Raw genomic sequence first — 101814 nt, 5'->3', positions numbered from 1 at the left:
ACTGTCCACTACCCAAAATGACACTTACTTGCAGCTGTGTTTGAACTGTATCCCCCTCTCTCCCCCATACTGTAAATGTGAAGAGTGCTCTGAGGGGTCTGTGGACCCCTTCGCTGCTGGCCCTTGACCCCGCATGCTAACAGGCTAAATCCAGACACACTGAAGTCCAACACCGCTGCGCAGACAGGAGGCTGAACCGCAGATGTGATGTTCGGAACTGCGAGAGTGGATTCTGTGTCATGGTGATTTGCAGCAGGAACATGCTTCAAAGGAAACTCAAGAGCGGGCCCAGACCTTACGACACGAGAGGGTCATCAGGGCAACACTGTCAGAGGAGCGGGTCATGTGGCTGCTGGTCTATACTGCACTTGCACAGGGACATAAATCACACAGAAGGTGGGGATAATGTCCACCAGCTCGTACAGTTAAGGTATAATCATAGACACCTATACAGAGGGTTTAAAGACAACCTTCATCTGTTTCATGGAGCCTACTTTTATTGCAAATATTATACAAAATGTATTGAAAGCTGTAGTACAATGCTGAACTGTCTTCTAGCCTTGTTTCAATTATGTTGCCTACATGTTATTTTGAGTGATTCCATCAGTGTATTTAACTACAAGTGTATGTGCACCTTGCGTACCAACCTCCTTTTGACGTGCTTCCAGACATGGGCCATTTCTACAGGAACTGTTTCAGTGCCTGCACTGAAGGCAGTACTTTCCGTCAGTCCCAGAACTCTTTGGTGACGGGGTTACACAGAAGAGACATATGTAACACATGGTCTGGCATCTAAAGCCAGTTGACTTACTCTTTCTTTCTTCAATGTGGAGCTCTCTTTGCTTTGTGCATCAAAGAACAGAAGCGATGAAACTCTGTGAGCTCCTAAAGCCTGCTCATTACACGCTGTATATCTTGCTCAGTTGTGAGCAATTGAAAGTTTGATTTGGATACATGCTACACAGTTTGTTTAGCTAACAGTAGTGAAAGTGCCACCCCCGTCTTGTTGAATGTGAACATTAGCCGAGATGGTGCGAGGTCTCAGAGACTGTCCCTATGAACTGTTTAGTGGGAAATGCCTTATGTGCTTAGTTTACGCTCTCAAAAATCCACTCCGTTTAAGAACCTACAAGTTAATCAAAATATCAATAGCACTGGACCAAGTTGACAATTGTTGTTTCTGTCATGTGTTCTTTGCCAGCTGCATCGGCATTATGTGCCCAGAACAAAAGGGACAATAAAGTTTCATTCATTCATTCATTTTAGTTGAGCCCTCCCAACACTTCCCCCAAGTCAAATTATGCATTGGGCCCCATGAAAGCCTGGGCGGCCCTGCAATCAGTACTACTTGAGTCAATCTCACTTCAAACGGACTGACCGCCTCTCCTGTCCACAGGCCTGTTGCGTCCTAGCGTGTGAGGCCTGGGCCTGACACATGTTTAGCAGCTGATGTGGCATGTTGTTACTCGAACACGAGCACTCCTGTCTCCAACTCAGCACCTCTCCGCACAGCGGCAGACAAATGAGAGACTGTTCCAAATGATCCCGCAGATGTAGCCTACTCAGGGCCTTTTTGTTGTGAGGCAATATGGCAAACCAAAGAGTAACTAAAGGAGAACCAGTGCCGGAGAAGATGAACTGTGATACTATGTGTGCAATGTTTTTTAATAACCAAAGAGCAACTGCCATCCAAGCAGATGTCATTGGGCTACTGGTTCCAAAAAAAAAAAAAAAGAGCAACTTGAGGCCTGGCCATGAAGGAGTTTGAAACTTGTCCCAACAGATAAACAAGAACCCAATCGCGCCACACTGCATTTCCAGCTGTTTACAATCCCATCTCAAAAGCCAACGGGCAAATATAATTGTAAATACAGATGGCAAGGCGTCATAGCCGACTGGAGGGCTCTTTTTAGACACTTTCTGGTGGACTATGTGTAGAAGCCGAAATAACAGCATGTGAAACTAGCCGTTAGCATGTAGCATGAAGCTAACATTAGTATTATGGTTAGAATTCAATATATATATATATATATAAAGATATAAAATATAAAGAAAGTTAAGACCCTAAAGCAATATTTTGCATTGACAACAGTAAGTTTTTGTGCGTTTGGAAATCATTTTGTGTGAACTCAAAGTGAGGTCAGCTTGTTAGTTCAAGTTTACATGACAATGAACAAAACACATGTTTCCAATATGTTCATGGATTACATATATGTATGTATACTTCAAGGATGTTTACATGTCTTTTTTCTTTCCCTTTCCCTGTCAATCTTAAGTGAATGACTATGGACAGATAGTTTCTATTTCTACATGGTTATACGGAGCTTGTACATGTGGGTATAGTTGGTATAGCAGGGTTGAGCGATATTATATATATTTTTGTATGACCACAACGAAAGAGAGATGTGCCTTGGTATAACTCTTATGTACCACATGGTGTATTTATTTATTTACGACTGTAAATGATAAATCCTTTATTTTTATTTTTTGGTAGACTGTAAATGATGAAATTCTTTGACATTTTGTACGATCATAAACGATTTATATCAATATGTAAGCACAGACTCATGCATCGGTTTCCTGCATGAGTATAGCGGAAAGTTTATGTGATGATTACTTGAATGAGAGATATGGGGTAGGTTTACTATAAGTTCTTTGAAATTCTTCCTACTCCTTTTGAGCACAAAGTCTTGTTTTGTATTTTTTCTTTCTGTAAAATGTTGACATACTTTTTTCTGCTCAAATGAATAAATAAATGAAAATGAAATTGTCTGTTATTCATCCATATCTATGGAAACTTCTCGGCATGTCTTTGTATTTTTATTTGGTAGAAAATACATCCATAATTCAACATGGTCTAAACAGTTGTGGAATAGTTGCCAGAGAAGACGTTTTACTTTGGCCAGTAATAACAACATAACGCCGTCTAAACAACATTTAGACGGCGTTCTGTTGTCTAAATGCTCCTGACCCTCCCCGGCGTCATAAGGTTGGGTCAGATGCAGAGGACACGTTTATGTACATGGGACAGTTAAATGCTTTACCTTACATTACCTTACAGTCAAAAATGGCCTGCGTACAACGGGATTAACAGCAGCAATGTTTTTAATCGCACAGAGAGAGGTCCATTACAGCAGAGGATATTGTTCCGTGGGGAGGAAAGCTAATCGTGTAGATGTATGGACGTGCACCTGTTGCTAACTGAAGAACTGCTCTGTAAATAATAATGCGTCAGGATGTTTAGTGCCGCAGAGGGCTCTCTGTTCTTCTGCCCACACACCTCGCTCTCAGGGATCCTCTTCAGATGTTGCTAACCACTCAGTGTTTTACTCTAGACACAAATGGATGGTGTTTTTGCTTTGACATTTGCAAGATGGTCATTTCATACTCACTACTGCCACCTCAGGTCTTACGCGTAACTGCAGGTTCTATATTAATCTCTGCAACACCTTTTTGAGTGACAGTGCAGGATTTTAGAGGCAGTTGTGGTGAACAGGTCTGAGCTCATTCTACACATTAGGACATTGCTGGAACATGTAGGGGGAGGAAAATACATAATCTTTTTTAATTTTTTAAACTCCAGAGTCCTTTTAAAGGTTAAAGTGCATATTGCTTAAGGGGAGACACTACAGGCAAAACTCATTTTTTTCAGGTTTTGGGCCAAATTGGTCTCTGAACATACAAGCTTTCACCCGGAAACCAAAAATATGCCTAATCTTCACAATAACATGTTTAAATATTGCGCTGATTCAATGTTCCCCCATAGACTTATATGGGACAACGCAATTTCAAGGGCCTTTTTCTCAAAACACATTTTTCTGTCATTGTGGCGACGCTATGTCCACGTCAGTCGGACCTAAAGACTTGAAATTTTCCAGCCCAACTGAACAATACTTGGAAGATTTTTTCAGAGGGATTTTTTATTATTTAATCCCTAAGCCCCATTTATTGAGTTTTGAATGTCAAAAAATAAGGCAAAAATTCAATTTTTTCAAATTTTTCCACTAAAAAAAACACTTTTTTTTAAAACTAAACAAGAAATCCAAAATCCCCTCTGAAAATGTCTTCGCAACTCATTTATCAATAAAATGAAACCATAAATTTGAATGTAGCTCTTTCCATTATTCAGATTTCGTCGCCGAAAAGATGGGAAATTTGGGGCATTTTTAGGCATAAAACACCTTGTTCTTATATGAAAAGATAAAATGACAGAAAACTTGCCATGTATTTTTTTCTCACATTTATAACAGTGATCTACAGCAAAAGTTTGAAATTGAATATACATTTTTTTCCCTATTCGCCTGCAGTGTCTCGCCTTAAACATTTCCATAGCTTTCCCTGGTTTGATATTTGTTTTGTCAAGAAAATAGATTATGAAGCCTCGATAGATCTAGAACCTGGATCAAGATCGGGACTAAAAAGGTCTAAACTGCCCTAATTTAAAGTTTAAACCAGAAATGAAATAAAATAAGATAGCTTTATTTATTTATAACCAAAGCATTGAATGGTTTCTACTTCCTAAATTGCTGATGACCCCGGGTACCACCTGAAGAAGCCTTTTATTCATACATTTTGACTTCACTGCAATAACTGTAAAACTATACAGACTTTATCCACAAAGGAAGTCAATTATGAATAACTTTTCATGTGCACATTCATTCGACCATTCTTTGGGATGATCGGCAAGAAGCAGTGGTATAGACATGTGACCAATCTCAAGGCTTTTTGCCAGGTTTGCTCTGGATGACTGGATTTTTGATCGATATCTATCCATCTTTAGGCTGGCTGGTGAGCATTCATAGCTGGTCCTGCTGCTGGGTTGTCCGCAGGCTTCAGAGTGAGAATGGCCCTGATCTTATGAGTGCTGCGCGTTTGTTTATTTGGGGATCCACGAGAGGCACGTGGTGATATTCCTGAGTGCAGCTGTTGGCGGTGGAGAACACGCTGTACATTATGCAAGACAAGGCACCGGGATGAATGCTTTTATGTGGCAGGATTAAATGTGGCATAGAAAATTTACAGTAACAGCACACCCAGTTCCCTGAGATTAACAGTTAAGCAGCGCTGTGGCAGAGTGGTGTGCACTCTTTCTCACTGCAAGATGGTCTCCGGTTGAAATTCTGGGCCGCAAGGACATCTCAACGACAGTTCCCACCCTCTCTCTTTCTGAGCACTTCATAATCACAATTCGGCCATTTTATCCTCCACTTACGAGTTTAATCCGGGGGGTTATGTGGGCTTAGGCGTGCTGCGAGGGGCAGGTTAACCCGGGGACTCTGACGAGAGCAAAAACTCATTCACCTCCTGACTGTTCACCAGGGTCCAGTTACAGAGGCCTCTATGGACGCAACAATGAAGCGACATAAATACTCAGAGCGGCGGCGGGATTTCTCACCCCGGGTTTCCACACCAGGACTCAGGGAGGGTTTCACCAGGGTAGGCCCAAGCGCCACCATGATCTCTGAGAAAGAACCACCACTTTGAGCACAGAACTGTTCAGAATGGGTCCGGTGATGTTTTATGGACATGACTCGCATTATCACACAATTATGCAGGACCTGGATTTTCAGTCTCACAAAAGATATATTGAAATTTAGGCTTAAATCCACCGGCGGTTTGAATGATTTAGAACGATCGTGTGGCAGTGTTTTGAGTGGGTGGGTTTTCATTTGCCGGAAACAACGAGGACATTTATCAAACATAATTAACATCACGGCTACGACAGACAAAAAAAAGATGCAGCTCCAGAATTACAAACACAAATCACTTTAGAACAATCACCCTTTGAGAATTGACTTTTGCTAGATCCGGTGTGCTTTATGAAGATCATTATCATTAGAAGCTTAGCCAGCAGAAGGCTGTCTTTAGTTTAAAAAATCAAACAAAAAACATTGGTTTTATACAGCTCAAAGACGCTTTTCATTGCATCATTCACACCATTCTTGGTGGTGATAAGCTACTCTTGTAGCCACAGCTGCCCTGGGGTAGACTGACAGAAGCGAGGCAACCAGTCTGCTCCATCGTCCCCTCCGACCACCACCACCACCACTCTCTCACTCACTCACTCACTCACTCACTCACTACATTCACCCAGGCTTCCTGGTCCCAAACTGTCTCCCATCCCAGTACCGACCAGGCCCTTCCCTGCTTAGCTTCTGAGGTCTGAGCAAAGGCCCATGTTTAATGTAAAAGGATTGAAACATTTGAGGACGGTGGAAAAAACAACAACAATTTGTCTATTCGCTGAGTCCAGTCTCAGTGCAGAGAATGTTACAATTATAAAACATACAACACTGGGTAGAACCACTGATGGTATATTTATATTATAAAATATACTGTCAATGGGTTGTACTCTGTACTCTATTACAAATTGAGTGCAAATAACATTAGCTCTACCAGTCACCACTCCGGACAGCATTACACTTACATTTACTCAACTATAATTAATTAAGTATAACTTTTTGAAGAAATTAGAGAATTATTGGTCCAAACTCAAACTTTGTTAACACCTGTATAACATCTCAGTTCTTCTCATTTCTAACACTGACAACAACTACCCAGCTTTTACTTCTACTAGGATGAAATGATACTCTCACTACGGATTACTAGTTAGTTTAAAATAGCATTTGTCAAGTAGAAGTGACAATTGCAACATCCCTGACCAGCTCGTCGCCCGCATTCACAATATGCTGTCCACCTGTCCAATAAAATCTTATAAAAGTATTTGTTACCGAGTATTTACACTATAGCACCTCACAACTAGTTGGCACACGTACGAAAACTTGCACTCAGACTTCAATGGGGCCCCAGTCGGATCAAGTTCACAGGCCAGAAAGAGGAGAGCGGGGGTCAAGGTTAAGGCAAACATAAAGAAGTGTAAACCAGCCAACAGGCTCCAGGGGTGAGACGTATATCACATGCAAAAATAGACACGGCACTAAAACTTTCACAGAGCTGCCACAAGGGGCCACACATCAGAGCGACGGAAAGAGAGGAGACGGATCGATTATCCAACTACAGTATCAGTGATTATTTAATCTAATATGAATAACATGTGTTTACAGCAAATGACATGTGGCCATTAAATAATTGGAGTAAACCATGAATAAATCAGCAAGAGCTTGTACTAAACCAAGTCGACTATACTTCATGCAAGCAGAGCCATGTCAAGTCCAGGCACAAATCTGGGTCCTCCCGAGAAAAAATGAACCAAAAGTAGCACAGATTACATGGAACTTGTCCATAATTTTCTTTTGGACGCTGGAGAAAAACACAGAGATACAGTAAGTCACTGTGGGTCTATATTTAAATGTGTGTTAGCCTCATGACCACGACTCTCTGAGGAAATGGATGCACTTTCACACTTAGCTCTTATAACACCTGCTGTCCACCAAAACACACTGCATGTGGATGACTTTCAGAATAAAAAAAGACCATGTTCAAGTTTCAGCTGCTTTACATTGACAGAACGCTGTAGTATATGACAGCACGTGCCGCTTAATAAATCAGCAAAAACACATAGACACATGCAATCAAAAGCATCTACTTTGGTTGAAATTATGACAAAATAGGATTTACTGGAGCACCTGACCTTGTTTGTTTGTTTGTTTGTGTAGTTTTATTTGAGCAATTAACATTTTCTCTTTCTCCAGAGTTTCACAATCATACAGTTAATGGAAGCTCAAAGGGAGTCGACTGAAGCAAAAGCTTATAAGTGCCGACCCCTTGTTCATGTACATTACATTTGCAATTCATGATGCAACAGTTATACATTACTTTTACATTTACCTTAAATAAACAAAGTACAATCCTTTCTGAGTGTTTTATATCAGTGTCAGTACACAATTATATACCTATATGTATTTGTGAGTTAAGTTTTATCCTACTGTTGTTACAATTGTCAACATAGGATCAACAGACTGCTGCCATCTTGCCACTTCCTTGTTGTCATTACTATCCACTATTTGTTATCGATATTGGATAAATGACATGTCCACATGACCTTCACACTTCATTAAATGAACTCATTTGAACTAAGACTCACAGCTCAGCCACTCATAGTTGTTCTATCTAATGGACGTTCACTGGAGAATAAAACAGACTAACTGCTAAGCTCTTCCAAGAAGATGGTGAAGAGGAAGTGGAAGGAGAAGGTGGCGCTGACCAGTGCAGGACACCACGCTCTGAAACAGGCACTAACCCAGGAGGCTCTGCACAATTTCAGAGGATCAGATGAGCACTGAAGGCAGCCAGCCAGGTTTCCTGCTGGTCAGGTTGACCCAAAGATATGGCGCTGCTCAGTCGCAGCGGCTCAGGACTAACACCTGAACACTACTGTGTTGTATGCTTGTACAATGACAAATAAAGCACTTCCTTCCTTCCTTCCTTCCTTCCTTCCTTTCTCTTTCTCTCTCTCTCTCTCTTTCCTCTTTCCTCTCTTTCTCCCTTTGTTTCTTCCTTCCTTCCTTCCTTTCTCTCTCTTTCCTTCCTTTCTCCCTTTCTCCCTTTCTTTCTTTCTTTCTTTCTTTCATCCTTCCTTTCTTCCTTCAATTCTTCCTTCCTTCCTATTTTTCTTTCTTTCTTTCATCATTCCTTCCTTCCTTCCTTCCTTCCTTCCTTTCTTTCTTTCTTTCATCCTTCCTTTCTTCCTTCAATTCTTCCTTCCTTCCTATTTTTCTTTCTTCCTTCTTTCCTTCCTTCCTTCCTTTCTTTCTTTCATCATTTCTTTCTTTCTTTCTTTCTTTCTTTCTTTCTTTCTTTCATCATTCCTTCCTTCCTTCCTTTCTTTCTTTCTTTCTTTCTTTCTTTCTTGCTTGCTTGCTTCCTTTCTTCCTTTCTTTCTTTCTTTCATCATTCCTTCCTTCCTTCCTTCCTTCCTTCCTTCCTTCCTTCCTTTCTTCCTTCCTTCCTTCCTTCCTTCCTTCCTTCCTTCCTTCCTTCCTTCCTTTCTTGCTTCCTTCCTTCCTTTCTTTCTTTCTTTCTTTCTTTCTTTCTTTCTTCCTTCCTTTCTTTCTTTCTTTCTTTCTTTCTTTCTTTCTTTCTTTCTTTCTTTCTTCCTTCCTTCCTTCCTTCCTTCCTTCCTTCCTTCCTTCCTTCTTTCTTTCTTTCTTTCTTTCTTTCTTTCTTTCTTGCTTCCTTCCTTCCTTCCTTCCTTTCTTTCTTTCTTTCTTTCTTTCTTGCTTGCTTGCTTCCTTTCTTCCTTTCTTTCTTTCTTTCTTTCATCATTCCTTCCTTCCTTCCTTCCTTCCTTTCTTTCTTTCTTTCTTTCTTTCTTTCTTGCTTGCTTCCTTTCTTCCTTTCTTTCTTTCTTTCTTTCATCATTCCTTCCTTCCTTCCTTCCTTCCTTCCTTCCTTTCTTTCTTCCTTCCTTCCTTCCTTTCTTGCTTCCTTCCTTCCTTCCTTTCTTTCTTTCTTTCTTTCTTCCTTCCTTCCTTCCTTCCTTCCTTCCTTCCTTTCTTTCTTTCTTTCTTTCTTTCTTTCTTTCTTTCTTTCTTTCTTTCTTCCTTCCTTCCTTCCTTCCTTCCTTCCTTCCTTCTTTCTTTCTTTCTTTCTTTCTTTCTTTCTTTCTTGCTTCCTTCCTTCCTTCCTTCCTTTCTTTCTTTCTTTCTTTTTCCTTACTTCCTTCCTTACTTCCTTCCTTCCTTCCTTCTTCCTTCCTTCCTTCCTTCCTTTCTTTCTTTCTTTCTTTCTTTCTTTCTTTCTTTCTTTCTTTCTTTCTTTCTTTCTTTCTTTCTTTCTTTCATTCTTTCTTTCTTTCTTTCTTTCTTTCTCTTTTCACCGTCCATACTTTATTATCTGGAGAAGTCGTCGTCATTGCGTACGTCACTGAGTCAGGTGAGGTGAGCCGGTGAGCCCTGCGCTGTGGTGACGCCATGACGCAAGCCGCGCCGCGGAGCCCGTTTAACCAGAATCAAAACACACACCTCCCTACTGTCATAAAAAAAAAAAAGCATGACACACTTCCTCCAGGGAATTGGGCTGCCGCCACGCAAAAGGTGAGTAAAGAAAACTACATTTTGATTATGAAAAGCAAAGGAAGCATGGATTTATTTAGCACCATAACGTCTGCAGTTACCATGAGCTTTACATTCAGTCTGTTGCTGGTGTTGGAGCAAAAATGCCAAACAGTTGTGGCTGTGCTGACATAAAAACAAACATGTTGTCGTTTTCATCTGTGTGAACTAATGTACAAATAGCTTACCTTTGAATGTGTAGTAGTATTGCTAAAATGTGTTGAAAACCTCTGGTGTAAGAGTGTGTTTATGGAGCCAAGTAAAGCCAAGTCCTTTCACTTCCCTGTTCTGAACCAGTTCCTCATGACACTTTTAGCTCCAACTTGTTAACAACAGAAAACAGAATATTTTACATTGTTCAGGTCTCGCTCAGTATCTCAGTATCTCAGTATCTGGTCAGTGATCTGTTTACTCCAATAGTACATGACATTTTTTGGTGGTCCGAGCACTTGATTTTGCCTCTTGAGTAAAAGTACAGATACTGCAGGTCAAGTGTTACAATAAAAGTTGCTTGTTAAAGTACTGAAGTATTCACTGTGGCAATAGCTTAAGTTTTCACATTTAAAAGTAGTAATTATTTCATGCAAGTGCTTTGAGAAATAACTCTGTAGCTTCAAAAACATGAATATCGTCCCCAAGTGAGTCACCTGTGCAGCTACACGACGGGGAGTGTGCATTGTAAGGCTTGAAATAGGACCAAATATGTGGAGTAGGAAGCATAATAATCTTTCAAATATAGTAGAGTAAAAGTACTCAATAAAAACGCAACACAAGTTAAGTGCGGATCAAGCACTGGCTTAAATGACTTGATTTGACGAAATGTATCTTGTTTTGAGCGGTTTTCACTTGTTTGAGGACATTTCAGACCAGTTCTAGGGTAAATCTCGCTTGAAATAAGAAAGTAAAATTGCCAATGAGATAAGAACAATTTTCTTACCCCATTGGCAAAGAAAATTACCTGAAATAAGGACGAAATGTATCGAAACGAGTCAGAAACATCTCAGAACAAGTGAAATAATCTGGGACAAATGCCCAAGAACTTCTTAACCAGTCAAAACAGCTAAAATTTGGATTATTATGCTCAAATTGAGATGTTTATACTGATCTAGTTAAATACTTTTTGCAGTGTTAGATACAGTACTTACTTTATTTTAGATACCCTCTGATGAGCAGTGTGAACCATAATAGAAATGCCAAGTGTATGACAATGATAAAGGACCACTAGATTGCCTGTGTCAAATTTCTGGCTGCATGTTTTAATCGATGATGTTGTTGTTTTTAGTCCAAGCAGTGCTGGTATGCAGGAACTTTTAAACGTGTGTTCCAAATATGGTGTGGACATCAAATATAATGCAAACAAGAGTGTCATAATGATTTGCAGAACAAGAGACGATAAGGTTTTGAACTTTCCGTCATTTGACCTTGTGCAGCAAATACAAATATTTGGGACATTTTATCTCTGATGATTTGGCAGACGATGATGACGTGCTCCGACAGTGCCGCATGATGTATGTGCAGGCTAATATTCTTGTGCGCAGGTTTGGTGCTTGTACAAATGTAGTGAAAAGGACACTGTTTAATGCCTATTGTACCCCACTTTATACAGCACACCTGTGGTCAAACTATAAACGTTCGAGCATACGGAAACTTAACGTGGCATATAACGACTGTCTAAGAATTTTGCTGAAAAGACCTCGATGGGAGAGTGCCAGCCACTTATTTGTTTCTGCTGGCATCCGAACTTTTCATGCTGTTTTGAGAAATTTAATGTACAGATTTATATGTCGGCTCAACAGCTGTGCCAATATGATTATTATGAGCTTGACAAACATCAAAGTCAGTGCCACGCGCTACCAGTCTGAGCTGTGGCGACACTGGTACAGTTGTCTGCTCTAAATGTTGTTGTGTGTTTGTTTTTTCGCTTTAACTGGACCTCGAGTCTGCAATAAAGGTTGATGATGAATCATTAACTAAAAACCTCGCTCTCTGTTATCTATCTGATTGGAGAAGGGGTAGTGGTTGAGGTCACAAACAACTTCTATGTTCACATATGCAATGTTTTTTTGTGATTGGGAATAAACTAACATTACAATTGTTATCGTCAAAATCAGCATTGGATTTTAATTTGTTTGCCTTACATCTGGACTATGCATTAACATGTTAATGTAGATGGAGGAGGCGTATGCTCAGCTGTACCAGGAGTTTGTGCGTCTGAGGACTCTGTGTCTGAGACAGGCCTCTCTGCTGCAACAGCTCACTTCAGCGCTCAAACAACAGCAAGGTACTGTAAACCGTACAAATATAACAGAGCCACAAACCCTTAAGTTCTGGCCTTAAGTTCAAAATTGAAAACGATTGTGATCCTGCATTTTAACCTCTTTTATTTTCCCAGTAGGAACAAACGGAGACCTCGGAGACATCACCTCAGTGCCCGACCAGCTCGCCTCTGAATATCCAATTTATTTGAAGTCAGCTACTCATCCTCCTCCTCCAGTCCTTACCACAGCAACTTTATGTAACGCTCAGGGTCCCTCGGGAAACGCAGGACACTTCTCCAACCTCCTGGCACAAGACATGTCCAGACTGTCCATGGATACGGCTACCTTTCAGGGGAACGATCCCAAAACTGACCTCAGCGTTCCGCAGTGTCTCACTTCTCAAATGACACTGTCCCATGGAGAAAATAATGTGAGCAAACATCAGCGTCTAAGCCTTAATGGAGACAGTGACCGGGTGAGTGCGGAGCTTTGTGGTCGAATCAATGTTTAAAGTCATTTTCAATGGTTCGTGGGCCAACTCATATAGTCATACTTTATTTGTAAAGAGTATGATTAGCGCATCATCTTAGCTAGTCACCTCAGGGAAACAGTGCATGTACAGGAAGCATGTACATATGAACTCAACATGAACTCAACAGTGCTACAGTGGATATAGATCTCTTGCCAGTGACCTCAGCGCATGTTGCATTTGTTCCTGATATGAGTGACTCTGTTATCAAACTGTGAAAGTAAAATTCCTCAGCTGTTGTTCTCACAAACCCTCCTGCACATCCCGATTGTTCACCTGCGTTCATTCGGAGCTAATTTCTGCTCGAGTACATTGAGACGTGGACCGCTAATGCTAACGCTGTGCAGGGGCGGACTGGGGCTGAAAAACAGCCCTGGACTCTGACCAGCCTGGCCCAAATTAGCGTAATTGTGACACTTCCACAAATACATATTTTAACCTTTTACCACCCGCCTTAACAATAACGAGTGCATTTTCCCCAGTTCGGCTTTTTATTATTATTATTTTGACTGGTATCATCAGCAAAAAGAACTGGAAAGGTGGTCGTAGAAACAGAAGCAAAATCATTCATATAAATAATAAATAATAATGGTCCCAAAATGTAACCTTGTGGTGCACCATACTCCACGGAATTCCTTTTAGATTCATGTCTTTTTTATACTGGGCTTTACCCAAATCTAAAAGCTTCTCGACTGGAGATCAACAATGTAACGCCTCATTTGAAAGCTAAGACCTACAAACGTGATGGAAACTTTTCGTCACGTCGCCACATTTTTGTCATATTTTTGTTGTTTTTTGAGCTATTTTTTCTACCATTTTTTGTTGTGTTTTTCTCATGTTTTTGTTGACTTTTCATCCCCTTTTTCTCGCTATTTTGATGCTTTTCTTTTTAGCTTTTAGATTTGGGTAAAGCTTGGTTGAGGCGGGACTGGTGGCCCTAGAGCCAGTGGCCCTTCTGTGCTCTTCCAGAATGGACATATGGCCAGTCCGCCCCTGACGCTGTGCTTATGTAGCCTCTGACTTTACAGTGTAGTTTCCAGTGTAGATATATGGTGCCAGATTAGGTTTACTCTACGACAGGAAAATCATTTGATTACCACAGCTTTAAAGCCACACTGCGTAGAATTTTACCCAATAGATACAATTGAAATGCTTTTTTTTTTTTTTACAAGACATGACTGTTACTTTACCGGGAGTGGCCAACTTTACCATGTGACTAAAGTCAGCAGAATTTGAGATTTAAACCGGTTAGATCCTCATCCAAATCCAGCCTTTGATTACCCCCTGCAAAAATAGCATTTTCATTAGGATCAATGTTTTGTACTAATGGAAACAGTATAGTCCAAAATGTTACAAAGTGTGCCTTTAAATGTATACCGAGTCTCAAACATAATATTCTTGCTTCACTTGGTCAAGGTGTATCTGGAAACCCTCTTGGATTATGGTGAATGTCTTATATATTGCAATGTGAACGATTTGGCCAAAAAAGTCAAATGGTTCAATTGTGCTCCACAGTATTTAAGGACTGCTTGTAGCTCCAGAAAACACATTTCAGCAACTAAATAAAGTAGTAACTGGAGCAGACCCTCCAGTATGGCTATATTTCTATTGAAGAGTCAGGGGTTTTGGCCTAGATTAGATCTGAATTACTTTTACCCTTTGTCTATATACATTAATTTAAGTTGAATAGCAACCCCAAGGTGTTCAAAAGGTATTTTAAATTAATTTCTCGACACCCTCTGCTTCTAATGTTGCTTTGTAGCTATCCTGTGTAAATGACGCCCCTCTTCCTCTCCAGTGCCCTGTACCCAGCTGCCCCCTGCTCGGCTCGGATGCCCTGTCCCAGCACGGCGGAGCCATGATTTCCGATGTGGCACTTCAGTCCCATGTCTGCGAGTTCTGCCAGGCTGTGTTCCCTGGAGACACTACCACAAGAGGGCAGTATTTACAACACATCTACACTCATATCGCATCATGAATGGACTTCTACAGCTTTCTCTCTCACAAAATAAGAGAGAGGGTTATCAGATGGGACAGGATGCAGTATTACTTCATCAAATAAATATTTTCAATAAGAAAATGCATTGTGGTGAATATATTTTAGTGCCGATGTTTAAATTTAATGGCCGACAACGGACAATCATTGTTTCTTAGTGCATTTTATTTTGATAAAGATTCCTGTCAATCCTCATAATTATTTTTGTACACTGTATGTGTTGTGAGAAAGTGTTTGGTGGTGGTCGGAGAGGCCACTTATCTGTCAGTTTACCCCAGGGCAGCTGTGGCCAGGCGTGGCTTTGCACCACAGAGGTGAATGAATGGATTGAATACAGTTGTACAAGAGTTTTCCATCATAGACCAAAGTTCTTAAGCCGGGGTCAGCCCTATGTTCCCCTGTCAATAGAAGTGGGGGAACATCAATGTATTAAGAGTAGGCACCAGTCCACTATCCTTAAGGTTAGTGGCTAGGGCAGGGATAGGGTTAAGCTGAATGATTATGTACGACGCTTCACTCTCATGACTTGTGACTGGTTGATGTACCAACTCACCTACGAAAAAATGCACCTGTGTAACATAGAACCCAGGGAACATAGGTAAACACCCCTTAAGCCCACATCTGTAGCTACTTGATTGCTTTAGGGTTGAGAACAATTCAATTCACTTCAAGAGGCTTTGTCAGCAACTATTGGTCTTTTAGCAGCAAGCTGTATATGTTCTTTTTTTTAACTGTCCTCCACCAAGGTGCTGGTAGGGCTGTCAGGATAATTACTATATCGACTTATCGTTCAATAAATAGAGATAAACAATATATTTTTGGGCATGATATTTGTCATCTGTACATTTATTAGCATTTCCCCCCCAATGTTTTCTTTGTAAAGCTTTGATTTCTAACTGAAGCAAATTTAGTTATATTATATTTCATGCTTATTGCAGCTTGTGTGGTATTTTAAGATATGACGATGCACTTTTAGGTTTTCAAATGGTATACTGTCATTTTTATGCCTGAGAGTTGAGCGTTGACAGTATTCAGTATCGTTAGAGTCAATAATATCGTTTATCGCGATACTTTCCTGCCTCAATACATCAAACTTCAAATTTATTATCGTGACAAGTCGAGGTTAAAGAGCTAGCATAGCGCTACGTGTTTACACTGCACATCCCTATTGCCTTAGCTACGCCTTCATGTAAAAACACCTGACTACTGCTTCTGGCTATGCACTCTTTTCTTTGCTAGCCGTGAACATTTCTCGTTGGATTTCTTTAAAGACTGGTTTTATCCTAGTTTTTAACTGCTTCTTCTAGTTTCAGCTGTAAAAAGCACAAAACAAAAAGGTTGTTATCTTCCACAGAGCTGTAAAGTGTCTTTAAATAGTCTCTTATAAATAGATTACTAAGCCTGCAGTTATTGTTTGGTTTTTGCTTGTTTTTCTTGGTTTGCCCAAAACACCCAACTGGAACCTTTTTCTTTTATCCGTAACTGACAGAATAAAATGCATTATTATGGACACTTTCATTCACCATCTGTTCATTTAATTCCCCCGGATTTGATTTTTGGCTGTAGATTAGCCGCGTGTCTGTTGTGTTTTTGTTTGTCAGACTGGCTTGAAGCCCATCAGCTGTCTGCACCGAGAGCTGTGTTACTGAGGAAATAACAGGCCTAAGAATAGACCCCGCTAACTCTCCAATTAGAGACAGTGACAGATGATCGGCCATGGACGCCTCCTGTCATCTGCTGCCAACCACTTAAGATAAAACCCGGGGACCGTTTATATACAAACACTTGCAGTTGAATCTCATTGTTTTGTCTGTTGGAAAAATGTGCAACATCTCAAAATGTCTATATATTTGTCATTGATTTCTGACTAGGATACACCACACCTAAATGTGAGCTGAAAAGATCTAGACCAGGGGTGTCCAAAGTGCGGCCGGGGGGCCAAATGCGGCCCTCAGACCAATTTTTAGTGGCCCTCTGCCTTTTTGCTGAATCGGGACACATCATCAGAGATAGTCCTTTTTATTTGAAATGTAATAATTCTACACAATTCTAACCTAACAATTAACCTTTTACTGTGAGACAGAGCTGGCATGAAGGTTTTGAGCATAAATAAAGGTGTGGGGCATAATTTAAACCTCTGCTAGTCAAAGGTTTTGCGGCACTAACTACCGATCTATGGCCCTTCACCCTGTGTACGCTTCAGTATGCGGCCCCCCATGAAAAAAGTTTGGACACCCCTGATCTAGAATGTTCATAATTTGCGATGTTTGATGGCTAATGCTAAAGGCTATAGGCAAAATACATTGAGCAGCCGTCTTGCTAACTGTCCACATACGTTAGGATTGAATTATACTTCTCCGCAACATAAGGTTGTAAGAACATCTTTCACAGCAGATATAATTCAAAACATGCTAAATAACGTTCTAATGAAGCCTAGGCGTTAATTCAACCTGGTAGACTTATTTCAGCATCACCTACCTCCAGCCAATGATCGCTTCCGAGAGGGCCACACTTCCACCTCAGTCATCAGCGTAAGAGCCACACTTCCGTAGCAGCTAATCATCGCCCTCGGTCCTGCTTTTAAGCCCCGGCAATCGTGGTTTGTTCACTTCCCAGCTGTGCTGCGACTCGCCTCCGCCCCATCTCTACCTCCTCCGTCCATGGCGTCTACCTGCTGCATCTTCATGGGTCTTCCGTTCCACCACCAGTGTCTATAGGCTCCAGGGAAGACATCCAAAACTCCAAGCTGTTCATACGTACATCGATGTCTACTGCTGGGGTCTGATCGCCAAAATAAATAAACATGTCAATAAATCTTCCTAGTCGCTGCTTATGTCTGTTTGAGTCTATCCGGGTTTAATTGAAGGCTGTGACCAAAACATAACGTTCACTGATGTAGAGGTTTTGTTTATGTTTTAGCTGCACTTCTCCACTGGGGGCCGCCAGCTGTCTTCATCTTGTATCTGAACTCGGAGCACTCTGATCATTACGTGTTCTAACTACCACTTCGAGCGGCGTTCCAAGGCAACGTTCCTACTCGGAAGGCGGGAAATTGACCACTTGTCTGGAACGCAGCACTAGTTAGTCATTTCTGTGCTCCATATCGGAGATGTGCGCAACTTGATGGCCCCAGAATGTTAAAGTGCCTAAAGTGCCTTGTAAAGTGCCTGGACTACAGTTAGGCTACAGTTAGGTAGATATTCCACAAGTCTTGCATGAATAAAAAAGTATAGCTGGAGCCTCTTGAAATTCTAATACAGTACCATAATGAAGAGGTTTTACAATTTCTTGCGTATCCCCGATAATGATACTTCAATTTAGAAAGTTCAGATGATGAAATCAACTGGTGTGTTTGTGTTTAATGACTGTCCTTGATCTTCAAACAGTATTTATGTTTGATTTTCGTGTTCTGACAGTGGGCTCAAGAATTACGAAAAGCTGAACCTTCGCTTGGGCAAATCTAATATCTGAGTAAAATAGAACAATCTTTGACTGTTTTTCATGTTTTTTGAGCAGATGACGCAGGTGAATCATCAGAAACAGGTGCCGCGGTGTTGACGTGATGCTGTTTCTCTCTCGATCTCAGCCAACAGAACGACTCTCTCACTCCGAGCTTTAAAATAACATTTATTGTGATGTAATAAAATAAATAATCTGTGGATCTGCAACATAACAAACCCAAGAGGTCAACGGGGGTCGAGAGAAAAGGCGTGAGATGCACAAGCGGGTTTCTTTACTAAATGAATCTGAAGCTTTAGTTAAAATGACATGGAATAAAACAATGGTTCTCAGCTGGTCTGGCTTTCAAAGGGCCAAATTTTCTACTTGATTATTGCGATAACCACATTTTTTTAGCATCTGCTCTGACTGTTGCCTGCAGCCGATAGTTAATTAAATAGAGGAGAAATGCAACAGTGAATGCCTTGTGGGCTACAGTGGATCTAATGAAGCCTAATATTCTCTATAATAATTCTTTTGCACCAGGAGTAAGCCTCCAGTCGAGAACCACAGAGATAACGTTCAGTCTATGATTGAAGTTGCGCCATTTTACAATAAACATTGTACATTAAACATATTTTTTTCAAAACTACAATCTAATCTTTACCTAAAATTCCAACTTCTAATGTTAGCTGCACAAAGTCTTAGCTTTATGTACACAAAGCTCTATTATAAAGATTTTACAACCTGTACATGAGTGTACATACGAGAAGTGATCACTATGTTTATATGTGAAGACCTTCCCCCACATTTTTCAGCTTACAAAATTCAACATTCGAAGAGCCAAATTCCAAACGGACCCAAAAATCAAGTCAAAGTGCAACCATTCTAGCACACTGCATAAACTACAGCGAGTTGTTTCACAAAGTAATACTGCCACCTGCTGCAGTCAACAAGCCTGACAAGTACAGTACAACAGGACAAGGCAAAGTGGGGCAACATGTCGGGAGCAGTGGTGCAGCGCCCAGAGACCCATCTCTTTTTTTTTGGACTATTGTGCATAGTTTGGGTTGATGGGAGAAATCAGAGCACCGGGAGGAAACTCACACCGACACAAGGAGAACTCTACACAGTAAGGCCGTACTCAGTCTATGTTTGTTCTATTTGCAAATATCAGTAGTTCTCACAGCACTTTTGGACCGGTGTAACTGGAACATACTACACACTATTACAGTATATCTTAAAGGTAGAGTATGTAACATTTTTATATTAACTATGTGTCCCCAGGTATGAGGTCAACATATACAAAACAAATATTCTTTTACTGATAACAATTGTCATGTTGATGTATACACACATACAAAAACTCTACATGGTGTAAAAGGTGTTAGTGTTTATATTTTCATTTTGGTTCTCAAGACGATAATCCAATCAGAGAGCAGAATGAGCCCTGCACGTAGGGTTACTGGATCCTCTGAGTTAAAGTACAGACCTGGAGTAGTACGGTATATCACTTTGTTGATGCAGTTCCAGTAATCACTCTGGTGTTTTCATCTTCTCCTGCTGTAGCGCTCCGATCTGTTCTTCCTGGGTAATATTGTGTCATTCGTAAACCCCAAAATGTTCCCCAACATTTTTAAAGCCCATAATGCATCTATAAATTAGTCCCCAGCTTCCCCCTGTAGAGAGTGTTCCAGGAAAACTCTTATTCAGTCCTGGTGCCTGTGTTTCAGGGTAATTAAAAACATAAAATATCAATGCTGAGTTGCACAAAAGAATGTTTTTGAGTTTGTTGTTAAGAATGATATGTAAATTTTGGAAAAAACAAAACAAAAAAACATAAAGGGACTCTCCTACTTCCACAATCCAGCTCCAATCAAGTCCGTATAAGAGCAAGTGTAGCCTCCAGTACTTAAACCTCAAGGACTGAACTCTGGAGGTTCTTAGTTTTCAAATGAGGAATGGTTGTGTCTTCATCTCGCTAGCTCAAGTTCAGTTGAAGTTCCGCCTTTTAACCACTTGGGGTGCAATGCATCGTACAAACATTACCTTTATGATCCCTTTACCCCAGAAAAAAAGTTCCCTGAAACGTGGGGTCTAATGAAGAAGATGTTTTGTTTGTATTATTTCGCCCGATGGTTGGACTCCTCTTTGGTGACACAGGGGCTGCTGCTTCTGCACACGACCATAGCTCGTCTGTGGTTGTCAGTGTCTGTGGAGAGAAGACAGACCTACAATCAATGACGTTTTCACTTTTTAAAATTTTCTTCTTGACCAGTTCACTAGTGTAAACTATGATAAATACTTACCACACATATTATCCCATCACATTAAGTAATAGTTATAGCATTATTAATAGATTTCGATTCAGAATGCACTAACCACAAATCAAAGAATTAAAGCGACATCATGCAAACTGCAAGCCCGGATTTTGTTGATTAAGGTCTGATCTTGACTTTTGTCAGGCCCAGGTCTGGACTGGACTTGGACTGGTCTCTGGTCTAGATCTGATCTCAGGTTTGGTCTTGGTCTCAATTATGTTTTATAACCTCTGGAAGAGCCAGAGTTTGGCTCACATGAATATATAGTCTGTATTTGAAATTTGAAATAACTTTGTGCGAAAAAAGTGCAAAGAGGCTTTACATACTGTATCTTATGTTTATTAAATAAACTATGCATTTAGTGGCTCTTTCACCCCAAAAAACCTGGAACATTCTTGGAAGATGAACGCTTGGGCTGTTGTGTTGGGATTTAGATGTGTGGCCCAGATGACAGGTAGTCACTGAGTGGACCTGGAGAGCTTGTGTTTCTTCTGAACATCTGTTTCAAGGCTCTTGAAAAGATGTTTCCTTTTTTCGTTTTGGGAGGATGGTTCTGTGAAATCCTGAGGTGGATTTGCAGATGGTTGACTGTGGCCTCGATGAACTGTTCCTCACTACCTAAGAAGAGGGTTGAGGCACAGCCAAACTCCAGCAGCAAGCCTTTAGCGGCTGCTTTGCCAATTGTTTTGAGCTCTTTCGCTCTGAGCTCAATGTTCTCGGCGATCAGGACTCTTCGCTCCACCTCTCCCAGTCGACAAACAAGTTGGACTTGTAGCTCAGCGTCAGGGGACGCTGGGGATTTTTTCAGAAGTTTCTTGACCATGGCTGTGACAACACAGTGGGCTGCTGCTGAGGAGGATTCTGGTGTCACGCTTTTCTCCAGGTAAGAGCAGCTGTGAAGCTGAGCTGACACCTCTGATTAACTCTCTGTTGAAGCAGAAAGGTCCAGTTGAACCAAATCTGATGAGGAACTGTTGTCCTCCGTTTGTTCATTTGGCCGTGGAGCACTGTGGGGCTCTGGGACACTACTGGACATTAGGGAATGCTTGATGATGAACTCATCTGCTGCATAAGGATAGTCCTTAGTCCCAGGACTTGGGATATTCATTGGAAATTAGATTTGTTCAGGTGCAGGAGCAGAAGCCTGTGGCTCCATAAAGTCTTCTGGAGGGATACAGTTCTCTGTAAGACTGACATGGTCCACAGGGATGGTGCCTGGAGCATCTGATTCAGGGAAGTCCTCCCTAAACCTTTCTGGTGGACTTACAGGGTCCGGGTGAGGTGAAAGCTCTTCTAGGTTCGTGGTCTCTGGTTTCAGTAAGTCCATTGTTGGGATGGTGTCTTCAATGGGAATGATCTCTGTAGGATCAGGTATGGTCCGTTGAGTTAAGAACTGTTCTGGTTCATAAGTGGAAACCTCTAGTACAGACCCCTCTGGTGGATTAATGGTGTCTGTACTACTGGTTACAACCTCTGCTGACAGAATCATGGCCTCTTGAGGCATAGGGTCTTCAGCTGGACAAACTGTTCTGTTTCAGATGTGGAGACCTCTGGAAAAGAACCCTCAGCAAGACTTACAGAGTCACATCCAGCTGAATACTGTTCAGGATCAGGGATGGTTCTATCCACTGACACATCTGATAACTTCGATGGGTTAGTCCTTGTCCCTTTCATCAGAGTCTGCTTTACTGGCCTGGGAGAATGGGCTGGTCTGGATGGAGGGGGGAATGTTTGAGGCAGATTGTCCGTTCTCATTTGCTCCCCAAAGCCCATCATTTCCAACATGCGTGCAGCTGTCATGAACTTAGCAGTCTTTTTCTTGTGGGGGGCAGTAGCTTGAAGCGTCATCTCACCTACGCTCACCTCCACTGTGTGCCAACCGACGTTGCCTTTATAATCTGTCTTTATGTCTAATGGAAAGTACTTCAACCAAGGCACTGACAGGATTTTTGTCAAAAAAGAATTATTTTCTTTCCTCAGGGTCCACCAGATCAGTGTGCGGCTTTAACCAATAGGGAGTCACGTTGTCTGGCACTGGGAGCTTCCTAAGTTCTTAAGATAAGATAAGATAAGATAAACCTTTATTAATCTCACAAGGAGAAATTCACTTGTTACAGTCGGCGTTACTTCACAGTCTTATTGTACAGTCTGACAGCAGTGGGGATGAAGGCTTTGCGGTAGCGCTCCGTCCTGCACTGAGGGTGTCTCAGTCTGCCACTGAGAGAGCTGCACAGCTCTTCTACAGTCCCGTGCACAACGTCTTTGGCGGCTTGTAGTTTAGCCTTTTGCTTGGTCGGCCCGGAGCCGGACCCAACAAAATCTCCCACATGCACTTCCATCTGGAAGATTTTCTCATGTGATGTACCGACATGTTTCCCCTCTCTGAATTGTACATGCAGATCATGTACTATTGCCAGATCGTGCAAAACAGTGAGTTCACTTTTGTGAACTTCTTCTGGGATCAATGCCTCCATCGTTGAGGTCACTTCAGTTTGTGGTATCTCCGTCTTCATGTTAGAGATAACTTCCATTTCTCCACCGTAAATTTGGTGAGAAATTAAGTACTGAATAAAAAGTGCCGCTCAGAGTGTGCAGATGTGTGTCTGTCGACTTTCTGGTCAGGAAATACAGTGCTTCACTTACACATAAACTCAGAAGACTAATGACATCATTTAAGATCAAGCATTCTAACGATGAGATCTAGATCTATCGCGAAATGACATCACCACCAGAAGTCCATAGAAACTAATAGTCAGATTATATGCACAAGGAATCGTCATATTTCCCCGTGAAGTACTCAGAACTTTACTAGCCGAATGTTTTTGTGAAGGCCTGACCTCTGCTCATGCCAGTTGAGCCTGGGCAGCATAGTAATCATAGAGCTCTGGGCTGTCGGTGTATACTGCTATACATGAGTGATTTGTTTTTCAGTAAAGTAGAAGTTTTCCAAAATGTTTCTCAACAAAATCAGCCAATAACTTTAGACCTTACTCGAATTATGGACTTTACTACAGTTCAGTTTAGTCAAAGTAATATTTTTGCTGACGAATATTGGATTTAGACTAAATTAAAAGCAGTTAATGAATCTAAAGCTATGACTAAACTATACAGTCTCCAAATATTTTCATTGACCAATAAAAACAAAATCAAAAGAATATTATACATTCAATGCCCAAGTAACAGATCTATCATTAAATCTATAGAGTGTTTGAATATAGACCAATGAGCGGAAAGTTGACTACATTAATTTTGGATTAGGATGAAATTCTACTAATGACTTAAACTAGCCAAACAAAAACTAAAAATATTATTTAACCAAATCTTGACTAACACTAAATGACATTTTGCGTCTATCCTATCAGTAAACCATAAAATTATGAAAAAAGTGAGTACTAATCCTGAAGGGTAACCCTGTCATTGTCAGGCCATTGGCCCAAAGTTTACTAGAAGGTTAAATATGCTGTTTAACTAATACAGTCAGAAATGTCTGTGATGTAACCAGTTGTTTTTAAACTAAAGCTTGAGGGGAATTTTCCAAGAAATTCTCCCACGCTCATGAAGTCATCGTGGTTCGCCCAACACCACCACAAACAGTCATCACTTTACAATAGTCTGAAAAAGTAAGAAAGTATCGGCTTGACCTACACTGTACAGTGCAAAAGTTTTACTCAAGTGTGCGCATACCTGTACCAACATTGTACCATGTAGTTTTTTTTTTACATACAACCCCTTTTGTGCATACATGACTTATTTAGACTTTTCACTCTCATTAAATGTTGAAATTCAACAATAGAATTATGCCGAATATTTAGGGAAAATGTAGTGAAAGGCAGGAGGAGCGAACAGCAGAAGAAAAAAAAAAGACTCTCCACAAAAAAATTGTATAAGTACAATCTTTTGAAAGCTTCCATAAAACATGAAGTCCTTGACTGACATAAAGTCCATCCCTGTCAAGTTGGTCTCATCAGCTTCAGTTTCTCTCTTGTAGCTTCGCAGTGTCAGCAGCTAATGCTAATGCTGCTCTTAGGCAGACACATATAGCAAGAGCTGTCAATCATCATTGAGCTGGTGGATGTTACAACGCCATCCATTACTTTGAAGCGGAGCTTCATAATTAGCCAATCAGAGGCTGCTTTCTAAAAACAGATCTTTAATGGGATTTTCCATTGGGCTTCAGCAGCTCTGAGGGGACTGGGAAGACAACACTGAAACACCTGATATACAACTGACATTCGCACAAAGTTGAAAACACTCTGGTGGATTTATTATGTAGCCTACGCAATTTAATATCTTTGCAAAACAAAATCCATTTTATTTGGCAATTTTTTCAGTAAACATTCAAGTCAAAGAGGAGCTGGTTTGAAGAGAACATGGCCAATGCTAATAACAGGAATGGAATAGACACATTGCATGTCTTTAAGGGCATACGTCAGGTGGTCCAAGGCGGTTCAAATCATGGATCTTTACTTTGGTAAAGACAACTGGGGATCCTTAAAAAATGAAATAAAGAAGAGCTGCTCAACATGAATTTATATGGCGGTCGACAACATTGTGGAAGTTTCAACCTTTTAAGTTACCAGGTGCTTTTGTTTTAGGCTGTGCTGGCAGAAGCCTCTGTGATTTGTCAATTGATTGTTGCATCCTGTGATGTGGGTATGGCATTACCAAACAGTGCAAAAACAATAATTTGCAGACATTGTACTCTCTCTGAAACTGAACAACACAATGATATTTTGTTTAGTTGTTATGTAGCACACCCGACGAAACACAAACCGTGCACACTGCGAGTAGAGTGAATTTACAGATTAACAGTTGCACAGACGTCAATGATCAAACATATGTCCCTCTCTCTTCTCCGCGCTGGACATTTGAGCGGGTATGAAACGACTGTGCCATTTCTCTTCCCACTCCGGTCTTAATCTGTCGCCGTGACTCAGAGCAACGCCCCGAAAATTACCTCCCACGCCTCCGATCGCCCATCCCACCCACTCCCTCTCTTCTTTTAGTCTACTCTCTCCCTCTGTTCTTTCTTTCTCTCAAAATGGGCATTAGAAAAGTTATTCAACATAAAACAAACTGAGTATCATGCACAGGGCTAAAAAACAGACCTTAAACATTCTGTACTTTTTGGGCGCCTCAATATTGATATTTTACATCTTAGTATTTGAAATCATATCCCTGTAGGTAGTAACACTCTATCTAAGATGTAACGGATAAAAGGCACCGTTTTTTTATTCAAATCATCTAAAATGACAATGGAACTGTAAAAAAAATCAAGTTTGTGAATAAAATCTTGCTTATAAACTCATAGAAAGAGGCTGTAACTGTCTGACAAATCATTTTTCTAGGTCATTTTGCTTTCACTTGTGTCGCCTGCTCCGTTGTTGGGCTGATTCTTGTGTCCGTTCGAGGGAAGTTCTGGGTCAAATTGACTGAAAAAAAAAAAAAGATCCGTCTCTTTTCACAACTGAGATCCGGTTCAAACTGTTCACCATAAAGAGCGGTTCGTGCAAAAACCCTTTCACTTGTAGCTTCTGATCTGTCCATGTTTTCTTTTAAAGTTAAGTTAAGCCATAATTAATTGTCAAAGTGGTTAAGTTGTTTAGATTTCTGCTTGGTGATCAACATTTGAATCAACAAAACTCTGTGTTAAATACCGCATTTCTATTATGAGTCAAAGCAAGTGCTCTTAATGTCACAGCAGATATGCACCACTGATATAAAGCACGCTGTCCACACTTCTCTGTCCCTCTGTCTCTCTGATTCTTACTCCACCTTTCTCTTTCTCTGCTGTGCCCACGCTTCATACCCGCCCGCTCTGCGTGACGTCAAAGCCACAGTCACAGGGAGGGGGCGCCTGAGCACTCCACCCACGGAGCACTTCCTCTCCTCCCCCCGCCTGCACCCAACACCAACACCACCTCGATCGCCCACTCACCTACGTCTACCTCCTTCGGCAAACCGTCTCCACTCTCCTCTGTCGCAGCTGCACTTGTCCTACGGTAAGACGGCCGTCCCCCCCTTCTCTAATGTTGTAACTCAAAGGACAAAAGGTCACGTTGCGTAACACTTTGATCCCATGCGGGTGCTGAGGTGGAGGCCAGTGACCGCGGTGACACAATGTGAACATAAGAGCCACATAACGTCTGATCGTCTCATCAATGTGCCCAATGTGTTGAATATTCAAATGCTCCTCCGTTCATCTGCTCAATCTAATCTTTCCAAATGCTTAGAAATGGCAAATGCATTGATTTGTTGCTTTTGCATTAAGTGTAGTATATTGTGTCCTAACTTTCCACAGTAGAATATTTTGTGACCATGTCTGTCCCTCCATATCCCACCGCATCACTTGGCGTTTCCCACTTTCACCACTGTTTGAGGAGGTGGTCACCCGAGATAATGCCAGTGTGAATCCGGTTTAATGCTTTTTAAATATTTAAGGCCTTACTTTTGGCACAGTTGAATGATTGTTTTTAATGATTTTAATGCTTTTCAATGCTCGGTGGAAACCATGAAATTCACTGTTAATAAAAATGCTGAACTTATTCAGTTTCTGTGAATCTCTTCAATACTTTATTGTGTTTTTGGTTTACACAAACATTACTGGAAAAATACGCCAAGTCCCGGGTAAGGATACAAACTAACGTTGTCCATAGATAAAGTATCAATGGCTAAAAATAATCTTTAAAAAAAAAAGTTAGTACAAGTCTAGTTCAGGTCTGGACTCAGACCTGAACTTAAACAGCCACATCAAAGCAATAACATCAGCAGCTTTTTACCATCTGAAAAACATTGCTAAGATCAGAGGAATAGTGTCAAAACCAGACTTAGAGAGACTTATCCATGCATTTGTCTCCAGCAGGTTAGACCAGTCTTTTTCAACCGCTGTGCCGTGAAATATTGTCTGGTGTGCCTTGGGAAATTATCCAATTTCACCTAGTCGTTTTTTTGAAAACAAATGCATTATTATCCACAAATAATGAACCGTTTCCGAGCGTCTGTGTGGTCTAGTGATCGGCAAAGTAACCATATTATACTCTTCCATATCAGGTAGTTGATTTCTTTGAGACAAGAGAATTAGTGATGCATTGAGGCGTTGTGGCTAGTGAGACTATACAGTGTTCCTATTCAAGACACTTTGATGAGAACGACTGAATATAGGCTACAGAGCTAAATTACAACCATATTAGTCCAGTGCTCCGGTCTCTGCACTGGCTTCCTGTCACTCAGAGAATAGAATTTAAAATAGCTCTGCTTGTGCCGTATGAACCACCTCAGGCCCTGAGAGCTTCAGGGAGGGGCCTCCTGGTGGTTCCCAGAGTCAATAATAAACACGGTGAGGCTGCGTTTCAGTTTCATGCAGCTAAAATCTGGAACAGGGAGACAGGCCTCAACTCTGACAATGTTCAAATCCAGGCTGAAAACAGTTCTTTTTGCCCGTGCATATGACTGAAAGTATTTTATCTGCACTCTCGACTTTTACTGTAATTGATTTATTTTATGTTGATTTTTTTTTTTAATTCTATTTGCTTTCTTGTATTTATGTAACTGTGAAGCACTTTGAATTGCCTTGTGCATGAATTGTGCTCTACAAATAAACTTGCCTTGCCTTACAAGTGGTCACTACATGTAGATATATTTAAAGGTTAATTACGCAACTTTTTATGTGAAAATAAAGTTGATATTTGTGCATATTTGAAGTTGTAGTGACCCAGCGGCTGCATGAGTGCTCAATATGGCGCCTTTACTTTCCATCACAGTGATCTCTAAGACGCTCCAGGATCAACAATAATGCATTTAACATTTTGAAATCTCCATCAGTTTATTACTAAGGAATTCTAAACACTTCTGAAGACACAGTCCCAAGCTCTTTAACAAGCGCTAATTATAGTTAGCTAACACTAGCTTGTGACACATCAGCTCCGCTCACACTTGCAATATTTCAGAGGCAATCCCGTCTGAAGAGAATATGCCAGAAGACCAAAGGCCGGACTTTTGCTTAACTCGAGACGATGCAGGAACATGGAGCGTGCTAGTGTTTTGACCTCCAAGACAGTCACATGAAAACGGTCCAATATCTCTATCATTTCTGGGCTTATCCACATGAAACAAAAAACTGGCACAAGTTAAACGCTGCCTTTGCCCATTAAAAGAGACTAGATGTAAGTTGGTCATTTTATTCTCACTACTGCCACCTCAGGTCTTACGTGTAACTGCAGCTTCTATATTAAGCTCGTGCATGACGGCACTTCGGACCGAATTGACAACTTTTTGAGTGACAGTGCAGGATTTTAGAGGCAGATGTGAACAGGTCTGAGCTCATTCTACACATTAGGACATGGCTGGAACATGTAGGAGGAAGGAAATATTTAATTTTAACATTTTTAAACTCCATTAGTCCCTTTAAATAAGATGAAATATTAAAAAGTGATTATTTAGCAAACAACCATAAGGGGAAACATCTTTGCAATGATCAAACTATTGCATGCAGCCAGTAGTCTTTGTTGTCTTATTATAGGCTATGTATAAAATTCACAAACCACACATGAAACCTGGACTACAATTCTGATTGCAATAATTGCCAACAAGAAAAAAACATTGTGTTGTGTTGATTTATAAAAGTGCATCCAGTGATAAAGTTTGGTAGTGTAAGGTGCTTTTGTATTGCGAGACTATTCTGGGACTGTGGCACAGTCTCTCTTCTCTGCAGTTTATGCACTTCTCTCCCTGTAACTCGTGTGAGGTTGTGAGATGTGTAATTTTCAGTCTGCGCGGTTCAAACGGAGGCGGCGCGATCCTGACTCACTCCAGTTCAAGCTGTCGGCCTATCAAATATTCATCGTTGCAGTAAAGGTTACGGGGGGAAGCACTGTCAATGAGATTTTCAATATGAAAACCTATGACTGGCTCAGTCATAGGTTTTCATATTGTTAGGTGTCTAACTCAATGAGCCTTTAACCACACTACTGTTCTCTAATAGGCTACATCTGCTGGATGTTGTGTTAAAAGTGCCTCCATTACAAATCTTTTCAATCAAATGAAGCGATACCTGTTTTAGTCATGAATTAGGGCTTAGTTAGTGCTCAAGACAGAGCGAGTCCAAACAAGACTTAAAAATAGTTCTCAAGAGAGAGCGAATCTAAACAAGACTTAAAAATGCATATAACTGAAAGTATTTTATCTACACTCTTGCCTCTTACTGTAATTGATTAATTCTATGTTGATGTTTTTATTGATTGTATTTGTTTTCATATAATTATGCAACTGTGAAGCACTTTGAATTGCCTTGTGTATGAATTGTGCTCTACAAATAAACTTGCCTTGCCTAGTTAATTAGAGCACTTTACCTGTTTTCCAGACATTAGCTGAAAATGCACATTATTCCTGACAATTGCGCCCCCTGTGTGTTCTTGAGAGCTGTTCAGTCACTTTATTGTGAGATTAATAAAGTCCTATCTTATCTTATTTTAGCTAGAATATCTATGGCCACAGTATCAAAAAGTACTTTAAACGTCCTTTGTTTGTTCATCCATGTATAACTACATTTGTACAATGCTTGATGTTTCCTGTAGTATGACTTAAAACTGGCCTCTCCAATCTCATCTGAAGCTAAGCAGGCATCCCGACTGGCAGCTGCGCTTCCACGAGGGCAGCTGTGGCTACATACAAAGCCTACCACTGAGTTTCCCAGAGTGCTCGTTCTCTGCACTTCCTTGATTTGGTCCTGGGCGTGTATTATGAGCGGTGCTTATGAGAAAAGGTAAATACTAGCTAGTTTATTCCTCTAAATAATAATTGAGTTAGTCCTGATCAAAGCTTTCCCTTGAGCATGTGGATCTCGATGGTCCAACGCTGTGCTGTGTATTTGCCCTGCTGACAAATGTAGGAAGTGCCATGTTCCCCACCACAGTGTTTTATCGACGTTTCTATCAACGTGCAGCTATAAGGGGAAACTTAGAGCTAATAAAAGCACTATACCATTTTAAGTATGTGACTAGAAGATACCCCAGGACATTTTACCATGTAATTATAACACCAGGGTGTAAACCTATTATTGCTGCTGCTGCTGCTGCTGGGAAAAGGGAAATGAGATTAAAAACAATAATTGCAACAGGCAAACAAGCCAAGGATCAGAACACATTAGTGAAGGGGTCTTGACTGGAAACTTCATGGTTTATTACTCTATGTAACAGTGGGAGGAAAATGTATGTGAACGCTTTCTCACATTCCCAAACAATTACATGTGATCATATTTTTTTAGTTTACACGTAAACGTTCACCGGACAGGGAGGAATAAGTAGCTGAACCCCATAAATCTCGCTGAACTGCAGCAGTTTGGTAAAGAGGAATGGTTCAAGATTCATTCTGATCATTGTGAGCGTCAAATCTGCAGCTGCAGGAAATCAGTTGTTGCTAAAGAAGGATCAGCCAGCTATTTAATACAAGGGACAACGTGCTAGCATCAATAGAACGATGAATTCACAAGTTTATCAAGATGTTTTGCAGAAAAACCTGAGACATTCATAACAGTGTGGAATAAGTAAGTGAACCCCTATAAAAAGCTGGCGGACCCTTCTTTTGCAGCAATAAATGCCTTTCTCTAGTTGCAGATTAGACGCTCACAACAATCAGGATGAATCTTGGACCATTCCCCTTTACAAAACTGCGGCAGTTCAGCGAGATTCACTTTCTTTTTCCTCCCTGTCCTGTGAATGTTTGCGTGTTATGGCCATTAAAAATATGATAAAACGCAATTGTTTTGGTGGTATTAGTTTAAGCAGACACTGTTTATCCATTCTTATTATTGAAATGTGAGAAAGTCCAAAGCGTTCACAAGCATTTCCTCCCACTGTAGCTCTTGAATCGGCTTGTGTTTTGAGAGCAGAAGAGAGAAAACACTATGCAGAATGCAATATTACTGAAACATGTGTGAAAAAAAAATACCACTCCAGGGCCGTTGATGAGGATTCATTATAATATGACTAGAAGCTCAAGTGGCGTAACACAAGGTAATACAAGGTAAACTTTTCCATAACCCTTTATTATGAATTCCACAGTGTAAATATGTCATTGTCAGATTGATCACCTGTTGTGTGGTTCCCCTCGGGCGCCAGGCTGATCTTGGCGGCGCGGTCGTGGGACACCATCCTGGCCAACCGCAGCCCCTCGTCCATCAGAGTCTGCTGCATCATGTGACGGCTCCAGCTCGTGTGGTTGGACGAGTCGTTGTGTGGGCGGGGGGACGGCGACTTGTTGCACTGCGATCCTACGTCTGAATATGGTTTTAAACACAAAGTCTTGGTTATTGCTATGAAATTATTATCAAACATCCAAATGATCCTATGCTGGCCGCGTTATTAGGCACATGTTAAAGGAATAGGCCACCGTTTTTACATACTGAGATATGTTCTTACCTTAGCTTTGATGAGTTCTGCACATTGTTTAATTTTGTGTCATTATACTTTGTAGTGTAACACTTCACGTAACCATATTTAAATAGGGAAAACGTGGAAGAGCTTGGTAGCTTCTATCTTGACCTGTTTTGGAGCTATAGAGGAGAGGGGGAGAGGCTAAATGCTAACGCCGTCTGCGCTGTGTTTACGTGATTGAAGGCACGGGTGAAGATCAGACAGGTCCTAAAGAACTCGTCAAAGCTAAGGTAAGAACATATCTCAGTATGTAAAAACGGTGGCTTATTCCTTTAATACTGAGGTTAAGGTTGACCTCTTGTGTGTGTTTTTAATCCCCGCTGTTCAGCAAGATGCTCCATTACTCCATAGATAATTGCATTTTATTCATTAGGGATGTACCTCATAAAGCGGCCAGTGTCAGTATTTGAACTTTACCGTGTGAGACACTGTCCAAACTCTCTGCAGATAAACTGTCTTCATCGTTCCGTTGGTTCAGACTGTCCGGACCGTCCCCGCCCAGAAGAGACAAATTTTCCGGCACCAAAACCTTAAACACCACACAAATCTGGAGTTGATCATCAGTTTCAATGCCATAGAGTGTGTCAATGATATTCATGACAGTATCTATCTACGTACATCGTGTCTTGGTCTCTTCAAAGGCAGTATGTTGTTCTCAGATTGTCGTTCTGGAGTTGCTCTGCAAAATATTTCAAAATATCAATACCTTGTCAGTCACATACAATCTTCATTCAAATGGATAGATTCTGAATGCTCTACCAAGTATTACACAAGTGCAATTCGGCTACTTTATAAGTAAAAACTGGAAAATATATTTTAATCATTTCAAGTAAGTTTCATTTACTTTGATATATTGACAGCTGCAAATTCAGCCGGGAGGCGGAGGGAGAAAAGTCAGCGTTTTCTGGCTAGAAATACGGATTTTATTTTGAGTTTATCCCATAAAGCAAAGACTTTGTTGAGTTATTTATAATGCATTGGTCACTACTTTATCCATCAGTTCGTAAACACTGACATAGTTTTACTAACTCGTCTAATGATTTATGACACTGCGCACCATCACTGTGTCTGGTTAAGTCAGGATTGGATGAAGGAATTTACATTAACGGCACTGAGATGAATATTTTGGGCAAAGGCATTAAAAGTATGGATTTGTAATAATAATCAAAGCTGTTACTAACAAAACTGCTACACACAGGCCTTGAGTCATAAGCATTTGTTTGTTTTCAGTAACTGAGTTCAGGTGCAGCACACACATGCACCCGAGGCATCAAATAGCACAAAAACACGTTTTAAAAAGTATTTTAATTGTGTTTTAGCCATTTAATGGACCAAGTTTATACACTGTACATTTATGCACCAGGACAGAATTCAAACATTCTGCCAGTGGAGAACAGCAACCGCGTTACTGACATCAACTGTATGATGTCTTGAAGTATTACAGGGATACAGGGTGTCAAAATATATTGTCCAAACTCGACTAAACATGTTCATGGTCTAAATGATGAAGAAAGTAAATGTTACAGAAATAATCAAGGATGTATAAACAATTGCTTTACAGTGTGCAGTCGTTAAAAAGTGTTTTTATACATTTTATAATAAGATGTTGCAAAATTAAGAATACGAAATGCAGCTTTATTACACAAAGTGACAATCAGTAGAAGTCCGCTGGGGTCATTTGGTCGTCGGTCACTCTGTTTAAAAGCACCCTCGCGCCATGAGGGCCGATCTTACCTGGTGTGTTTGAGAGTGGAGGTGTAGGCACATTTTCTGGCCACCTGTCGCGCCAAGGAGAACAACTCGACTCGCCTGAGCAGCAGAGCGTTGTCCCTTATGCAGAACTGGGCGGCTGCTTCGTTTATGATCAGCTGTCAAAGGAAAGATTCAGTTGCATTAGCATTTGTTATTAGCATTAGCTTAGCGGCTAAGCTAGGCTTTTGTGCATAAATTACTTGTGGTGTGCGATGTGTTTAGCTGAGCCTCGTGTGATTATTACTGGGACATATCAAATGTTGGGATTCATATTAGCATCTGGCATGTACACAACAATGAAAATCAGGGTGGGGGGCGGGGTTTTGCGCCCATGGGTGGGAAAAAAGAGTGTCCGTGTAACAAAAAAGCAGACTAGTTTTTGTTAGCACTGCTGTAACAATGACTCTTACTGAAAAGTAAAACTCATTGCTGTGAAAAAAACTGTGATTTCATATGCTCCCTCTTTCATTGTTGTACACAAAACAAAACAAAAATCAGGTATAGAGCCTTTAATTTAAGCGCTCTTAGATATTGTAGTAGCTTGGCGGTAAAACGTCCATCACCTCATGATGCGTGAGCTGCTTGCCCTCTCTCCTTTTGGAATCAAATCGTCCATAGATCAGACTGTACTTCCTAATCTCCTCCTCCTTGTTCACGTCGTCGGCCTCCATTTTGAAAATATGTCCCACGGTCTTTGCCATTTTCTTGTTCATCCTGAGCAGAGTCTTCACCTCTGTGGGGTCTGATCGAGGCAGCGTCCTTAGCAGTCTGTCTACTGCGTCCACCACCGCTTTGGCTGTGTCCAGGTCGAGCTGCCCCCCTGACCAGACCATCAAAGCGGAGGAGCCGGGGGAGGCCGAGGGTCCGGCTGGGGGGCAGGCGGAGATCAGAGGGGGGCTGGGTGCATCCTCGTCCGGGCCGGAGGGGCAGTTGTTGTCCTGGTCAGGGCAGAGCCAGTGGGGTTCCATGGGGGAGAGCTTGTCTCGGTAGTGGGTGTCCGGTGGCTGGGGTGAGGGCTGGGAGCAGGGGCTTCGGGGGCTGCCACTGTGCATGGGCGTCAGACACGCCCGGTCCTCCCTGGAAACACACAAGTTTCAAGTTTAATGGTTTTGTATAGCCCAATATCACGACAGAAGTCGCCTCACAGGGCTGCACCAAACATCAAGGCAATAAAACAGTGCAATAAATATGACAATTAAAAGTTCAGGTAAATATAATGGCAAATATAATGTCCAATAGGAGGTAGCGACGAGCGGCGTGGGTGTCCCCCGTCCTTAGACTCTCCAGCACAGCAAGGAAAAACTCAAAAACCCGGCAGGAGAAAAGAGAAACCTTGGGGAGAACCACAGAAGGAGAGATCCATTCCCATGGACGGCCAGGGTATAGAGACCCAGGGCCGAAGGATCCCTCAGCAGACACACACACTGTTAAATGAGCAACAGTTCCAGACAATTGCTTGTGGAACGGATAGATAGCTAAAGCATCTCTGGCCACCACAGATCACACAGTGTATATCGGTTGTGTTAGAAAAGTGAATAAATAATTGTAAAGCACACTGCAAACATATTTACACATTTAACTTCTGTATGCCGACTCATCATTATTTGAGGCCACCAACAGTGGTGTCATCTGCAAATTTAATGACGTGGTTGTTGCTGTGAGTGGCAGTGCAGTCGTGAGTAGGAAGTGTGAACAATAATGGGCTCAGTGCACACCCTTGAGGTGAGCCTGTGCTCACTGTTATTGTTTTGACTGTCTCTCTGTGAAAAAGTCCAGAATCCACCTGCACACTCCCGACTCCAGACACAGCAATGGCAACTTCTCCACTACCTGTCGAGGAAGGATGGTTTAAAATGCTGAGCTGAAGTAAAGCAGCAGTATCCTGACATACATGTTCCTGTCCTTCAGATGTGACAGAACCCGGTGGATCAGGGTGGAGACGGCATCCTCTGTCGAGCGGTTCTCCCTGTACGCAAACTGAAGCTGGTCCAAGTTTGGCTGGAAGGTGTGACCTTATGTGTGCCATAACCAGACGCTCGAAACATTTCATGGCTACGGGGGTCAGGGCTACAGGACAATAGTCGTTCATTGAAGATGGATTCGGCTTCTTGGGCACTGGGTCAATGGTGGGACTTTTTAGACAGGTGGGAAACACAAGCCCAGCTGAGAGACAGATTAAAAATGTCTGCAAAAACATCCATTACCTTTAAGCCTGGGACATTGTCAGGTCCAGCAGCCTTTCGTGGATTGATTTGAGCAAAGACCCCCTTTACACTGTCAGCTGTCAAATGCAGTGTCTGGTTGTCAGTGGGTTGAAAAATCATCTTTGTGAAAGCCAGGCAAAATGTGCCGTACAATTTTTATTTTTTAACTCATTGATTTATTTGAAAAGTGACAATGCGTATTATGTGCCAGTTTTAGCTATTGAAACTAGTTTTCATATGTAGTCCCTGGGCAAATGCCAGCAACAAACAATGTACAAAGACAAGACATAATCATCAGGAGTCTCCAGGCCAGGGCCAGCTGACTGAAGATGCTCTCCTATCCCTGTTCTCCTTATAGCTGCTTCAACATGCGTTTATGAACTGTGGTCCATTTTCTTTACATATTTTTTACACTGTTGCTTGTTTGAACCGAGGGTTTGAGAGCAAGGTCCTTACATTTCATGAAACTTACATAAAAATATTGAATCAGTCCCACTCACCTGTCACATGGGGACCCAGGCTGCCCGTTGCTCAGGCTCTTCGGGCGGCCCGCTCCTGTCCCGTCCACCTTGAACATGGGCAGCCCCCCGAGCGGGACAGAGGACACGGGCTGGTTAAACAAGGCGGGATTGGCCGCCCAGTCCCTGAGTGCCTTCTGCAGCCGCCGCACATGCAGAGGCTTAGTGGCCATCCCGACCAGAGCCATGATCTCCAGAAACTCCTCCTCCGCAGCCTCGCACAGCTGCTGCACGTCGTCGCCGCCCTGCTGGATGAACGTGTCATAGTAGGACAGCAGGTTGGCCCTCTGGAGAACCCGGTACAACTGCAGCTCGCCCAGCGTCCGAGGAAGAGACATCATGAGACTGAAGAGGAGGGAGAGGAAACGAGGAGAGTTGATTTAGTTTCTTTTGTTTTACCTCTAGTTTACTCCCACCCATCTAAGGGTTCAGGAAGTAAAGAACAATTTTGAGTATTTGGCATTTTATTTTCGCTGTGGTGGTCAGTATTTAGCACATAGCTGATTAGCCTCTTTTGTGCGTCCTAATGAACTCATGATAGGCTATTTCAATGACTCTAAACGTCCACGGAGATTTTGAGTAGGATATTTAAGTCCTGAACCAGAGCACAAACAGTGGACAGTTCCATAGTCCAATAGTAGACCTTTAATAACACTGGTTTAGATCTGGTGGTACTTGGAAAGCCAATTAGTTTCATGACTCTTGGTGTCAAATGTTAAGAGAACCTCTGCTTGAGACTGATGGGTAGATTAAGTTGTAAGGAGCAATTTAAACAACCTCTTCTAGACCACCAGGATAGGGGGGGACTGGGGCCGATTGTCACACGTTTTAAAGAGTCCACAGTTCATCAACAGAGCGTCCCACAAAAGTCACACTTACACTCAACGAGAGCTTAAACCCTTGAGTAAAAAGCCCTGACAGTGGTACCGGCAAACAGAGGTGACTCACAGTTGTTCAAACTCTTTTGGAATACTAAAACTTACACATTGTTTGAAGGTAAAAGGCTTGGGTTCTGTATGAAATCACAATGAGGCTAACTCAACCAAAACAAAATCAACTCCAACATGGTCCAAAATAATCTCTAAAGCTCAGCAACATGTTTTTGCCCAACTCCTATCCATTTCTTTTCAACTGTAATTTCTCAAATGACCAGGTTCGACCTTGATTTTGAACCACATATTATCTCCCACAGTCCCCGCCCACTGTTTGGTAATTACAAATCACTTTATCTGCAGATGTTAAAGAGAGACACCGCAAATTTTCTTTTCTTTTTTGCCATTGTATTATCTCAACATCATGTCATTCCACCTAGAAACAGAGAAATTGACAAATCTAACCCATGAGGTGTTTTGGAACCAACTTTGCCCATATTTTTATGTATAGAATTAATGCACAAATTAAATAAACCAAGAATTTCTAACACAATGTCAAAGAACAGAAACCTGCATTTGCATTTTACATGTATTTACTTTACAGCCAAGCAAATTTGAAGAGATACATTTGATCATCATCATTTCTCAAACGACCCATAGTGTAAATTAGACAACACACTACAGAATATGGCTTGTAACGGAATCCAAGTAGCTTTATTACGCATTACAATTACGCATGCGAAGAAGAAGCACATCTGTTACGCTGTATGCAAAACCAAGCCCTCACCTTGTTCCTCTCAGGTACACGGACTGGCTGAGAGGGGACCGGCGCGTGATTACGCAGATCGGGTCTCCCCAACGATCGATGACACGAGCTCCTACGGCGTTCTGACGCGCACGGGTGGACAAAAATAGTTTGAGTTATCCCCATAAAACCAAAAAAATCGACCCCAAAAACGCCAGGTTATACCGAGAGAAAAACACACGGTGGAGTGTTGTTTGATTACCTTGCAGTTTTTTGTTTTTTTTTTGGGTCCAAACCGTCCTCGCGCGTTGAGTGAATCCCCGGTTTGTCGTCGGCTACAGTCACTGGCAGAAATCCTCCGCGGGCGCACCGTATTGGTTGCTGGCTGCCTTTTTTGCTGTGTGTGTGGGCTGGAGAATGGCGGGGGCGGACTGCAGCACGCCATCTGACCGAAAAAGAGCCTTCCTCTCCCGGTAGAGAGGCGGCTTTCAAATTGGAGCTGTGGGTGGTGGGCGTGGGGGGGGGATGAAATGAACCCTCTGCTGCGTCTTTCAAGATCGAGCGCTCCTTCTTTATGCCGCTGCAGCAGGGGGTTCCCACAGTTAGTGACACATTATAAACTGATGCTCATTCAACCATTCGAGATATAAAGTTTAAGATCTCATATTTAACATTCTAGCTTGGCAATAGGCTTTCAGCAGACTCTGAAAGGACATGCTCTGTTGAGACAATTTGAGTGCTGAAATGCTCACAAGATATGAGTTATTATTATTTATTTTTTTTTAACTTATTGACTATTGTGGTTGTCATGTCCCTCAGGAGAACAAACACATGATGTGACCATGATGTGCAGTAAAAACAAATGAATGTTGCCTGATTCTGATTCCCTCCCCTGCCTTAGAGCAAAGTCCCGAGTTCGACTCCCTTACTGGGTTGGTCTTTCAGTGTGGAGCTGGCATGTTCTCGTCGAGTGTGGGTGGGTTTTCCTATTTCCCCCATACCAAGCAAAGCATGCACATTCACATTGAAAGGTTGCCCCAGTGGCAAGTGCTCTATGGGGACAATAAAGTGTAAAAGTCTAAATTATGAAATGAATATCAGGCTTATATTCTATGCATGATATTCTATTGTTGATACGGAAGCACAGTTATTTTAGACTCAAAGCACTTTACATCAAGGATGTAGTCACCCATTCACACTCACAATCACACTTATTCATGCGCCAGCGTGGGCAAAGTGGGTAGAGTGCCTTGCCCATGGATACAATGGCAATGATCAAAACCCTAACCTGCATAAAAATAAAAAAAAGAACAGACAATGGCCTGTGGAGCAGTCTTTGAAAGTAAACCAAACTGAGCGATGCTTATTTTCCTATTATCTTATTGAGTCAGATGGTCCACAGTGACTTTGGGCACAAGATGTGGGTAGACTGTCTGAACATTGATCAGTTGGGTGGCTTGACCTTTGATCTGGCAGCTGATGTTGTTTGTGCAAACAATGACAAAAAGATTACAAGATACTTTCATAAATATGTGCACGATGCCCTTGCTGTCGTGGATTATGCTATTTAGGACTGTAAGAAAGAGAGGGAATGAAGTTAGAGGTGCAGATGTTGAGGAAAATCTTCAAAATTCTAAAAAGCAGCACCGCACATTCAGATAGCTGTTGTCAAAAAGAATTTAAAAAAAATAAATAAATAAAAATAAAAAAAGTTTCGGTAGAGCCTTCTTCAGATAACTTTTCTTTAACTTTTTTGAACCCCAGTGCATGTGGAGTGAATATATCTTTGGACATCTGTTATCAACTGTAACAACAAATCAGGTCAATGTGACTGATCAATATCAGCCAAGAGTTATAATCCTTATTTGGACAATAAACATGACCAATATGTTGCTTTTTTTTAATATCACGATAGTATGTTTTTTCTTATTTTCAAATATGAATGTCATTGTTTGGGCAACCTTAATTTGCTTAAAGCTACTCAAAAATAACAATGACACAATTAAATTAATTCTTTGACTTGAACAACAACAACAAATCATAAACAACAACTGCTGACAAGTCAAGTACATAGTTGCAACTAGCAGTGTTAATTTTGACATATTTTAATTTAGTTTTAGTCTTTTGACGAAAATGTAATTCGATTTTAGTCTAGTTTTAGTCGACTAAAATTGCAAGTAAATTTAGTCGACTAAATTTAAGACGAATTTAGTCGACTTTGCATTTATAATATTCATTATAATCATATTTAATCTTGTTCCTCTGCTTCATGGAGCTGCTCCACATGATAAAGCTCAGAACTGATCCTTTGGCAGTGACTTTACATGATCTAAGGCTCTTTCAGACGGTCAATAGAAGTTTGGATGATTTTAGTCTCTCCTTTTCAATTTTTATTTAGTCTTATTTTAGTCGACTAAAATATCTGGACAATTTAGTCATAGTTTTAGTCTCATGAGAAACTTTTAATTTAGTTTTAGTCCAATTTTAGTCATCAAAAATATCACTTTGACTAAAATTAAGGCTAAATATTTTAGTCGACGAAATTAACACTGGCAACTACATTACAATAGAAATAGTCTTAAGAGAGTTGTACAGACAGCTGAACCGATAACACAGCTTGAAATAAATGTAATTTTAAGCAAACTTTACATGTTTATTTAGTAATCACTGATATACGGTCAAAAAAAAATATTCCACAAAGCATTTCTTCCAATGCCCCAAATAAAGCATACTTTCTGTTTTTGTAATGCAGCAGATGAACCAGTCGGTGTCGCTAGTGCCGGTCACTCCTTCGTCGGCCGCATAAAGAGAGCGTAGAAGAAGAAGCGTTTACAGGAAGTGGAGATGTGGCTAAAATAAACAACACGGGACACTTCACAAACTAGCGCTCAAATGCCATCTAAGGTACACGATCACACGTATTTATCACATTACAATATAACCATGACATACGTACTTGTTATTTTAGCGAGCTGTTCAAAACAGGCCGTATTATTACTCACAAACGCCACAATGATGCATTTTTATTAGCTCGACCCTGCTCACTGCTAGCTTAGCTTCATGTTAGCAACTTGTTTGGAAATGATTAAAAACAAACGTCACATTGACTAGTCGTATTGTGACTGTTTTGTGGCGACGACTGTCTTTATAGGTGTCGATATGCTTTTTATTCCATGTCTTTGAAACGATGGTTGGTCAAGAGCAAGCTAAATTTAGACCCATGTATGCCATCATTCTTGGCAGAGCTGCTATGTGCTGTGAGCTAACATTAGCAATTCAAATGTTTATGTGGATTTGTGTTGCTAAATTTGACTAACTGTCTACTGAATATTTTATTAGCGGGGAAAGCAAGTAAGGCACCTCTTGCAGATGGATTTTTATTATTTTTTAAGTATTTCCCTTGATATTCTGTCACTTGATGTTACCTCATCGACATCAGAGTAGTGATATTTCCGTCTTCTTGACAAGAAAATCCAGCTGTTAGACTGTAATAACTACCTGATCAAGACTCTTAAACACGATGTCAGATCAGGATTGGAAAGTTTTCATATAGAAACTTAGCATTTTTAATTTTCTAATGTACAAAGATAGAAAGTTATGGAGAGTTGCAGCCATTGTAGCTTTCACTTTTGTCTTTTAGCAACGCTTTCGTTTTGCCGCAAGTCACTGCTGTCAAACACTAGTCTACTTGTAAAAAGTGGTTTGTATTCGTTGCAGCAGTAGGTTTTATTTACGCCTCTCAAATGTACTTTAAAGACGATGCAGTTTTACTTTTCAACGCTTTTTCTTGGGCCACTTCATTGACCGAGAGGGGATTTCACATTTGATGAAATAAACTCTACATTATTTTTTACATCATACTTTTTCTGCACAGAGATTGTTCGATTGTTATAAAGTTACTTTATTTGTGAGTAATAATTTTGGTAATAATGTAATACTACTAAGAGCAATTCGTGTAATTCATAATGCAGGATATAGAGATCATACTCACCCTCTTTTCCTAAAGTCAAATCTGCTTAAACTGAAGGATCTAATCAATTATTTCACCGTAATAATGATGTTTAAAGCTAAAAATGATCTATTACCAGCCAGTATTTAAGACTTCTTTCGACAACAGGAGGAAGGGTATAGATTAAAGGGTCACATGAATTTCAAAACTCTGGTTGTCCGATCCACTAGGAGGAGTTTCTGCCTCGCTGTTTGCGGCGTAAAACTCTGGAATAGCTTGAATGTGTCACTCAAGAAATGTACCACAGTTTTGCCAATTTAAATCTATGTATAAAAACATGGTCTTCACAAACTATAGAGCTGGAAATTAATTATAATTTAAACAACAATTTAAACAATCAGTAACATTATTGTCGCTGGATTTCTATGGCCGTGATGTGTATATTGTGGAAAGACATTCAGTTTGTAAAACAATTGTTGTAAATATTGAGTTGTGCAGGTTGTCGTAAAAGAAGAACGATCTGAGCTTCTTTTGCTCCTGTAAAAATATCAAGTAGAAAAGGGGGTGGGACTAAATAAGGTCACACTTCAACCCACTCCTTTTTGAACAATTGCTGTATTGGTATCCATTACTTGTATTATCATTGTTTTTAAATTGTTCGAAATAAACTAAACTAAAAAACTAAAAAAAAAAAAAAAAACTACCTCCAGTGATACTCTGAAACTACCAGAAAACGCCTAACTCTGCACCGCACTAAAGCATACATGATATTATCTCTAATTAAAAAATCTTTTACCAAGTAGTGAGAAAACAAACAAGACTAGTATAAAATTCAAACACAAAATTAATAACTTTGATGGATTTTTTTGTCTTTACAGGTAGAGAAAGAATATGATGTAACACTTGAAACCCTGGCTTCTGCTCACTGCTGAGATGGTGCTGAACTTGAATTGGACGTCAGTGGCCCCAAAACTCTTTCTTTATACAAGTCTGCGGTAAAAAGCTACCAAGACAAAAATGACTTTAGGATCTCTCGATTGATTTTTTTTTTTTTTTAATAATTTTCGGCTTTTGCAAAATAAGCTGTGTAAAGATGGCAGCCGAAGGAGACGAGCTGGAGATGGATGAGTTGGCGGAGGACGTCGAGACCCCCGTCGGCGGTGACTGGGACTCGTCTACGGGTCAGTTTGTGGATAAAGAAAGCGAAGAAGAAGAAGAAGAGGAGGAGATATCGCAAGACAACCAAACCCCGTCCTCTCGCCACGACTCGGGCATCGGCGAGTCCGCATTTTACGAGCCCCGGGAAGACGCCGAGGAGGTCACGGGGGAAATCTCAGACGACATGGACCCGGACGTTGAAAATATGCAAGAGGAGGACGACCAGAAGGAGATGAACGGGGATGGCGGCTGGAGAAACTCGGGGAAGAGGGGTAGAGTGAGGAGCGGCGGGTCCATTTCTGAGGCTTTCGCTTACGTCCCTAAAGGTAGCGCAGTATCCAAGCATAACAAACAAGCGCGGAGACGAAACCACCACCACCACCAAGCAAACAGGGGGCGCAGAAGGACCGGGAACCAACTGTTTGCTTCTTTTAAGGAAATGCTATCTGGACCTGTGAGCTTATGGTGTATATCTTGCGTCCACATGATGATTGAAATTATTGTGACTTTGACTCATAACTGCGGTGTGGGAGTGGAGACCGGGGCTGTGAGACTGTACAACGTCGGGCAAAAAGTTGTTGGCAAAATCTCGGATATAAACGGGATGAAGGCGGACGCGACAAGGCTGTTCACTTGGATAAAAAGTAACGCCTCGAAACTTAAAGATAAACTATTAACGTTTGGGAAAATCACAATGTCGTCTGCCTTATCTTGCTCTAAGCTTTTCTGCGCATTGGCTATTCTCGCGTTTCTGTGCGTAAAAGGAGTGCTGGGACGTATCGGCGGCGAGAGAGGAAAGCGCTTTTGGACTTATATTCAGGAATCGAGGTTTTGGCAAAGATTGGTGGGATTATGGGAGAAAGTGAGGAACTCTTTTAGGAGGAAAGTGCTGCCGCCCAGCCCGGAGTCCCCGGGGTCCACGGGGAGGTCTGCGCCGGGGCAGGAGCTGGAGCGGCTGCTGGCTTTGGCCGATGTCCCCGAGGAGGAGCTGGACCCGTTCTCGGTGCTGGGAGTGGAGCTGCATGCCACCGAGGCCGAGCTGAAGAGGGCTTACAGGCAGCTGGCTGTGCAGGTGAGGGGTCTGTGTGTCTTTGTTCAAGTGTTTTGGTTTCATGAAATCCCCATTTTAAAGGAATAGGCCACCGTTTTTACATACTAAGATATGTTTTTACCTCACTTTAGACGTGTTAATATATCCCCGTCTGGTCTTTGTCCGTGCGCTCTGCCAGGCAAACTGAGCACATACGCAGCCTCTCCCAAATGTCACATAGCTCCAAAAAAGCTCACGATAGAAGCTACCAAGCTCTTCCACGTGTTCCCTATTTAAATAAAGTTACGTGAAGTGTTTTCATGCGAAGTATATTTACACAGAAATGTAACATGTCGATTTTATAAGCAAATAAAAAGGGGGACTATATTGTGAGGCGTAATGATACGAGGAGTAAAACGTCCGCGCAGTAACTCCTAAAGACTTCCCCCGCTCACTTCCGTCAATAACCTTTAGGAGTTACTGCGCGGACGTTTTACTCCTCGTATCATTACGCCTCACAATATAGTCCCCCTTTTTATTTGCTTATAAAATCGACATGTTACATTTCTGTGTAAATATACTTCGCATGAAAACACTTCACGTAACTTTATTTAAATAGGGAACACGTGGAAGAGCTTGGTAGCTTCTATCGTGAGCTTTTTTGGAGCTATGTGACATGTGGGAGAGGCTGCGTATGTGCTCCGTTTGCCTGGCAGAGCGCACGGACAAAGACCAGACGGGGATATATTAACACGTCTAAAGTGAGGTAAAAACATATCTTAGTATGTAAAAACGGTGGCCTATTCCTTTAAAAAGAGATAGTCAGATGTATTAAATTTCAGCTTTGAAGCTCCAGCTTATGCCGATATTTTGGTCAGGCTCCCATTTGACCAAATGGTGTTTTATGCAACTTTGTTTGTAGAAAAAAGTTGATATTTGTGCGTATTTGACCTTGTAGTGTCACAACAAGGTCAAATATCAACTTTTTTTTTTCTCACATAAAAAGTTGTATAGATACAGACGGCATCTCGTCATAGAAGGGGGCGTGGCCTTGCCAAGGGGGAAAATAAAATCTTTTGGGAAACACACTTTTCCACTCTTTTTAGCCTTTTTCTGGTGGAATATGAACTTATTTATCACATACAAATAAAGTCAGGTGTAAATCAGGCCCATATGGATGTTTTCTCACAGCAGATTGTTCTGTAGAAGTGAAAAAAACGGCAGTTGTAGCTAGCGCTAGATAACGTTAGCATTAGCCCATGTAGCATCAAGTTAGCATTCTCTGTTTTTTATGTATTTATGGGCTGTTGAACCACTTTGCTCCTCCCCATGTCTTTGTATCTTTATTTAGTAGAAAACTATATTCATAATTCAGCGTTTGATGAAGTAGTTTTTGAATAATTAGAGAAAGTTTAGATTTTTTCAAAATTGTTTTCCCCCTTAACTGTTTTCAAACATTACCATATATGGCAGATTCCGGAGATGCCGTCTGTATCTATAATGGCAAGGTAAATTTATTTATACAGCACAGTTCATACACAAGGCAATGTATGAACAATGCACCTTTGACATCCACAAAGATTTGCTTATTGCATTTCCTATGTGAATGCCTAAGCATCTAGCAGTGCAGTGTATTGACATTCATTTAGTTTTCATATCATATTACTTGGCTTGAAATTATACAAAAAGGCGCTTGGTGCAGAAATGTCAGCAGAACTTATCGGCAGTCAGCTAATCTGAAGTTCAAAAATATGTTTCGGTATCTGCCCTGAAAAAAAAACTTCCCAGTCAATCTTTCCGTTAAATCAACTTCTTGTGACGCAGCAGTTTGCGCTCGGGCTTCACAGCTTCCCATCTGGAACGGGGCCTTTCTTTGTGGAGTTTGCATGTCCTCCCCGTGTCTGTAGGTTACAGTGAATGATTCGGCATCTCGCCGAGCGCAAAGCATGCTGGTCCAGGTTAAAGGTCAGGACTGCCCAGATCGTGTCCCAAACTGTTAACATGACACAGATATAGAATATATTGAGCGTTGAAAATCAACGTTTTAAAAGAATTCTGTAAAAAACCGGGGACACAGTGTTACTGGGAAGAGAAAAATATCTCGTGGCCGTTGATAAACCAATAAATAAATCAAAAACAGTTGTATTAAGTAAATAGACGTATCGGTTGCAAATAGCATTACTGATTAGCTATATGTCAAACTAACTAATTTAATCCACTCGCGTTATGACGTTCTGGATCTTTTCTTTCAGTAGGAAATGTGATGAGTACGTATAGTGGCTCCATATACAACACTGTGAGGTTCCTTTACTGCACTCGTGAATACAGCAAAACTTGGTATATCGGTGTAAAACCACTTTAAGCGACGTAATAGTCACTAAATAGCCGGTTGTTCTACTATGATAGTCTGGCTTTAATGGGCTTTGTTGACACCGTGGGTAGTTGTGAACTTTGACCGGAACATTACGTACTGACAATGCTGATTTGGCTCATTGTCACATGTAAAGCTCTTTGTGCCTATGTCTGTGAAAGGGGCTATAAATAATATATACTGGAGTTATCCGCATGTTTTGTTATAATCGATCGTCAGTCTGCTTCTCGAGAACACATTTTTTTTAAAGGATCTATATCATGCTATTTTAGCCATTCCAAAGTTAAGTATAGGCATGTATATGATATATTGTACCTCTACCATTATGGAGCACTCATTTTTGTGATAAATATAAGTGTTTTCTGGAGGTATTTTTCAAACCCGGAAGACAAAACGCCTCGATTCAGTTAACTCCGCCCCCTCTCTCTGCACATACTTTACCGTAATATAAATAAACAATAATAAGTGAAGTTACTTCACAATGCAGTTATACGGAGTTGACATCTGCAACACAGCTTCATAAATGGCTAACACACAAGCTAATATGCTAACACACAAGCTAACACGCGTTTGGACTGACTCACCGCTCTGGTCCATCGCTGTTTACATTATGGGACTTGCGTTGGTTATAAAAGTTAATCCACTTTGGTTCTGGCGAAGGTTCCCCAAACATCCATCAGAGACAGTCACAGAGAAACAATATGTTGGTGATAGTCGCTGAATCCCGGAGAAAAAAACAACTTCGATTGGCCTCTTCTTGAAAAAAGTTGAACAAACTCCCGTCCTTGTAGCCAAACGCGCTTCTTTTTCTCCATCTGTGACATTATCGTTAGGTAAGAATAAAGAACAGGTGTGTCCAGTTATAACGAGCTCCATCTTCAGCTGCAGCGCAAACATGACTGATCTGTTCAGACGCTCAGGGATGTGTTTGTTTTGGCCACAGCTGACCTGGAAGCACCTCGGGCACATCCTTTTTTTTCCTCTTTCATCTCTCTTACGACAGAAATAATGAAAAAGCTGTGAGCTGAGTAAGTGATTCAGAAATATAAGTACACTATTGATGCAGTACAATTTGTTACAGACAAGGCATTACCCGACTGAAGGGAAGACTGTTATTAGTTATTGGGCAGTACGGTGGCGCAGCGGTTAGTGCTCATGCTTCACAGCAAGAAGGTCTCGGGTTCGATTCCCACCTGGACCCTTTCTGTGCGGAGTTTGCATGTTTCCCCCCGTGTCTGCATAGGTTTCCTCCGGGTACTCCGGCTTCCCCGACCACTATGGTTTCTGCAGTAGCAGTTTTGACTGAATACTGTCACCACATCATCATTCAGTCATACTTCCGTGCTCTCAGTCGATGGTTTCCTTGAGAGACGGTGGTGCCGGCATCACAATCTGAGACTTATATTTCCCTTTCAGGTTCATCCAGACAAGAATAAACACCCTCGGGCTGGAGAGGCGTTCAAAGTGCTGCGCGCCGCCTGGGACATTGTCAGTAATCCCGAGACGAGGCGGGAGTATGAGCTGTGAGTACAAACCGCTCACACCTTCCTTTACTCTCCTCTCGTTTCTCATCGTGAGCCCCTGTTATGACATAATAAAAATCATTTTCATATTGATACATCATTGGCTCAATTATATTTTATTATATTATGTAAAACGACACTACAAATCCCAGTACATGACTAAACTAGTGATGACTAATTATTATTATTTTGCAGAGATACTAAGTGTTGATGACACATTACAACAATTAAAGCCAAGTCTAATTTGCTTTTACCATGAAAAGCTTTTACAAAACAAATAAGGGCTGAACAATACTACATAAAGTGATGCAATTCCATATCTCAAGAAGCCACAATGTGTTGTAAAATCACTGAGGTCTTCCATCTGCAAACACAGCCCCTCATTTAATTATAGCAGTACCAAGTAACTCATACACTTATTAATTGTCTTGGAGAGTTAAGACAGAAAAGGCGAAGGGAGAGAGGGATGTTGTACAACCAATTATACAATGGAAATACTTTTTTTCACTCAAACTTTATGCTGGTTTTAGTGACGCTAGCCTGCAGTTAGCTTTGCCCGTTAGCCTGTTAGCTTCTTCTTCGTGATTCCATTAGTGTGTATTGCTTTCTCCGGACCGGGGGCAGTCAAGTTGCAAACATGGTTTTCTGACCAGAGACACCAGGGGGAAATGAAAGACCCCCAATCATCCCATAAACACTTGTATTACCCCCACAGGGACTATGGAAAGGATTTATTAAGGTAAACAATTTACTTAGTACTGCTTTAAGTTTTAGCTTTGTTTTTGTCCTAATTTAGTATTTCGGACATTGTTTTTTTTTTTTTTTAAACAAAACCAGAACATTGTAATAATATATTAGACTTTTCAAATGGATGTGTTTCATTAGTACATCTTGACTCATTACCACTGGTTTCAACTTGACCCCAACCAACACTTCTTTTGGGACAGTTTTCAAACAGAATTTTGTGAATCTGTTCAAAATGATCCTGTGATCACAGACACCTATAAAGATGCCCACAATGATGACATGTCCAACCCAGTATATTATTTGTAAAAACACCCCTGACTCAAAGCTCCGGAGATAAGAAATTGTCCTTGTACATTTTTTGTCGTCCACTGTTTGATTCTTGTACTTTTTCCACACAGGAAGAGAATGGCGGCGTCTGAGCTCTCGAAGTCCATGAACGAGTTTCTCACCAAACTCCAGGACGACCTCAAAGAGGCCATGAACACCATGATGTGCACCAAGTGTGAGGGGAAGCACAAGTGCGTGACATGCCGCAGATGATTTCACTCGGTCATCGGTAAAGGGAACATTTAGTGATATTTTGTCCTTTTTCACAGGCGCTTTGAGATGGACCGAGAACCGTCGGAAGCGCGGTTTTGTGCCGAGTGTAACCGTTGCCATAGCGCCGAGGAGGGGGACTTGTGGGCGGAGTCGAGCATGCTGGGCCTCCGCATCACGTACTTTGCCTGCATGGACGGCAAGGTCTACGACATCACCGGTGCGTGAGGATTCATTTGCTTTTAATAATTAGTGTGACATTTGAGTTTACGTTAGGGCCTACGATGTGCCGTTATGATTAAGGATTTAATAGGATGGATTTTTTAATTTACCTATAGCCTATAGGAATATAGAATATATTACTATGGTAAGGTTTCAATCTGACCGGGACTTACTTTGATTATCTGATTTATTAATTAATTATATCAAATTTAATGCGATTAAAATATTAATCAAAATTAATCACACTTTACTTTACTGCAGACACTTTTCCTTTTTCTTTCAAGACATTGCCTGGGGACGAACATGTCGTAAAGCCAAAAACAATTTTGCTGTTAAACTTGTTTATTCACACAGTTAAGAACGACATTAACTTAAATATACCTCTAAAAAATAAATATAACCTCTAAATAAATTATGCTTAATGCGTAGGCTATAATTAACTCGAACAAAAAATACAATTTTTCAAGTTTTTCAGAAAATCTTTTTCAGGAAAAATGTATTTGTAAATTCTGTGGTTTAGTGAGAATGATCTGTGAAAGCATGTTATTTCTTGATTTCAGAGTGGGCGGGCTGTCAGAGGATCAGCATCTCTCCAGACACACACCGCGTGCCGTACCACATCTCCTTTGGGGCCAAGAACAACAGCTCCACACGACACAGGTGTGAACGTGAAAGACACTTAAACTTTGACAACTGACTTCTAACGTGGCAAAAAATTGGCTAAAATTCATAAAACAATAATTTTACCTCGAAAATAGGCAGCCTGGCCAAAAAAAATCGTCACACACTATAATTATGTTATTGTTGGCCGCCTTCAGCTTTGACACATTTGCTGTGACAATGCTTCGATGCGCTTCTGCTGTGTCACAAGATTTATTTCTGTCCAGTCTTGTATTGACTTACCATAAATATCTTGTATTTCAGCAAAGCTGAAGGAATAAGCTGCTCATTGATGATCATACTTTTACTGAACTAAGCATTTAGCACTGTTTGTTTATTTAGAGCAACATTAGCCACTCCCATTTAACAGGGGGTATGGTATTAACTTGTATTACTTCGAGTTGTTTAAACTGCATTTTCATGGCTTTAAAGCAGAGGTCGGCAAACTATGGCCCGGGGGCCAGATGCGGCCCGCCTGGCACTACCAATATGCATGGCCTAAAATGGATGAAAACCACTGTTTTCACTGACATAAAGAAAGATAATGCATAACTGAAGCAATATATATGAGAATTGAAATGGTTTGAAACAATCCAGTTCACAACTCGACTGGCCCTCGTGGGAAGTTCAAAACTCCAATGTGGCCCTTGCATCAAAATGTCTGCTCATACCCGCTTTAAAGTCTCCATAGTCTGCTCTGACAATGATAAAGGAAACACTGAGCCTCATGTGTACTTTCTCAGTGGGTTGGCACTTCTGTTGGAACACCCTGGAGACCCGCCCCTGACTTCACCTCTAAAAATGTGCAGAAATGACACAATACACACTAGGGATGCACCGATCCGATACCGGCATTAGATATTGGAGCCGATACTGAAAAAAATACAATATCGGGTATTGGCTACAATTATATACTGAACCAATACCAGCTTTGGCTTAAAAACGCCTTAAAACAACAACTGTAACCAAGTAAATATGGGCATGCTGTACCTCATTTTCAAGAATTCAATGGCTGAGTTAGTTTTAACCTCCGCAAATCCATGCAAAATGCCACAGCGAGCAACAGCGTGCTAAAGCTAGCGCAGCAAGCTAATGCTAATCAAGGCTAAATCAGACACTACAATAGAAATAATAGTTTGTTAATAGATATATGATTGATAATTGATCTGTAACATCATGACAAGAAAAGATGTGTGGGTGTGGGGGTGCGGGTGGAAAGTGTGTGGGTATGGGAATGCGGGTGGTTGTGGGTGGATAGTATGTGGGTATGGGAAGGCGGGGGGGTGTGGGTCGAAAGTGTGTGGATATGGTATGGTGGGTGGTTCGGGAGCAAAGTGTGAGGGTATGGGAATGCGGGTGTGTGTAGGTGTAAAGTGTGTGGGTTTTAGAAGGTGTAGGACTGTGTGAGTGAGTGCTGGGGTGAATGTGCAGAACAAATGTTAAGGACTGATTGATGCTTTGCAGAGTGAGTGGTGTAGCCGGGCCTGGTCCGGTTGGGGACAGAGGATGGAAATTAGCTTGAGCTATAATCCTGCATTTTAAGTATACTATACTTTGTGTAAATGCATTGTCCCTTTTAAATAAATAAAATACAAAAAAAAAAATACAAAAATACAGATCAGACTTTATGGATCTCACAATGAAAATAAGACGACCATTCACTTTTTCAGTTAGAGGAAACCACTTTTAAGAAAGTCTCTTAGTATCGGGTAATATGGGATATCAGCAGATGCTCAAAGCCCCAGTATCGGTATCGAAGCATAAAAGCTGGATCGGTGCATCTCTAATACACACTATAGTGAAACTAGAATAAACTATAAATCCTAAATGCATCAAAAGCATGAATAGATAAATTCTGTAAATTCATATAATTTCATTGCAACTTCTAAAGTCTGTCTTTTTTTGTTGTTGCGATGTTTAAAATGTCCAGGAACAGGGGGAGTTCCAGGATTTTATTCCTCTGAACATGATATAACACATAGTTAATTACAAAGTTTCAAAGATAACTTCGTTTCGTTATGTACACCGTTTATCCCAAGTGAAATGTGTTAGCAATGTTAATGTGGAGTGTAAAAACAAATGAAACTTTCCCCCTCCTCTCAGAGCGCCTCCTGAGCACCCCCCAGGCCCCACCAACCCGGCCGACCTGCAGGACTTCTTTAACCGCATCTTTAAGGGAGCGGCGCCCCCTAATGACGCGTCTGCCAACGGGGCCTTTTTCCCCCCCGGGCCCCACCCGGCGCCCCCCGGCAGCGGCCCTACAGCGGCCGGGCCCGGACCCACCTTCCCTCCTCCGCCGGGGCAGTCGGGCTTCTTCATGCCCGGCAACCATCGCCCTGAGTCGGGGGAAAACTGGGCGGAGACCGGGAAGCCGCCGCCGAGGAGGAGGAAAAAAGTGCGTAAGCCCTTCCAGAGGTGAAGACTATTGCGACGGCGCGAGGAACGGACAAGGAATTATGGCCATGTTTGAGTTTTACATGCAGTGGATCGATGGAAACGCAGCTAGTTTGAACAAATGAAGTTTTGCAGTTGGTGCTTTGAATTCATGCCACATCATTGATTTTCTCCTTGGCTTTGGGGCAAACCGTTGAAGTTCAGTCGTTCAGTGTTATTCGATCGGATTCGACTTCATTTCCTGGCTCTAAAACAGAGGTGCTCGTTGGGAAGAGGCCAGCGGAGGGCAGTAGAGTGCAGCTTTGTTGTTGTTTGCTTCCAACTCTACTTGCTGTTTATAATGATGAGTAGGCAACCTATGGGGCCCCCCCTGCAATGACCTCTGACCTGGTGCTCCCAGAAACAACCGTTAACAAGTCCTTGATACGGAACAACATTATCAGGCCGGAAAGCTAACAAAAATGAATAAATATCAAAATAAATACAACAAATTTGAGTCAAAGCCAATGAGAAAAGTTTTGTTGATCTGACGCCTTTGGGTTCCTTATAATGAAGCTGTCATGTTATTTTTGTCCTGCCAAAATTACATAGATGTTTTACTATTTCAGTTTTTCACAGTTCTATGTTGAATTTGCTGAAGGAAGAGGTGAAGAACACATGAAGACTGTTAGCATGTCTTTTTTTTGTGCAAAGAATGAATCCAATACAGACAATTGAATTTGGAATATCACTCATATTTGCATCTACTTGTCTTATGGGTGGGCAATCTGGCAGAAAATATACTCTACTATAATATACTAGTGCTAGCTCAGAGTCCAGCACTTGGTTTGTTTATGTCGCCTTTAACAAGTACCTAAAGATATCTGCTTCCTCTGAAACCTCAGCGCGATTGGTTGAATCCGCCTGTCACTCACTCGGGGGCTGACCAATAGGAGGAGTGGGTGGGGAAAGCAGGAAGTAGTGTTCCTCTGAGCGTAGAAACTAAACTATTGATTATCTACACTGTGAATATTGCGATACAATTGATGTTTTACTAAGCCATTTGAATTTAAAGCAGTACTAAGTAACTTATTTACCTTAATAAATCCTTCCCGTAGTCCCTGTGTAATACAAGTGTTTATGGGATGATTGGAGGGTCTTTCATCTCCCCCTGGTGTCTCTGGCCAGAAAACCATGTTTGCAACTTGACTGCCCCCGGTGCGGAGAAAGCAATACACACTAATGTAATCACGAAGAAGAAGCTAACATGCTAACGGGCAAAGCTAACTGCGGGCTAGCGTCACTTTAAACAGTATTTACAGCCAAGTTTGAGTGAAAAAAAAAAAATCCGTTGTATAATTGGATGCACAGTAACCCTCTCTCCCTTCGCCTTTCCTGTCAGCGTAGTATTTAATCTCCAAGACAATTAATAAATAAAAAAATCGTCACTTGCTACTACACCTGCAGTTGCGCTTATGGCCTCTAGGGGCAAGAGTTACTTAGTACTGCTTTAAAAAAGGACTTGAAAATAAAAAAAGCCAAATCAAATTAATGTCAATTAGAAAAGATGTGAAAAAAAAAAGAAAATGGAAGTCAGATCTTCTTCCGGTCTGGATATTGTCTCCTAAAATTGCGCTAATTGTCGACTGTCATTTTGCCCACCTCCTACATTCTGTTAGGTACCCCCCGCAGCCACCGATTTGGATATTGGCATTTCGAGCAGCCTTAATAATGGCTTGTGAGCAGCTGGCTTTCTAACCTACAATCGCTTTCAAATTATGAGAGGCTACGAGATTTCCTTGTAATATTAGTCGCACTGAGACACGCACCCTGGTCATGGAAAGTTTCTGACACCTTTTTTTGTTGCTAGACATTTTTTGGCGTTGTGAATTGTTTACATTTACACAAGCAAATTGTTTCTTGATGGTCTTAATTCTGCAAGAACACAAGTTTCAAATCAGTAAATCAACCCTATGTTCTGTTTGGGTTCTTTCTTTCTTTCTTTCTCAAACCATGCGTGTTCAGTTTCAGTCTAGATTGATTTGATAAAACTTGAAATTTGTGACGGTTTTTACTCCCAATATGTGAAGACAGGTGATTCATTGCCGTGTGATTTTGGTAACTGCGATATATTTCTTTCATTTTTTTTTTTCCAATAGCAGGGAGCTTAAAATTATAACCTCGGCTTTTATTTGTTATTTGCACAGTCCTCGCCTCCTCCAGCTGCACAAGTGTAGGAGGTGTAGCCGTATCTGGATTAACAGCTCAGTAAATTTCAATGAGTGACATGCGATTTTAATAATATATTCAAGTGTTCTTGTGGGGTGGGGGGGGGGGGGGGGGGGGGAATTGTGTCTAAGCTCCGAAAAGGGCCCCGTTTTACAAAGCCGGTTTAACAAACTCAGAGTTTAACCCCTTAACTCCCACCTGAACCGAGCACATTTTCTCCAGTTTGGCTTTACCCCAGTCCAAAAGCTTCTGGAAAAAAGCTGTGAAAATAGCGACAAAACTGAGACGAAAACAATGATGGAAATGTGACAAAAAAGTGACGAAGAATTGATGGAAATGTGACAAAAAAGTGACGAAAAAGTGATGAAAAATTGATGAAAAATTGATGAAAAAGTGGCAAAAATGTTACAAGAAATTGACAAAAAATTGACGAAAAAATGACAAAAATGTGACAAAAAAGTGACAAAAAAATCACAAAAAATCACAAAAAATTGATAAAAAATTGACGAAAAATTGACGAAAATGTGACAAAAAAGTGACAAAAAAATCACAAAAAATTGATAAAAAATGGATGAAAAAATAACAAAAATGTGACCAAAAAAATGACAAAAATTTGACAAAAAATTACAAAAAAGTTACAAAAATGAGTTGAACACCCAACAAAAAAATGAAAAGAAAATCTGATGCCTTGAGGAAAAAGATCCTCTCGGTTCAGGCGGGAGTTAAGAGGTGAAATGTCGATGGTTTTTCTGGTAGAGGAAGCCATTTTGAAAGAAATTAGAGTCACGTGACAAGTTTGAGACCATAAAGCCGCTTTGGTATGAATAAAACGTCTGTAAAAGTGGCTACTTGTGCTATAGTCGATGCTTTGGCCAAGTCTCACTCAGTTGTATGTGGCGTAATTTAAATTAAATCCAAGTCGAGGGGTAAATGCTCCACCCAAAACATCACATCTCACAATAGTAAACAAACAACAGCTCATCTCACACTGTTAAAGATATAGTTTCTGTGCCTTTTATAGACTGAAATAAAAGTAATTGTTCCTTCGCTGACCCCTAGTGGCTGCTGTGAAGCATCTTTGGCCTTAATGCACAATGTCGCAAAATTGTAAATTAGTTTAGAGATGTCCATTCTTAACTTCCTTCAAAACCGTCCAATAGTTTTGTGCGATTGAGCGTTCAGACGAGAATACCAGCCAATCACACGGGCTCAAACGAGGAGGTAAATTGACCAATCAGAGAGCTGCCTATGTTAAATACATAAACCAACTCTGAGTTACTGTTAAACCCGCCTCTTTCAAACGGGTCTCAGTGTCATTTCATCTACGGCAGGACCTTGTTCATTTTTGTTGCCATAATCTGTCAACATGTGTTTTTGTATTGATCGATTACGATGTTTCTCAGCTGTAGCTAAGTTTTTTTCTTCTTCTCTCTGGTCAAATGTTTAACATCAGCGGTTTCTTAATTCCAATTGTTGGTTCTCATCTGCAAATGTTCATGCTTCACTTTTAAAAATGAATAGTTTCACTTTTTCCCATGATGCTTTGCTGTCCACAAGCTTGTTTTTGAAGAATGTACAGCGGCTAAAGCTAACGGTAGCGCGTCAAAGGAAGGAGGAGCGGACATTCGGAGAGTTTGAGAGTTTAATTTTTACAGATAATATGCAGAAGTTACGCAAAAAAATATGACAATCAATTGTTTTGTAGGAAATGTGGAGGGGAGGTCCCAGGCCGACAAATTAAAGGTCCTTTTCCTGTTTTCTCTGGTTTTCAAAATAAAAGTTTCCTACATGCACAGTTTTGTCACTTCTTTCTCATAAGCGTGTATTAAGGTCAACTCTAAATGGTTTATTAGGAGTTTTATTTAGTGTTTTACGACGGGCGTGTCCAGACTTTGCACTGGGGGCGGGGCTAAGGCCTTGTTATTTTACAGTACTTTGTTTTCAGCTAACTTGGCTTTGACTCCAAATCAGTGGTGGTCAAAGTACATGACTTCAAGTTGCTCTGGAAAATTATTCCTGAAGTAAAAGTACTGAAGTATTTGCTGTAGAAAATAAAGAAGATTTCAAAGTACAGCACCATATATGAGAGAAAAAAGTTTTGTAAAAAATAACTTTGCGGCTTCAAAACGAATTCCCTCTGTACGACAGGGACAGACCGCTCTGGTGAGTCAGTGGCACCACATCATGTTCATAAGAGCACATTCACTTATAAAATGAACAAAACCAAATTAAACTTTTTATTTTGGAGCCTTTTGGGAAATGTAGTGGCATGTAGGAACTATTGCTTTTTCAACAAAAACATTACCCAAGTAAAATACAGATCCTCAAACACTGAAGTAGAGTAAAATGACTGCACTAACCCATGCACTCCCTCTGTCCCTCTGAGTGGGACCTTGGGTTCTGTGCTATGTGGTTTTGCAAGTTTCTGAACTCGCTGAAGTGCAGAATTATTCACCCCAGACAAAAAGCCATCTTAAAATAAGTGACATTTTCTTGAAATAAGTGACATTTTAAATTACTCTTTGATTTCAGACTCTAATTTCAAGAAATGGGGCAAGATATTTACACTTACATTAAGATAAAACACCTATTTCAAGTAATTTTTGGGGCGACAGTGTAAATGGTAGATGGTGTAGATGGCAAAGCGGGTCGTCTCATGACCGGAAGGTCGAGGGTTCGAATCCCAGCTCCTGACGATGTTCACTGTTATTGTGTCCTTGGGCATGACACTTCACCCTCCTTGCCGCCCATGTCTATGTACATTGGTGAGTGAATGGGTGACTGGTTCCTTACTGTGAAGCGCTTTGGGCCTGATAAAGGTAGAAAAGCGTTGTATATATATATATATATATATATAGGAGGCGGTGCACCGTTTCAGATGATCAGAGGGGACAGAGGGCAGCTACAGTTTCTCCATCCTCCAAGGTCATGCGGGTGGAGTGGCTGAAGGACAACGAGATCATCGACCCGGCCGAGGACAGGAACTTCTACATCACCATGGACCACAACCTGATCATCAAGCAGGGGCGTCTGTCCGACATGGCCAACTACACCTGTGTGGCCAAGAACATCGTGGCCAAGCGCAAGAGCTCCACCGCTGTGGTCATCGTCTACGGATTTCCCATCAACCAGTGCTCCTCCTGTGACCAAAACAGTGAAGATGGCGGCCGCGACACAACGATCTTTCACCAAAGAAAAAAAAGAGTGGAAAAAGAGTGGTGCGCACTGAATGGGTGCTGCTGCCGGATGCTCTCTCATCGAATGCAATTTCTCCATCTGTGAGATCAATAAAGTATCATCTTATCTTATCTTATCTTAAGTTGAGTCCATTTAACATTTAAATTAAGATTTTTCAGTTTTGAGTGCAGTAATAACTTTTATCTCAGTGTTCAATGATAAAAATATCTGTTATAAAATAAATGCTTGCATATCAATATTATTTATTGGTTAAATTTGTATGCGGTGTGGCTTTAAATTTCTTTGCATTAATGCACCTTTATGATGCTTTCATTTATTTATACTGACATGGGACTGGTGTGAAGAGAATCATCATTTGTCACAATAAAAATCTACAAAGACAAACTAAAAACTTAACAGACTCCGATCTTGTTAAATGTCTCCAAAAATAGACTTTGATTTCGGTGTGAATTCCCAGCGGGGACGTCTGCTTCAGTTTTTGCCTCATAAGGCCGGTCCATCTCTCTGAGCAAAGGTGTTGATGTAGTGGAAAAAAAGAGGATGATTGCGTAAGAGTGATCTGTTCCGTAAATGGAGCGGATCGTCAGAGCAGAAAATCCCGAGAGATTGGAGCTGCTTCCTCTGACTTGCCCTTTTTACTTTGTCACTGTATCTTCATCCATTTACATTTGCAAAACTGAGCGATTTGGTGAATCACGACACGGCAGCTGTTTGTAGGACAGGACAGTTTCAACAGTAATTCTTAAGGACAGAGAAGAACTTGTTCCTTTAAATGTTGAATTGCATATTTATTCCTCTTTCCTACAATAAAACTTTCAAATGACAGAAGACATGATAGACAGTTACCCACATATGAACCAAGCAAAATTCAGATATTGCATACATACAAAACATAAGCAAAGGTGCGCTTTAGAACAAAAAGAATAATGTAATAAGTTCCACCAATAACGACAACAGCTTGTTCTTGATTCTGAACAAAGCCAGGAGCAAAATAGACCAAAGGTAGTTATTGCACAAAGACCTGCATTTCTTTTTAAACATATATGATGCTTTCAACGTGACAGAGGCAGATAAAAACATGTACTTTCTCTAAATTCATATTTGTTGTTGTATATATAAATGATTTGCATTTAAAACTTTTACATCCATTATTAAAATACTGCATCCTTGCATTATTAATATATTTCATTCAATCCCAAAATCAAAACAAGGCTGAATAGAAGTCTGGATGAGATTTTTAGCAGCCTGAAGAGCCGCCCCCTGTTAATTTCTGTTCTCAAGCAGGAGCGTCAGAGTTATTTCTCCCACAATTTTGCTTTTTGACCCATCATGGCCGTTTATTCGAAGACATTTCCTCTCAAATAACCCCCTTTCGTTCAGAGTGAGCTTCCATGTGACATTCTTGGAGGTCAAAGCACAAGCAAGCGGCGTTGGAACCCTTGATAGGAAGGCTACAAGGCCACCGTTCCTGCTCTGTCTGAAGCACTGGTCTCTCAAGTTAAACAAGTCTGGGCTTTGTCTTTAAATTGCCTCATCGGAACGTATTTGTAACGACGACGAAGTACGGTAAGACGATGTGTTCATTTGTGTAAACCCTTCTGAAATAAATCCACAAGCTCGTGTTAGCTCTATACAGGGGCTGGACTGGGACTGAAAAACGGGCCTGGACTCTGACCAGCCCGGCCCAAATTAGCGTGAATGCGAGACTTCCACAAAGACATATTTTAACCTCTTATCACCCGCCTTAACCAAGTGCCTTTTCTTCAGTTCGGCTTTACCCAAATCTAAAAGCTTCTCGACTGGCGAACAAAGCTAAGGCCTACAAAAGTGATTGCAACTTTTTGTCATGTTGTTGCTACACTTTTGTTTGTGGCTTTTTGTTTCCAATACTTTTTTTTGTCACTTTTTGTGGCTTTCGTGTTGCTTTATCATCACATTTTCTTTTAAGCTTTTAGATTTGGGTAAAGCTTGGTTAAGGCGGGGGGGTTAGAGGTTAAGGGGAAAATTGAGAGTCCAGACCGGTGGCCCTTCTGTGCTCTTCCAGAATGGACATATGACCAGTCTGCCCCTGGCTCTATAGATACAGACAGCATCTTTGGAACGCCCACATTTGAGGGGAAAACAAAGAGGATGAAGAACTGCTCCTTCCTCGACCGCTCCATCACTACTTTGACGACTTCAATAGGCGGCGTTCACGATTTAGAATGTGATAATTTCATGTCAGATGGAGGGCAAGGCCAATGCAACTCTATGGGAGAAATGCAGTTTTTGGAAGAAATGTCCAAAACGAAAATTGACAAATGTTTTTCCTCTTCAGTATTTGATCGTGATTGGATTCACAAACCTGTGATATTATTTTTTTGTCTGAAAGTCCTTTCTATTGGACAACATCATGGTCATGTTTTCGCATATTGTCACCACTTTTTGACATTTTTTAGAGATAATAATTGGACATTAGTTCATATGTGCCGACAGAGGAGACGATGAACTTTGTGACGGTTTTTGTTTCATGTGGATTCCTCCAGTAATGACTGAGATATGAGCCAAAAAACAAAGATATAAAAATATGCATTTTGTCAGTTACCACCGTTACCATAGTTACCGTCAGTTGACCTCCACCTCAATGTTAAACTATAGGCTCTTTAGAATGTTGTGATGTCACGTGAACGCTACCTATTGCCCTAATTTACACATACAGGGAATGCTAACCATAATGCTAACACTAGCTTAACGCTAAATGCTAACGGCTAGCTTCTAGAGCCCACTTTTCACTTCTAGTGGACAATCTGCATATGGGCCTGATTTTCACTTTATTTTATTTGTGTGTGCCAAATATGGTCTGCCAGAAAATGTCTAAAAAGAGTAAACTTTCCATAAGCGACCTAGTAGGACATAGTCACTCTCATCTTTTATGTACCCTGGCCAGCCATACTCACTTCTTTCTCTTTTCACCTGAAATATGTTCGAAAGAAGGTTTACAAAGAACAGAGAATTGGCTTGTTGCACGGTGTGGCTATGCTAGTTCCTCTGACCTGAAGTTGTGAGAGCGCTAGTACTTCCTGTCTGTGTTCTTTTCCTATAGAGATGAGCTCGGACCTCAGATAATAATCATATTTTCTAAAGATTACATTGCGGGCGAGTTGGTGAGTTTCTGGTAGATGATCATTTACTGTGTGTTCAAATCTTAATGTAGGATGCAACGAGTTCCGAGGAGACGCCTGTGATCATAAAGGATTGATAGCTTGTCTTGAAGCTAAAGGCTAACATGCTATAAAAAATGGACTAAAATATATATAGCGCTAAAAAAATGTAAGTATTAATTTATATTTGAGGCACTATTTCAAAATATATAATGCATGAAATGAATGTTAGCCTTTAGCTTCAAGACAAACTCACTGATCCTTATGAACATAGACGTCTCCGCCACTGAAATATTTACACTGTAGCAACTCGTTCACCTGCAGGAAGTGATCGTCTACCAGGAACTCACTGTCCACCACAGAATCTTTAGGAAATCCGATGATTCGAACGGGTCTAAGCTAATCTTAATGGAAATTAATACGGACAGGAAGTACTAGTGCCCACAGCTTCAGCTCAGAGGAACTAGCATAGCCACATTGTGCAACAAGCTAATAGCATGGCATGGCCAGGCTACCTTTTATGTAGGTTTATTGGTATCTATTCATCCGGCTGTTAAAAGTGAATTAGCTGCTGACGAAGCCTCTGGAGGTGAGAGTAAAACAACCCAGTACAGAACAGTGACGGCTTCAGAACATTTGTCTATAATCCACACATTGAAACTCAGAAAGATGAGACAAGGTACAAGACAATTTGTATGGAATTAAAAAGGTTGTCTGGTACCTTTTCATTTCACAAATGCAGACAAAAGAATATATAATCCTATAATCGCATCCAGATAATCCTTTTTTTTTTTGCTTATTACAGCATGTATGACAAATGAGAATCTTCAAAACCTCAAACAACACTTAAAAATCTCTAAAAATGCTGGTTAGATCTTGCCTTTCAGCGCCTCTAAGACTTTGCGAAGCTGCGCAGAGTCCCGATAGGCCACCAGTCCCCCGCGGTTCGCCCAGCGGTCTGCTCCCTCGCATTCCAGGTTCGGCTGATGATACGCCAGCTCCGCCTGCTCCGGCCCGGACTTCAGCGCCGCATGGAGGTCCGCCACTCCCCCCCCTATGGCCCTGAGTAGCACGTGGGGGGCGCAGGAGTCCCATTTGAAAGTGCTGCCCTCGGAGAGCACGTAGACGTCGGCCAGGCCTTGGATGACGCAGAGGATTTTGAAGCCGGCCCCTGAGGCGTATATGAGCTGGTCGGGCCCGCACAGGGAGGAGAGCGCGTCTTTGACAGCGGGTTTTTCACTGGAACTCAGGACGGCGGACAGAGCGGGACCTGGAGCGGGTTCGGGCCGAGGCACGGAGCAGACGTTCAGGCCCTCGCAGGACACGCCCCAGAAATGCAGCCCTCGCCACCTGTGGGAAAAAGGTTTATTTCTATAGCACATTTACAACAACCACGGCTGCCCAAAGCGCTTCACATAAAATGGATACAAAAAAAGTAGTAATACAAAAATACAGGGCATAAGAAAAGATGCCCTGTATTTTTTAAGTACTCTTTACTTTTATAGAGTACTTAAAAAAAGTAGTCCACCATATGGCCAGTCCACCAGGGGCGGACTGGCCATATGTCCATTCTGGAAGAGCACAGAAGGGCCACAAGTCCCGCCTCAACCGAGCTTTACCCAAATCTAAAAGCTAAAAAGAAAAGCATCAAAATAGCGAGAAAAAGAGGATGGAAAGTCAACAAAAACACGAGAAAAACACGGACAAAAAATGATAGAAAAAATAGTTAAAAAAACAACAAAAATATGACAAAAATGTGGCGACGTGACGAAAAGTTTCCATCACTTTTGTAGGTCTTAGCTTTCAAATGAGGCGTTACATTGTTGATTTCCAGTCGAGAAGCTTTTAGATTTGGGTAAAGCCCAGTATAAAAAAAACATGAATCTAAAAGGAATTCCGTGGAGTATGGTGTGCCACAAGGTTAAATTTTGGGACCGTTATTATTTATTATTTATATTAATGATTTTGCTTCTGTTTTTACGACCACCTTTCCCGTTCTTTTTGCTGATGACACCAATCAAAAAAATAATAATAAAAAGCCGAACTGGGGAAAATGCACTCGTTAATGTTAAGGCGGGTGGTAAGAGGTTAAAATATGTATTTGTGGAAGTGCACAATTACGCTAATTTGGGCCAGGCTGGTCAGAGTCCAGGGCTGTTTTTCAGTCCCAGTCCGCCCCTGTACTCCACTACATTTCAGTGAAAGGCTCTCAAGTAGAAAGTACAACACTGGCAGCCATTAAATCCCATGTAAACGTCCATGACAAACACTCCGAAACAGTGGGTGTAGAGGAGAATCACCACGACAAAGAAAGATTGTTCCCGTCGTGAATTCTGGCACAACCTTTATGTTCTTGAAGCCGCACAGTTATTTTGTCCAGGCACGGTACAAAAAAGGAGAAGGAAATTAAACAGACCGCAGACATTTGCTCCATTTCAGTGTAGCCAAAGTCTAGAAACTGTTTAATCAAAGCCCATTATGACAGCTTTGATTGCGTACACTTTTAGAGAAGAAGTAACATTTTTTACAAAAGAAAGAAAAGAAAAGTCAATTACATAGCAGTACTGCACTAATAAAACTCTGTAGTGGCGTGATCCATGTACCCTTGATCTAAGTACCACTGCTTGTCTAGCTCCTGGTCTAGAAACAAAATCTTTCCATTGCGATGTCGGGTGAGTGCCTTGGCAGGGATTCGGGCCTGTAATACAAGAGGTGTACTTGTGTTTTCAGACTCACCTGCCGCCGTCCTTGTGGTTAAAAGGCTGGTTGATGACGCCCATCACTGGCTCCCCGCTGCTCCGCAGGTACACCCCGATCAGGACCAGGGCGCAGTGCAGCCCCGAGGGAGACAGCACCCCCTGCTGGAGCTCCTCCTCCTTGCCCTCAATGTACTGACTCGTGGCATCTGCAGCGCACAAGACACAACCGGATCTCGCTTGAAATGATCAAGACTTGACTTAAAGGTCCTATATCATGCAAAATCGACTTTTTGGAGCTTTTAGCCATGTTGTTATGCTATTTCCTTATCAAAAACACCCCCAGAGTGGTTTGCGGCTTCATTCACGCAGCTCTCAGTAATCCTCCTGAATCCTGCTCTCTGAGCAGCTGCTCCGCCCTCTCCTGGTGAACGACTGAGTGTTCAGTTGTGTCGTCACAGCGGAACGGAAGTGCTCGACGTCTGTAATGTAATGCCTTACAGCCTGATTTTAATTTGTAAAACAGCTTTTTCATTATTTCTGTTGTAAGAGAGAAACAAAGACAAAAAAAAAGTGAAGGGAAGAAAAAAAAAAAAAAAAAAAGGATGTGCCCGAGGTGCTTCCAGGTCAGCTGAGGCCAAAACAAACACATCCCCTGAGCGTCTGAACAGATCAGTCATGTTTGCGCTGCAGCTGAAGATGGAACTCGTTATAACTGGACACACCTGTTCTTTATTCTTACCTAACGATAATGTCACGGACGGAGAAAAAGAAGCACGTTTGGCTACGAGGACTTTATTCAACCTTTTTCAAGCAGAGGCCACTCTTCATCAGAAATGTTTTTTTTCTCCGGGATTCAGCGACTATCAGCCAAAATATTGTTTTTCTGTGACTGTCACTGATGGATGTTTGGTGAACCTTCGCCAGAACCAAAGTGGATTAACTTTTATAACCAGCGCAAGTCCCATAATGTAAACAGCGATGGACCAGAGCGGTGAGTTAATCCAAACGCGTGTTAGCTTGTGTGTTAGCATATTAGCATGTGTGTTAGCCATTTATGAAGCTGTGTTGCAGATGTCAACCACTTATAACTGCATCGTGAAGTAACTTCACTTATTGTTGTTTATTTATATTACTGTAAAGTTGTATGTGCGGAGAGAGGGGGCGGAGTTAACTGAATCGAAGCGTTTTGTCTTCCGGGTTCAAAAAATACCTCCAGAAAAAACTTATATTTATCACAAAAATGAGTGCTCCATAGTGGTAGAGGTACAATATATCATATACATGCCTATACTTAAGTTTGGAATGGCTAAAATAGCATGATATAGCTCCTTTAAAGATTGAGTCGGCGTTCACACACCTATGGGGTCTATCCAGATGGCCAGTTGCGCGGGTTGCAGGGGGATGCTCAGCCCGTCCGTGTCGGCGTCGATGGAGGCAGGGTCTTGGTGAATGGCTCGAGACAAAAGTGAAGCCGCCGTGGAGTCTCCGTCCAAAACTGTGGCCAACAGAGCTGCCGTTTCTGCCTCTGTGGCGCACACGGTCACCACCACACTCTCCCCTGGAAGAACGATAAGAGAAGATTTATACTATAATCAAAAGGTGCTTCATGCTGGCAGCTCTATCCATATCCAAGAGCATACATTAAGTTTCCCTGTAAACTAGCAACTTAAAAATTCATTTGTATTTTGTAAAATCAGCAGGCCTCATGAACCTGAACCTGTTAAGATAATACAACAACAAAGTATTTCTTTAGATGGTTGAGAGGAAGCAGAAGTAAAATTGCGGTATGTAAAACTAATGTCCAGATAATATCCGCTTCAAGCTTTTTTGAATATAAATGCTTTGGTTGAATTTGCCTCTAGTAAAATCCAGCTGCACAGCAACAGCCACGTGTGACTCACCCAACCCATTCTCAAACTTGTTCGACTCCTCCCCGTGAATGAAGCCGACCATTTCAGGAAACTGTGGGAAAGCAGCCACAAAATACAGCAACGGTTGGTACATAATATATTTTGGTTACATGGAAAACCCCCAAAAAGCATATCCGGCACATTGACTTTTAAGTGCTACAGGAAGTGTTTAGATGAACATTGATAGTTCAGCTGCAGGTGTTTTTTTTTGTTTTTTGCCAGCGCTCATCGCACACAGGACATCGCGGTTGGAGAATCATGACGGATGTGTTTTCTTGCGTAATAAGAACCACAGTTGTGAGGGAGACAGAGCCACTGCAGCTGCTTGGCTCCAGTATCGAACTTAACTTAACAACAGCCATATTTTTTCAATACTATTAATGAATTAACATAACAAGAGAACTTATCCAGTAGTGCAAGAGAGTAGCTCACACAACTGTGCTGGCTGCATTAGCCTCAATAGATGTGGTGTCCCCATTGTTGCATATTTTAAATACACTCCTCCACTGCACATTGCAACCTATTTTTGCACGATCTGGAGAATATCGCACTGGTATTGCACCAAAAACAGTCAATAACACACACTTCTTCCCATGTTATGACGTGTTTAACTCCACTTCTTGACAGAGCTAGCTAACAGCTGCTAAAGGGGCAGAGCTTTTGCAAAGGCCAATCAATTAGTTCATGGCGTCTTATGAAATATGAATGAGTATGAAGTGGCCAGGAGGTTAACCAGTTCTCCATCTCTAAATCTTAAACACAAACTGAAAGGGCAGATGCTTGTTAAAAACACTCCACGGTTTTGAGTTAAAGCCTTTTAAGCGCCATAACCATAGATGTATTAATAGAGATCAGTGGGTCCCATTCAGCCCCATTCATATCCCGAGTGTTCTATGAAATTAACATGGCTGCTCAATCTCCTCCTACGAAGCCTGTTCCTTAAAAGGGCAAAAAGGCTACGACTCTCCGCAGAGCTCCAGAGCTTGTCAATCATAGACTATGATTATCTCTAATATAGAAAACATAGAACTCTTTGGAGCCAGGCTTTTAAGCAGTTTAAAGGAATAGGCCACCGTTTTTACATACTGAGATATGTTCTTACCTTAGCTTTGACGAGTTCTTTAGGACCTGTCTGATCTTCACCCGTGCCTTCAGTCACGTAAACATAGCGCAGACGGCGTTAGCATTTAGCCTCTCCCTCTCTCCACTATAGCTCCAAAACAGGTCGAGATAGAAGCTACCAAGCTCTTCCACGTTTTCCCTATTTAAATATGGTTACGTGAAGCGTTCCACTACAAAGTATAATTACACAAAATTAAACAATGTGGATTTTCTAAGCGGATAAAAGGGGGACTATATTGTAAGGCGTAATCATACCAGGAGTAGTTTGGCATCCGCACAGTAAAGTGAAGATTACTGCGCGGATTTCGAATGCTAACGCCGTCTGCGCTGTGTTTACGTGACTGAAGGCACGGGTGAAGATCAGACAGGTCCTAAAGAACTCGTCAAACCTAAGGTAAGAACATATCTCAGTATGTAAAAACGGTGGCCTATTCCTTTAAACGAGTTCCAAAGCTACATTAGAATCCTGTTTCCGAGGTGTCTTTTGGAGTTGCCCCAGGCCACCAGGGGGTGGTATTACAGCAATGTCAGCTCAAGGCCAAGAGGACCAAAGAGAAGGGCTTTCCTTGCCCATTGGCCATAACAGGCAGTATTTCCACAAAGCAGTATCATGATATTTTCTCACCTGTGCTCCCACATCGTGCCGTATCATCTCCTGTATCACCACGTCGGCGAGTGTTTTAAAATCCTGAACAAACTTCTTATTCTTGTCATGTCCGGTTTTCTCCTGAACCAGGAGCTGGAACAACGGCGCCTCCTGTCTGCAGACACGCGCCACGTTCGCCGCTTTCTCTGCCACTCGGAGCAGCAACTTCAGCAGGTCCGCCATTTCTACAAAATAAGGGGAGAGAAGGTTATTAAAGAGGGGGTATTCTGCTTTTTTCAATCACATAGCACCAGTCTATATCACACTACAATGATGACCAAACCTTCTGTTGGTCTGTAAATGCAGTAAATTAGAAAAACTGCCTTGTATAAAATTGCTCTCTCAAAATGGCTGTAGTGAATGTCTTGAAATAGGCCTCTGTCTCTTTAAGAACCTCTGACCCTTTCCGACACGCCCCCTCCACACGCTGTCTGTGGCATCAGTGGGGAGGGGGTTCTGCTGAGGAGCAGTGGTTGGTTACTCGGCTGGTGACGAAAGCTCGGAGGCGTCTCCAGGAGGTGGGGGCGTTCCTAGGAGGACTCAGGCAAACCTATCCCTAAAATGGCTGCCATCAGAGTTTTTACAGATTACTCAGAAATACGTGAATGTGCCAAGGCAACACTTCAGGCATGTTTTTAATGAGGGAGTGACATAAAAACATGGTGTAAAGCTTGAAAAAGTCAATTTTGCATAACACCCCCCCTTTAAATGCAAAATACAAAGGCAAAGCTTTATGTATATCAGCACAAAATACTATCAAGATTACATAACACACAATAAGGAAAAGTGATGATTGAACTAAATAAAAAAGCCACAGTATTTTATTGGTTATTTTGACAGAGGATCGAAAATATCTCAATTTATTTTACGTTAGTCTTGGGAAAATGAAAAAAAAGTGACTTCAAATTCTTTTCTGACGTTACAGCAAACAGGAATAATGAGTGTTGAATGAGAAAGTGGGTGACGAAAGCAGGCTAAACAACTATTTATAGGCTGTAAAAATAGGCCACCTGAAATTAAATGGGCGGGAACACACCCGTTTAGCTTTTCTGTGCATTTGTTCAGAAGTCGGAAGCTTGGATAATACACCAACATCATAGTTATAGTAAGATAGTTCTGTGGTGCTATGAATTATGAACAATTTTACTATTATTTCCTTTATCATGAAATATGAAATATTCGGGATAAGGGGTCAAGTTCAATGTGTAAAGTTCAGATATAGAAAACCGAGAGAAGGACTAATTCGGGCGGTCAGAAATGTGGTTGCATTTACAGTAAACCTGAAAGAGGTCCAAGTGTTTTGTTTACAATGACTCAGAAGTTCCTGGTTTGTGTTACATCCAGGTTTAGGTAAATACAGCAGCAGCACAAGTAGCAACATTATTGAATACAAAAAGAATTAGGGCTGTGCAGTTATTATTACTATAGTTATAAAAATGTTACAATCATGAAAAATAGAAAAGGATGGATATTTGGCACATTTGTTATGCAAGAGTGTGTTATTTCTCAGTATTATATGTAATGTATGTATTGCTTTGCACAAACATAGGAAAGCATTATGTGAATAAGCATGATTTCAACAGCAAAAATCATTGTTATTATTTTTGTTACCATTAGCGTTACCATTGGCAACAATTTAACGTGACTAATTCACCACTACGTAAACCAGTGACATCATGGAAAACCTGTAAACACATCTATAGCTAATGCAAAACCTTCCTCTGCAAATCCTGACAGAAAAAACACTCTTCCAGCTAGCTTACTTTATAGCACCGTGCGTAGGTACACGGTAATACGCCAGAGTCAAGGCTATAGTTACGTTTTGTACGATTTATATATATTTTTTGTAGTTAGAAAACACAGTCTGCAAGTCAAACGTGTAGCCAAACTTCACCTGCCTCCCCAAAAACCAGCTTTAACCCTGTGAATTCCCTCCGATCAGTGGCCCCGGTGCGCTCCCGTGCTGTGTCCGCCCTGTGCGCTCCCTTTGCCGGGTGTGAGGTGACCGAGTAGACCTGAGTAAAGCTCGGAGCCCGGCTTTATTTTATGACTAATGTGAAAAACGTTTCCGCCCAGGGTGAGAGGACACGAAAGGCTTGGCGTTCGGCTCTTCAGCGCCAACAGGACAAAAAAAAAGAAAAAAAAAAAAAGAAAAAAGAGAGAGATATTACAGTGACGTCATCAGGAAGTAAAGGGTTAGTGTTGGATCGTGCGCTCCGGAGGGACGGTCTGCTGTGAAAACGTGAGATATCATGACGCAAATTAAGGTTAGGGCCAGGGGAATGGTTAACCTCTTAACTCCCGCCTGAACCGAGAGGATCTTTTCCTCACGTCATCAGATTTTTTTTTCCAACATTTTTTGTTGGGTATTCAACTCATTTTTGTCATTTTTTTTGTCACATTTTGTCACATTTTTCGTCAATTTTGAATCCATTTTTTTGTCACATTTTTGTCACTTTTTTATCACATTTTTGTCATTTTTTCGTCAATTTTGAATCCATTTTTTGTCACATTTTTATCAATTTTTTGTCAATTTTGAATCCATTTTTTGTCACATTTTTGTCAATTTTTCGTCAATTTTGAATCCATTTTTTGTCACATTTTTGTCACTTTTTTATCACATTTTTGTCATTTTTTCATCAATTTTGAATCCAATTTTTTTTCACATTTTTGTCACTTTGTCGTCAATTTTGAATCAATTTTTTGTCACATTTTTGTAATTTTTAATCAATTTTTTGTAATTTTTTTGTCACATTTTGTCACATTTTTGTCAATTTTTCGTCAATTTTGAATCAATTTTTGTCACTTTTTTAATCAATTTTTTTGTCATTTTTTTGTCACATTTTTGTCACTTTTTTATCACATTTTGGTCATTTTTTAAATACATTTTTTGTCACATTTTGTCACATTTTTGTCAATTTTTCGTCCATTTTGAATCCATTTTTTTGTCACATTTTTGTCACTTTTTCGTCAATTTTGAATCAATTTTTTGTCACATTTTTGTTATTTTTTAAATCAATTTTTTGTCATTTTTTTGTCACATTTTGTCACATTTTTGTCAATTTTTCGTCAATTTTGAATCCATTTTTTTGTCTCATTTTTTAATCCATTTTTTGTCACATTTTTGAATTTTTTTCATAAATTTTTTTTGTCATTTTTTTGTCAATTATTTATCAATTTTTTGTGACATTTTTGTGACATTTTTGCCACTTTTTCATACATTTTTCGTCACTTTTTTGTCACATTTCCATCCTTGTTTTCGTCTCAGTTTTGTTGCTATTTTCACAGCTTTTTTTCCAGAAGCTTTTGGATTGGGGTAAAGCCAAACTGGAGAAACTGTCCTCGGTTCAGGTGGGAGTTAAGGAATTAACCTTAAGGATTAGGGTTAGGATTATTTGTATTTTTAGACAAACCAACTCATAGATCTATACAAAATCACAGCAGACCGTCCCTCCGGAGCACACAATCTAGCACTAACCGAAGTAAAGGGTGTAGCAACAGCCTGCGTGATGCTAGCTGTTAGCTCGTGGCTAAAGCTAAAAACAGTGGGTAAAATGTCAAACTGTGAGTGCCCTGGTGAGAGGCTGACTACTGTGGCCAAGCAGATGTCTGCGCCGATTGAAAGACAGGACGCGCGGTGTAGAAATGCCTCACAGCTGTTGTAAGAAAGCATTCACTACAAAGACAGGTCTGGTTGTATATGAACTCACACACAGGGGAGAAACCTTTCAGCTGTTCAGTTTGGAAGGATTGTTCACCGGGCTAACCATAGACACATGCAGGCACAACATTCAGTTTTTCAGTTTGCGAGAGCATTAATAAGAGTCTCAGTCGGTGACAGAGAAAAGCTTTTGCCGTTAGTACATTGTTATATATGAGAACGCCTATGTGGGAGAAACCTTACAGCTGTACAGTCTGAGAGAACATTTGCTGCTGGAGCCTTTGCAGTTTACATGAAGACCCACAAAGGACAGACAACTTGAACATAAGCCTTAATATTTGACTAATGTTCTGGTGAACTCACTTTGTGTTTTTAGGTGTCTTGGTCCCAAAGAAACACTGTATTTCCAAAATCTTATGAAAAATTATCAGATTTTGTCAGGAAGACTTTGATTCGACTCCAGTTTGTTTCCCGGTGAATATTGCACAAGATTTATTTTTGAACTATTCAGAAGTAATGTTACCACTTTTACTTTTTGAATTAAAATACATGCATGATGTGTACAGCAGATAAATAAAGTTGCAGCTTGCACTATGGTAAATGGTCTCAACTTATATAGCGCTTTTCCACCTACATTAGGCACTCAAAGCACTTTACAGCAAGGATCCACTCACCCATTCAAACTCTCATTCACACACCAATGTACGCAGACACAGGGGGCAATGTGGGTGAAGTGTCTTGCCCAAGGACACAACGACAATGTGCCATTTCAGGAGGTGGGATTCGAACCCCCGACCTTCCGATCATGAGACGACCCTCTCTACCATCTGCGCCACTGTCGTCCCTACTACTACTACTCTTTCTACTACCTACTCTTTCAGTGTAGTCAAAACAATAGACACCATACACAAGGTTGTTATGTTGCATACCTCATGGCAGAAAGCCACAAAATCAATTTATATACATCCCCAAAGCCTCCAGCTCATCTCGGATAAGAGCTGCCTGCCAGTGTCTGTGGACGTAAAACAATGCATTATGTTCAGACTCGGCATAAACAGTTTATGTACGAGAAGAGCAGAGAAGAAGAGACAACAAAGACATCGATGTTTTTACAGCATAAATAAAATACCTCATGAACGTTTTGTGCTTCCCTGATGGCACAGGCTTATTCCTCGAAGACAATGCCAGGATCAGGGGTCAGGTTCAAGGAGCACGAGACATCATTTTCACACGTGGATCGGCTGCTGCAGAGTCCAGATCTGAACCCCAGTGAGGATCTTTGGGATGTGCTGGAGAAGGCTTTGCACAGGTAACAAAGATTTCAAAGGTAGTACGTTAGCGCAATATTTTGTCATTTAGATCATTTACGGCTTCAGCGCAAATTCAACCTGGAAGACGTAGCCAGGGGCGGACTGGGACTGAAAAACAGCCCTGGACTCTGGTCAGCCTGGCCCAAATTAGCGTAAATGTGACACTTCCACAAATACATGCTACTTGACTGGAGAGCAACACTGTAACGCCTCATTTGAAAGATTAAATCTAGAAAAGTGACGGTAACTTTTTGTCACGTTGTCGCTGCATTTTTGTCATGTTTTTGTTGATTTTTCATGACTTTTTTGTGGCTTTTTGGCGTGTTTTCGTCACTTTTTCGTTGTGTTTTTGTCACTTTTTTGTCACTTTTTTGTTGCTTTTCCAGCACATTTTTGTTTTTGGATGCTTTTCTTTTAACCCCTTAACTCCCACCTGAACCGAGCACATTTTCTCCAGTTTGGCTTTACCCCAATCCAAAAGCTTCTGGAAAAAAGGTGTGAAAATAGCAACAAAACTGGGACGAAAACAATGATGGAAATGTGACAAAAAGGGAGAAAAGTTTGACGAAAAAGTGACGAAAAATTGATGAAAAAGTGGCAAAAATGTCACAAAAATGACCAAAAAAACCGACAAAAAAGTGACAAAAAATAACAACCAAAAAAATTACAAAAATGTGACAAAAATTTGATAAAAATTTGACCAAAAAATGACAAAAATGTGACAAAAAATGACAAAAAAAATGAGTTACAAAAATTAGTTGAATACCCAACAAAAAAATGATGGAAAAAAAAATCTGATGACGTGAGGAAAAAGATCCTCTCGGTTCAGGCGGGAGTTAAGAGGTTAAGCTTTTAGATTTGGGTAAAGCTCGGTTACGCCCGGGGGTAAGGGTAAGGTAAAGTGAGAGGCCAGACCGGTGGCCCTAGAGCCAGTGGCTCTTCTGTGCTCTTCCAGAATGGACATATGGCCAGTCCGCCCCTGGACGTACCTGCAGCCTTCATTCATCGCCTCACCAACGGCAGCCGGCTCTAATCACTCGGCCATTCCTGAGCTGTGCTGCGCCCCTCCTCCGCCCCTCCTCCGCCTGGCCTCTCCTCAGGCTCTGCTCGCCGTGCCGGGTCTCGTCCTTCCACCACCAGTGTCCAGGCCCCCGGGGGAAGATTCTAGCCATCATCTATCAGCGCCATGTATTCCATATCATGATTCGCATTCAATTAAACTTTCTAATTCAGAGTCTGTCTCTCTGTGAGTCTTTTCAGGTTGAATTGTCTACCAATGTATATGGAGACATCAGTAAAAAGATGCTTGGTTGCTCTTCACGAGGTGGTGGGGCAGTGGCTCTAAGATAAGATAAGATAAGATAATCCTTTATTGATCTCACAATGGAGAAATTCACTTGTTACAGTCGGCGTTCAAGAAGATCACTCAGAGTTGTGCAAAAACAGACAGGAAAATGTGCAACCAGTAAAATAGAATAAAAACGAGATATCCAATGTACAACAAGCAGCAGAAATACAACAATAGGTGAGCAACAACAATAAAAATAGGATAAAAACAGGTCATATAAGTAAAATATCGGGGTGTAAAGTTACAGTCCTAGTGCAGGATGCCAATAAGTGATGCTGGTACAGGGAGTAAAGTGCAGCTGATACAGAGATTATTGCACATGTTACTTCACAGTCTTATTGCACAGTCTGACAGCAGTGGGGATGAAGGCTTTGCGGTAGCGCTCCGTCCTGCACTGAGGGTGTCTCAGTCTGCCACTGAGAGAGCTGCTCAGCTCTTCTACAGTCCCGTGCAGTGGGTGGGAGGTGTTGTCCATGATGGAGGTGAGCTTGGCTAACACCCTCCTGTCCCTCACCTCCTCCACAGAGTCCAGGGGCAGCCCAGGACGGAGCTGGCCCTCCTGACCCGCTTGTTCAGTCTGTTCTTGTCCCGCTCTGTGCTGCCCGGGGCCCAGCACACGGCAGCGTAGTGGAGAGCAGAGGCCACCACAGAGTCATAAAAAGTCCTGAGCTGAGGCCTGCTCACTCCGAAGGACCTCAGTCTCCTACTCTAAGCTCCTTGCAACTCTAAGGGAGCACCTGCAGAGGAAGCTCATCCCAGATCTTGTACTCTCAGTCCTCAAACTCCCCATAACCGTAATACGTTCATTACGAGCTGATGTCTCAAATTACCCTGTTCTCAAGTGCCCCCACATTATAAGCACAGATAATGTAAATCACTGCTAATCCGCTCGTCTCTCGCACAGCCACGCACTTTCAACCCACAAGTGCGGCCGCATCACGTGACCACGCCAGGAAATGCATTTTTGGTCAAAGCGCTGACCACAGTGCTGTCCATTACCGGTCATTACGGAGCAAGTGAGTGAGCAAAGGCCTAATACCACGGATCAATATCGCAGTTCACGTAGAAGAGAGATAAAGAGAGAGGGTGAGGCAGAGGAGGAAGCAGCAGCTGCACAGTGGAGCGGAGACTTCAAATGATGGAGGTAAGAAAACATGTTTGTCCTGATTGTTTCAGTAAATGCAAGGAAATTAAGCGACAATGCATGACTAGTTAGTATAAAATGGAAGGTTTTCTCTGGGTGAATTATCTTATCGTATCAGTTTATTGTGACAAATGTACAAACCTTTTGATTTAGCGGAAAAAGATAATGGAAAAGAAAGGTCTTCACATTTTGTCACAAACAGCTGTTACAATAACTGGCGATTTCTCAGCCAAAAGCCAATTTCCATAAGTGTTGTCATAAGTAAACTGAAACTCAATGAAAGCAGAGATTATTTTAACCGCTAAAAACATTTTGGCCGGTGGGACTGATTTAATTCTGCCTCAGGCCAATGAGGACGACATGTCTGAGCTGGAGAAGGGGATGGTGACGATCATCAAGGCTTTCCACAAGTATTCAGGACACAAGTGTAAACTGAAGAAGGCGGAGCTTAAAGAGCTGATCAACAACGAGATGAACCACTTCATACAGGTAACGCGGGAATTCTCCAAATATTCACTTAAATGAACAAAAAGCACACGGACACTACTGTGGAGCTAGTATTTGAAAACAGCAAGTGCAAAAAGACAAAAGTAAAGCCTGGGTTTCGGAGCTTGAACTAGAGGTGCGTCACTTTCAGAGAAGTGCAATCGAAATGATGTCACTGAGAAGGTTAGCACACCCTTGGGGGAATTAGGAGCTCTCGTCCACTGAAAAGAACGACGAATGAAAAGGATGCAACGGAAGTGATGTGTTGCTTCAGATAATTCATAGAGAAGACGTTTAGCGCTTTTAAACGGAGCAGCTGAATCCCACTGTGGTCATTACATCAGTACCATTTGCCTGTTTATAATGTAATTATAGCTTCAGCTTTCATTCGGGCCCTTTTATATTGTTAATAAATCAAATTTATGCAGCCTGTCATGTAGTTTCTTTGGATTGTGAGAGCAAAATATTCCTGTTTCATTCAGCATCTAATCTAAATTATTATTAATAATAAATAATAATAATAATAAAACATTTTATTTGAGGCGCCTTTCAAGACACTCAAGGTCACCACCGTACAACAAAACACAAAGGAAATACAGCATTAAAATCACAAAATCACAGAGCATATAAAAGATTAAAGCATGAAATACAGTGTAGGGTGTAAACTCATGAGGGGCCATAGGTCTGTCTGAACAGGTAGGTTTAAAAAAGGTTTTGAAGTTATGGTCTGTGTGGATAGTATTGTATGTGTTGGGGTAGGGAGTTCCAGAGTCGCGATATGATGGTGCAAGGTTATTAAAGGCTTGCTCTATTAACGGCTAATAACTGCTAAGGAGCTAACCAGTGCAGGACACCACGCTCTGAAACACGGTGCATCGTTTGAGAGGAGACTGAAGGCAGTCAGACCTCCGGGTGCTACGGTTTCCTCTACCTCCAAAAACATGCTAGTGCAGGTTCCACAATGGCGGCGCGGCTCAGTCGCAGCGGCTCAGGACTAGCAACGGAACATTATTTGGTTGTATAGTTGTACAATGACAAATAAAGCACTTACTTACTTAATACTTACGTTAATGTGCATGTTTAAAGATGCATTATGCAACTTTTTATGCAGGAAAAAAAAGTTGATATTAGTGACCAGTGGCTGTATGGGTGGTTAGCTTGGCACCTTTACTTTCCAATTTTCCCCCCAGTATTTTTAGGGTTTCTGGTGGTGGTCTGAATGTCACATGGAGACAGATCCAGCAGCAGTGAAAACCTACCAGAAACCCTAAAAAACAATTGTTCCTGGAGTGCCCTAGAGGCCACTTGGAGGGAAAGTAAAGACGTTAACCACCCATACAGCCGCTGAGTCACTGGAAGGTCAGATATACACGAATATTAACATAAAAAGTTGCATAATGCACCTTCAATAAGCCTGAATGTTTATCGATTAAAGAAGTCACAAAGGACATGACGCACGGCCACTTTGTGGAGCTGTTTCCCACGAATGACCATCGACAGAGAGTGGCCCTTTTCCAGAGGAAAAGTACCCAAATTCAAAAGCTTAAAAGAAAAGCATCCAAAACAAAAATGTGCTGGATAAGCAACAAAAAAGTGACAAAAACACAACAAAATGTAACGACAAAGCAATGAAAAAAGCGATGAAAAAACAACAATAACATGGAAAAAACCCAGAAGAGACGAAAAAGTGACAAAAAAGTGACGAAAAATTGATGAAAAAGTGGCAAAAAGTCACACAATTGTCACAAGAAATTGACAAAAAATTGATGAAAAATTTACAAAAAATGACAAAAATTTGATAAAAAAATATGATAAAAATTTGACAAAAAAATGACAAAAATGAGACAAAAAATTACGAAAATGTGACAAAAAATGACAAAAGTTTGATTAAAAAATGTGACAAAAAAAAATTACAAAAATTTGACAAAAACTTTGACAAAAAATTACAAAAAAGTTACAAAAATGAGTTGAATACCCAACAAAAAAATGATGGAAAAAAAAATCTGATGACGTGAGCATCCAAAAACAAAAATGCGCTGGATAAGCAACAAAAAAGTGACAAAAACACATCAAAATGTGACGAAAACGTGACGACAAAGCAATGAAAAAAGCAATGAAAAAACAACAATAACATGAAAACCCCCCCGAAAAACAAGAGACGAAAACACAACGAAAAAGTGACAAAAACACGACAAAAATGCAGCGACAACGTCACAAAAAGCTACCATCACTTTTCTAGATTTTCGCTTTCAAATGAGGCGTTACAGTGTTGCTCTCCAGTCAAGAAGCTTTTAGATTTGGGCAAAGCCGAACTGGAGAAAATGCTCTCGGTTAAGGCGGGGGGTCAGAGGTTAACATATGTATTTGTGGAAGTGTCACATTTACGCTAATTTGGGCCAGGCTGAACCAGAGTCCAGGGCTGTTTTTCAGTCCCAGTCCAGCCCCTGGTTCTGATCACAGGCTTGGAATATTCATCCCCGGAATGAGAAATGATAATTGCATAACGTTGCCAAAGGAAGAGTCCCAAAAGAACTGGTGCAGCGCTGCGTTTTGGTTCTGTCACAGTAAAAACGAACTTGAGAAATTCCCCCTAACACTTTAGTAAAATCCGCAACGATTCTCTAATTTTGGCCACTCTACCAACCTGTGGATTCAAGCGCCTCTATGTACAGTTTTTTCATTTTTTTTATTTTTCAAAACAGAGCATCAATGAAAACGACACCCTGGACGAGCTGTTTGCTGACCTGGACCAGAACGGAGATCTGGAGATCGACTTCCAGGAGTTCATCACTCTGATCGCCATGGTGACGTCGGCCTGCCACGAGCTCTTCGTCCCGAACCACTCCAGCGATTAGACACCGTTAAACAGAATGTTAGACAAGACTGTGCTCATGCCATGGATGGAGAAAGGGCCGTGGAGAAAGCACAAAAACAAAATTTCATCTACGACATTAGAAAAACAAACAGGTGTTCATGAAAGCATAGAAATGGATTGCACTTAACTTTATTACAAGGAGGGAAAATGAAACTAAATGCACTGAGCCCAAAAATGTATTTATTGAAGTCGATATAGTAATTATCGTGACAGCCCTACTGGTTCACAAATCACTTCCTCCAGGGCCAGGCTGGTAACAGAGTCCCCAAAAGGTTATATAACAATCCAGTGTTGAAGATCAAGCAAACCTTTATACTATAATTTGGTAAAAAATACCGCAAATTACAAGGAAACAATGCTCATATTTGAAACATTCTTGATGCCCCGCTTTCCTTACTTACCATGACTTTACCATTTTATTACCTTGCTGTAAAGTAAAGTGCGACCAAGTAGAAATTGAGAATCCATAACTTGTTGGTGCATTACCATATTAGGCAGTTCATTGTTCTCTCTTAAGAAACTTTCAAATAATTACACAGATTATGCAAAATGTGAATGGATTATATGCAGTTTGTGGAGAAGGGCTCAAAAGGTTTAGATTTGTGTTATATTTTGTCGCTGTTTGTCAAACCCACATACTGTAAAGGCCAAGAAACAAAAAGACAGTCTTGTTTGTCTAATAAATGAAATTAAATCTTTGCTTGTGTATTCATGTGCTTTTACAGTGACGACATCATCTAATGCAACACTGACGTGCAAGGTATTAAAACGACTGTAGTTTATTTTAAAGAGGGGGTATTATGCTTTTTTCAGTCACATAGCACCAGTCTATATCACACTACAATGATGACCAAACCTGTTGGTCTGTAAATGCAGTAAATTAGAATAACTGCCTTGTATAAAATCGCTCTCTCAAAATGGCTGTAGTGAATGTCTTGAAATAGGCCTCTGTCTCTTTAAGAACCTCTGAGCCTTTCTGACACGCCCCCTCCACACGCTGTCTGTGGCATCAGTGGGGAGGGGGTTCTGCTGAGGAGCAGTGGTTGGTTACTCGGCTGGTGACGAAAGCTCGGAGGCGTCTCCAGGAGGTGGGGGCGTTCCTAGGAGGACTCAGGCAAACCTATCCCTAAAATGGCCGCCATCAGAGTTTTTACAGATTACTCAGAAATACGTGAATGTGCCAAGGCAACACTTCAGGCATGTTTTTAATGAGGGAATGACATAATAACATGATGTAAAGCTTGAAAAAGTCGATTTTGCATAACACCCCCCCCTTTAAACTGTTAACTTTTTAGTTAAAATGTAGCACAAAGATTCATAGTAATACATGTCAAGCTGAACTATGTAACTCTTGCCCCAAGAGGCCATAAGCGCCACTGCAGGTGTCGTAGCGTGTCCTGTTCATTGTTGATGAAGATGATTTGAATTGTGCAAGTGCAGAAAGTGCAGCTTCAGTAAGAGATTTTTTTCAAATGACGCTTAAAGGTGCATTATGCAACTTTTTAAGGGGAATTTAAGTCAATATTAGTCTGTATTTGACCTTTCATTTTTTTTTTTTTCTTTTACATAAAAGTTCTTTTTTCATGTTTTTCTTTTTAGGATATTAGAGGTTATGCAGATTATATTTCTATTATTTTCTGAATAGAAATGGAACCTCAAATGAATGAACAAATCAAAGAATGCCACAAGAATAACATTGCAGACATAGCCACTTGTCTTTTACCATGTTATGACATCACACACATAAGCTCTATAACCCAATTATTTTCTGAGATGTTTATTTGGAAAGACACATACTGTACATTATTTAGAAGTGAATTTTGGCTGACTACCCTACCAGGAAAAAAAAAAAAACTTGTCCAATCCCAAAATGCCAAAAAGTCAACATTACAATGAGTTCATCCAAAAAACTGTCCATCATCACTTATGTGTTGCTTTGTTGGAATATACTTTACAAAGCAGTTTCAACATGTCTGTTTATCCCCATCCTGCTGCTGCTTTATTGAGTCATGGTTCCCTATAATGTTAACTTCTAATGCGCAGTGGACAGGCCATCAGAGGTCCCCCGACCGACATTCTTGCTTGGGGCCCCTGGTACCCTTACTACACCACTGTAAGAGAGGCCTATGACCCCCTACTCGGTCCCCACAGATCTGCTTGTGATCCTTGAGGAACTAAAATGGTTAGTTTTTGTTACACAAGGATATGTTTCTGTTTTCTGGTATAAATTGCACAGGGTTTGAGGCCAGCAGGATGAAGTCCAGGTCAGCTCACGCTTTAAGGACAGAGAGCAGGTTTAGCTTGTTCAACATGTGTCTATGCTTATTATGGCAACAACATTTTTGCACAACTTTTATGGCCACTTTTCACACGCCCTCCCACTGTAGGTGCTTTGTATGACTATCTTATATATTATTCTAACATAACCGGCTCGTTACATCAGGTATGAAAAATTCAGTTTACAGTTTCAGAAGCATTTACATTTGAGATGATACAAAATGCTTTTGAGAACATGTTTGGAGTTGAGATAGCAGCATGATACAAACACTGACAGAGAGAGCGTGTGTAATATATATTTGAAATAGTTCTGGACCAAACTAGTGCTGGGCGATTTTGACCAAAATTAATATCTCATTATTTGTGGGGACTTTCTCCAATGAGCTACAAAGAGCAGCAGTGCAAGTGGCTTCCTTTTCTTAATTGAAGCTGCCCCCTAGTGGCTGGAGTGAGCATTCTGGCTATTTCTTTAAAAATCCATAACTCCGCACAGGAATCGGCTGGAGACTTACTTTTTTTTGGACATACTCAGGAATTCATGCTCCTCAAAGGGCCACATTGAATCATCTTGTGGACCGCATGTGGCCCGCGGGCCTTGACCACCGACACTGCCTCCGTTTCTGACCTTTCCAATGAAAGAACACACAATGAGAACAATAAACATTTTTTAACTTCAGCCTGTTGAAATTCAACAAACCCTGGTTGTAAATCATAAACTTTGGTTCTAAACTCAACTCGTCAAAACAGTCGAGTTAGGATGAGGTTATGAGGGGGTTTGAGTTTTTTCAAGGTTCATGGCGGCTTTTTTTTTTCATTATATGTTTATAAATTCATATATATTTTCATGTAAGGATTTTGATTTGACACATTCTGCTGCCCTCCACCTCAATATTAAACTACAGGCTCTTTAGAATGATGATGATGTCATGTGACTAATCAGTCCAGACAAAAGAAAAAACACTTTTTTTGTTGTTAGGAAATTATACCTGCCATAGCACTAACTGGAATGCAAGTAAGACCAGAACAGTTGTTGGAGACGGGTAATACATGAAGGCTAAGAGATAATATAACAAAAAGTCCAACAATTTCATATAATATAAGGTACAAGAGTGAAGAGGTGGCCTTTGCCTGCAGCTTTTAGTGTCTCCTCCAACTGTATAAACATACAAATAAAGTTTGTTCTACGATGGTCTGGCAAAAAATGTGAATACCAAAGTAAATCACGTCGAATAACAAAAGTAGTAGAGGTTTTCAAAGATTGTTAAACCAAATATCAGATGTCCAATAAGCTACAAAGAGCTGCAGCAAATGGCTCCAAAACATAAGCAGCTGAGGCTTTAGTAGGTTTTAAAGATGTTTAGTCTCTGCCGTGGTCCGGATCTAAACCTCTAACACCACGCTCTGAAACAGGGACAAACCCAGGAGGTGGCACCATTTCACAGAAGCATTGAAGGCAGTCAGCCAGGTTTCCTTTGCATTGAGTTATCTTGTGTATGAAATGCGCGGTATAAATCAATATGCCTTGCCTTGTCTTCCTCTGCCTCCAAAAACATGCTGGTCAGGTTGGCCCACAACGGCAGCGCGCTCAGGACAAACCCAACACCTGAATGCATTTTGCTGTACAATTATACAATGATAAATAAAGCACTTGTCCCCATGGTCCCCACGCAAACCTAGTACGCCCATGCTTGAGCCTAACCCTGAAGAAAATATTTGCTACAAATTGTTAATAGTCAAAGAAATGAAAACAAAAAAACAAATTCTTACCCAGAGAACGATGCAGTTTTGCAAACGTTGGGCGAGCACAGAGCCAGGCAGCCATCAGCTCTTCCAAACACGGCTTCAGTGTATTTTGAATTAAAGAATGCAAGAACATAGGTAGCAACATCAACGGGGGCAGGGGGGTCAGACATTATTTCTGCTACTTTGTTAACTTTGTAAGGATTATAACGAAATATGAACAAGCCTAACGACTTTGATATCCAATTGTTTCATCTCGTCTGTTTCAGAGATGAAACCATGTTTCTAAAGGCAAAAAGAAACGGAAAAGAACAAAGTGAAGGAAAATAAATCTACTAAAACTGATCCCTTGCCTCCTGCCTGTCTATCCATCTATGGGGTTTACATTTATCAGAGTCACAACATTTACATTGAGCATAAAAATGAGGTTTATGTTTTAGCAGCAACACAAATCAAATTTGACATTTCTCATTAAACACTGTAAAGATAGTACAAAAAGAAATGATTAAGATACACAGTCAGCGATTGTCACTTGCAGGTTTACTCACAGTGGTTTCAGGTTACATAAGGAATTCTTTCCAAATGAATACTAATCTAGCACGAAGTGATGTAGCCTTGCAAGTCCAGAATGATACAACTCTGTATTTTTTATACACGGGGATAGCAGTCGGGCAGTCCGCCCGTATTCGCCTTATTCCACTTCCTGTTTGCTCGCGCATGTTCCACTATAGTTGATGCCGGACCGGTACTGACCACGCTCAGGATTTTTCCAGGCAACTAGTGAAGGTCCACAACCAGCACAACCACGAGTGACAGAAATGGTAAGGATCTGCCGTCAGTGTCAGTCATGGAGTGTGCATATTTCACTACTATCACAATATTACAAAACAAATTCAGTATCGAGCTACACCATGATAAAACTTTAAGGATTTAAGGAGGTTTGAAAACTTATTCAAGGAACTGTACTTGGTTTATCTATCAATTTCTTGTTTCTTGTCTATCTAAGCCCTAATACACAGGTTGTGTTTATGTGACATTGTAACAGTTTAAACAGTTTGAAACAAAAACTGGCACAAAGGAGGGGGTGGGGGGGTCAACGTCTTTTCTGTCAACACAAATATGAAAGAGGCCCATTGTTGTTAAAAACTGCATCTCGCCTCAAGTGTGGATCAGACGTCCTTACACCATAGATGACGAGGACCACCTTGTAAGCGAGGTTCTTCTTTTCCATACAGTACCTTTAAGTTCATCTATACGTCATACAAAAGATGGCGTGTCCAAAACTCTGAATCAAGGGCAGGCCTTTACTCCTGCCTCACTCCTGAAATCCTTCCTGCTGCATTGTTTGGTGCTGTTCTTATATGAAGCTCTATCCTCAGTCTCCTCTGAGGTGAGTGTCCATGAACTCCAGCGTCTTCCTCCAGGCGTCCTCCTGAGCTGCCGCGTGAGGGGCAACATGGCCGCCCCACAGAGTGAACACTGCAACATGACGATTTAAACAGAATTACAAAGGCAGTGACTTTTACAGCAAGTACAGTGCGTGTATAATTACCCAAGTATTTTTATTGACCATGTTGGGGTTTTTTTCTTCACATTTCAAACTCCAAACAGTGTAAAATTGAAAGGCTGCTGCATTGACACATCCCAGGTGATGGCCATCCGTGTAATAAGAGAAAATGTGAAAAATTTAACAAAACCTTAAAGCAGTACTAAGTAACTCTTCCCCCTAAAGGCCATAAGCGCAACTGCAGGTGTAGTAGCAAGCAGTGTTAATTTCATCGACCTAAATATTTAGTCTTAATTTTAGTCAAAGTGTTATTTTTGACGACTAAAATTGGACTAAAACTAAATTAATAGTTTCTCATGAGACTAAAACTATGATTAAAATGTCCAGATATTTTAGTCGACTAAAATAAGACTAAATAAAAATGAAAGGGAGAGACTAAAATCATCCAAACTTATATTGACCGTCTGAAAGAGCCTCATATCATGTAAATTCACCCCTAAAGGATCAGCTCTGAGCTTTGTTCATGTGGAGCAGCTCCATGAAGCAGAGGAACAAGATTACATATGATTATGATGAATATCATAAATGCAAAGTCGACTAAATTAGTCTTAAATTTAGTCGACTAAATTTACTTGCAATTTTAGTCGACTAAAACTAGACTAAAATTGAAGATATTTTTTTTTTACTCAAACGTCAAAAGACTAAAACTAAAACTAAATTAAAATATGTTGTCAAAATTAACACTGGTAGCAAGTATGATTTTTTAACTTATTAATTGTCTTGGAGAGTAAATACTACGCTGACAGGAAAGGCGAAGGGAGAGAGGGTTACTGTGCATTCAATTATACAATGGAAATATTTTTTTTCACTCAAACTTGGCTGTAAATACTGTTTAAAGTAAAACGTTAGCCCGCAGTTAGCTTTGCCCGTTAGCCTGTTAGCTTCTTCTTCGTGATTCCATTAGTGTGTATTGGTTTCTCCGGACCGGTGGCAGTCAAGTTGCAAACATGGTTTTCTGTCCAGAGACACCAGGAGGAGATTAAAGACCCTCCAATCATCCCATAAACACTTGTATTACCCTCACAGGGACTACGGGAAGGATTTATTAAGGTAAACACGTTACTTAGTACTGCTTTAACCTTTCAGCTTATGTGTCTTGTTCAATAGGGACCAAATTTCCACCTTTCTGAGCACCTTGTACTTCTGGACACTGGTGATGTTTCTTCTGACCATGACAGTTACTTTGTGTTTTATTCAGTAAACTTGTTTCTTGTGACTTTGTAGGCTACTGATAACAAAACGTTTGATGGTTCTGTGATCCCGTCCCAATGTGTTTGAACTCTCAAGATGGCTGCCTTCCTCTGACAAGCTTTCAACAGTTTTTGACTTTTCTTTTTTTTCTCTCGTCCCATTATGTGTGAAAGAAACAAACTGCATATTAATTCTGCACTTGATTCAGAGCGTGGATCTGCTTTGGCCAAACCACGGCTCATTCCATGGAGGGCCATGACCTGGGACACTTCAGCCTTTCAGCTTTGCACAGTTTGGAGTTTGAAAAGTGATCACTCTTATATAAATGTCATCATTGCAGCAATAGACGTGATCACATTAGGCATATTGTTGAAAAAACCACAGAAGCAGACTCACGTTTCTTCGGCTTGACTTTCCACAGAGATATTCTTGCATTGGGAGCATACGGAGGCTCGATCAGGTGGCCAGCTCCGGGGTACGACAGACGCGTGAAGATGTGGCCTTTATCTGCAGCTTTCAGGGTCTCCTCCAACTGAAGGAAGTCAACAGTGACAGTTTTATTAATGCACACAATTGTCACAAACCAAAATATCAAGTTAAATCATTGCTGACTTGAAAAACGCTTCTCTACAAACAACCCAAATAAAGACAGATAAATGACAAAACATGTTTTCAAAATCAGGTAAGACTAAACCAAGGCCAGATCTACACGAGGTCAAATGAGAATTAAAGCCATTCTCAGAAAACTAAGATCTCTCACCAAATCGGCATTTTCAGCGCTTGCGGCACTCGTGTCGTCTGCGCCAACGATGTACAGGACTGGACAAGAAAGCTTCTCCATCTGAATAAAAGCCAGACAAGTCTTTTATTCTACTGCCATTTCAGACACTGGAAAGCAAGCGGTGCAAGGTGCAAAAATTACCTCAACTATGTTTTCAGGGGGAATGTTCTCTGGCTTCGAGACTTCTTTGAATCCGACTTGGCCCTCGGCATTAAAGGTCCAATGCTTCTGGTTACTTCAAAGGAGAAAACCAATTAGTGGTAGCAGGGGTAGTTTATTCTTCGGTCATTATATACTGTAGTGGCTATTTGTCCATAAACTTAAATCAAAAACAAAAGGTCCAATTTCTCAAATGGCCGCTGCGTCGCGACTTAGGTTTTACGCAGGTTAAGAGGTACCAAAATCAAAATGTCCATGCGGAAAAATGCGTTTGAGGAGGTTTATTTACATCAGATAGCAAGCTCAGACATTTCTGCTGCCTCTCTGTAGCTGGTAAAAAACCACATGCCCTCGCAGCCTGAGGTCCCTCCCACCTTGACCCACTTATGTAATCAACGAAAAGCCAGTGACCAATAAACAACGATGTAAATAATTATCTAAATTAGCGGAAATAACAAACAAAAATAATATGCATAAATGCAAAATAAGCAAATTAACTTTAGCAAGAAAGAAAATAAATTAGGCTATAACTTAACTTAAGCCTAAAATAAACAAAAGTACAAAATAGCTCCAACATATACATTACAATATATGTCACATATTTTCAGTAGTCTAGTACATACAAATGTGACGCTATGAACAAAGAGGACAAATTTCCCTACGGGGACAATAAAGTATACAAACAAACAAACAAACAAACAAACAAACAAACAAACAAACAAACAAACAAACAAACAAACAAACAAACAAACAAAGATGGCCCGAAATAAGACGCCGTTATTCCAGTACCAACTATAGAAGCGTATAAACACTAAGGGGAGAAAAGGTAAAGCTAGTAATATTGCAACAGCTATAAACTGTTCTAAAGATTGGAATGTCGCCCGTCAAGGGTATCAAAAAAAAGGATGGTCTGTAAAGATAAATGTGCAATACTTTTTGATACATACAGTACTAAGTAACGATTATAGGGTAAAACTATTTGTGTGTACTTTGGTTTATTTTGGTCAAAACTGGAACTGTGAGTGAATAATGTGAATTGAATTTAATACAGCAACAACAAAGTAAAACACCAAAACGCTTATTTTTAAACTATGAGTAAAAAATGGAAGGTGAAAAAGTATTCTAAGTTTGTGTAAATGTTGCAACCGTGTGTTTTACTGATAGTTGTAAACGGGAGGATTGCTCTTACTGTAAGTGTCGTTGAAAGGACTTGCACTTAGTATTTTTGTTGAAATTTATTGTGACTCACGTTGTGAATTGATGTTACATTTTATAAATAAGATACGTTAATTTGCCAAAGGAGTATTTTTATTTTTCGTACCGCAACTATCGAAAGATTTTTGGTTTAGTATAACAGGGTGCGAGATTTGCATTTGCCCAGACATGCAAAAGACTTTGACCGAGCCATCAAAGCCAATTAGCTAGCTGCACAAGGTATTTTTGTTATATTGTGTCTAAATATTTTGTATATTTGTAAAGTACACTGGTCTTAATTATTGTATGCTTGTTTAGTATGCACAAGACTGAAATATTTGCTGCCCAAGAAGCTCCGAAGTGGCAGGCGGCCACGAGGTAGCCATTTTGTTTAATATATTATTTTCCCTGTGACTGGACTATGTCTAAAGCATTGTATTTCATGTCCTGTCCGACAGTTTTCATGGCGTAAACTCAAGTAAAGCGCCCGTCTTTAAGAAGCCGTGCCTGTGTTGTCATTTCGGAGCCACACTTACAATTCAAATGGCTCCCTCCTTCCCTCAGCATCAGCCAGTGGAGTGGTGCTGCCAACTGGTCCGTTGATGCAAATGCAACAGGAAGGCTGCAAAACAGTTTCATTCTTGAGGTTTTTGCAAAATTCTAACAATTTTATTATAAATTCTCAAGGTTTTTTTCAAACTACCTAGTCTAGAATGAAGTAAAATATTCTTGAAATAAGGATTTTTTTCACAGAAGCCTCTATGATGCCCCAGGGCCAAATGTTTTTAGAGCTTCTGGTAGGTTTTCACTGCTGACAAACCCTCGATCCTGGAGCTCCATGGAGGCCATAAAGGTGCCATGCTAACCACCCATACAGCCATTGATTTTTTCTGCCTAAAAGTTCCATAATGCTCCTTTAAATTAAGAAAGATCTGATCGCACCAAAAATTAGGCACAACATTTGTATTAACTTTAAATGTGTGATTTTGTTTATGTTAATTTAGGTGTAAAAAAGTTCTTGAAATCAAGGGGGGAAAATTACTTGTTTCAAGAAAATTTGACTTATTATTTAACATCGCTTAAAACATAAAATTAAGTAACTTTCTGGAAAAAGATGAAATTTGTGTCAAATAAAGAAGAAAACACCAAAACAAAAAAAACAGAAACAACATACAGCATGTGTGAATCTATAAACCCCACTGTGAAAATGTGACGGTAAATCCAGTCCTGTCAAACACGTGACTGACGACCCGCCTAAGGCCCAAAGCAGATTATCTGTGCCGTACCTCGACTCCAGGTAAAGTGGCGATCATCAGCGCGAGATAAACTCCATAAGAGAGGCCAAAGACCCCCACTCTGTCCCCACAGACCTGATCGTGATTCTGGAGGAACTGATAAGCTTTCTGTAACACAGGGACATGACTTTAAAAATGGCCACGAATGTAAGTCATCATGAATGACATGACATAAAACTATCTGTTTAGCAATTTTAAGTGCACACATTCATAATTTTGTGTAAACTTGGCTAAAGCGACCAAAGGAGTTTCCTTCACTGACCTTAAAATACCAGCGCCCAACATTGATTGTATCTAGTGGACCGGGCAGATCCTTGTGTCCGAAATAGGCCAGGGAGAAGCTAGCGTAGCCTTTGGACGCTAACAGAGCCGAGCGGTACTCGACCAGACCTCCTCCCATCCCCCACAGGTCCAACACAGCGGGAAATGGACCAGGACCTTCACAGATTCAAACATAATTATATCATTAAATCAGTGTTTTTCAGTTGACATTAACTCATATGATTCTGTAAGTGGACACATACTGTAATTAGGTAGAATTTATTAATCTACATCTGTAATAATCCACTCCGTTTGAAGTTTAAATGGAATGGATTATTAATGTTAGGCTCAAAGGTCCAGAATGTTAAGAACCCATGATTTAAATCATTGAGAAAGGATTTGTTTTGTGCTGCATTTAATCTTAAACTCAAAAATGAAGCGGAGGTGTATCTCATCTTTAGCCTCGAGCGCCACTGGCTGTTATGAAAAATATAGATCTGCAAAACAGATGCCATTCAGCCCTATTCATGGTAATGGGCTCATGTTGTGTGTGAAATTAGCATCATGCACCATGCTCCTCTTACAGAGCACGACCTTTGACTTGTGGCCTAGTCACCGTGGCACATTGTCTGTGAGGTAGACTGTTAGTGCCTACGTGTAACCGAGGCTATTTAACTCTCTTCATGTGGAAGTATCGCCAGACTCTGAATGATCAATGCCCCGAACACTGTATTGACTGTTCAAATGTAAACTTCTTCCATGTAAGACATCCAGACTGTGTCCCGTCTCTCAATCCACATCTCCTCCGGACTCCTTTAGTATTTCCCTAACAGTTACAAATAAGATACCTCCCTCAGAGTCATCACAGGAGGAAACTATATTTAGAAATAATAAAAGTATTTGGAGTAGTGCTTCTACGTTGTTTTTGGGAGATGTAAAGTCTCCATATGATTCCATATTACAGAGGTCCTTCTGGAGTTGCTCCTATAGCCACTAGGGGGTGGCCAGGGGCCAGGGTGATGTTACACCCTGCCAAAGAGAAGTGCCTTCTTCCATTGGTACAACATTAGTACACTTGGCGCATGCTCATAAGGTCCTATGCTTCTGCCGGCTGTGTTTATAAAAACAGACAGGGAGTTTGTGCGTATGAAGTCTCCTTTAGACAAGTAACTGACCTGCCATAAAAACATCCATTGGTCTGAGAAGAAGCCTCACCTGGCGGCATAAACAAAGTGCCCACGAGTCCGTGCTCTCTGATCTCCATCCTCTTGACTCCTGGAGCCATGTACCAGCGCTCGATGGAGACTGAGGCCAGCTCTGAGCCCTGTGTCCCTCTGTCCTCAGGAGACAAGTGTCCCCCAGAGACACACAGGTTAAACACATATGGAGCCAGCATGTTCCTCTTCCTCAACCTGGGGTGAAATACACATTGGGTTGTTAGAAGTTGTCAACTGGACCGGGTCGTTTGAGTTGAGTGCATTTTGTTCCTGAACTTCAGCTAGGACAGAGTATTCACTTGTTTTTTAAAGAGATGCTCATTTTGAAATGTCTGCCTCATGAATCTTATGTGAATCTTATCTTTTTTTTTGTTTCAGATTTTTACAACAACATTGCACTTAAAGAATTAACAACAGAACATTGTTGGCTAAATGCTCCTGATCTAAATCAATTCAAAACATTTTTTTTTTCAACTATCTTTTAACAAGTGACCGCCTGAAAAAGTGCATCCACTTTCAGCTTCAGTTGTGTAGTGAGTTCTTCCATAATGTAAACATCTTTTAAATCTATAATGCCACAAAGACAAAAAGAAATGTGCAAAAAAAAAATTAACACAGAAATTTCACCGAACATACAGTTTAGATGTAATGCCTGTTGGAAAAAGACAAAATGCTTTTATTCCTGATGTTTATGGCATTCATTTTGGAACAGTTCATTCAATTGCTTGAACTCAATGACTGCTCTTTGATCCTACAGAAACCGTACAGAATGAGGATGTATCGACCAGCCCTACCTGTAACAACACGTCCACGTGACTTATGTGTAAAATGTAACATTCTGTTCACAGTTTTCATGTCTACTACTACGCTCATATTGACATGTTGGTTGTGATTCATCTCTGTCAGATATTTCACCTGCCTCAGTCCTTCTCTTCCTCCCGGAGCCGGCTGCAGCGCCCAAAACAGTCCCATCGGTTCACAGCCGACGTACGAGCCGCCCACTGAAGCATCTCTGCACACTGACACACACAGAGAGGCAGGTCTTTTACAAAATTAACTTTGTTCTTTCATCCACATACGATCTAAACTGAGGTGGCGTTCCCGGCAAAACACTTTTACTACAACTGACTGTTCAACCATATTGGAAGGAAGCAAACTAAAGATTTAAGAGATTCCCTCTGATCTGTGTCTCATGAATTCACTATAATTTCAAAAGAGTGACATAAACAAATGAACAAACTTATTAGCTGATTTCCATGTGCTCGCGCAGTTTCACTTTCCTTTACACCGTGACAGAGCTAACGCAGCACATTGATCTTTTGGTTCTCTGCACAATGGGATTATTGAACCTGCCGTAGTCTTCATGAGTTTTTGGCTGAATTTAAAGACCCTATGCTTGATTTTTTTTTTTTATGTTTATATTAAACAATGACAGAGGAAGCCACTAAATTAAATAGTTAGCTGTGGTCCACCCGAATTTCATATTTGTTGCATTACAGTTCTTCAAAGAGACAAGTTTCTAAGCATGTTTCACAAATTGCAACTGAAAGTTAAAACATACATATATAAATGCTTCATGGTAACGTGGTATTGGCTTTTTAATTAGATGCATAATTAGTGCCTTAAAGAGACTATACCGAGTTTAAAAATGTTAAAATTATGTATTTTCCTCCCCCTACATGTTCCAGTAATGTCCTTATGTGTAGAATGAGCCCAGATCTATTCACCACAACTGCCACAACTCAAAAAGGTGTTCATTCGGGTCCGAAGTGCCGTCATGCACGAGCTTAATATAGAAGCTGCAGTTATCCGTAAGACCTGAGGTGGCAGAAGTGAGTATTAAAATTACCAATTTGCATCTAGTCCCTTTAACCCATTTGTAAATAATACTAAACTTAAAGTGAAAACAATATTTGAGCGGCGTCTACTGCTTGATTTATCCGCACTATATGAATGCAAATCAATGACAAAAGTCCCGCTATGTCATAAACTAAATGAAGTAATTCTACTCACAGTCCACAGAGCCGTCAGAGTCGGTGTTGTAGTGAGCGCAGGACTGCCACAGGTCTCCATCCTCACAGTACATCTGAGTCCACAGCGTCACAGGAGAGAGAGGAGGCAGAAGACGAGCTCTGATCCTGATCTGCTCATCGATGAGCGCTCGGGTGGGGTCAGCAGTTAGCACAGGTCCGACACTGCTGCTCCAACGAACCCTGGCCAGGGCTCCTGTGGAGAATATCACAGTGGCAGAAACTGAATATTGTAGGACAGTGGGCGTCCATGAAGCTCGTCGTGTTTGTAACAGAGATGGGGGGTCAAAACCTCAATGTATCACAAATTTGCACGGATAATCTTATCCAAAATCAGCACAGAAATCACCAGTCTTAGAAAATGTGAAAGAGGTCTATACAGTAGAGGGAGCCGTGCAACCATGTTGATACAGAACCAGTTACAGTTGCCAAAATATTGAAATTGCATTTTTGAAGAAACATTGTGTATCATTCTGGATTATTGTCAATTTTAATCATAATTTTGTCCTCCTTTAGAAGTCCTCACAGTGCATCTTATGGCTTTCAGATTAGTTGACTGTTTATCTGACGTTTGTTTATCTGACAGACTCAGATAAACTTATTAGGGCTTAGACATTAGCATAGTCAAAATTCTCGGCTGGAATTATTATGACAAGTATTATATTTACCCTCTTTACCCTCACAAGTGGCTTTGGGATTTTATGCAGATGATACAACTGACTTCTGATGCCATGTTGGTGTATTTTCTAGACCTACATACTGTAGTTCATCAATGTGAAATAACATATGTAATATAAACACATTTTAGCAAAGTGTCAGGAAACAGCCTAAAAGAACATACAATTTGGGCCAGTTGCAGTGGGTAAAAAGTTAATCAAAAGCCCTGAACTTAACTGATCAACGATGTAAATTGCTTAGTCATCCTGGCAACACATATAAAAATCTACATTCTTACCCAGAGAAAAGCGCAGTTTGGCAAATGTTGTGCATGAACGCATCCATGGAGTCATCTTTGTCGAGCCTCCTTTACACCACACTTCACCTGCAGATGCTGCGCCTCAGTGTTTCTGAATGAAACGACAGTCATTGTAAGTAAAACATGTGTGGAGGCCTGTTAAATATTAAACTCAACAGTCAGTGTTTAAAAAAGTGCTGCCAATGTGAACATTGACCGAGGAGGTTGCCTTGCCAAACCCCGCCCCCCGCCATGACTGTCAGTACTCCAGGGCAAATTGAGGACCGCCAATAAAACAGTCAATGTTGGAGAGTTTTTACTGAGGTCTCTTCTCATCAGTAAGTTAGTAGTTAAAGAGTTCTGTATTGCTGTCATTTTTTTTCCAGCCTTATTCAAAACGTACTAAGAACCCTCTCCTTGCTTGTTGTCATCAAACAATTGAAAGAGAAATTCAAAAGGTAGTATATTTAATAAAGTGTTCTCCATGTAGACTAGACTAGAAAATAAGTAAGACTGTACTTGCAGTTGCAGATGTTTTGTTGGACTGCCTTTAGCTTTGACTACAGCACACATTCGCTGTGGCATGGTTATAATAAGCTTCTGCCATGTCGAAAGATCCAGTGTTGCATTCATTTTTCAACCCAGATGATGATGATTCTCAATGGAATGATGTCATAATCCCTGAATCACTCTTTCACAGTGTGAGCCCAATGAATCCCGGCATTGTCATCTTGGAATATGCCTGTCTGGTCTTTGTGCGTCCCCGTGGAAGAGCTTGGTCGCTTTAAACTCCCCCCCTGTTTGGAGCCATAGGGATATGCTGGGAGAGCCTAAATGCAACATCTTTTTATGTGTCTGAGGGCGCACACAAACACCAGACAGGTACGCATCAACTCGTCTAAGCTCAGGTAAGAACATATCTCAGTATGTAAAAACTGTGGCCTGCTCCTTTAAGTAAGTGTAGCTTATACTTAAACTTTAGATCAAAATACTGAACTTAGTATGGAAAGGACTTGATTCATAAAACATAATAAAACATAGTTAACACAATTATATTTAAGATTTTGCTAAAGATTGGACCCAGCTTTCTTCAGTTTGACTATTTTTGTGATGTTTAGTTTAGGTTCACTTCCTTATTGATGAAGGCAAACAATTTTAAACTGTTGCCGTGCCGACCATGTTAAGTCAATGGGTAATGATTGAGTAAAACTGTTATGGGACTTTACCTTTATCTATGTCACTTCCTGTCAGTGGCTTAAAAATAAAAATAACTTTTCTGCCCAAAATCAGTAAAATCGCTGCTTCACTGAGATAACATTATAATTATGTAACTGATGAATTTGCAACAGATGTCATCCTTCTAAATATTTTCAAAAGCACTAACACCTGTCACATGCAATTTAAGGAATGTAAACAATTAAAATATTACAGCTATAATACTTGTATATCCCATAAGGACCCACAGTGACACAGGTGTCACGCACAATCTAAATACTCTGGAAAGTTCCTAATAACACATTAATCTTGAACTGAACCATTGAAGTCCCAGAGTGACATCCACGTAACACACTGGAGAAGTCATGTGACCACAAGTGAATTCTTGTCCCCATAACATCACTTGCAACATGGTGGTTTGCCAAATGGGCTCTTGTTAGCAAACAAGCAAATTTTACAAAGCCCTTTTTTTCGACTGCAAAAGTATGTTCAACCTATATAACAATGGTAATCATTAAATAACATGTCCAAGATCACTTTAAACTGTTCTTTGCACATTCATCAACACAAATTCAAATAAAACGTGTAAACAAAAATCGCTGTGACAAATGTGTCACCGCGGGCCTTTAGCCCAAAAAATGTTACAGAAAATGTCATGTGACGCCTATGACACAATAAGAAAAATACAGCGACTTGATCAAATAATGAAGCTCAGTTAGTTATTTTTCATAAATGTATTCTTCTGTGGTTGATTTAAAAGCACAAAACAGAAGTGAAGTTAACTTTTGTGGGCCATTTGTGGGCCATTGAGGTCACGAACAACTTTAGAGGGTGTGGTCGTGACAACGTCCTGGCATAAAATCAAAACCTAAAGTGACAGAGACTTGTTTTTTTTTGCATTGCATAGAGCAGGGTCAGAGCTGTAAAATGAGACCCCTCCCAACTTCATATGCATCAGGGGGGCGGAGCAACATCAAATAATTTCGGTCACGAGTTCGTACACAAAGTCATACTTATGCTGCAGACTTTAGCTTGCTAATTCAGAACCGTAAGAGATAGAGTCTTGACCTTTTCAGTTCTGGAATCTACTGATTTTTCTCTTTCCATCAAGTAAACTATCATCTACCTAGGCCCCCGGGGGCCCAATAACAACATTTTCACTTTTGGGGGCCCAACCATGCTCAGGTCCACCAAATCGCCATAGAATTTGCGGCACCAAATCAAGTGAAAGTGACAGAGACCTGGCATGTCCTGCACTGGAAAGGGCTCAACCATAGCTTTAAAATGAGCCCTCTCCCAAGTCCCTAGGCCTCATGCGGGCAGAGTAACCTTGAGTTGAAATTTGGTCACGAGTTCGTACACCACCCGTTGTACATATTTTGTATTTTTCTTTTGCCCATTACTCCGGAATAGAATGTGACAGAGACTTTCTGTTTTTTGTTATGGAATCTACTCATTCTTATCGGTCAAACAAACAATAAATAATCTACTTCCTCCAGGGGGCGATCACACCTTTGTGTGTCCCCGCATGTATAGTTTTACCCCCAAAAACCCAGTGTAGCACATGTGATACGAACAAGAAACATGAGTGAAAGCAACTTACTTTGTTTTGTTTTTTGAATCTACTCGTTCTAAGCTTTAACATAAGCCTAACCTGATATCCCTAGGCCTTACGGAAGCCGTGCAACAATAAATGGAAAAGTCCAACAAATCCGTGTCAAAAGCAGGTAAAGCGACATGAATGCCTGGATATTTTTGTTGCTTAACCTCATTAAAAAGTAAGTAATGTTGATTTAAATTGTGAAAGTGCAGATACTTCTGAAGAAGAAACTGTCAAGTGGATTGTTTTTCAAATAACATGTACAATCTAAAATAAAATATCTATAAACGCCCAATGTGACATATGTTACTTTACAGATCTTGGACACCAGGGGGTGTTTCCACAAAATAACATCAGAAATGTGTTCTATACGATCCATTTAGTCTGTGTGATAACCAGCATAATTTTCCCTTAAAGAAAAAGGGGTCTGGGTTCTTATGGGATATACAACATAGTATGTCAGCCACCCAAACCCTTATCACATGAGATTTCTGACTTGAAGGTGCAAAACAAACTTAGTTGAACTCTGGTGAAGTGCATTGTATTCTTACTTAATATCATCATTTTCTGTTTACTTACCCAGCTCACTTAGCACTAACGTTTTCTCATTTGATGCATAAAGTTGTGAAAAGTGGGGCAGAATTTGCGTAAGGGTGTCGATAAAAAGAATGAAAAAAAAAAGAGGAAAATACTCCGTCATGCACTTCCGGGGTCAGAAGCCCTCACTTCCGTGTTTTCATCCGAGCTTCATGCGGCTAAACTTCAGGCCTAAATCAGTAAAAAACACGTGTATGAACGGACTGACTCACCCTAGGCATTACTGGACATTATTACTAAGGTATGTCTTTCCTTGTTTAATGACGTAGTTGGGTTATTTTGACTGTTTTCAACCCCATTCTCAAGCTACTCGTCTTCCGTGTTGTTGTACCCGTTACACGAAGTCACTGATTTTGTGACACAAATGTTTCGTCATCTCGGCTTATTTGGTCACGTCTAACCTCGCAGAGTTAAATGATCAACGTTAGGCAGCTCTGACAGTCATTTCCCAAGGTAATACTGACTTCGATTGTTCGTTATTTGTCTTGGTTGAATGCTAACGCGAGCATTGAGCTAGCTAGCTGCCTTCTCACATAAACTAACATTGAGTCTAAAACTCTAATCTAAACAGGATTTGTTTGTTTATTTGATAGTTCTTTTGCTAAAATTCTGTCTTCTTAGCACTTGACAAAGCCACACGTTTGTTTTCTTTGTTTCTTTGTTCAAGCAGCTGTGTTAAGTGTGCTGAAAGTTGTTGTTGATCAGTGTGTGTTTAAGGGACACGTTTGGTGTTTTCCTTGTGTTGTGATCAGGTAGTCTGATAGGAAAATGGCTGTGCTCAATGTTTTTTTTGTTTTTTTGTTTTTTTAAATATACAAAATTAACACAAACAAGGCTCGAGGCTCAGGTGTGCAAGGCTTCAGTTTCCAGTGTAAACAAAAATACATAGAAATATAAAAATAAATAGTTTTACAGTTTGGTTTTTGGTTAAGGTACTCACAGCTATGGATATGTTAAAATACTGGAGTTTATTGTTCACATTAAAACACTTGGACACCACAGTGAGTTAGATGTATTTACCAACAGTAACTCTGCAGCTAACGGAGCTGTTCCACGGCTATTTTCCTCCACTTTTTATACTGTTTTTAGCTAATGTTTGTCCATGGAAATGTACGCTAACAGCTGCAAAGATGGCGGATCTCCATGGTAACTGTGGACTTTCCCGAACTCTATAGGAGAGCTCCCATAAAAGATCTGGGTCTTGCTCGTGGCCCTTTTGTTTACACAGCAAAATGAAGGAAGTGAAGTAACATCAAAAGTCCAACTTGGTACAAAACTATGGAATTATAATCTTACATTTGGCTAAATATGTCCTGGTATACAACAAAATTACTCGTATTTTAAATTTGTGCAAAGAAAGACTACGTTTGTTTAGCTTGTACAATGATACTCTTTGCAAACAAGAAAATATCCTTTCCCCATGGGGTTTTTCGATGTATGCTGTACATAATCTGTTGAATGCTAACCTTGTAGTTTAGACACATGCACAAACTGCAAATCCAAATAGTAATAAGGTTTTGTTTGTTTTATTTTCTAGTAAAAAACAATATGGCAGCTTTGCAATACTTACTTTCCGCCGTCACTCTAAAATATGCACAGTAGTTTTGGAAAATGAACACTCTTTGTTTTGTCCCGTTTCCCCCACAGATCGTCCTCATAGCCCGGGGACGGCGAGCGCATCAGTGGCTGGCTCTGTCCAGCTCTGATTCTCCGGACGTGGCTTTAGCTCCTGGGCTGGGAGAATGGCGCACTTCAGGAGTTACATCTGGGACCCGGTGCTGATCGTCTCTCAGATCGTGCTGATGCAGTGTGTCTACTACAGCTTCCTCGGTCTGTGGATGGCAGGCGTCGACGGCTTGATCCAAACCAGTCGATCGCTCAACCAGATCTTCAGCTACGAGGTGAAATCTCTCTCCCGTTTTCTTCTTACATATTTTTGGCTGAATTGATTATAGAAATGATGTGAGTAATGTGTAACTATTTGAATACGTATTTTAAAGGTACAATAACTCATTTCTTTCAGGTCCTTGGGTTTGCGACGATGCAGGGCCGGCTGTCAATGATGGCATTCATATTAAACTCACTCACCTGGTAAGGATCATAACTATAAATTGTTGATTCCCATCCACTTTATAGTCCTTACAAGTTCTCAAAATATGGTAAATGCACTTTGGTCGTGTACTGTTAATGTTCAGTGTAGTAATTCAGAGTTAGTTTTCAGCCTGTTCTTAGGGCTTGCGTCTTCACTGCAGAGTCCTGATTCTGTTCTCTCTTGAACTGAATTCAAACCTTTACTTTTTGACTGCTCCTCCCACATAGGGCTTTTCCACCAAGGTGCTGGTTCTGGGCTGGTTCTGGTGCCGGGTTGGTTCCATACTTACTTGGTTTCCACCAAAATGAGAGCTGTGCCTATTGTCATAGCAACGCTTTGGGAAGTCAACATCAAAAATGGATAGTAACATCTTACTACAGCCACTTCTGGTTATAAAATACAGAAAAATAAGTTTATGTTTCAGTCACAGCAGCCGTTAACATTTTGATTTCTTCTTTCTAACTCTTGTTTTAGCTAAAGAGCATAAAGCAAAACAAAAGTTTCCTCCACAGAGACTGTATTGGCTTCTCCAGGAAGTTATAAGCACTGCTGACATCACTGGTGCTTGTTTCTTGGTCCAGCTTTTAATTGGTTCCCAACCGGCACCAGATTTTGGAACCAAGAGCCAGAGTTTTTTCAGTGGAAAACGAAAAAAACGGTTCTGAAACTGGAACTGGCCCAGAACCAGCACCGGCACAAGCTTGATGGAAAAGGGCAAACATAGATTTTCGCACCATTAAAGACGTGCAATGCCTCCCCTTTAAAAGAGATTCTGAATGTCACTTGGACTTTTCTTGTTCAGTGACGGTCAAAAAATCATTTTGACTACTGTCCACAGAACGAGCAGAAGTGAAACCAAACAAGAATTCTACTTCATTTACTGATTGTTATTTTGAACAGAAATATTTGAAGGCAGTTTTTCTTTTTGCTGCCTTTGCTGTAATTAAATTTAGGGAAACCCCTGGACATTCCTGACTCAAAAAGCCAATGTTTTGTGACCAAGCCCCTTCATTAGGGTTATGTCGATGACTCTGTGGGCGGCGGTGACACATGACAGTGCACAGGTGTTTGTGAATGAAGCAAACAAACCAAAATCCTAAAACATTCAGATTCATCAATTATAAACGAGTGTTTTGACCACAACATTGAGTCAGGAAAGGACATTTATAATTGATCTACATGGACGTTATCCTTTTGTTTGGACCATTTTAAGTTCATCATAATTCAAGTCACGCAGGTAAGAGCCTAACATTTAACAACAGACAGATCCCCCATTTGAAAAGTTTAATATTACAAATACTCAGAGGAGCACAACACAGACACACAACCAAAGTTCTGACTGTAGTGAGCTGCTGTCAGTCATTTCAGCAGCTCCTACAGTCTCCCGAGGATAGTAAAGGTCTCAGGATAATGTCTTTGATGGAGCGGCTCAATGATGTCGTTGTCGTCTTCTCAAACTGGTCTGGTTCTGTTGCAACACTTATTAACTAAATCTAATCATTTTACCACAAAATGAAGAACAAAGGTGCAGCCATAAAATTTGCATAAATGACGGTGCCACTGCCTCACTCAAACCCAGGACATCAACTTAAGCAATCAGGGGCGGACTGGCCATGTGTCCATTCTGGAAGAGCACAGAAGGGCCACTGGCTCTAGGGCCAACGGTCCCGCCTCAACCGAGCTTTACCCAAATCTAAAAGCTAAAAAGAAAAGCATCAAAATAGCGAGAAAAATAGGATGAAAAGTCAACAAAAACATGAGAAAAACATGGACAAAAAATGATAGAAAAAATAATTAAAAAAACAACAAAAATATGACAAAAATGTGGCGACGTGACGAAAAGTTTCCATCACTTTTGTGGGTCTTTGGGTAAAGCCCAGTATAAAAAAACATGAATCTAAAAGGAATTCCGTGGAGTATGGTGTGCCACAAGGTTCAATTTTCGGACCGTTATTATTTATTATTTATATTAATGATTTTGCTTCTGTTTCTACGACCACCTTTCCAGTTCTTTTTGCTGATGATACCAGTCAAAAAAATAATAATAAAAAGCCGAACTGTGGAAAATGCACTCGTTTATGTTAAGGCGGGTGGTAAGAGGTTAAAATATGTATTTGTGGAAGTGTCACAATTACGCTAATTTGGGCCAGGCTGGTCAGAGTCCAGGGCTGTTTTTTAGTCCCAGTCCTTTACATTTTTCTAATACCTTTTTATACAGTTGTGTCCTTTAATTAACCCTGTGGAATATGTTTCTGCAATAGCCACCTCTCTGTTGTACAAAGGCTTATAACTACTGTCTTACTCCTCCCCCTGTTCCCCACAGCGCCCTCGGTCTCTGGTTCTTCATCCGTCGGGGGAAGCAGTGCCTGGACTTCACAGTGACTGTACATTTCTTCCACATGATCGGCTGTTGGATATATAACTCGCACCTGCCCGCCTCTCTCTCCTGGTGGCTCGTCAACGTGGCCAGCATGGCGCTGATGGCGGTGATCGGCGAATACCTGTGCATGCGGACTGAGCTCATGGCCATACCGGTCAATACGGGACCAAAATCGAACCTCTGAGAGAAGCCCAGAGACTTGAATTCAAACAAGTATTTTCACTTACGGAGTATTACGCGCCCGAAATTAGCACGTAGGGCTGATATGCTAAATGTCGGGTGTATTTTTTGTGCTGATTATGATGACTAGATGGACTTCTATTTATTCAAAGCTGTCTGGTGAACGGCTGTATAGTGATTGGGACATTGTTCTTTTGTTAATGGAAACCAATGGGAAGTCGCAATGAATTTATATGAGTGCTTTCACTTTGAAATGTGTTGCAGGCTTTTATGCTGAATTTTAGCAAAGTTACTCTAAAGAAATCTGGTGGACGCTTCCGAAGAAATTGGAGAAGAGAATAGTTTTACTGCCAGCTTTATCAGACACACAAAAACCACATACAACAAACGTAATGGGCGAATTTCAGACCTTGAACCACCTTGAAACGTACTATTCATATCCATACTCTTGCCTTTAAGAGAGGATGTTGGGGATCTACAGAACTGCGTCATTGGATCACACATGGTTCCGCTTCATAAGGTCCAAGACAAGAGTTGAGCTGCAGAAACCTTTTGACTCTATTCCAGAAGATTGTTCGTAGACAAAGCTTTTGAAGATGAAATACGCGATGGAAAGGAGAAGGTCCAGGCTTAGTCCTAGTTTAGTCTTGGTTAGCATCAGGATGGAGAA

General features: G+C 40.8%; 7 protein-coding genes across 8 annotated transcripts; 4 read left to right on the top strand and 3 right to left on the bottom strand.

Moving 5' to 3' along the window:
* Nucleotides 1–9891: 9891 nt before the first annotated feature.
* LOC306982563 (uncharacterized protein) lies at nt 9892–15250 on the top strand. Of its 2 annotated transcripts, none has more exons than XM_079582536.1 (4): nt 9892–9995; nt 12183–12294; nt 12409–12746; nt 14599–15250. In XM_079582536.1, the coding sequence occupies exons 2-4, from the start codon at nt 12183–12185 to the stop codon at nt 14776–14778; spliced, it is 630 nt and encodes a 209-aa protein (XP_079438662.1). In that variant the 5' UTR covers nt 9892–9995; the 3' UTR covers nt 14779–15250. The 2 variants fall into 2 exon arrangements, with proteins under 2 accessions (XP_079438662.1, XP_079438661.1); XM_079582535.1 differs by having other exon boundaries at nt 12406–12746.
* A 4995-nt stretch (nt 15251–20245) lies between these two features.
* On the bottom strand, nt 20246–38606 carry nab2 (NGFI-A binding protein 2 (EGR1 binding protein 2)). The gene is made up of 8 exons (XM_079582515.1): nt 38118–38606; nt 36441–36803; nt 34300–34813; nt 33719–33852; nt 32603–32663; nt 32402–32513; nt 31642–31827; nt 20246–20446 (listed from the first exon to the last, which is right to left on the bottom strand). The coding sequence occupies exons 2-8, from the start codon at nt 36797–36799 to the stop codon at nt 20358–20360; spliced, it is 1455 nt and encodes a 484-aa protein (XP_079438641.1). The 5' UTR covers nt 36800–36803; nt 38118–38606; the 3' UTR covers nt 20246–20357.
* A 2303-nt stretch (nt 38607–40909) lies between these two features.
* dnajc14 (DnaJ (Hsp40) homolog, subfamily C, member 14) lies at nt 40910–52961 on the top strand. Its single transcript, XM_079582257.1, has 7 exons — nt 40910–40979; nt 42903–44254; nt 48000–48106; nt 49252–49371; nt 49450–49610; nt 50173–50272; nt 52376–52961. The coding sequence occupies exons 2-7, from the start codon at nt 43118–43120 to the stop codon at nt 52689–52691; spliced, it is 1941 nt and encodes a 646-aa protein (XP_079438383.1). The 5' UTR covers nt 40910–40979; nt 42903–43117; the 3' UTR covers nt 52692–52961.
* An 8852-nt stretch (nt 52962–61813) lies between these two features.
* Nucleotides 61814–67798, bottom strand: inpp1 (inositol polyphosphate-1-phosphatase). Its single transcript, XM_079582290.1, has 5 exons — nt 67569–67798; nt 65813–65873; nt 65269–65469; nt 63949–64117; nt 61814–62562 (listed from the first exon to the last, which is right to left on the bottom strand). The coding sequence occupies exons 1-5, from the start codon at nt 67770–67772 to the stop codon at nt 62082–62084; spliced, it is 1116 nt and encodes a 371-aa protein (XP_079438416.1). The 5' UTR covers nt 67773–67798; the 3' UTR covers nt 61814–62081.
* A 7097-nt stretch (nt 67799–74895) lies between these two features.
* Nucleotides 74896–78451, top strand: LOC306982361 (protein S100-B-like). Its single transcript, XM_079582275.1, has 3 exons — nt 74896–75052; nt 75398–75541; nt 78241–78451. Exons 1-3 carry the CDS (start codon nt 75044–75046, stop codon nt 78391–78393), a joined length of 306 nt encoding a protein of 101 aa, XP_079438401.1. The 5' UTR covers nt 74896–75043; the 3' UTR covers nt 78394–78451.
* A 5066-nt stretch (nt 78452–83517) lies between these two features.
* Nucleotides 83518–93256, bottom strand: LOC306982497 (bile acid-CoA:amino acid N-acyltransferase-like). Its single transcript, XM_079582433.1, has 11 exons — nt 93081–93256; nt 92109–92321; nt 91015–91114; nt 90094–90290; nt 88880–89055; nt 88609–88725; nt 87859–87944; nt 86111–86204; nt 85949–86029; nt 85585–85720; nt 83518–83909 (listed from the first exon to the last, which is right to left on the bottom strand). Exons 1-11 carry the CDS (start codon nt 93133–93135, stop codon nt 83806–83808), a joined length of 1359 nt encoding a protein of 452 aa, XP_079438559.1. The 5' UTR covers nt 93136–93256; the 3' UTR covers nt 83518–83805.
* Nucleotides 93257–96615: 3359 nt separating this feature from the next.
* sys1 (SYS1 golgi trafficking protein) lies at nt 96616–101504 on the top strand. The gene is made up of 4 exons (XM_079582542.1): nt 96616–96733; nt 98140–98393; nt 98516–98583; nt 100908–101504. The coding sequence occupies exons 2-4, from the start codon at nt 98235–98237 to the stop codon at nt 101146–101148; spliced, it is 468 nt and encodes a 155-aa protein (XP_079438668.1). The 5' UTR covers nt 96616–96733; nt 98140–98234; the 3' UTR covers nt 101149–101504.
* Nucleotides 101505–101814: the final 310 nt, after the last annotated feature.

This window comes from Gobius niger (genome assembly GCF_951799975.1).
Source record: "Gobius niger genome assembly, chromosome: 24".
NCBI lineage: Eukaryota > Metazoa > Chordata > Actinopteri > Gobiiformes > Gobiidae > Gobius > Gobius niger.
The sequence above is the reverse complement of the archived record's forward strand: the minus strand, read 5'-3'. Positions and strand labels throughout refer to the sequence as shown.

Excerpts from the sequence above, each read along its gene's own strand:
- LOC306982497 (XM_079582433.1), bottom strand. The coding sequence starts at position 93,135 with ATGACTCCATGGATGCGTTCATGCACAACATTTGCCAAACTGCGCTTT. Across the intron at positions 87,945-88,608 it reads CCACTTTACCTGGAGTCGAG|CCTTCCTGTTGCATTTGCAT; the intron begins GTACGGCACAGA and ends ACTGTTTTGCAG. Across the intron at positions 86,030-86,110 it reads CCCCTGAAAACATAGTTGAG|ATGGAGAAGCTTTCTTGTCC; the intron begins GTAATTTTTGCA and ends GCTTTTATTCAG.
- LOC306982361 (XM_079582275.1), top strand. Across the intron at positions 75,542-78,240 it reads AGATGAACCACTTCATACAG|AGCATCAATGAAAACGACAC; the intron begins GTAACGCGGGAA and ends TTTTCAAAACAG.
- inpp1 (XM_079582290.1), bottom strand. The coding sequence starts at position 67,772 with ATGGCGGACCTGCTGAAGTTGCTGCTCCGAGTGGCAGAGAAAGCGGCG. Across the intron at positions 65,470-65,812 it reads CAAGTTTGAGAATGGGTTGG|GGGAGAGTGTGGTGGTGACC; the intron begins GTGAGTCACACG and ends TCGTTCTTCCAG. Across the intron at positions 62,563-63,948 it reads AACCACAAGGACGGCGGCAG|GTGGCGAGGGCTGCATTTCT; the intron begins GTGAGTCTGAAA and ends TTTTTCCCACAG.
- sys1 (XM_079582542.1), top strand. The coding sequence starts at position 98,235 with ATGGCGCACTTCAGGAGTTACATCTGGGACCCGGTGCTGATCGTCTCT. Across the intron at positions 98,394-98,515 it reads ACCAGATCTTCAGCTACGAG|GTCCTTGGGTTTGCGACGAT; the intron begins GTGAAATCTCTC and ends CATTTCTTTCAG. Across the intron at positions 98,584-100,907 it reads ATATTAAACTCACTCACCTG|CGCCCTCGGTCTCTGGTTCT; the intron begins GTAAGGATCATA and ends TGTTCCCCACAG.
- dnajc14 (XM_079582257.1), top strand. The coding sequence starts at position 43,118 with ATGGCAGCCGAAGGAGACGAGCTGGAGATGGATGAGTTGGCGGAGGAC. Across the intron at positions 44,255-47,999 it reads ACAGGCAGCTGGCTGTGCAG|GTTCATCCAGACAAGAATAA; the intron begins GTGAGGGGTCTG and ends TTTCCCTTTCAG. Across the intron at positions 49,611-50,172 it reads CAAGGTCTACGACATCACCG|AGTGGGCGGGCTGTCAGAGG; the intron begins GTGCGTGAGGAT and ends TCTTGATTTCAG.
- nab2 (XM_079582515.1), bottom strand. The coding sequence starts at position 36,799 with ATGATGTCTCTTCCTCGGACGCTGGGCGAGCTGCAGTTGTACCGGGTT. Across the intron at positions 32,514-32,602 it reads TGAAGAGACCAAGACACGAT|GTTTTGGTGCCGGAAAATTT; the intron begins GTACGTAGATAG and ends GTGGTGTTTAAG. Across the intron at positions 20,447-31,641 it reads CGAGGGGAACCACACAACAG|ACACTGACAACCACAGACGA; the intron begins GTGATCAATCTG and ends TTCTCTCCACAG.
- LOC306982563 (XM_079582535.1), top strand. The coding sequence starts at position 12,183 with ATGGAGGAGGCGTATGCTCAGCTGTACCAGGAGTTTGTGCGTCTGAGG. Across the intron at positions 12,295-12,405 it reads AGCGCTCAAACAACAGCAAG|TAGGAACAAACGGAGACCTC; the intron begins GTACTGTAAACC and ends TTATTTTCCCAG. Across the intron at positions 12,747-14,598 it reads TTAATGGAGACAGTGACCGG|TGCCCTGTACCCAGCTGCCC; the intron begins GTGAGTGCGGAG and ends CTTCCTCTCCAG.